This window comes from Camellia sinensis, chromosome 9, assembly GCF_055761805.1.
Source record: "Camellia sinensis isolate YWXY chromosome 9, ASM5576180v1, whole genome shotgun sequence".
NCBI classification, from domain to species: domain Eukaryota; kingdom Viridiplantae; phylum Streptophyta; class Magnoliopsida; order Ericales; family Theaceae; genus Camellia; species Camellia sinensis.
In genome coordinates this window covers 156,101,131-156,245,309 of record NC_138969.1, presented here as the reverse complement: position 1 = coordinate 156,245,309, position 144,179 = coordinate 156,101,131, and the positions used below count along the sequence as shown (strand labels likewise).

At 40.1% G+C, this 144,179-nt stretch overlaps 4 protein-coding genes and 2 long non-coding RNA genes across 8 annotated transcripts in view; 4 read left to right on the top strand and 2 right to left on the bottom strand.

The window, feature by feature from the left end:
* The first annotated feature begins 1,486 nt into the window (after positions 1 to 1,486).
* LOC114301882 (uncharacterized) lies at positions 1,487 to 11,376 on the top strand. Its single transcript, XR_014340462.1, has 5 exons — positions 1,487 to 1,878; positions 9,179 to 9,398; positions 10,123 to 10,212; positions 10,594 to 10,679; positions 10,988 to 11,376. It is a non-coding gene; the product is annotated as an uncharacterized LOC114301882 (long non-coding RNA).
* Positions 11,377 to 39,428: 28,052 nt separating this feature from the next.
* Positions 39,429 to 45,128, top strand: LOC114301800 (uncharacterized). The gene is made up of 2 exons (XR_003643195.2): positions 39,429 to 44,060; positions 44,168 to 45,128. It is a non-coding gene; the product is annotated as an uncharacterized LOC114301800 (long non-coding RNA).
* Positions 45,129 to 58,625: 13,497 nt separating this feature from the next.
* On the top strand, positions 58,626 to 63,909 carry LOC114304608 (linoleate 13S-lipoxygenase 3-1, chloroplastic-like). Its single transcript, XM_082888746.1, has 9 exons — positions 58,626 to 59,027; positions 59,104 to 59,369; positions 59,771 to 60,008; positions 60,302 to 60,634; positions 60,752 to 60,834; positions 60,967 to 61,074; positions 61,558 to 61,859; positions 62,747 to 63,013; positions 63,119 to 63,909. Exons 1-9 carry the CDS (start codon positions 58,661 to 58,663, stop codon positions 63,873 to 63,875), a joined length of 2,721 nt encoding a protein of 906 aa, XP_082744872.1. The 5' UTR covers positions 58,626 to 58,660; the 3' UTR covers positions 63,876 to 63,909.
* Positions 63,910 to 65,070: 1,161 nt separating this feature from the next.
* On the bottom strand, positions 65,071 to 114,479 carry LOC145799845 (uncharacterized). Its single transcript, XM_082889474.1, has 12 exons — positions 114,372 to 114,479; positions 113,935 to 114,276; positions 113,754 to 113,837; positions 72,593 to 72,878; positions 72,466 to 72,495; positions 72,126 to 72,376; positions 71,843 to 72,049; positions 71,674 to 71,763; positions 71,490 to 71,576; positions 71,053 to 71,394; positions 70,869 to 70,952; positions 65,071 to 65,139 (listed from the first exon to the last, which is right to left on the bottom strand). Exons 1-12 carry the CDS (start codon positions 114,426 to 114,428, stop codon positions 65,071 to 65,073), a joined length of 1,929 nt encoding a protein of 642 aa, XP_082745600.1. The 5' UTR covers positions 114,429 to 114,479.
* A 15,547-nt stretch (positions 114,480 to 130,026) lies between these two features.
* On the top strand, positions 130,027 to 135,439 carry LOC114301806 (linoleate 13S-lipoxygenase 3-1, chloroplastic). The gene is made up of 9 exons (XM_028246765.2): positions 130,027 to 130,446; positions 130,523 to 130,788; positions 131,190 to 131,427; positions 131,721 to 132,053; positions 132,171 to 132,253; positions 132,386 to 132,493; positions 132,973 to 133,274; positions 134,223 to 134,489; positions 134,596 to 135,439. Exons 1-9 carry the CDS (start codon positions 130,080 to 130,082, stop codon positions 135,350 to 135,352), a joined length of 2,721 nt encoding a protein of 906 aa, XP_028102566.2. The 5' UTR covers positions 130,027 to 130,079; the 3' UTR covers positions 135,353 to 135,439.
* A 1,253-nt stretch (positions 135,440 to 136,692) lies between these two features.
* Positions 136,693 to 144,179, bottom strand: part of LOC114301801 (putative hexosyltransferase MUCI70) — a 12,225-nt gene continuing 4,738 nt past the window's right edge. For all 3 annotated transcript variants that reach the window (XM_082887833.1, XM_082887834.1, XM_082887835.1), the window contains 3 exons: positions 140,506 to 140,693; positions 140,195 to 140,394; positions 136,693 to 137,253 (listed from right to left, as the gene is read on the bottom strand). In XM_082887833.1, coding sequence (XP_082743959.1) covers positions 137,002 to 137,253; positions 140,195 to 140,394; positions 140,506 to 140,693 — 640 coding nt within the window. In that variant the 3' untranslated portion in view covers positions 136,693 to 137,001. The remainder of the gene's footprint in view (positions 137,254 to 140,194; positions 140,395 to 140,505; positions 140,694 to 144,179) is intronic.

The following is a 144,179-nucleotide window of genomic DNA, read 5'->3' as shown; positions in this document are numbered from 1 at the left end:
AGTCTCCCTCTCCATTCCACAGGTTCAGAAAATTTCCTAAGGCACAAGTATATATCTCCCTTTATATCTCTATTTTTGGTGCTTGAAAAGGGTGTTGTTCTTTACTTTTACACCACAACCCTTAACCACACACCTCCGTCATTGAGCTGAGGTTCTTGGAGGACATATTTGGGGGCTAAAAAGCTGGTTTTTGGCTGAGAAAGAAGCTATTGTTGCAGTGCTTCAAGGGTAACCTTTTTTCTCCCTTTTAAGCTTTGTTTTGGTTGTTCCCTTGGTCCCATTTGCATGCTTACTTGGGCTTAGCTTTCAACTGAAAAAAGTCTTGTTTTAAGTTATTTAAAATGTTTGTTTAAGGTCATTTTGCGTTGGGGGTAGTCTACCCTAGGGCTGTCAATGGATCGGATTTAATTCGAATCCGACCCGATAATCCGAATCCGTTTACAAAAAAATTCGATCTGATAATCCGACAATCTGAATCCGTTTAATCCGTTTATTAAACGGATTGAATTTGCAAAAATCCGATTCGATCCAATTATTCCCAATTGGAATAAAAAAACACAAAATGAATTTTTTTTTTCAAATTATATAAAATTATAGCTCAATAAATAAATAAATGGATCAAATTCGAATTATCGGATCAGATATCTGAAATCATCAAATTCGGATTCGGATATCTATAATCGAATATGAACTAAATGAATTCAGATCAAATTCAAATTTATCTTAATCGGATCGGATTCGGATTTTCACAAATTCGATCCGAATCCTATCCATTTACAAATGCCTTTCTGGCTTGAGACGACGTTGGTTAGCAGGATCCATCATGAAAAGTTAAACAAATAAGGAAGAGAAAAACTACTCTCACCTACGTGAGCCACTTTTGATAAAATTATAAAGTAAGTCAAAATAGCCTTCATAGTTTGAAAATATTTTTACAGTTCTACATTAATGACATACAGTAAATACAAGTCGTAATTTTTTATTTTTAGAACTTGTTTTTTTTTACATGTCGTAAATAATTTTTCAATTATAGTGTGTCTATTGCGTAGGCCGTGAATATTAATAATGATGATTTTTTAACGGCTTGCAATGTTAGTCGTAAATAATAAAACTTTCTACGACATGCATATGGCATGCCGTTAATACATCAACTATACACGACACGCGTACACCAACCGTTAAAAATATTGAACATTTTACGATGCAAAAAATTCAACAGTTAAAAATATTATATTTTTTACGACGCACAAAAAGTTAACCATTAAAAAATATACTTTCCACGACACGCATATGGTAGTCATTAAAAATATTTTACTTTTCACGACGTGTAATTTCTGTCATAAATAGTATGACCAAAATAAAAATAGACATTAAAATAAAAATTTTGAGCGCCAAACACGAAAACAAATTTTTTAAAAAAAAATTCAAAATACATCTAATCAAAACGAACGTAGAAAGAAGGCTAGTTACTCTCTCCCTTCTCTCTTTCTTACTTTGTCTCTGCTTTTTCTTGAATGTATTACTATTCGATTACAAAATTCTAGGGTTTTACTCTTGTTTTGTGCACTTGATTTGGCTAATGTTCAGTTTCCTTTAATCTTCATCCTTTTAGGGCTTCGTTCTTCATCGAGAAGGGTTCTACATTTCTTAGAAAGGGGTTTTTGGTCTAGATTTTCACTCGAGATTCAGAAAAGGCACAGAGAACGGTTCGATGGGAGCAACTCTGCAGGAGCTCAGCCTCAATCTCTCTGAATCGTCTCATCGCATTGTACGTAGAGAGAGCGAGAGAGATTCGAAGGGAGGAGCAAAACAGAGATACACTAAGTGAAGAAGGGTATTTACCTGGTACACTGCTTCATTTGATCAAAAGCATCACTGGTAAGATGTTTGTTGAACAATCTTCACTGTATTTAAATAGATTAAATTCTGTTGTGTACAAAACAACAACAAGAATAAAAGAAATAGATAAAAGAAGAGAATTTGTTTGATTACAAAAATCAAACTCGAAATAAAAATAAATAAATAAAACTACAGATTTTATTTTGTTACAAAAACAAAATTAAAATCTGATTAAAAACAAATAAAGACAGAATAAAATTAAACAACTTACTTGGTTAATTTATTTGAATAACTTTTCTGATCAAGTCCAGTGTTTAACACTGTGTCCTTAAGACAGATTCGTCCTCTCCACGGTGCTTTCAGAATTTGGACGTCTATCTCCCAGGATGAAATGATCTTACCACAAACAATAGCAGCACTACAAATTGTTTTCCTTACGAACACACTAAGTGTTTACACTCTTTCTTTCGGAAATAAAATGCAGCAAGATGAAGAAAATAATTTGCAGAGGATAGAGTACGAAAAATCTGAGTAAAATCCAAATGGGAGGCTAGTCTATTTATAGATGTTAAGGTGGCTTTTCGTTTTGAATTGAACAGGTATGAAACCTGTTAGATTCAAATTTAAACAAATTTGAATCTGTTTATTCAAACAGATAGAAACGGGAAGGGCCCTATTTGGATGAACAATAAATCCAAAACTGTTTAATTCTGTTTGAAAACAGGAAGGGCCCTGTTTGGGTGTGCACTAATTCCAAAACAGTTTATTTCTGTTTGAAAACGGGAAGGGCCCTGTTTGGATGAACAAAAAATCCAAACTAATTTAATTTGAATTTTGGATCTTATTTTAATAAAAAATAAAATTAAATTCAAATGTTTTTGGCCCAAAAAGATTAGAAGCCCAACCCAACCACACACCCGCGCCCAGCCCAGCCTGATCGGACGGCGGCGGCGGCGCGCGCGCGTGTGTGGTGATTTTTGGGTCCAATGGGTCTAGCCCATTTTGCCCATAACCTCTCCCTCTAAAACACTTGGGTACCCCTTGGGGCACACCCCAAGTATCTCACCCTAAGCCTTATAAACCCTTTCAAAACCTCACATCAAAACAATGTGGGACAAGCCAATTTACAACCTTAAGGAATTTCCACCAAAACTCCATTTCCATGGAGCACACTTTGGCTTCAATTTCCCATTCACTCGGTAATGGTTTTGAGCAACCAAATATACCACGTGAATCACAACGCGGCATAGAACGCGTTACCACTTTGACCCGAGTAAATCGACACTCGGGGCCCACCTAAAAAATAGACCGAACTTAGGAAAAAATTCTGATTTTATCCAGAATTTTATAACCATTTCCAACAATCCCCCACATGAATGGAATTTGATGACAACGGAAATGCAACAATATGCAGACTTTAACGAAAGAGTATAAGTCAAAAATATCTTGCATCAGGATAGGTAGTTTTCGGCTTTGAACCTTCCCTAGTGATAACCTATCGGACTTACTGGCTAACCAATGGACGCGATGCCTTGAATTGTTCAGCCGTTTGTGTAAGCCAAGACAACAGATTTCACACAAAATATCTTCTAACACATCGTGGTTCTCACTGTTGTGTTCATTTTGGCCTTGAACGCACCTGGTTTTCATAAGTGTTTCTAGAGAATTTAGCCTCTTCATTCTCATAGAACCGGCCCCAGTTCAACACTCATATAGGTGATTCTTATTGTGAGTATCTCTTTATACTCGTCTTGATTTTATGCCTTAATCAAGATATAAGTAATCATTAAAAGCAAAGCTTATCCTTATACCCCTACAGACAACATATGTTGCAGATATCACTCTCACCATAGGAATGGGTAGGAATTTTAATCCCTTGGTGATTTCTGGCGAGCCATACATAACTTAGTTGTCCCTTTGAACTTAGTTCTTGGGATCTCCAATCATATAAGTAGGGTTACCATTATGACGACTCTTAAGTAATAGGCTTTAATCCCATCCCCTTCGATGAACTATACACTAGCTCTTTTGTCAAACCTTTTGTTAACGGATCCGCAATATTCTCTTTAGATTTTATATAATCTATTGAGATTATTCCGTTTGACAACAATTGCCTTACGGTATTATGTCGACGACGAATATGTCGTGACTTACCATTATACATATGATTCTGTGCCCTGCCTATTACAGATTGACTATCACAATGAATGCAAATAGCTGGCACAGGTTTTGGCCACATTGGAATGTCTTCTAAGAAGTGACGAAGCCATTCTGCTTCTTCACCTGCTTTGTCTAAAGTAATGAACTCGGATTCCATTGTGGATCGTGCGATGCACGTTTGTTTTGTGGACTTCCAAGAAACAGCAGCGCCGCCTAGAGTAAAGACATATCCACTAGTGGATTTTGAATCTTTAGTATCCGATATCCAATTGGCATCACAATAACCTCTGAGTACTGCTGGATATCGAGTAAAGTTCAAACCATGATCACGAGTAAATCTTAGATATCTAAGAACTCGAATGATCGCTTTCCAATGGTTTTCTCCAGGGTTACTAGTGTACCTACTCAATTTACTGATAGCATAAGCTATATCAGGACGAGTACAATTTATTAGGTACATTAGGCTTCCAATGATTTGGGAGTATTTTAACTGAGACACTACATCACTTTTATTTTTTGATAAATAAAGACTGATGTCTACAGGTGTTCTAGCTAAATTCAATTCATCCTTGATAAATTTATCAAGGATTTTCTCAATATAATGAGATTGAGATAATGCATATCCGTCAGATGTTTTAGTAATTTTCATTCCTAATATAACATCTGCGACCCCCATATCTTTCATATCAAATCTTTTGTTAAGCATCTGCTTAGTTGATTTGATCCTGTTTTGACTGCTTCCGATGATAAGCATGTCATCCACATAAAGACAAACTATGACATATCCTTGGCCAGTGTTTTTAACATAGACGCATTGTCACATTAGTTTATCTTAAACCCATTAGTAAGCATTGCATGATCAAATTTTTCATGCCATTGCTTAGGTGCTTGTTTTAATCCATAAAGGGATTTTACAAGTCGACAAACTTTCTTTTCTTGCCCTGATACTACAAACCCTTCGGGTTGTTCCATATAGATCTCTTCATTTAGATCACCGTTTAAGAAAGTTGTCTTAACATCCATTTGATGTATTTCTAAATTAAACAACGCTGCTATAGCAATAAGCATGCGAATGGATGTTATTCTTGTCACAGGGGAATATGTGTCAAAATAATCCAGACCTTTCTTTTGTCTGTAACCTTTAACAACAAGTCTTGCTTTATACTTGTCAATTGAACCATCTGTTTTCATTTTTCTCTTGAATATCCATTTATATCCAAGAGGTTTAGAACCTGGTGGAAGATCCACCAATTCCCAAGTATGATTTTCCATAATGGATTCAATTTCATTATTAACAGCCTCTTTCCACAAAGGTGCTTCAGGACCTGTCATTGCTGCCTTAAAGCTTTGAGGTTCATTTTCTAACAAGTATGTCAGAAAATCTGGACCAAAGGATTTTGATGTTCTTACTCTTTTACTTCGTCTTGGTTCATCATTAGTTAAATCCTGTTGGTCGAGACTATTACTAGTCTCTTGTGTTTGATTGTCATTAGTCTCTTGACTTTGTGTACAATCATAAGTTCTTTTCTGTGAACTTAATTCCTGTCCTTTCTTGTAAGGAAAGACATGTTCAAAAAACACAGCATTCCTTGACTCTATAATAGTGTTCACATTTATATCAGGTATATCTGATTTATAAGTCAGAAACCGATATGCACTACTATTCTGAGCATAACCAATAAACACACAATCTATTGTTTTTGGTCCAATCTTTGTCTTTTTAGGAACAGGTACTTCAACTTTTGCCAAACACCCCCACACTTTTAAGTATTTGTAGAAAGGTGGTCGACCTTTCCATAATTCATAAGGAATGCTTTTGGTTTTCTTGTGGGGTATTCTATTAAGAACATAATTAGCAGACAATATTGCTTCCCCCCACAAGTTCTGTGGTAAGCCTGAACTTAGTAACATGGCATTCATCATTTATTTTATAAATCAATGAATTTTAAAACAAATTCAAGAAAAAACCAAAATAATTATGACTACTCAAGTCAGAATTAATGTTTTGACAAAATCATATCCTCATAAAAAATTTTGCCTAAGAATCAAACAATTCAAAAACCCATTTGATTGTATACATTCTTGTAACTCAATAACAAATAAAAGTCACTGTTATAAAAATATTTGTGACAGAAGAAAATTAACTTATCTCAACTAATGCAAGAGATACACCCCCATATTAATAAAATGGTTCATGGTTTAACAAATTCTACTACGCAAGTAAAATAATTATTAATGACATCTCATGTCACATAATTCAATAATCAACATAAAAGATTTCTTAAATTACTTCCCAATTAAACGGACCGATATAATTACATACATCTTCATGTTTAAATTTCTCTGGTGTTTAAACACCCATTCAAAATTGATTAGAAATATTCAAATTAACATGCTTATGTCCAAAGTCGACATAACAATTTATCATTCCAAATCACTTGAAATTATTGTTAAGAAATAACTTGAGTTGATATCATACATGCATATCAAACGCATCAACAAAAAATAATGATTTAACAAAATAAATTAATCATGCACGATCCCATCACTTGCATCATGAAATAAAAGGATTCTCAACTCATAAATAAAATCCAACGCATTTAAACTTTAAACTTCAAAATGACAAAGCATACCTTCATTTAATAAGTTTGATTTGCACATAAATAAACAAATTAAATATGCATTAAAATGTTCTTGTGAATATATATATATATATATATATTCCGACTCAAGTGTAGAAACAATTCAAGACTATGAATCCACATTGTAATAAAAATAAAATTAGTTTGTAAAACTAATATTTTACTCTAGAAACAAATTCTTCCATGTATACTCACAATGAACTATGATAAAGTCAAAAGAATTAACACATTTTCACAAAGGGTTCAAAAAATAAGTGGTCTACCAAACGAAACCATAAGTCACTTATAAAATTAACAGATTGTGACCGAGTCACAAAGTTACATGATTGATTAACAAAATTAATTTTCTAGTTACTAAAACCAGAAAATAAATTACAATACAAAATAATTTTATTTTCCTTGTTACTAAAACTAGTAAAATAAAATACCGAAATAATATCTGATTACAAAAATCAGAAAACCAAACCACAAATTAATTTTCTAGTTACTTAAACCAGAAAATAAATTATAACACAAAATCATTTTATTTTTCTTGTTACTGAAACTAGAAAATAAAATACCACAAAACTATCTGATTACAAAAATCAGAACAAACACAAAATAATTTTCTAGTTACCAAAACCAGAAAATAAATGAAAACACAAAATAATTTTATTTTCTTTGTTACTAAAACTAGAAAATAATATAATTTTATTTTCCTTGTTACTAAAACTAGAAAAATAAAATACCAAGAATTTTCTGTAATACCAAATAATATTCTGAATTGTTAATGACACCAGTATCGTACTACTAGTTGTTGTCAAAGAAAAGAGACAGTATATTACTACTATCTGTCAAATAGCATAAATCACTATTTGTTTTTTCCAACCAGAATATTAATTTGAAACCGCAGAAAATTAAATACAATGAAGATACCCAAAAAGGAGTCTGTCTTAAGATTGTTGAACAATCTTCACTGTATTTAAATAGATTAAATTCTGTTGTGTACAAAACAACAACAAGAATAAAAGAAATAGATAAAAGGAGAGAATTTGTTTGATTACAAAAATCAAACTCGAAATAAAAATAAATAAATAAAACTACAGATTTTATTTTGTTACAAAAACAAAATTAAAATCTGATTAAAAACAAATAAAGACAGAATAAAATTAAACAACTTACTTGGTTAATTTATTTGAATAACTTTTCTGATCAAGTCCAGTGTTTAACACTGTGTCCTTAAGACAGATTCGTCCTCTCCACGGTGCTTTCAGAATTTGGACGTCTATCTCCCAGGATGAAATGATCTTACCACAAACAATAGCAGCACTACAAATTGTTTGCCTTACGAACACACTAAGTGTTTACACTCTTTCTTTCGGAAATAAAATGCAGCAAGATGAAGAAAATAATTTGCAGAGGATGGAGTACGAAAAATCTGAGTAAAATCCAAATGGGAGGCTAGTCTATTTATAAATGTTAAGGTGGCTTTTCGTTTTGAATTGAACAGGTATGAAACCTGTTAGATTCAAATTTAAACAAATTTGAATCTGTTTATTCAAACAGATAGAAACGGGAAGGGCCCTGTTTGGATGAACAATAAATCCAAAACTGTTTAATTCTGTTTGAAAACGGGAAGGGCCCTGTTTGGGTGTGCACTAATTCCAAAACAGTTTATTTCTGTTTGAAAACGGGAAGGACCCTGTTTGGATGAACAAAAAATCCAAACTAATTTAATTTGAATTTTGGATCTTATTTTAATAAAAAATAAAATTAAATTCAAATGTTTTTGGCCCAAAAAGATTAGAAGCCCAACCCAACCACACACCCGCGCCGGACGGCGGCAGCAGCGCGTGTGTGGTGATTTTTGGGTCCAATGGGTCTAGCCCATTTTGCCCATAACCTCTCCCTCTAAAACACTTGGGTAGCCCTTGGGGCACACCCCAAGTATCTTACCCTAAGCCTTATAAACCCTTTCAAAACCTCCCATCATAACAATGTGGGACAAGCCAATTTACAACCTTAAGGAATTTCCACCAAAACTCCATTTCCATGGAGCACATTTTGGCTTCAATTTCCCATTCACTCGGTAATGGTTTTGAGCAACCAAATATACCACGTGAATCACAACGCGGCATAGAACGCGTTACCACTTTGACCCGAGTAAATCGACACTCGGGGCCCACCTAAAAAATAGACCGAACTTAGGAAAAAATTCTGGTTTTATCCAGAATTTTATAACCATTTCCAACAATGTTTTCTAAACCCATATATATATATATATATATATACAGTGAGAATTAAATCTAAAACCTCCAAATGTTTTGCCTCTTGATTCCATTGATTGATATGTGAAAAATAAAAAAAATATTTGCTTCTTCAATTCTATACGGTAATTATTCTTTATACTGTGCATTTTAGGTGTTTGATTCTTTGCCTTTTGATTTTTTTTTTTCATAGATAATATATCTTGAATGTTGCTAATTGTGTGCGTGTGTATGTGTGTTAGCAAAACCATAATCACATGCTCTGAATTTAATGTGCTCAGTGTTGTGAAGGGAGCAAATGAAAAAGATTTTACACTGGTGTTAGCTGTCTGGGGCAAAGTTGTTTCTTATAATGTCAAGTCCAAGGCATTGAAGGAGTTTCATCATTTATCCACAGATGATCTTGATGATTGGGTAGCAAGTTGGTGTAACAATACTTATCAATTCATTGAAAGCCTATCACCTGTTTGATCATTATCCTACATGTTTCTACTTCTTTCTTCAGCAGATGGTATGTCCCTCAATAAACTTTTCTATATTTCTATCTGTTTAAGTATTTGTTATTGTTAGTTTCTTGGTCTGTGATGTTATGCTACTATCATCTTTTGATGTTTAGATTCTGTTTTAACCTTTCATTACAAATAGATTCCTCATTCATCAATTGAGGCTGAAATACCACTGATGTACATGGCATAGCTCCTTCAGTAATAGAGCATCACTGTGATTATCAATTTTGTTGCCTTTTCTTTTGGGATATTAATAATCGTCCAAGATGTGATAGGGCCCAGTTGGCATGATGTTCTCTACTGCATATATTATACCTCCATGTGTGTCTATCTGTCTTTTTCTCGAAGTCTACAATTCAAATTGGTATGTTGTAGAGTACCACTTTATATAGATTACTAGTCACAAATCCAGAGGTGGAACTGTTTTGAAAGTGAAGTTTTCTTGTCTTCTGCGTTGATATCAGCAATCTGTTCATTATGAGTAAAGTTTGATGAATTATCTTGGTTTAACATGTTTGACACTGCTATAAGAGTAGTGGTGCTGTATTTCTGTGTTATTATTATTGTAGTATATATTTTTTAGGTCTGCAATTCAATTGCATGATACTGAATGTGTTGCATATCTCAATGTATTCAGTCACTTTCATGCACAGGCACACAATATTTACTTCTTAGCTAAAAAAATGTTTAGTTGTGTGGTCACATTGAACTTTAACATGTTCACATCAGGTACATGCGATGGCAATGGTTTTAGCTACTCAAGAAGCTCAGAAGGATAACCTTAGAAGTTTTAATGATTATATGATGACAGTTTTGGAGGTTAGTATGCCAGAATTGGCTCCATTATATCTTTAATTCTTTTCCTCTGATTATATGATGACAGTTTTCTTCGATTTCTGGTTTGTTACTTTGGCAACCTATCATTTGACAATTACATACAAAACTGCTTGCTCACTGACGAACATGATAAATACATATGAAGAGCTTTAAAACCAAGAGCTCCAATACCAAGTTAGGTGATCAGTTGTCCCAAAAGCTTAAGTAGTTGGTGGAATGGGCCCACCAAGGCATATCAAGCTCTCATATACAACATTTCTTGCTTTTGTTTGAAGTTGTTTTGTGATTGACATAACTACACCCCTAGATAATGGTGTATTACTCCTCTCTCAATTTTATTTGTGGTTAATATTGCCAATTCAGGTTTCTGAAGTGCGATGTGATACCAAAAATTACGGTGAAGAACTGGTTGGTTGCAAGATAAAAGTTTGGTGGCCATTGGACAATGTGTGAGTACTTTAAGAATCTTGATATTATGTTATCACTTTTGCGACGTCCTTGTTTCTCAAGATCTTTATGTCAATTTGACAGTGCACCCATCTTCTTATTGCTGTGCAACATCTCATATCAGATAATATGGAAGACTACCTAGATTACTTATTTGAACTGCATATGTGACCAGATCTTGAATTCATGCCAACTAACTTTGAGTTTTGTTTATTTTCTATATATATAAATATATTATTTCCAACGACATTTGTGACATTACAATAAAATTTCTTGTAAAAGTTTTCTCATTGTTAAATTCTCTCTACAGGTTTTAGGATGGCACTATTTATTCATTTGACTATACAGAAAAGGAGCACAGGGTGAGAACATTCTCATTGACTCATATATGCTTTTGTGCATAGATTTCTTCTACATGTTAAATTGCCAAAACCCATAAAGAGGCTTACTTCATCTATTCTTTATTTGCTTCTTGGGTATATCTTGGGTTAGTGTTAAATCAAAGTGTACAATAACTTTTTCCAGTCTTTGACTTGCGCTCTTTTGGGATTTTTCTCTTACTGGTGTATGTTATCAACTTGAACCTAATTGCTCCTGCCTCTGAAGTCGTGAACTTTTCCTGCCCAATACCTGGCTATATCAACAAGTTTCCCTTTTTTCTTGAAGAAAAAAAACCTGTTCAGGGTGCGATTATTATTATTTTTTTTTGTAGATTTTGTATGCCGATGGTGATGAAGAAAAATTAATAAGATCATCATTAAATGTGGGTTTTGATGCTGAAATACTGGGTGAGTAAAATGGCATCTTGATATCTGAGAAATTTTTTTTTTTTTTTTTGGTCATGCATAGTTTTGGTGTTGTTCTAAAGATAATAGATGTCTTGAAGCTAAACAAATAAAATAGAAGTCTTCTATGAATCCACATTTTGGTACTTGTGTTTTGGAATGGAAAACTTTCCCTTAAGAACACTAATTTTTTATTTTTTGTTTTGAACAACCAAGAACACTGAATTTGGAAACCTAATTTTTTTTCTTATTAGGTTTCTTTTATAAGACAAAACATCAAATAATGTTCGGTGTGTACCTAATATTTCCCCTCACAAACACATTAATGTGAATAGGTTGTTTCCTTTGTTCCCTCTTTGTTTGTTTTAGTTTGTTCCATCACCATGTATCAGGTAAGTCTCTTTAATTTCTTTCAAATTTATGTGGGAAAAAATTCAAAACAACCACCACATTGTAAATTGCCATATGTATATTCTGTCTTTGCAGGTGGGATTACACTATATGGCTGCTATATATCCAACACATTGTGTGTGGAGTGTTGGAAGGTTTTGTGGGTTGAGTGTGGTGAGCCCTACATATTCTGGTTTGAGAGAGTGTTAGCTTCCAAAAAAAAAAAAAAAGAAGGTTTTTTGCTGCTTAATCTCTTCCATATCTGATCTTTGTAGGTTGCCAAGTTGGCCTTAAGGTAGGGATAGAGGGTTGAGTGACTGTGAGTCCAAAATTAGGTAGTAGAGGTATGTGAAGGGTTGAGTGAAGTAAGTTCCTATAATTCTAACTCTTCAATGCAGGTTTGTCTGGGCGGTAACTTTCTTATGGAAGGGTTTTGGGCCTCGTATTTGTTTGGAGGAGCTGTTTGATTATTCTTGGTATACACATTGTATAAGGAATTTTTTGTTGTGGGTTGAGTGATGGGAGTGCTATATTTTCAGAGTGTTGTTTTTTGGCTTACTATTATCCTTTCATGTTGTTTCTCTCATTAACCAGTTCCTTCATTCTGAGATGGGAGTGTCTGAGAGTTGAGCTTGTGAGACCATATATTGTGTGAGCCTTGTTGATAGGTCTGTTGTCACATCTGCTATGATTTATTACAAACAAACTGTTTTCTCTGCAAGTCTTGGAGCTAGTACCGTGTGTGAGAGAGATATTTGTTGTGGATTGAGTGAATGAGAGATCTAAATTTTTGAAGTGGTTTTCTCTTATTCATTTTCTTATCCTTTTCTCTACTCAGTGTGTTGAGCTTTGCGTGTCTTTGTATCTCTATGGCGTTTGAGTTTATGAGGTTCACATAGTGGTTTTTGCTACAAGTCTAAGCTCAGCTTCCTGTAGGTGGGTTTTTTCCATTTTGCTGCTCCTCGAAGATAGTACTGGAGTGCTTATTATAGGTCTAATGGGGGCTATGCTATGTTATTTAAATTTTGGAGAACTTTTCAGAGGGCCAGGCTGCAAGAATGCGCCAGTCTTTGAAGTAGCTCTCAGATAAGTTTATTGGCGTCCTTTTTAATACTGATATTGTACATAGTTGGCCTTTTGGTTATCTATTTGAAGGATGTATTCAGTACAAGATTGCTATTCCTTACGGGCTGAATGTGGCATATATTGTGATGATACAGTTACTATACAACGGGTCCTAGATGGAATGGGTCGGACTAATCCACGCTTCTTCAATCGGTAATTGGGTGTTCAAGCCCACTAGAGAACCTGTACACAAGTTCAATAGGGGAACGAGGAGTCCCCCAGCGAACCCTCCAACGAGCAAGTTAGAGAGAGAGAAGTGTAATGTAGAGATATGAACTGGAGATAGAAAAACTTAACATTCTTCTTGTCTTCAATGTTTGCTTATATCCTTTGGTCATCATTTCGCTGTCCCTTCCGACCTGCCATCTTGTTCAGGGTAAGGGGGTGTTGTTCCGACGGAGAGGTGTTGTCGTAATAAATGCTGTGATGGGCTGTATTAATGGTGATGTGTAGTGGTAATAACTTTGCAGATCTTTGTCTGTTGATGTGGTTTGTCCTTTACCTGCCGTATGTCTGAATGTCATTAGCTCTTTATGCCACGTTGGGTTCCAGCTGTTCTGGACTTCACCAACTGGGTTATGTATTGGGCTCCAAGTGATGGGCTTGGGTTGTTCATAGTGGGCTATGACCTTTATGGGCTTACCCACGTCAATAGTCCCTTATTCCCGAGTGCAGTTTTAGCCCAACGAAGGGAATACTAATGAAGAGAATGAGGGTGTTAGAGATTGGCAGGATGGAGGTCGACTGGCAGGGGTGACCGAGTGGGTGGACCGACTGCGAGGTTGACCGACCGTGAGGTGGACCGAGTGGAAGGGAGGACCATGAGGTGGACCGACCGCGAATCGTGGCCGAGTGGAAGGGTCGACAATGAGGAGGGCCGACCGCGAAGGTTGGTCGAGTGGGAGGGCCGACCACGAGGAGGGCTGACCATGAGGGTTAGCCGAGTGGGAGGGCCGACCACGAGGAGGGTTGACCGCGAAGGTTGGCCGAGTGGAAGGGCCAACCGCGAAGGTTGGCCGAGTGAGAGGGCCGACCACGATGAGGGCTGACCGCAAAGGTTGGCCGAGTGGGAGGGCCGACCACGATGAGGGCTGACCGCAAAGGTTGGCCGAGTGGAAGGGCCGACCACGAGGAGGGCTGATCACGAGGGTTGGCCGAGTGGGAGGGCCAACCACGAGGAGGGCTGATCGCGAAGGTTGGCCGCGTGGAAGGGCTGACCATGAGGAGGGCCGACTGCGAAGGGTAAGGTGGAGGGGCGCAGGGCTCAAGAGACGGCGTGTCACGTGGTTGATTTGAAGTGGAAAAGACAGGGTAAGGGGAGGAGACAATAGATTGTGGTCGTACACATGGCAACATCTCGTGGGGGGTAGATTACGCGTTGGATCAAAAATGAAACGATAGGTCATTATGGGTGTTGAAAAGATAATTTTGGCGGATGTTTTTGAAAAGTTTTCAAACTGGCGCAAATTAATTGCGACCCTTGGAATATGAGCAAGCCTTGGGCTTTTGGCATTATTCGATTTACCTACTTCTTTGCGAAAAATCAAAACATCCCAAGTGTTAACTCCTTTGTTGTTGACGATACACCTCTGCAACATTTTCTCAATTTCTTTGCACCTGCATCCGAAGCGATTCGCAGACATACCATAGAAATGGCCCAAGAAGAAGCTGTGAATGTTAGGGTGGATTCGCTTAGTGATGACGATGCAGTGGAGTTAGCAGAGCAGTATAGGACGGAGAGGCAAATGGCGAGGGTGGGGAAATCGGTGGTACGATCTCATGCTTCCACCATGATAGTAGCTCTGAAGCCAATCAGCCAGGCGGAACCAGATCACTGGCACACGAAGGCTGACAAATCAACGGTTACCGCGGCAGAGTTGGAGTCTATTCGTGAAAAATACCAGGTGCCTGCTGAAATAGAATTATTGCTGCCGACGTCAACGGATAGGCCATCCGACGCAAGGCCGGGAGAGTTTGCCCTTTACGAGAAAGCATTGAAGGGAGGACTGAGGCTGCCACTGCCGCAAGTGGTGGTAGATGTCCTGAATCGTTTGGAGGTGGCACCGGGCCAACTAATGCCCAACGCGTAGAAGATTGTACTGGCATGTGCAAGCGCGTGGCCGAAGGCGAACGAAGGGGCGGCCATGACAGTAGACGAATTCTTCGCATGTTATAAGGCCTCAGGACCACAGAAGACTTGGGTGACGTTGCAGGCGGCGGTAGGGAGGGGTCTGGTGGCGGGGCTGCCGTCATCAATTAAAGGTTGGAGGTCGCGGTGGTTCTATGTGACTACGAATGGAGGGGCTGGGGTGCGCACAGTGTGAAGAGTGCCCACCAAATCTGTAGAGCCAAAATTGGGAGCAGCGGTAGAGAAGAGAATAAAGAAGGTGAAGGCATGGCGTGAGAAGGAGGGGGTCAGGTGGGACGAACTCGTTCAACCCTCAGCGTTGTTTGGAGCGGGATTGGGTCCTCAGCCGAACGGTGGAGATCTGGGGTGAGCTGAATTGGAGGCGAGGAGGAAAGCGCAAGAGGCTGAAGATATGGCCATCCTCGCCAAAGCCAGTAAGTTCAAAGAGGCCCAGGAAGACCGACTGCCAAAGCCGATTGCGAGGGAGAAGATCCGACCACACCCCAAACCCTTGGGGGAAAAAGACTTAGGTGGATTTGTGCCCCGACCGCTCCTAGTAGATCCTTTTAAGGAGAGGGCTTTGAAGGAGATGGAAGTGGAGGGTGTGGTAAAGAAGAAGAGGAGAGTGAGGAGGAGTGAAGAAGAGCCTATCGTGAAGAGGAGTAGGGAAGTGATGGCATAAGAGACCAGCATGGCCAAGGAGGCAGAGAAGGGGGGAATGTAGGAGACCCCAAAAGGGGCGGTTGTCCCAGAAGTGGTGGAGATCGCCTCGGAGAGAGTGGAGGTCGTCCCAATAATGGTGGAGATCGCCTCAGAGGTGGCGAGGGTCGCCCCCGAAGTGCAAGTAGAAGGTGGGGCAACTGGCCCTGAGCCAAGGGGAGGAGAATAGCCCCAGGGGGGTCCTGTGCCCCAAGGAAGGGATGTCAGGCTGACGACCGGGATCTACCACGCTCGCGCAGTGGCTGGGCGGCTGGAGGGAAAAGAAGGCCCAGCCAGGGCAGGTGCAGATCGCCTTGTGGGGATCGTGGATGAGGCAGCCGTGCGCTCAGTAGCCAGATTCAATGAGGCTAAGTTGTTGAGGCTCTGCTCAAATGGAGGTAACCACCTTAGCAGGAGCTCTGTTGAAAAAGGCGGCGGCTGCAAAGATGAGGGCAGACGAGGCCAAGGCTCAACTTACAAGTTTGAAGGCGGAGCGTGCAGGTTGGGAGAGTGCCCATGCTGAGGTGCGAGTGGTCAAGTTAGAGTTGGAGAACGAACGCCGCTAGGTTGTGTCGCTCGAGTTTCAACTGGCAGGCGAGCAGAAGAAGTTGGGGGATGCTCAAAAGGATTGCGCGGCCGCCATCGAACGATTTGAAGAGGCTATGACCAGTAATGAAATCTGCGTGCCCAGCAGATCAAGGAAAAAGAAGACGCGGACCAGGAGATTGCTGGGCTGCAGAAGGAGCTGGAAGATGAGCGTGTTAAGGTAATGGAGGGGAGGGAGGCCCTATAAAAAGAGTTGCAGGAAGAGAGGGCCAAGGCGGCTGCTGAAAGGGCGGCCCTGCAGAAGGAGTTGGAGGAGGAGAGGGCCAGGGCAGCCTCTGAAAGGGCGGCATACCCCGATCTGTGTGTTGCAGCAGTGGATCAGTTCAAGGGGTCTGCTGAATTTCAGATGGCAATTGACGCCACGGTCGCCAGCAGCTTGGCGATGGAGGAGTCTGGAGGGGCGAGCCCGTCGAGGACGACTGTTGGGGGTAAGATTGAGACAGAAATTATTGAGAGCTTCCAGCGGTCCAACTTCTATAAATACGAAATGGCTGAGTTCTGGGACAGTGGTTGGAAGATGTTCAAGCGTAAAGCTGAGGAGCTGTTTCCAGACTTAGACTTGAGTAGTGTAAAAATTGACGACGACGATGTGGCCCAGACCCCCCTGGATGAGGGTATTGACGAAGAAGATCTCGTGTCCAGTGAGGAGGAGTAATTGAAGAAGAAGAAGAAGAAGAAGAAGACCTTGTACTTAGAGTTGTTTTTGTGTGTTTGTTTTTGTTTTTGAATTATTGTAATGAACTTATGTACAAATTTGTGAATAAATAAAATTTCAGTTGTGTTTTCATTTGTTTGTCTGTTCTTGTGCATCTGAAATGAATGAGAATGGTGACTTGTGTGCATCTGCAAAGTGGAGGTAAAGTTGTAATAAAAACTAAATTTAAGAACTCCTCAATGTAGAGTGGAAGTGAATCTGTAATAAAAACTCAATGCAGAGTAAAGTTAAAGGCTCCTTAATGCAGAGTGAAATTGAAGTTGTTATAAAAACTCAGTGCAGAGTGAAGTTAAGAACTCCTTTATGCAGAGTGGAATTTAAAATGTGATAAGATTATAAGTTTGTGTTTGCCACACTGCTGAAGTGGATGAGAATGGTTTATTGGAGTTAGGCTTGACTAGTAAGGAAAGAGGTTGACTTGTAAAAGTTGATAGAGAAGGAAATAATTTGACTAGTAAAGGAAACATGTAAGAACGTTGTTGGAATTTGACTAAGTGAAAAGTGGTATAAAAACTTGGACCTGAAATTGTGACTAAGTGTGTCTACTAATGCCATAAGTATGCGTGCTCAGTTGGGGCTAAACTGTGATTTACTGACGTTGCAAGTAACTCAGTTTGGATCTGGAATTGTGGCGCTTAGTTTGGCGGAGACTTGTTATGCTTGGTCTGGCTGAGGCTTGGTCTGGCCGAGTGTTTCATACTCAGTTTGACTGGGGCTTTTAAAGCTCAGGCTGGCTGAGGCTTTTGGTGCTCAGTCTGGCTGGCGTTTTTGGCGCTCAGTCTGGCTGAGGCTTTTGGTACTCGGTCTGGCTGAGGTTTTTGGTGCTCAGTTTGGTTGAGGCTTTTTGTGCTCAGTCTGGTTGAGGCTTTTGGTGCTCAGTCTCGTTGAGACTTTTTGTGTTCGGTCTGGCTGAGGCTTTTGGTGCTCAGTCTGGCTGAAGCTTTTTGTGTTTAGTCTGGCTGAGGCTTTGGTGCTTAGTCTGGCTGAGGCTGTTGGCGCTCGGTCTGGTCGAGGCTTTTGGTGCTCAGTCTGGCAGAGGCTTTTTAATAAGTGCTGCAACAAAAATGTTATTAAGACAACACACACATAGCTGCGATATAAAATTGTTGTCATGGAAAGTGCGATCCAGTTGATCAAAATTTACATTATGCTAGGGGAGAACAAGTATGTTCATGTGTGTAAATTCGTCAAAAAGAAGATACAATAACTGAGCAATAAAAAGGTAGGAGTTTATTGAAAGTAGCGTTTCAAGTGTTCAGCGTTTCATAGGTGGGGGAGTGTAGACACCCTATTTTTGACCGTCCTCAAGACTTGGACGTCACCGTTTGAACACCCGGTGATCATCCATGTTTGTGTTCGTTTGGAGTTCCCGGAGGTCTCGGCTACGTGCCTTGCCTCAAGATCTCCGAATTCGATCGTTTAGTGTCTGGTTTTGCATCAAACACTTGTGTTTTGCCTTGGAGGGGCAAGGAATGCCTTGTAAGGCATCCCCACACACCACCGGCCATGGCCAGAGGTCACCGGCTGGTTTTTGCTTCCACCGGCAATGTATATTACCGGTCGGCACTATTTGTTGCCGGTCGGCACTCTCTTTTGCCAAAATGGCATCTTTGGCCGGCCGACTACTGTGCATCTGCTTTTGCAGATATTTTGTCATAGCTGTCTTGCATTTGGCTCCCCTCTATACACGTGTATGGAGGGATCTCCCTCTTTAGAAGCTTGTCTTGTAAGCTTTACAAGACAAGGGGGCTCTATAAGAGGAGCCCTTCTCTCCCTTGCTTAGGGTTAGACACTTAGAGACTTTAGACATTTTTGGGGAGAGAAACACAGAGAGAAGCTCTGGTTTTAGGGTTAGGGTTCATACATATCTCCTATCTCTCTTTTTCTCTCTTTGTGTTCTAGGTGTTTTAGTCCATACTATTGCACACAAACACCTAGTGTTTCACCTTCCTTTGGCTCCTAAGGTTCTAAGGGGCTGGTTTTGGTGTTTTGGAGTTGGATTCAAGCCAAGGAGGGCCATTGGAGCATCATTTGTGAAGGTGGTCTACAAGGGTGAGAAACTTCCCTTTTATTCCCTATTTTTGCATTGCTTTTCTACCTATCTTAGAACTATTTTTGTGCTTAGTGTATAACATAAAAAAGTTCTGTTTTTTAGCCCTCTTGATTGTTTATTAAGAGTGTTTTGTGGTTTGAGGTTGTTTGACCCCTCTTAAGCCTTGTAAGGCCCCATTTTGAGCCATTTTGAGTGAGTTTCGAGACTTTGGTGTTTGGGCCTCTTCACCACTGAAATCTTGAGGGATTTTAGTGGCGGAGATGGTGCCTTGAAATCTCCAAAAGGGGAGGGCCACCCCCTCTCCTTGTTGTCCTTAAAATGGACCGTTTTTGGCCTCTTGAGGGAGCATCATGTTAGAGTTTGTATTAATCATGTTTTGGCTGTTTTCCATGCTTATTATGCCATGATATAATATTGTTGTGTGGTGGTTTTGGTACACCATGCATGCTTAGCATACCTACCATGTAATGCCTTGTTATTGCCTTAATATGCCTTAGGTTGTTAGCCCTTGTTCAAGCATGTTTTAGGCTTAGTCTTGTGAAGCTTTTGTACATATTTTGCCATGTTTAAGGCCTGTCCTAGGTTGTTTGGGTCGGATTTGGCATGCTTAGTATAGCTCCTTTGTATTTGAGTTTGTGTGCTTCAAGTATGTGGATGTGTAGTATGTGTTGCTTGCATCATTTCGGTGGTTTGGAACCACCCTACATGCCATTTCAGTCCCCTTTGCATGCCTATATGCTTGCCTTGGATGTACCTTTAATGCTTTGAAAGCTTGTGTAGCATGTTCCATGTTTTGGCCATTGTACATGCCTTTGAATTTGAGCCACCTAGATGCCATCTAGGGGGCCCCCCTTTGCATGGTCTAGGTCTGTCTTGAACCTATTTTAAGTCCTCTTAGCCTTGTGAGGCTTGGTCGGCTTAGCCATGGTTCAAGTCCCTTTGACTTGCTTTAAGTACTTGAGCCTTTCATTGCATGCTTGGTCTATTTTGTTTGCTTGGTTTGACACCATCCTAACATGATTTTCAATGCTTACCTTGCATGCTATATGTCCATGATTGCCTCATTCAAATGTGCTTGAGAGTTGCCTTACTTGTGCCTAAGTGTTGGCCTTTTAACATGTGCATGCGTGTATGCGTATTTGATCCTTTATTTTGGTCACTTTGGCCACTGTTTCGGGCCTATTTAGAGTTGCCTAAATCATGTATAAGTCCATCTTTTCATCCATTTGCATTGCCTCATGTTTGCTTGTATGCTTGCATAAATGTCTTGCCATGTCATGTTACATCCTTAGCTTGAATGCCTAGGTTGCATTGCATCGTGCATGCATGCCTTGTTCCTTGACTTGGTGATAGGAATTGGGCCTTGGTTCGTTTGTTTGGTTTGCATTTCATTTGACATGAAAGTTGCACACTTGATTCTTTGGGCCATCAAGCAAGGAAATGCGTGATTGGTGGTTCGAGAATCGAGACACATGTCCTTTTGAGTCACAAACATGATAGGGGACATGATTGGTGCATATATGCCTCGAATTGTATTGCCATGCTCTGCCTTGCCCTCTGTTGCTGTCAATTGCAGATTCTGCAGGAACACTCTGCCGACCGGCAGTGCCAAGTGTCGACCGGCAATCCTCTCTCTGCCGATAGCTTCACCAATGGCCGGTGGCCACATGACACTGCCGGTGATAATCCTACTCGGCCGGTGATGTCTCCCAGTATCCAGAGAAGCAATCCTGAGGTTTTGGCAGCCTCCAGAGGAGTAAAGGAAGGAAAACAGAGGTAACCTATGCATGGCGGTGTATTTCCGAGCAGGATCGAGCATGCATTGCATCGAGTTCTTCTCCTAGGGCGGTTTATCTGTTTTCCCTAGATTAGTTAATTTGCTTAGCTGATTAGGCAATTTGTAATATTTAATTAGCTTGCGTAGTTAATTAATTTGTATCATTTATTTGGTCCCTCCGAGCGAGGGCAAATCTGTAATAAGTGTGTGTGAGTGGTGTGTATGTCTTCCAATCCCCACTTCTTTCTTCCCTTTTACTTACCTACTTTGATGGTTAGTAATAGGACATGTTCAATTTAGCATACCTTATGCTATGCATGCGTGCATTCATGCATTTGTATTGCATGCATTAGGCTCGGTACATCACGCTAACTGCATTTGTACTTCAATTTAAAATTGAATACGTGCATCAAATTGATCGCATTTCACATGCCATGTTTAGGTTAGCCGAGCCTACTCTAATTGCATTTTTGTATGCGATGCATTAGTCATTTTTTAACATGAACTAGGGCATGCATGTTTGCTAACTAGTTTATTGTTTTGGCACGGAGTACGATGTAAGCATTTATGCTTTAGCATCCCGCATGCGTGTGAGTGTTGCCATGACAGTATGCTTGCCATGCGGCTAAATGCTTATGTGATAAATTGTTTGAATGCCTGTGGGTAAAGGTTGGATTGTTTGAGTTGGAAAAACTCGTTGAAATCCATGTTTTAACCTACTTGCGAGTAGCAAATTCCAAAACATTTTTTCAAAACAAACGGATATGCAATGCTTATTTCCAAATTAGGCAATCTAGTCTATATTTGTTTGCTGTGCGCATAATATAGTAATCCTAGGTTAATAACTGGAATAAGAACACATAACGTTTTCAAAAACGGATATCACGATTAGTAGAGGCCGATCTTCGGATCGGGCGAGAGGGGGTGCTCATAGCTGACCTTCCCCAATCGTACCCTAGCTCCCGAGCCGAGACAACTCCGGTGATGACGGACGTGTGGCCTTCGACACCGAGTCAGGGTTTCCTAAATTCTCCCATTTTAAAATATTTAGGTGGCGACTCTGTATCTGGCAAAGCAGTCCATGTTTGGCACTTCTTTTCAAAAAATCTGTTTCTCAAAACGATTTGCCGGATTTGGACTCTTTGGTTCAAGATTAAGAACAGTGACAATTCGAGAGTCCGAACTGTAGCGAGGTCCCCTCGTGGATTTGTTACAGTTTCTGGCGACTCCGCTGGGGAATTTAGAGAGCTTGACTCGAACTCGTGATATCCTGTTTTGATTTCATTTATGTGTTTCTTTGCATTGCATGTGCATTGGTGCATCTAGGAACACAGTGTTTGCCATCTGTCATTCCTGAACGGTTTGCTGGAGGCTTGTCTTGTCAAGGCATGACCATAAGGCTGACCGGTTATGGGCTCTGACAGTATGAGAACACAAACCCCGGTTTTTCTGGGGCACCCTTTTTGACCATTCGACCTAGCGCATATTCGGATCCATAGTGACCATTCCAAGTTAGGACAGGCTGCTTACCCGATGTTAGGTTACTTGAAAACCGCTGCGTGCGTAGTAAAACCCTAGCTCCTGACCAAATAGGACAGGGAAACCCTACCCCAACATAGGGGTGTTTTGGCTCTCTTTACTTGCTATGTGCTTTTAAAGTGTATCTTTACAGGAACGCACATACCAGTTTGCAAGTGTGAGTATCGGACCTGAGAGCATTAGTATCAGTGTTGTCGAGAAATCAGTTATCTGCGGGTATCGGGCTCAGTTTTTTGGGACAGTGATTTCTGGGAAACAGTGATCAGTAGTAGAGTGCAGTTGTTCGGCTACGCCCGTGTTTGATCGGTTTGGGCTGAAATGCTGTTTGTTTTTCCTTTCAGTTCAGAGGGTCGGAGAGTTGATACAGAACAGCCAGTGTTCCCCCCTTGCTGAGGCAGGACTTATGACGACGCAGAATTCAGAAGAGTTCGTGGTTATGACAACTGCATTAGATCAAGGGATCACTCTGCAAAGTGAGACCAACATTGATATGCCACATCCACCCAGGTCGCCTGTTGTGCACCTGGTCTAGGCCCCCCAGTTGTATCAGGCTCGCGAGCCCACCACCTTTGAACTAATGGGGATGATAGGTGATCTCTAGAGGTCTGTGGCGGATCTCGCCTACGGGATGTCAGCTTCACCTCCAGCCGCACTGTATGCCGGGAGTTTTGTACCCCAGGAGCCCCCGTTGTTGGGGCGAATTGTGATCGAACTTAGTCAACCGGAGATGGCCTCCAGCTATGACAATGACATGCCAACACCAACCCAGACCCTCGATCAGGCTGAGGCCAGAGGAAAAGACAAAGTGAAGGCAGATGCCGATCCTATTGAACAACTGTTGTGGGCAGTCAAGGCTTTGAAAGCCGGGGGGATGAACAAGCAATAGATATCCGCAGTTGTGGCAAAAACTGTGGAGGATGCTTTCCCCACTCCACCTGAGGGTAGTTCAAGTCAATCAGAAAATCGGGTTGGGCCCCGTCATGCCAGAACAGTTCCTCTTATTCCCGCCCCTGCACCTGGGAAAGATCAGAAAGCTAAGGTGGCACCTGTCGACCCTTTCGCTTGTACAGCTAGTAAGAGCGCTCAGACTCCAAAATACATGCCCCAAGGGCGCAGGGCCTTTCATGCTCTCTACATGCCTCTGTCCAAGGCACTTCAGATCCTTGCCGAGAGGGGGCATCTTAAACCCTTGGAGCGTCGGCCACTCCCGAAGAATCTCCCTGCCACGCATGATGTTGTTCAGTACTGCGCGTACCACCAGTAGACAGGCCATCCTACTGACAATTGTTTCCGCCTCCGTCATGAGGTGCAAGATTTGATTGACAACGAGGTTATCCTCCCGCCCACCTCAGCCAAGTCCGTTACCACCCAGTTATTGGATTTTGAGGACACAGATGCTGCAAGTATGTAAAATGAACCACCGGCGGGCGGCATTCGGTATATTTTGGATGTAGCGTTTGGTACGCATTTTTGAGCATCGGTGAAACCGAGTTTTGTAAATTCTGGCTCGGGTATCGAGTCAGTCTTTTGTTTTGAGTCTGTCTCTTTGTTTCGAGTTAGTCTTTTTGCTTAAGGGTCTGTCTTGTTGTATCGAGTCAGTCCCCTTTGTATAGAATACCGGGTGATTCTGGGGTTGTTGTCCCGAACACCATTTTGTCTTGTAATTATCTGTTTTTGTTTTTAGTCTGTTTCTGCCGAGGGGCCAGTTACACCAAAAATTTGAATGAAACAGCTGTGGTTATCTCACTTTCGTGCTTGCTTTCAGTATAAGTGCCAGAGGATTTGAATAGGCTGACAGTACATCTCGCCTGCTCTCCTGCGCGTCAAACTCATTGCATTAGCCTAAGTTTTTCAAAAACCCCTTTTGAACATTGTGGTGATAAAAACGAAGAGGAAGGAATTCCTCTGGTTTTGCGAAATTTTGATCATTATGAGAGAAAGAGAAGCATGCTAAACCTTTTAATGAACGAAACCATGCTTGTCGGCGTGAGTACTGGGAAGGACCCTAGCTTGATCCAGATTGGTTCCACACTATCTTCGGCGCGAGCGATTCGTCGCTTTCTTAAAAATTTTCAAAAACAAATGTTTTACACGGCCCTGTGAAGACTTGTGTGGAACCGCTCTTGAGATTGTGCAGCCTAGGATCGCTCTCAGCCTCAAGATTCGACCTGTTTGTTTTGAACCTCGAACTCATCCGGAACATTCAACAGTCAACTGTCGGAGGAGGTTCGCGTGGCCAGTTCTGAAGCAGCCCTCGAGCAAGAGGCACTAAAGCCAAATCAGAAGGACTAGATCTCGTCGGAAGGAGCTCGTCAAGCAGCCATGATGGATTCTCCTACAAATCATCGCAACAGCCGTTCTCCTTGATACAGAGAGGCTTCAATTTCAAAAACCATTTGACATGGACTTGTTACACTTTTACCCTTTGAGAGGCTCGCTGGGCCGAAAATCCGGAAGGGTGACCCAGGCAAAAGTTAGAGCAAGAGAAAAATACAAAAAATACAAAAAGAGAAAAGAAAAGAAAAGAAAAGAAAAGAATACAAAAAATGCAAAAAAGAAAAGAAAAAGAAAAAAAAGGAAAATAAAAAAGAAGCTCGCAAGGTCGAAAACCCGCATCGGGCACCTTGGCAAAAATTAGAGCCTGAGAAAGTGAAGGTTAAAATACCCGAGTGTACCTTAACTGGAACTACGTAAGGCTTGATTCCCATGTTTGGGATACGTAGGCAACTTCATCCTGAAGTCCAGCCCCCAACGCTTTCATAGCGTCTCAGTCCGTGCAATGGTTTCGACTTCATCCTAAAGTCTAGTCACCAACGCCTTCCAAGGTGATTGTGTCCATATATCTGTTATGATCGTCTTCGTCATCTCTGTGTCTAAGAGTTCGACCACCACCAATGAAGACTGTTGGCGGACTGCTGCGGCACCATCCCAAACAAGGGGCAACTTTCCGTTGCCACGAGTCGTCGTGAGCCGCCATTCAAACCAGGGGCAACTTTCCGTTGCCGTGCGGCGTTCTTCAAGCCAGGGGCAATTTTCCATTGTCTCCGATCCGAGGTTGCGCATCTCAAAGAGTAAGTTCCATGCTCGTTGAGCATCAGTTGTTTGCAAAATAGTTTTTGAAAATTTTTACTGAGGTTGACTATTTTCTAGAAAACTATTTCGTTTTCCAAAACTGGACCATTTTCTTGGACCCAAGAAGGAAAATTTTCAATGCTTACAGCCTGACTTGCATGATTTTCAAATAAAAAATTGAATAAGTACGTTAATCCGACTCTCATCTTGATCAAAACTGTTTTTAGTAGAAAGCAAAAACGAAAAATGGTCAAAATGATGAACTAGGGGCACAGTTGAGTCAGGCGTTCTGTCTTTCCCCCGTCGTCAACATACTCGCCCGGAGGGCACTCTACCCACCAGAAGAAATAGCTGTGAGCTAATGGCATCGGGCATGAACCCACACCTTCCTATTCATTCATTAATCACCCTGGGGAGGGACGAAAAATGAGAGAATAAAGAATAGAGAGGTTTAAGTTGAGAGAAAAGTAAGAAAAAGGGTTTTGAGAGAAAAACCGAGCCTGAGGGCCGAGTGATGTGAGAATCACAGATCAAAAAGGGTGGGAAACAACACCCAGAGAAACTGGCTCCTCGTGATCTGAGGTCCCCCATCGTCGTTGACGCGCCTGTGTGTCGTGTCTTTTGTTTTGTTTACTTCAACCTTTGTTTTAGGTCTTTTCCGAGTGTGTCTCGTTGTGTTTAGGTCGTATACCTCTTTGTTTGAGTCCTCCCCGCTGTGTTCAGTTGTATGCTCGATACCCCGGTTAAGAAAACCCCTTTTCCGAAAGTTAATCGTTTATGCTCAGAGTGTTGTGTCATTCTCTATATTCGATTGTGTTTCAACTCCAGCTGGTTTCACCTCCGTAGTCCGTCTTGTCAGATTGGGCTGTTCGTTCGGGATGTGCTATGTGCAGAATGAACCGAATGCTGTGTTATGGGCTGTATGCGGATTAATCCCTAATAGAGTAAGGGCTGTGAGTCCAGAATCAGGCAGTGGGTTGCTTGGGTTATTTTGCTGTTGGCTGTTTAGTTATCTGATTATTACAGTGCAAGTGTTCAATTTTCAGACAACCAATCAATTTCATTTACATTGAGGTGTAATACGGTGTGATGCGACGCAAAGTATGAAATGTAAAGATATACGGATGTAACGCTTTTTAAGATAAAAAGTTTGTTCATTTCATAATCTTTTAAGTACACAAGTTTTGGGAAACAAAAATCTGCCTGCGGCAGTACAGAGTATCCTAACTACCAACAAAAAGGAAAAGTATAAGAAAGAGAAAAAATAGCAAAAATCTGTATCCATGACAAGCACTCCAAGGGCTATTAGTCTGTCCTAGTCCTCTTCCTGGACGAAGGTCCAGGAGCATTATCAGCATCGTCGTCAGAGCCTGAGCTAGTGTCGCCTCCGATCTCCTCCTCTGATGACTCCGCCTCCGCCTCTGCCTTCGCCTCTGACTCCTCATCATCATCATCGTCAGGGACTGGAGCTCGCGAACTACTCCCGATATGAGTGCGCCCCGCCTTGGTGCGGGGGAATGCTCTGCCCTCCTCATCTCTCCCTCGGGCGGGGACGGAAGGTCCAGCTGGAGCACCTCCTGCCATAGGAATCTGGAAAGGAGGCTGAAAAAGTACATAAAAGGGAAATGCATCAGTATACTGTGGACAGTTTAACAGTGCAGAATGCAATGTATGAATACAGTGTGTATATGCTGTGGACAGTTTAACAGTGCAGAATGCAGTGTATGAGTACAGTGTGTGAATGCCGTGAACAGTTTATCAGTGCGGAATGCAATGTATGAGTACAGTGTGTGTATGCCGTGAGCAGTTTATCAGTGCAGAATGCAATGTATGAGTACAGTGTGAGAATGCCGTGAGCAGTTTATCAGTGCAGAATGCAGTGTGTGAGTACAGTATGAGAATGCCGTGAGCAGTTTATCAATACGGAGTACAGTGCAGAATGCAGTGTATGCAGTGTATCAGATGCTGTGAGATCAGTGTATCAGGTGTTGTGCCGTGCATCAGATTACGTGAATCAGCTTGTGAGTGATTTGAGGCTGTGATCAGAAGAACATACCGGAATGCTGTAGAGGGCCAGGAGATCAAAGGTCCGCTGAAGCATCCCCATCATGGAGGCATTCATCTCCAATGACTGCCGGGTATACTCAGAAGAGGCCTGCAAAAGTATCAGATGCATCAATATTCTGTGGAATATCAAATAAACTGAAATGAAATGACTGTACGAAAATGCAGTAATACATATCGGAGGCAAGTCGGGGACACCGACAAACTCGTGATCAGCTGGCGGAGGGGCGAAGGGGATCTGGTAGGTTGCCCCACCATGCCCTCGGAAAGTCAATGCAGCGGGCAGAGCAGGCCAACCGGTCCCCCGTCCTCCCTGAACTCCGCCCCTACCGCGGACTCGGGCCCTCCTCGAAGCTCCCGCTCCTGCCCCAACTGCTGGCGCCACGGTCCTAGCTCCCTCCGCTCGACGGCCGCCGCTCAGAGACTGCATAAGGTACGTCTGCACGTACTCTCTGTAGTCGTCGATACCTCTAAAGCGGGTCGCCTCCCAGCCGATAGTGTAATCGGCCATCTGCTCGGTGGTGAGCCTCTCGGTCTCCCTCATGTCCGCAGGAGGGTGAACCGGGACTATCTGCTCAGGTAACCCTAGGGTCTGGCGTAGGAAACGCTCGCCCAGGTACCAAGCCCGACAGACCGGGCCCTCCAATAAGATCTGGAAACGCGAGGTCTCCTCAGCACCGGCAAATCGGTCCCGCATCGTCGCCGGCAATGGAGCCCAAGGCTGCCAAGTGATCTGAAAGTGACATACAGTCTGTTATCTACTGTTTTTGAAATATGCAGTGGAAAGGCGAAGCTTAAATGAACTGCAAGTAAAACATACCTCGGCAGGAGTGATGGTGTCGAAGTAACGGCGGAAAAAGCCAAATGTCTCTCGCGGCCTCCGAGTGCATCTCCCGTCAAAGCGACGCGAAAAGGGGACGACCAGAGGAGTCTCCGTCGCCGGCACGGGAGCGAGCCTAGGAAAGTAGGCATAAACCCACAACTGCAAGGTAAATACCAGTGCATTTATCAGATAAAGCAAAATAGAGAAAAAACAGAAATGGCAGAGCCATGCATTGTGCAGTGTATTGTGCAGAGTGTGCAGTGTGAGCAGTGTACAGTCAGTGTAAAGCAGAGTATGTGTGTGCCGTGTGTACAGTATATAGCGAGTATGAAGCAGACTACAGAGTGTGCAGTGTACAGAATACAGAAAGCAGAAAGCAGAAATGTAAAAAGAGAAGAAGATGTACCTCCCAGACATGCCAATAGCCTCCCGAGCAACTGTCCGCTGCCGCGGGAAGCTGAGCTCATATACCCGTAGAGTGGCCAGGGCGGCGCCACCCCAGTCGTAATGCAAGATGTCCCTGACGTCCACCAGTGCGCTGAGTAGGCAGAGAGGCACGGTGTTCGCCCGGTCGGCGAAGATGGTCGTCCCGAACAAGAACATGAGGAAGCCGCGTGCGTACCTCTCCACGGCCTCCGGGGTCATCAGGGCTGCATCAACAAGGGTGGGCTGGACCCTGAACTGCACCTCGAACCAGGAATATCGAACAAAGCCTGGACGAGCGAGAGGTGGCGCCTCACCCAGCAGATGGACCTGAGCGGCAGTCCACTCGTCCATGTCAACATCAAAGGGGATCGGATCACCTCCTACCCCGATGCCTGTGAGCATCGAGAAATCGTATGGGGTCATCGTCATGTCCCCTGCCGTGGAGAAATGAAATGAATCTGTGGTGTCCCACCACCTCTCCACCAGAGCGGCGATGAGAGGTCTGCATGTAGTGAGCCTGGAGAGTCCTCTGCAGAAGGCGTCGAAGCCCGCTTGGTCCACTATGCGACGGACCGCATCAAGAAGCTCGCCGTACCACTCCCGAGCGCCGGTGTTCCCATACCCGCGGATGGTATGGGAATCCCCCTGTGAACAGAAAACAACAATCGTAAGGCAATATTTAAAATGCAGTTCTAAGAAGCATACAGATGTAGCATGTGTGCAAGTTTGACAGATTTAGACAAATACCGGGTGCCGGTGTGCTTACAGTGAACTACAGAGTGTGATGCGTCAGCATGTTTGGATGGTTCAGAGCAGATGCAGCATGTGTGCAAGTTTGACAGATTTAAACAAATACCGGGTGCCGGTGTGCTTACAGTGAAATACGTGTGATGCGTCAGCGTGTTCGGGTGGTTCAGTACAGTATAACATGTGTGCATAGTTTGACAGATTCAAGCGAATGCTGGGTACCAGTGTGTATGCAATGAAATACAGTGTGTTTGGGTTTCAGGGCTAGTGCAGTGTGCGTGCATGTGTCAGTTTCAAGTAGATATCAGTTGTACGTATGTTTTCGATCAACTACGGTATACAGCATATCAGATTTAAGCAGTTAAAGAGCATCAATAAAGCTACGACAGTTCTGTATCCTACATTGCAGAAAGTAAAGCAGAGAAAAGAGAGTTACCTCGGAAGCGCCGAAGGACAGGTGGGAGGTAGGCTCACGCAGTAATAGCTCGGGTGGCACGTGCCTCTCGAAGCTCCGAAACTGGCGCAATCCGTCGGGGGACAGAACATGAATCGCCGGCCGGTAGGTCGCCGGGTCGAACGGGCGCTCGCTCAAAGGTAGGAGCTCGACCCCGGGATCCATCTCGTGATTCGGGGGAGTCCCGCCCTGTGGAATATCGTCCGCCATATCAGGAATGATGAGAAAATAGCCGGAGTAAGGAAAATCGGGTTAGAATACAGAAAGTCAACCGAAAAGTCAACTCCCGAGAAGGTCGAAAATGGCCGAAAAGGCCGGGATGTGAAAAGGGTACGGAAATCAAGAGGAAAGCAAGGGGAACAAACCCCAAAAAGGTGGAAACGACAAACGAGGCACCGAAACAAAGATTTGTTCGGTTGAAAATGTCCGAAACGCGAAGAAAATCGCGAATCTGACGACGAAACGGGCGTAGAATGCGGAGAAACGGGGAAAAGAGGAGAGGAAAACGCTCTAGAGAGAGAAAGTGTGAGATTTCGGCGGAAGAGAAAGTGAAAAATAGGGTTTAGAAACCCTATTTTAAAACACCCATGGTGAAATGTCGAATCTGCCCCGACTCAGGAACTTTTTGCCGGTCGGCAACATTTTGTGCCGGCCGGCAGTTTATTGTGCCGATGGAGTTATTTTGCAGCCGGTGGGCTCCCCTCCCGGCCGGTGGTGTTCCCACAACCTTGTTTAGGTCATATGAGTAATTTTTGGTCTTCATAGCTCAAGAAAGTGCAAGAAAGTGTGTCTCCGACGCTCAACCGGCCTCCGTTTTGACCTTGAACCGCGTCTCCTGTGCGTAGCACTCCAACTCATACAACGTTGTATCCTTTGGTATTCTTTTTGCCTTTTTACAGGACCCAAAAGTTACCCCGCATGCGTTGCACATGTTCATTGCACTATTTCGGTGCATTACATCGCGCTATCATGCGCCTCACAATTGCATTGTTATGCACACACTACATGCGTTGTAACACGCACCCCTTGCATTGTCATGCATATCTCTCATGCATTGTCATTGCATTTTTTATTGCAAGCATTGCCATACATTTCAATGTATACGTCGCCTCGCGCATCGTTCGCGTTGTCGTGCATTCCCTTACCATGCATTGTCATGCATTCCGAAACACGTGCGTTTTTACGCATTTAAGTCCATTTACATTTTACATTCCGTATGGCATGCGTGTCACACTTAACATCGTTTTACATTCCGTGTGGCATGCGTGTCACACTTAGCATCATTTTACATTCCGTGTGGCATACGTGTCACACTGGGCATCATTTTACATTCCGTGCGGCATGCGTGTTACACTTGCATCATTTTGCATCTTATGAGGCACGCGTGTCTCATTTGTTTCATTTTGCATCTTATGAGGCATGCGTGCCTCATTTGTTTTATTTTGGCATCTTATGAGGCATGCGTGTCTCATTTACCTCATTTGCATTGGCACGTGTGCCTCATTTGCATCGGCACATGTGCCTCATTTGCATCGGCGTGCGTGCCTCATTCTCATCGGCATGCGTGCCTCATTTGCATCGGCATGCGTGCCTCATTTGCATGCATGCCTCATTTGCATCGGCATGCGTGCCTCATTTGCATCGACACGTGTGTCCCGTTTGCATCGGCACGTGTGCCTCATTTGCATTAGCATGCGTGCCTCATTTGCATCGTCTTACATTCCTTGCGACCTGCGTTGTCTTGCATCCATCCTGCGTAGACCGCATGATTGTTCAATTTCGTTACTTGCGTAGACCGCATGCTAATTACATTACCTGCGTAGACCGCATGTTTGTAATCAATTTCATTACTTGCGTAGACCGCATGTTAATTACATTACCTGCGTAGACCGCATGTTTGTAATCAATTTCATTACCTGCGTAGACCGCATGTTTGTAATCAATTTCATTACTTGCGTAGACCGCATGTTAATTACATTACCTGCGTAGACCGCATGTTTGTAATCAATTTCATTACCTGCGTAGACCGCATGTTTGTAATCAATTTCATTACTTGCGTAGACCGGATGCTAATTACATTACCTGCGTAGACCGCATGTTTGTAATCAATTTCATTACCTGCGTAGACCGCATGTTTGTATTCAATTTCATTACTTGCGTAGACCGCATGTTAATTACATTACCTGCGTAGACCGCATGTTTGTAATCAATTTCATTACTTGCGTAGACTGCATGTTAATTACATTACCTGCGTAGACCGCATGTTTGTAATCAATTTCATTACTTGCGTAGACCGCATGTTAATTACATTACCTGCGTAGACCGCATGTTTGTAATCAATTTCATCACCTGCGTAGACCGCATGTTTGTAATCAATTTCATTACTTACGTAGACCGCATGTTAATTACATTACCTGCGTAGACCGCATGTTTGTAATCGATTTCATTACTTGCGTAGACCGCATGTTAATTACATTACCAGCGTAGACCGCATGTTTGTAATCGATTTCATTACTTGCGTAGACCGCATGTTAATTACATTACCTGCGTAGACCGCATGTTTGTAATCAATTTCATTACTTGCGTAGACCGAATGTTAATATCATTACTTGCGTAGACCGCATGTATTGCTCGCGTAGACTGCATGTTAATATCATTACTTGCGTAGACCGCATTATTGTTCAATTTCATTACCTGCGTAGACCGCATGTTTTGATTGCGTAGACCGCATTATTGTTCAATTTCATTACCTGCGTAGACCGCATGTTTTGATTGCGTAGACCGCATTATTGTTCAATTTCATTACCTGCGTAGACCGCATGTCTTGCTTGCGTAGACCGCATAATTGTTCGATTTCATTGCCTGCGTAGACCGCATGTTTTGCTTGCGTAGACCACATGATTGTTAAAATTCATTACTTACGTAAACCGCATATTCTACTTGCGTAGACCGCATGATTGTCCAACTTCATTGCTTGCGTAGACCGCATGCTTGTGATCAAATTCATTGCCTGCGTAGACCGCATGCTCCATTTACACATCTGTACCTTCGCAGCATTGTTATGCATGTTGCTGACAATATTGTACCTGTTAAGTTTGTTTTCTTTGCAGGCACGATATTGTATGTACGGTTCATTTGAGGCTGGTGCAACCAGACGAGCCGCACAGGTATTGTATCCTCCGAGTGAGAAGTATCGAGAATTGCATAATTCTCTTACATCCTTTTTGCATTGTAGTGTAGTTTGGTGTTTGTTAGCTTAAAGTTGTCACATGTATGCTTCATTACAGCTTTCTTTGCATGATCATAAGTTATGCTCGGCTTCGTGCATTGTCTTGTATTTTGCCCCTGCCTTCGGGCGCATACCTTGTTTGTCTTGCATGTTTGTCTAAGTCTTCGGCCTTGTCAAAAATGGGTCGTCTTTGGGCTTTGACATTCACTCCCGTCATTGTTATGACTTTCAAGTTTTGTCAAAGAGGGGCAACTGTAGACACCTCATTTTTGACCGTCCTCAAGACTTGGACGTCATCGTTTGAACACCCGGTGATCATCCATGTTTGTGTTCGTTTGGAGTTCCCGGAGGTCTCGGCTACGTGCCTTGCCTCAGGATCTCCGAATTCGACCGTTTAGTGTCTGGTTTTGCACCAAACACTTGTGTTTTGCCTTGGAGGGGCAAGGAATGCCTTGTAAGGCATCCCCACACACCACCGGCCATGGCCAGAGGTCACCAACTGGTTTTTGCTTCCACCTGCAATGTATATTGCCGGTCGGCACTATTTGTTGCCGGTCGACACTCTCTTTTGCCAAAATGGCATCTTTGGCCGGCCGACTACTATGCATCTGCTTTTGCAGATATTTTGTCACAGCTGTCTTGCATTTGGCTCCCCTCCATACACGTGTATGGAGGGATCTCCCTCTTTAGAAGCTTGTCTTGTAAGCTTTACAAGACAAGGGGGCTCTATAAGAGGAGCCCTTCTCTCCCTTGCTTAGGGTTAGACACTTAGAGACTTTAGACATTTTTGGGGAGAGAAACACAGAGAGAAGCTCTGGTTTTAGGGTTAGGGTTCATACATATCTCCTATCTCTCTTTTTCTCTCTTTGTGTTTTAGGTGTTTTAGTCCATACTATTGCACACAAACACCTAGTGTTTCACATTCCTTTGGCTCCTGAGGTTCTAAGGGGCTGGTTTTGGTGTTTTGGAGTTGGATTCATGCCAAGGAGGGCCATTGGAGCATCATTTGTGAAGGTGGTCTACAAGGGTGAGAAACTTCCCTTTTATTTCCCATTTTTGCATTGCTTTTCTACCTATCTTAGAACTGTTTTTGTGCTTAGTGTATAACATAAAAAAGTTCTGTTTTTTAGCCCTCTTGATTGTTTATTAAGAGTGTTTTGTGGTTTGAGGTTGTTTGACCCCTCTTAAGCCTTGTAAGGCCCCATTTTGAGCCATTTTGAGTGAGTTTCGAGACTTTGGTGTTTGGGCCTCTTCACAACTGAAATCTTGAGGGATTTCAGTGGCGGAGATGGTGCCTTGAAGTGTCCAAAAGGGGAGGGCCACCCCCTCTCCTTGTTGTCCTTGAAATGGACCGTTTTTGGCCTCTTGAGGGAGCATCATGTTAGAGTTTGTATTGATCATGTCTTGGCTGTTTTCCATGCTTATTATGCCATGATATAATCTTGTTGTGTGGTGGTTTTGGTACACCATGCATGCTTAGCATACCTACCATGCAATGCCTTGTTATTGCCTTAATATGCCTTAGGTTGTTAGCCCTTGTTCAAGCATGTTTTAGGCTTAGTCTTGTGAAGCTTTTGTACATATTTTGCCATGTTTAAGGTCTGTCCTAGGTTGTTTGGGTCGGATTTGGCATGCTTAGTATAGCTCCTTTGTATTCGAGCTTGTGTACTTCAAGTATACGGATGTGTAGTATGTGTTGCTTGCATCATTTCGGTGGTTTGGAACCACCCTACATGTCATTTCAGTCCCCTTTGCATGCCTATATGCTTGCCTTGGATGTACCTTTAATGCTTTGAAAACTTGTGTAGCATGTTCCATGTTTTGGCCATTGTACATGCCTTTGAATTTGAGCCACCTAGATGCCATCTAGGGGGCCCCCCTTTGCATGGTCTAGGTCTGTCTTGAACCTATTTTAAGTCCTTTAGCCTTGTGAGGCTTGGTCGGCTTAGCCATGGTTCAAGTCCCTTTGACTTGCTTTAAGTACTTGAGCCTGTCATTGCATGCTTGGTCTATTTTGTTTGCTTGGTTTGACACCATCCTAACATGATTTTCAATGCTTACCTTGCATGCTATATGTCCATGATTGCCTCATTCAAATGTGCTTGAGAGTTGCCTCACTTGTGCCTAAGTGTTGGCCTTTTAACATGTGCATGCGTGTATGTGTATTTGATCCTTTATTTTGGTCACTTTGGCCACTGTTTTGGGCCTATTTAGAGTTGCCTAAATCATGTATAAGTCCATCTTTTCATCCATTTGCATTGCCTCATGTTTGCTTGTATGCTTGCATAAGTGTCTTGCCATGTCATGTTACATCCTTAGCTTGAATGCCTAGGTTGCATTGCATCTTGCATGCATGCCTTATTCCTTAACTTGGTGATAGGAATTGGGCCTTGGTTCGTTTGTTTGGTTTGCATTTCATTTGACATGAAAGTTGCACACTTGATTCTTTGGGCCATCATGCATGGAAATGCGTGATTAGTGGTCCGAGAATCGAGACACATGTCCTTTTGAGTCACAAACATGATAGGGGACATGATTGGTGCATATATGCCTCGAATTGTATTGCCATGCTCTGCCTTGCCCTCTGTTGCTGTCAATTGCAGATTCTGCAGGAACACTCTGCCGACCGACAGTGCCAAGTGCCAACCGGCAATCCTCTCTCTGCCGATAGCTTCACCAATGGCCGGTGGCCACATGACACTGCCGGTGATAATCTTACTCGGCCGGTGATGTCTCCCAGTATCCAGAGAAGCAATCCTGAGGTTTTGGCAGCCTCCAGAGGAGTAAAGGAAGGAAAACAGAGGCAGCCTATGCATGGCGGTGCATTTCCGAGCAGGATCGAGCATGCATTGCATCGAGCTCTTCTCCCAGGGCGGTTTATCTGTTTTCCCTAGATTAGTTAATTTGCTTAGCTGATTAGGCAATTTGTAATATTTAATTAGCTTGCGTAGTTAATTAATTTGTATCATTTATTTGGTCCCTCCGAGCGAGGGCAAATCTGTAATAAGTGTGTGTGAGTGGTGTGTATGTCTTCCAATCCCCACTTCTTTCTTCCCTTTTACTTACCTGCTTTGATGGTTAGTAATAGGACATGTTCAATTTAGCATACCTTATGCTATGCATGCGTGCATTCATGCATTTGTATTGCATGCATTAGGCTCGGTACATCACGCTAACTGCATTTGTACTTCAATTCAAAATTGAATACGTGCATCAAATTGATCGCATTTCACATGCCATGTTTAGGTTAGCCGAGCCTACTCTAATTGCATTTTTGTATGCGATGCATTAGTCATTTTTTAACATGAACTAGGGCATGCATGTTTGCTAACTAGTTTATTGTTTTGGCACGGAGTACGATGTAAGCATTTATGCTTTAGCATCCCGCATGCGTGTGAGTGTTGCCATGACAGTATGCTTGCCATGCGGCTAAATGCTTATGTGATAAATTGTTTGAATGCCTGTGGGTGAAGGTTGGATTGTTTGAGTTGGAAAAACTCGTTGAAATCCGTGTTTTAACCTACTTGCGAGTAGCAAATTCCAAAACATTTTTCCAAAACAAACGGATATGCAATGCTTATTTCCAAATTAGGCAATCTAGTCTATATTTGTTTGCTGTGCGCATAATATAGTAATCCTAGGTTAATAACTGGAATAAGAACACATAACGTTTTCAAAAACGGATATCACAGTTAGTAGAGGCCGATCTTCGGATCGGGCGAGAGGGGGTGCTCATAGCTGACCTTCCCCAATCGTACCCTAGCTCCCGAGCCGAGACAACTCCGGTGATGACGGACATGTGGCCTTCGGCACCGAGTCAGGGTTTCCTAAATTCTCCCATTTTAAAATATTTAGGTGGCGACTCTGTATCTGGCAAAGCAGTCCATGTTTGGCACTTCTTTTCAAAAAATCTGTTTCTCAAAACGATTTGCCGGATTTGGACTCATTGGTTCAAGATTAAGAACAGTGACAATTCGAGAGTCCGAACTGTAGCGAGGTCCCTTGGCGGACTTGTTACAGGGAGATCTCGACCTTTCATGTCCTGAAGTCGGTAAGTGTCCGGACATGGTCGGGCTTTCACAACGTCAGGTCCCTCCCATTTGGCTGCCAGTTTAGCCTCAGTCAGATTTTTGGTGGCAAGAGTTACTTCTCTCAAGACAAGGTCCTCTACAGCGAACTCCCTTGGTCGGACTTTGCGGTTGTAGTGTGTTCTCATTTTCTGTTGGTTTGAGGCCAATCTGACAGTGGTGGTCTCTTTGAGCTCTTCGATTAGGTCTAGGTTTGCCTGACGGAGTTCTTCGATTAGTTCTGGATCTGGATGTAAAACCCTTGGGGTAGGCAGACCGACTTCTACTGGAATAACTGCCTCAGCGCCGTATGTTAAGCGGAAAGGGGTTTCCCCAGTGGGAGTCCGAGCTGTAGTTCGGTAAGCCCAGAGTACATTCGGTAATTCCTCAGTCCAAAGTCTCTTAGCAGTTTCTAGCTTAGTTTTGATGATCTTAAGAAGAAAACGGTTGGTGACCTCGGCTTGGCCATTGGCTTAGGAATGACCTGGAGAGGAGAAATAGGGTTGGATCTGCAGGTCTGCACAGAACTTTTTGTACTTGGCGTTGTCGAATTGTTTGTCGTTGTTGGAGACGATGGCTTGAGAGATGTCAAACCTGTATACAATCGACTGCCAGATGAATTTAGTTGTGTTCTGTTCGGTAATGGTGGCGAGGGGTTCTGCTTCTACCTACTTGGTGAAGTAATCAATGGTGACAATCGCGAACTTGGTCTGGCCTCGGCCGGTGGGAAGTGGATCAACTAAATCGATCTCTCATTTGGTGAACGGATAAGGACTGCAAAGTGCGATCAACTCGGTGGGAGGAGCATGGGAGATGTTGGCGAAGCGTTGACATTTATCACATTTGAGCACGAAGTCGGTCGCATCTTGGTTGAGGGTAGGCCAGAAATATCCAGTGCGAAGTATTTTGTGGGCTAAGGATCGGCCGCTTGAATGATTACCGCAGATACCCTCATGGATTTCTTGCATCACATAGGTTGCTTGAGCTGGATTGAGGCATCGCAGATATGGGCGTGAAAAACCACGTTTGTACAAGACACCACTAACGAGGATGTAATTGGACGACCGGGTCTTAACTTTGGCGGCTTGTTGTTGGTCATCTGGAAGTTCTCCCGTTGTCAAAAATAGAAAGATGTCTGACACCCAAGGGATGGGCCCATTCTGGAGGAACTGCACTTCTTGCTGATCAGGAGAAATGGCAGGGTGGGCCAGGTATTCGAGACGGACACCATGGCTGAGGTCGGACTGGTCTGCAGAAGCCAACTAAGCTATCTCGTCTGCCTTTGAGTTTTCTGCCCGAGGAATGTGCTGGATATGGAAGGTATTGAAGAGGCGAACGAGGGGAAGGGTAATATCCCTGTAAACCCACATTGTGTCCTCCTTTGCATCGAATTCCCTCATAATTTGTCCGACAATGAGCTAGGAGTCGCTGAACACCCGGATGTGGCTGACACCAATGTCCTTGGCTAGGCAGAGTCCTGTTATCAATGCCTCATATTCGGTCTCATTGTTACTGGCATCGAACAAGAAACGAAGAGCACATTTGAAATAACTACCCTCAGGGGCGGTGAGGATGAGGCCAGCCCTACTGCCTTCTCTACGGGATGATCCGTCGACATTGAGAGCCTAAGAATGAGGGTCCTCTGGCTCGGTAGGGGTTGGTGGGGGCGGAGTGGCTATGGTTGAGGTAGGATTAGTGAACTCCAAGATGAAATCGGCAACAGCCTGCTCTTTAATTGCTGTTCGAGGTCGGTAGGAGATGTCAAACTGGCTGAGTTCCACCGACCATTGCATGAGTCTGCCAGAGAGCTCTGGTTACTGCATTACCTTCTTCAAAGGTTGGTCAGTGAGGACCACTATGGAATAGGCTTGGAAGTAAGGACGGAGTCGTCTAGAGGACAATTTTTCTAACAGTGGGTAATTCTGTTCGGTGCCCCTGAGGGCCCGACTGATGTAGTAGACCGGCCGTTGAACAGAGTCGTCTTCCTTGATGAGAGCGGCTGTGACTGCGGTGCTTGAAACGGCTAAGTAGAGGAAGAGGGGTTCGCCAGTGATTGCCTGAGAAAGGAGGGGGGTTGGCCATGCATTGCTTCAATTGCTGAAAGGCCTCTTCGGACTCGGTCGTCCATTCAAAAGTTTGCCGAAGAACTTTGAAGAAGGGGAGGCACTTATCCGTTGCGCGGGAAATGAAGCGGTTAAGGGTGGCGGCTCGACCAGTGAGTCTTTGAACTTCCTTAACCGTTCTGGGTGACTGCATTTCAATCAAGGCTTTGATCTTTTAAGGGTTAGCTTCAATGCCCCGTTGACTGACCATGAAGCCCAAGAACTTCCCAGATCCTACGCCGAAGGCGCACTTCTTCGGATTGAGCTTCATCTGGTACTTCCGCAGGGTGGCGAAGGTTTCTCGCAAGTCGGTCAGATGGTCAGCAGAGAGTTTGCTCTTCACTATTATGTCATCGACATATACTTCAATGTTCCGACCGATTTGATGATGGAAAACGACGTTGACCAACCGTTGGTAGGTGGTCCTATCATTTTTCTGTCCAAATGGCATCACTTGGTAATGGTAGGTGCCTCGGTCAGTAATGAAGGAGGTGTGTTCCCGATCAGATGGGTGCATCAGAATTTGGTTATACCCAGAGAAGGCATCCATGAAGCTGAGCATTTGGTGACCGGTCGTGGCGTCGACTAGCAGATCTATGCGGGGAAGAGGATAACTGTCTTTGGGGCAAGCTCGGTTGAGGTCTGAGTAGTCGACACAAAGTCGCCATTTACCATTGTTCTTGTGAACCGGGACCACGTTTGACAGCCATCTAGGGTAGTCTACGTTCTTGATGAATTGGGCCTCAAGGAGCTTGTCAACCTCTGCGGCAATAAGGGTATTGCGTTCAGGATGAAAGATGCGCTACTTCTGGCGGTAAGGTCGGAAACGGGGTTCAATGCTGAGGCGATGGGTTATGAAGGAGAGGTTAATACCCGGCATGTCTGAATGGGTCCAGGCAAAGACATTATTATGCTCGATTAGGAGGGCAGTAAGGTCGGCCTTTGCTTGGGGGGATAGTTGGCTGCTGATTTTGGCAGTTTTCGTTGGGTTGGTGGGGTCGATGGGAACCTCCACGAGCTCCTCCACAGGTTCTCTTCTGACCAGCTCGACCTCATCTCGGGCGTCAAGTCCTTCAATGATCATGGTTTCGTTTAGCTTGACTTCTTTTAGTGAGGCAACATAGCATTCCCTAGCCACAATTTGCTCTTCCCTTACAGTCTCGACCCCCAGATCGGTGGGAAACTTAACGGCAAGGTGATAAGTTGATATGATAGCTTGGAAGGCATTTAGGGCAGTGCGGCCAAGGATGATGTTGTAGGCGGATGGGCAGTCGACGACAAGGAAGGTGAGCAACTTTGTTGTCTGCCGTGGGTACTCACCAATTGTGATGGGAAGATCAATGGAGCCGATGGAGGTGACCCGGTCGCTAGTGAAACCGACCAAAGGGGTTTGGAGAGAAGACAGACTTTCCTCCCCAATTTTGAGCTGGCGAAAGTAGTTGAGAAAGATGATGTCTGAAGAACTACTGTTGTCGATGAGAACTCGTCTGACCTTGTAGTTGGAGAGGAGGGCAGAAATGACGAGAGGGTCATCATGAGGGTAGCGAATGCCTGTACAATCGACGTCGGTGAAGGTGATAGGCTCGGTCCACTACTTGGGCTGTTTGGAGGGTCGATCGACCGTGGCAACTACTTTATTTGAGCCTTACCTTATCTTCCTGAGTTCTGCCCTCTGAGCCGAGCGGGATGGTCCCCCGCAAGCAAGGTCGCCTAAAATGACTCTGATCTCTCCAACAGGTAGAGGGGGGTTGCCTGGCGGCCGAGGTTGCTGTGAAGGGCAATCATGGCCTTGGTTAGGTTGGGCTGGCTACTGGGGGATGCGCTGGCGGTTGTTTCTGAGGGGCTCAGTTCTGTCTCTGCTGAGGGCGGGTGTTTGTGAACCAGCTAAGACGCCCCTGGCGTATGAGGGTTTCGACCTGATCTTTGAGGTTGACGCACTCATCGGTGTTATGGCCATGGTCCTGGTGGAAACGGTAATATTTGGATTAGTCTTTCCGATTGGAAGGGGTTCGTGACGGTTGGGGCCATTTAAGGGGGTAGTCCCATTGGATCTGATTTAGGACTTGTTCCATGGGAGAGTTAAGGGATGTATATCGCTCGAACCGACCGGGCGGTATAGTGTGGTGTTTGGCTATTATACTGGGTGTTTCTGGATTCTGAGTCTTTTTTTTTTCTCTGGGGATCGGGTTTTTGGTCATGGGGTCTTGCCGGGCGGCTAGGGAATCCTCACCGTTCATGTATTTTTGGGCTTTGGAGAGTAGGGCTGCCATAGAGGTCGAGGGATTTTTAGAGAGGGAGAATAAGAAGTCGGACAACCGCAGACCGGCCATGAAAGTAGTGAGGATGACCTTGTCATCATTTTTCTCAACTTGCAGGGCTTTGGTGTTGAAGCGGGTAACAAAATTGCGTAGCGACTTCCCCTCGGTCTATCGAATGTTGAGGAGTTGGGTTGTCGGGCGTCGTTGGCGTTGGGCTCCAATAAAATGGCTGAGGAAGGAGTCACTGAGATGCTGGAAAGTGGAGACGGAGTCTATTGGTAGTTGGCTAAACCACAGCCGAGCTGACTCCTTCAGCGTCACGGGAAAAGCTCGACACATGATCTCGTCAAGGAATGCATGGAGGATCATGAGGGTTCTGTAGGTCTCCAGATGGTCGACTGGGTCCGTCGTACCATCAAAAGAGTCGATGGTGGGCATCTTGAACTTGGGGGTAGAGGTTTGTCACGGATGGAGGCGACAAATAGTGAGTTTGCTGTGGTAGAGGGTTTATGCTGGATGTTCTACATGACTCCCTGGAGGCTCGGAGTTCCACGTCCCAGAGAGGAATGTGATCACCTCCGGAGGGCAACGGGAGCTGGACGCTGCTAGCCTCTCCTTCAATGATTGGTGGCGGGATCGATGGTTGTGGGCCCCGAGGTGGTAGGTGTATACCTGGGGGAGGGGGTTGCAAGCCTTCTCTGTTGGGCTGATTAGGCTGCGGAATAGTATCGCTCGGGGCTTGTTCGTAGTTGGGAGGAATATCGGGGGGTAGTGGAGGGGGCATGGGAAGGTTTCTTTGGAGTAAGGCATTATCAGGGCTTGGTTTTGCTCGGCCATGCGGTTAATACTGTTGGTAAGCTTGATGAAATATTGTGGTGGGTCGTTTGGATTGAGGGGGTCGACTTGGTGGTCGACAGCATTTTGGTGAGAAGCCATGGATCTAGTCGTGACCATACACTTCGATGGGTAGCGAGAAATGGTTATTAGAATGGGGTCTCCGGCGATAGTGAACACAACTAGCGCGAGAAGCAAAGCCTTCCCACAGATGGCGCCAACTGATGATACAGTTACTACACAACGGGTCCCAGATGGAATGGGTTGGACTAATCCACGCTTCTTCAACCGATAACTGGGTGTTCAAGTCCACCAGAGAACTTGCACACAAGTTCAACAGGGGAACTGGGAGTCCCCCAGCGAACCCTCCGACGAGCAAGTTAGAGAGAGAGAAGTGTAATGTAGAGATATGAACTGGAGATAGAAAAACTTAACCTTCTTCTTGTCTTCAACGTTTGCTTATATCCTTTGGTTATCATTTCGCTGTCTTTTCCGACCTGCCATCTTGGCCGAAAATTTATGCTGTAGCTTACCTTGTTTAGGGTAAAGGGGTGTTGTTCCGACGGAGAGGCGTTGTCGTAATAAATGCTGTGATGGGCTACATTAATGGTGATGTGCAGTGGCAATAACTTTGTAGATCTTTGTGTACTGATGTAGCTTGTCTTTTACCTGCCGTATGTCTGAATGTCATTGGCTCTTTATGCCACGTTGGGTTCCAGCTGTTCTGGACTTCACCAGCTGGGTTATGTATTGGGCTTCAAGTGATGGGCTTGGGTTGTTCATAGTGGGTTATGGCCTTTATGGGCTTACCCACGTCATATTGTATTATCTTTTGCTGTGTACTGCTGCTATGAGTTTGCTGCTAGGCTGTTGCTCTTTTACTCTACTGAACAAATGCTGCATTACTTTACTTTGTTGCTGATATGCTATGATGCCCCTTGTACTGTTGTGCTTCTATAGGCATTGGGGCTATGCTTTGTGCTGCTGACTAGTAGTTGTTAGTTGGATGGGAGGTTATGCTATCCACTACGCCGCACTCATCTCTTGCTCTTCCACTACGCCGATCACCATCGCCGCCCAAAAAAAGGCACAGAAAGAGATAGAAACTAGGAGTGGTTGGGTTGAGCATGTGGACTTACAATTTTATTTTTTTGGCTCTGGTTTTCTGTTTCTTATAATTCTAGTGACATCTTCATTAATTACTGATTACATCATTTTCTGACTAGGGAAGTAGGTTCTTTACTCAATTGCTTTTTAGGATTCCTTAAATTCATGGTTTATGGGGCCAATAGAAGTGTTACATTGCTGTCTATGTATATATATAATTTTTTGGGGGAGTAGAATCTTAACCCTGCTTGCTTTCTTATGTTATGTGCATCCATAATTCATTATTGCAGATGCTAAGCACAGTACTTGTGCCCTCATAATCATCTCAATCAGAAGATATTTACCTTTTTGTGCTATCTGGTGCTACTTATGGAAGTGCTATGGTGAGTGACCCCACAGTGTGTTCTCCTATGAAATTGGAATGGTATACCAACTTCTTTGTTTATATCCTTGTTTTTTAAATTATCTATTACTATTTTTGTTTCTACAGGTTCATCATGTTGGTATGTCAGTTCAAATCTCTAGTAGCAATTTACCTATGCCACGATTGATTATCGAAGCTCTTCTTACAGGCCTTTTTACAAACAAATGGATGTAGTCATTTTTCATGTATCCTTTTTTAACACAAGACCTATCACGAATGAATGAAGTAAGGCATTAGTATTATTGAAGGAAAAGTAAAGCACCACCAATTTGTTTGTGAGATTTAATTGGTTATTTTCACTAGGGAACTCTGTTAGTTAACTTTAATTTCTTAATCACATCTATTTCAATTAAATATCCGTGGGAATATTAGCTAATGTTGGTTGGTAAATGAGACGATAATGTTGTTAGATAAAAATATAGTCAATATCATGGACAATCTACATTGAAGACTTGAAGTATGGCAGATGACAATGTTGTTACATGAAAATATAGTCAGCATCATGGACCATCTACATTGATGTCTTGGGAGTGTTTGCATAAATCAATTCCATTGTTAATATAGACTTTAATTTGACTTGGACTCTTTATGGGGCCATTGAATTATCTATTAATTTTGGAAATGTTTTGTTGATGTTTTATAATTTCTTGGTCATTTCTTAATACCTCAAGAAATATTTTTGTCCTTGAGTCGTTGGTTTTTGTACTTGTGTGAAGTTTCCTTTGTCATGCAGACAAGAAATGTAATAGGGTTAGTTGCTCCAGCTATTGCCGCGGGTTTAGGTGCATTAACACTGTGATAGGAGCAAGTGGATTTGCTACAGTTGCAACTGCTATAGGAACTGTTGTCGATAGTTTTAGATAATCTCTTAATAGTTGTCGATATGTTTAGAAAATTAGATATGCATAGTTTTGGATGGTTTAAACTTTTTGTACAGTTTAGAACTTCAGGATATAGTTTTCGAATGTTTGGAATGTATAGACAATTATTGAATGATGTTTCAAATAATATTTTGATGGTTGATTGATGTTTTGTGATGTTTGTTTGTAATATTTGTTAGATTGTACAAAATTGGTCAAATGGAACTTGTTGAATTTAAAAAAAAAAAATTGCATATTCTACGACAGGCATAATAAGTCGTTGTGTTACATATTTTACGATGCGCAATCAGCGTCGTTATTTGTCTCACCAATTAACAACATGCAAAAGTAGTCGTAAAAAAAGTAACAACGACGCACAAAATTTGCCGTTAAATAGTTTTTAACGGCGTACTATTGTAGACGCGCCCGAACGTCTCGGAAAAATCTCGTTTTGTTCATTGGGCTTACTACAGTTCGGACTCAATGTCACGGTTCTTAATTTGATCTTGCAAAGTGCAATGCGAGATTGATAAATCACCAAAGAGTCCAGATCCGGCAAATTGTTTTGAAAAACTAATTTTTAAAAAGAAGTGTCAAACATGGATTGCTTTGCCAGATATAGAGTCGCCACCTAAACATTTTATTTTTGAGAAATTTAGGAAACCCTGACTCGTGCCTAAAGCCACGTGTCCGTTATCACCAAAGTTGCCTCAGCTCGGGAACTTGGGTATGAGAGGGGAAGGTCATGCAATGAGCACTCTCGCTCGCCCGATCAAAGATCGGTCTTTACTAACATGATATCTTATTTTTGAAAACACATATGCTCTTATTCCGGTTATTAACCTAGAATTACTATGTGACGTGCACAACATACAAGCATAGACTAGATCACCTAAATTGGAACAAAACATCTCATGTTTGTTTTTGAAAGCGGTTTACTACTCGCAAGTAGGCTAAAATGCGGATTTTGCCACCTTCAAGTGGGCTTTAGAAAACATGGTGATTTGCCACTCTCAAGTGGGCTTAAAACTCGTAATCAATGAATTGTTCCAATTCAAGTAATCCAACCTTCACCCACAGGCAATCAGGCAGTTATATCACATAAGCAGTTAGTCTCATGGCAAGCATGCTATCATGGCAGTCACTCGCACACATGCAAGGATGCTAAAGCATAAACACTCACTGAGTACTCCAAGCCAAAACAGAAGATAGTTAGTAATCATGCATGATCCTAATTATGTCAAGAATGCTTAATGCAACACATGCAAAATGCAACTAAGATAAGCTCGGCTATTTTAAAATGTCATGTGAAATGCAACTCAATACATGTATTCAAACAGGAATTAAAATACAATGCAGTTAGTATGATGCGCCGAGCCTAGTACATGCAAGACAGATGAATGAATGCAAACATGCGAAGCATAAGGATGCTAATTGAAACATGCCTTAAAACTAATTGCCGTAAGCTAGTAAATAAAAGGGAGAAAGAAATGGGGGTTGGAAGACATGCATCACACGCACGCACACTTATTTACAACAGTTGTGCCCTCTCGACGGAGGGTCCGAATAAATAATACAAATCACTTAATTAACTAACTAACAAGCTAATTAATTATTACAAAACGAATTTAAACAAACAACTATTCTAAGTTAACAAAAGCACTGAAATGGCCTCATGACGAGGGATGCATGCATGCTTGAATCGCCTCGCTCGAAAATCCATCGTGATGCCCCGACTTGCCTCTGATTGCACTTGTTTCCAGAACACTGCTAAAAGCTCTAGAAAGTTGAAGCTCCATCATGGGAACCTGTAGGGATGCTGCTGACCAGTTGTTGGCATTGGAGACCACCTGCCGACCACTTTCTGTGCTGAAAAATCAGAAAAAGTGGTCGGCCAGCTAGTATTACTGGTCGGCCAACTAGTTGCTGCTGCCAGATTCCACTTTGCTGCAACAGAGAGCAAGAAAGGGCATGGCAAAGTATTTGCAACATATGTATGCACAACCACCTTCCCTATCATGTCATGAACTCAAGGGAGTGCGGTTTTTGGCCCTCGGACCATCAGTCGCGCATTTCAATGCATGATGGCCGAGAGGCGAAGTTGCACAATTCAATATAAAATGAATGCATGCATAACACATAAAGCCTAAAACTCTATCACGCTTGATCAAGAGCGTTGGCGACCGAGAATTGAGGCACGCTTCATCACTTCAAGTATGAAACGTTCCTCGTTTCTTGTGCTCGGGTTAATACTTAATCCAAACAAATGCAAGCAGCAAGTAACATGGCATACACAATGCAAGTACCAATTAGTGTGCACAATGCAATGATGGTATACTCAATGCAATGTGACCTAAGCATACACAATGCAAGGGATAAGGCATACACAATGCAATGGACAACATAGCATGCAAACAACATGCAATCAATCATGCTTAATGGACTTAGACTAAAATGAAAAGACCTCAGCCATGCCCAAATAGAGGCCATTTCACACCAAAACTTAGGCACAAAAAAGGCAAAGAACATGTGCTCATGCAATGGCTCATTAATAAGGCATAAAGGTCAACTCTCAAGCACAATGAAGAAGTGACGAATATGAGAGTATGGCATAGGTGCAAGCACTAAAATTATCTGCCAAGTGATGTCATATCATGCAAATAGCTCAAATATGACATGCTAGAGGGCCCAAAGTGCAAGGCTAGCAAAGCCAAATACACCATAGCTACACAAAACTAAACATGCATGACCAAAATAACACCAAACAAACCTTAAACATGGTAAAACAAGGCTAAAAGCTTCTTTGGGTCGAGCCAAAATCATGCTAAAAACATGGCTTAAAGCACAAAGCATGTTAAGGCAATTTCATGGAATTGCACTACAAGTGCATGAGGCATGCAAGGGCCAACCAAACCAAACCAAAACAGAGTCATGACATGGCAAAACATCACCAAAAACATGCTGAAGTGGAAAGAAAACAAGCAAGAATGACATGCTACTTCATGAAGCATACAAGGCTAGTTTGTGTGATTTACACTACAAGTGTATTATGCATGCAACGGATGATCAAGAAAACCTAAAACAGATCTAAGGCATGCTGAAATAACCCCAAATACATGCTAAGAACAAGCCAACACAAGCTTAAAATACATGCTCAAACATAAGGTATATATGGCAAGTATTGAAGACATAAGGAGAGGGGATGACCCTCTCCTTTTTGGGACCTTAACACACCATTTCCACCACTGAAAATCCTCTGGATTTCAGTGGTGAGAAGGCCAAAGCAAGGTGATCCCAAAGGCTTAAAGGGAAGGTCCAAAACACGACCAAACAAGGCCTAAGAGGGGGTAGACTACCCCCAACACAAAATGACCTTAAACAAACATTTTAAACAACTTAAAACAAGACTTTTTTCAGTTGAAAGCTAAGCCCAAGTAAGCATGCAAATGGGACCAAGGAAACAACCAAAACAAAGCTTAAAAGGGAGAAAAAAAGTTACCCTTGAAGCACTGCAACAACAACTTCTTTCTCAGCCAAAAACCAGCTTTTTAGCCCCCAAATATGTCCTCCAAGAACCTCAGCTCAATGATGGAGGTGTATGGTTAAGGGTTGTGGTGTAAAAGTAAAGAACAACACCCTTTTTAGGCACCAAAAATAAAGATATAGAGGGAGATATATGCTTGTGCCTTAGGAAATTTTCTAAACCTGTGGAATGGAGAAGGAGACTCTCTCTTATAGAAAAACAAAGGGTTCAAACTTCTTGGAGAAGCTAAACTTGGATGCAATATGGAGGATACAGTCTGTACCCTCCAGCTGGCACAGCTGGCATCCATACAGTTTGCCAAAACAGGGGGAGAGCTGCTAACCACTTAAAGTGGTCGGCCTGCTACTTGTAGTGGTCGGCCGACCACTTCAAGTGGTCTCCCAGAAAAAAAGTGGTCAGCAGGGGGAATTGATGGTCTCCACACTGAAAGCAAGCCAATGGTGTGGTGGGAGGCCAGCAAACGTGGCCCAAAGACCAAGAAAACCAGTTTCCTGACCAGAAAATTGGCTGGCGGGAAGAAAAGTGGTCTCCAAGGAGAAAAATTGGTCTCCCACCCTCGTACTACTTTCCAAACAAGGGAAACAAGGTTTGTGCCAAAAACAAACCAACAAGGATGCAAAACGAGAGTTCGGGAGGCAAAGCACGCAGCCGGGAGCCTTGAAAACTGGCTGTTGAGCACCAAAAGTGGTATACGACCACAAGAGTGGTCTCCCAAACCATAGTGTCCTTCTAGGGAGAGGAAGCAAGTTGTGGTTCAAAAAACAAGTCAAACGGAGAATGTTAAGCGGTCCCGAGACAAGGCGCACGGCCGAAGGCTATAAAAACTAGAAACTAGTCTCCAAACGGGAAAAGTGGCCAACGACCACAGAAGGATGGTCTACAAGACCTCTCCCTCCCTCAGGCAAGGAAAACAAGGCTTGGTTCGCAAACCGAGTCAAAGTACAAAGAGTTCAGAGGCCCGGAGGCGAGGCTCTCAGCCAAAAACTTCGAAACTTCGAAACGAGCACGACATGCGCAATCACCGAGCGCTCAGTCGATAACGTCTGAGTCTTAAAGTCGGTTAAAAATGGGGTGTCTACAACTATAGCATGTTGTAAAAAAAGTAATAACGACGCACAAAATCTGTCATTAAATAGTTTTTAATGGCGTATGAAGCATATCGTTGAAAGTGAATAACTTTCCATGACTGGTCATAATATGACGCGCGTTGTACGTCGTAGAAGGGTTTTTACGGCGTGCAATGCGTGCCATAAAAATCCTTTTTTGTTGCATGATCTCTACACGCTCCTCTGTATCGAACGATTTGACCTCTCTACAATCTCCTCTCTGATTACGAACTTGAACCAGTTGAAGTACTTCATCGATGATTGCAAGTCCAATCCCTTAATCCTTTCCAATCCTTCTCTCTCCTTCTTCCAAGACTACCTTGAAAGGTATGATATAATTCATTTTTATATATTTATATATTTTCCTGTTGAATTTGCTTTCTTATGTATTTTTATATGATTTTTTAATGGTTAAGTGGAGTGAATTGATTTTGAACTAGGTTGTATTCTATTTTCTATAAATTTTTTAGTTGAAGAGACACTTGAAACAATTCGAAATAAGTCAAATATTCAATTCGATTGATTTGATCAATTTCATCACAAACCTTCCGTAGGATTTCTATAGTTTGCATTGTTTAAGATGGTATGGCATTAGTGACAGATTGAATCAAGATTGCTCTCCCTGCCAAGGGAAGCACACCAGTTTCCCAACCAATCAACTTACTTTGAAGCTTCTCCAAAATGGAGTCGAAATGATTTTTACTAACCCGGGTGTGAAGCAAGGGAACTCCAAGGTATTTCCCCAAATTTTGGGTCAATAGAATACCACACAGATTGCTCAGATCTTTAGCTCTCCTCCTTTCAATGTTAGGATAAATAAACATGTTGGATTTGTGAACGTCCACTCTAAGCCTAGAGATTTTACTAAATTCATTTAGCACTTCCAAAATGATAGTGCAGTTTGCACTGTCAACTTTAGCAAACAAAGATCAATCATCTGCAAAGAATAAGCGTAAAATAATGGGCCCAGTCTTTGACATTTTGAGACCCATCCACTCTTTTTTCTCCATCAGTGATAAGCGTAAAATAATGGGCCCAGTTTTTTATATTTTGAGACCTATCCACTGTTTTTTCTCCATCAGTGATAATCACTCAGCATTGAAGTCCACATCATTTTGATTTTTGGGTTAAAAAACATTTCATCATTTTGAAAATGAAATGAGAAAATTGTGTACAAGTCACGAACCACCACTAATTTAGGGTTATTGTAAGTTCTTTTAAACTAAAATTTAATAATATCATAAAGTAAAAGTTAAAAGCATTAGTTTTCTAATTTTTAAATAATCAATTTTTTAAATTTATTTAATTATTTCTGTCTAATAAATTATAAGTAAAAATTACATTAAACAATCTAATACATATTTCCAAATTAAAATAAATCATAATCACCTCTTAAAATTTATACCAAACAACCCCAATGTCATGACATGTAACGCATATTAAAATGGAGAAAAAATTATAAAAAAAAATAAAAAAATTCTCAAAATTTGACATTCATAACAGAATAAACTCTGAGTTTTTTATTTTATCAATTTAAATTCTAATTTTTTGATTTATTTTTTATCTAAATTATTTGCCTATTTTCGTTAAATAAAACTAACAGAAAAATGGTATTTTATTCATTAAAATTAACAAAAATGGGATTTTAGAAATTTTATGAAATGGTGTTTTAAACATTTTATACACACCTACATTGAATTTAGGGATGCAACTTGTGCAGGTGTGGGCGGATTGAGAGGTTATTCAATCTTGGCTCAAGTTGTACTAGAATCTGCTTAGCCCATCCAAACCTGAATTGTAACCCAAGATTGTTTGTTAAAACCCGATCCGAGCTAAGTACGAATTGCTTGAGGTGCCCAAATTGTTCGAATTATACAAAAAATTGAGTTTTTTTAAAATTTTTTTTTTTTTGTGCAACTAGCTTAATTAATTGGTTAAAATTGCACTCTATTAACAATTTTTTTCCTTTTTTGTAAAATTATTAATAACATTAAATCAAATAATTTATATAATATAATAGATATGAGAATTAAATAACAAATGTGTCGCTATGATGGCATTTATAATTTCTAAGTGATAAAAGAAAAAAAAAATTTGTATTGTGTTTATAATATATATTCAATATGATTTAACAATCTAAATTCTTTTAACATCATCTAATAATGACTAATAATTTACGTATACATTTAATATTTTTTATATATTTACATTTATATAATTTGGATTTCAAGTTGTTTGAGTTGTTTAGTGTCTTTGTTCAAATCTGCTCAAATTTAATTCAGATTTTTGAATTTTTATCCAAACGCGCACCAAATTCAAAAATATTTTGCTTAGGCCCTAAAACAAAATCGGGTTTGAGCTTGTGTTGATCGAATTGAGCCCATCCAAGGTGTAGCCAAATTGAATTTAATGACTAAAATACTCTTTCGAGAGTTTATAAATTAAAGATAAGTGATTTAAAATGAAATATAATTATAATTATATTGCTAGCAAGAAAATAAGCAAAAACCCATGGGACATTTTAGTGATGTATCTATCTATACTATTATTAAGTGATGCTCGACTTAGTGTCCAAGCCTTTTCTTTATTCCACGTGATAGATTTTTCTATTTAAAAAAAAATTACACAAAAAGGTAAATAAGGCTTGAACCAAAACTTTTAGTTTTATTAAGAAGACTCTTATCACTTAATCAACATACATATTATAATATTAATTTTTTATTTTTTATTTTATTTTATTTAAATTGCACATGTGTTTTACGTGTCACCCCTAATGTTACATGAAATACCGATGCATTAACAGCGACGTTACATCTCTATTGTTAAAAATATGATGTTCCCCATTGTATTATTGTGTATTGCTCTTGTTTAAGGATAAGTTCATTCTTTTCTTCCTTTTCTTTCTTTTTTCAGGTTTGGTAATATTATATTACATTTTTATAGTATATCATTAAATTTTTATAATAATTCTCAAAAGACATTCTCATTGTATTATATTTTTTATAGTATATCATTAAATTAGTGTTAAAAAAATATATTATAATATTATAGATTATTTATTAAATTCATACTGTTATTTTTTATTTGAACTGTTTTTTTGACGATAGACTAAAATAATTTTGAAATCTTTCATCATTTTAAAAATCAAATAAGAAAATTGTGTGCTTTTAAACGTGGGGCAATTACTTATCAGTGAGAGTTGAGAAATTATACTATAAATCAGTGGGAATCTTTTTGTAAATTACAAAACAAATGAATGAAACAACTTCAATTACAACGCTAGGAAAAAAATAGCCTAGTTTAGGCTAAAATTTACAAAAAGATAAAATAAACTAAAATAGTTAATAAGACAAAATATCACGTTAAATCCATAATCATTTCACTTTTTCTCTCACAAACATCACATCCAACCACAAAAAAATCCAATAATCTTCCAAAACACAAAAATTTTAGCTTACTAAAATAGCCAAAAATTAAAATAGCCTACTAAAATAGCAACTTCCCAAACGAAGCCAAAGGTGGGTGAAAAAATTGTTTTCACACGCCACTCACCACCCTTTTCTTCCTTTCATTTTCTGTCAGTGTCCTCTCTGTATCTCAAAAAATTATTAATTAATTATGAATATATCATGTGATGATCATATTCTATGTCAATTATAAATTTTTATATCTTTTTATATTTTTAATTAATCAATTTAAAATTATAAATTTTATTCTCTTTATGTTCTTCAATCATTTAATATAAAATCATAAATTTTATTTTCATCGCAAATCATAATATATATGAAATATCCCATAACGGGGACTCTTCAACTCATCAATAACTTCTCCTATCTCTCTCTTCCTTTATTTTTTCAAAAATGCTTTAGACCACTAATTAGTGGTGGCTCTAATGATGTGGCAGTGAGTCCCACCCACTGCCACATGTGTTTTGTGCCTTGTTTTTATTTTTTTTCTTTTTTTTTTTCCAATTGCCACCTCACTAGTGGTAGTATTAGTAATGATAAATTAGTGGTCTATAGCATTGCTCTTATTTCTTTCTTCCTGCTGTCCTTTCTTACTTTCTCTTTCTTTCTTTCTTTTTTTTTTTTTATTTATTTTGTTTTCACTTTTTTTTTTTTTTTAAAACATAACATCATACACGTGCAAATCATGGTACGGAATGACCGACTGCCTTTTTGGCTTATGTTGACCTTTGTTGCTTTCTCTCTGTTTCTTTTTTTTTATTTATTTGTTTTGTTTTCATTTTTTTTTAAAAGAACAAATTACATATATCCCCTTAAAATTTGACTAAATTATAAATACTTTTGAGATTTGAAAAATTATAAATTTCTCCCTAAATGCTATATTTACATAATAAATTAGGGAATAATTTGTTATAAAATATAAACCTTAAAGGACAAATTATTATGAAAATACAAACCTCAAGAGGCGGGATGTAATTTTCGAAACCTCAAAAAAAATATCTATAATTTAATCAAACCTCAAGGGAGGTATATATAATTTGCTCATTTTTAAAAGAAATAACATTATACACATGGAAATCATGAGCAAATTATAGATATAATGTTATTTCTTTTGAAAAACGAGGCCATTTTTTAATTCGAGCCATTTCGAGCCGCTCGGTTTCGAGCTACCTATCACTGCGGTATATTTCACGTAATCCAAACTATACAAAAAGATGTAGGGAAGGATAGGGGTGGGGCTATCCCCGCTAACTATATATATATTTTTAATAATTAGGTGTTGGAACTAATTTATTTTTTTTAAAAAAATTCCACTTGTTCAACAAAATTGGGTTTGTAATTTATTTTATTATTATTATTCTCTATCCTCACCTCGGCCATGCTAAATCAGAGACTTGTTGTGCTTTGGTATCTTAATTAACAAATTTTATTTTTTATTTTTTCAAAAATGAGTTTGATTTAGCATGGTCTTATATAGGCTTCTCTTTTTATTTTGATTTTGTAGATTCATCTCGACAAACTGAAGTCACTGATTTTTTTTTTTTTTAAATTTTAATCTTGATAAATTGTTATTTTTTCATTTTATTTATTTATTTATTTATTTATTTATTTTAATTTGAGAAGTTTAATCTCAATAAGGTTTATAATCAAAACTAAAGGTTACAATTCGTATTCGATTGAGTTTTTATTCTTAATTACTTTAATCAAAATAAATACCAAAAAAATTTAATTTTAAAAAATTAATTTTGTTTCAAAAATAAAAATATATAAAAAATGATGAGTATTTTTATTTTTATTTATTTTACCAAACTCACTTTATTTTTAAATATAATTTATAGGTTGTTTTAGATTATTTTATAATTTTTATCAAAAGAGACTCACGTGAGAGTAGTTATTCTCTCCCTATATTTGTTTAGGCTTTCATGGTGGGCTCTTTGCTAATCAACCCTTAGGGTTGGTTTGGAATGTTTTTAAAAAATGTATTTTTTAATTTATTAATTTATATGGATTGAATTTGGGTTTGATTTGATATGATGTGTTAGAGAGGTGATGTAATTTAAATAAGATGATGTGACTTAAATAGGATAGTGACTTTTTGACTTTTTATATTATTTAGTTTATGCCAAGCTAACCCTAAATAGGTGTTTGATCATTTCTTTGGTCGTTTCTTAGGTGTCCGTAGTATTATTAAACTGTGCGATGCACGAAAATTTAATTGTAAAATAAAAAATTAATTTTGAATCTTAATATTTAATGTATAAAAAATTTTAATAATTAAAAGTTAAATATAAATAGATATGTTAATAGTTGATGAAAATTTTGTTACGGTGTGTGGTCCTATGTACAAAGTTCATAAAAATATTTTTTCCAAAGTTAAAATATATATATATATATATATTCTCGATATGAAATTAAATTCTCATTTGTGTTAATCAAATTTATTAAAAATTATGAATTTCACTTGTATCAAAATATTTTTTTCTAAAAAAAATAAAAACAGTAGAAAATTCTATAATGTACAAATTAAGATTTGATTATAACTCATAGTGTATTATTTTAGTTATTAATCGAAAAGGTCTTTGTTAATTTCTTATGTTTTTAGTTATGTGTAAAGTGGTACACCGGATCTTTAAATTATACTTCAAGTGGTGTTTGATTTTGATTTCTTATAATATTTTTATATGACAATATTTAAGTATTTTATTATACGAAAAAAGTGCTTAAGGTGGATTGACTTAAAGGTAAAATTTATGCTTATGTCAGTAAGATCGTAATAGTTATTTATATTTATGCATAACAAATTAGAAATTCAAATCATAAACAATGTCTACAAGGGGAATCAAACCCAAAATCTCTTTGGGCAGGAATTTATTTTTAAAATAAAATTTTGATTTTGAGTTTTAATTCTTTGTGTGTAGAAAAATTTAATAATTAAAAGCCAAATATAAACAAATTTGCTAATGGCTTATGGAAAATTTTCTCATCGTGTGTGATCTTATGTAAAAAGTTCATAAAAATAATTTCTTTCAAAATTCTTAAAATAAATAAATAAAATGTATTCTCAACCTAAAATTAAATCTTCATTTATGTCAATCAAATTTACTAAAAATCATGAATTTCACTTGTATCAAAATATTATTTTTTTTAAAAAAAAACAAAAAGTAAAAACATTGAAAATTTCTATAATATACAAATTATGACTTTATTATAACTCATGGTGTATTATTATGGTTATTAATCGAAAAGGTCTCTGCTAATTTATTATGTTTTTAGTTATGTCTAAAGTGTATGTTGTTATTTTTTAATATAAATATTTTTCATATTCTCTAAAAAAAAAAAAAAAAGTTGTACAGTCTTTAATTATGTTTCAAGTGTTGTTTGATTATGATCTATGATAATATTTTTATATGACAATAGTTAAGTATCTTATTACACAAAAATATGCTTAAGGTGGGTTAATTTAAAGGTATAATTTATGCTTATATCAGTAAGATCATAACACATATTGATACATAATAAATTACAAATTCAAATCATAAACAATGTCTTCAAACGGAATCAGGCACAAAATTTCTATAATCTTAATAATTTCAGTTCTCAAAAGGTTTTGATTAATTATGTGACACATCATAATAACCGTAAATTTTTTATCCTAGCCAAATTATTTTTGTATATCTTTTCTGACAAAGCTCATGAAGGTGCATTATCAGTAATACTATAAATTTAAAATTTTTATTTAAAAATTATTCCAAAAAAAATCAATAGGTGCTTTAAATATACACAATCATTTTCGATGAATCATTATTCTTTAAAATAACACTTCACACTATTTATCATTTAACATTTGTCAATTTATCTTCTAAAAACTCAAAAAAAAAAATATTGAGTTCCATTATTTTAATCAATCATATCAATTTGGACGCTACACATGTATGTAAATCACTTCTACAAATATGATATCTGACATAAAATTACAATAGAGTTAACTTTAATTAATGTAATGATATTTTATATTATAACATGTGTTACAAAAGAATAATATTAATTTAAATTATTTATTTTAATAATCTTAATCTTATCCTTCTATAAAAATGTTATTTGAATACATATATATAATAAATTTAGTTAAATTATTAGTTTGTTTTGACACTTTTAGTTATATTGTCGTATAAAAGTGTAATTATCATATAATAATTTTATATGATATATATTAAATTAGAAGATATTAAAAATAATAGTTGAATTAGAAAGAGCATTAGTAATATAAAATTAAAAGTGATTCTAATTATTTAATTTAATTTTTAGAGCAAATTACACTAACGATCCTTATAGTTTGGGGCATGTGTTACTTTGATTCCTGACTTTTCAATTATGACACATTTAACCATGAATTTTGAATATTGTTTCAAATAAGAACAATAGAAGATACTATTGCTCAAGTTTAAGGACAAAGTTGTCAATTTGATAAAATATAAACTAATTTGACAAAAATAAATGTCAAAAAAATATTTTTGAATTTTTAAAAATTATTTCTACTTACCAAAGATAAAATCAATAAATCTTTTACACATTTATATATTTATTTTACCAAATTAATTTTTATTGTGTGTTTGAGATAAATTTAAACCAATACAATACACATGTAAATCATGCTATAAATATTATATATGATTTCTGGAATCTTTTATCATTTTAAAAATAACATGTGGCTTGAGATAAATTTAAACTAATACGATACACATGTAAATGACATTAGGTATAAGGGAGAAGTTATTGATAAATTTAAACTAGTACGATACGCATCATGTCCCGTATGAGGAAGAAGTTATCGGTTGGTCACTGGCACCACCACGTGGCGCTCCACATGCATTGTGATTGATGGAAGGGGTGAAACTCATAATCTTGTATTGGATAATTAGGGAATATGAAAAGGCATGGGAGTTTGTATTTGGCCTGAGGTATGGTCACGTGGTGCCCCAAATAATTTTCCCCTATAAGGGCACTTCAAAATGATGTCACTTTGAAATGAAATTTTATTTTGATCTTTTCTACCAAACAATGGATGATCCCAGATGGAGCTGGGTCAGTTGGCTTCCCATTCACCATCCTTCTAAATTTAGGCAGTTTAAAAAAAATGTATCAACATCCATCCTCTCAGACCATCAAAACCGCCCATTCTGTGGTGAATCAATTTGGGCCATTCATTTTTTATGAGTCGAATGAATGTTTACCCAACCCTATTATCTTCTTTTTTAATTTCTCAATCCACTTATAATACTTTAATTTCCTGTATTTCTATAAAATTCACCCTCAAATCCTTTCATTAGAAATCCATGCATACAATCGAAACCTAAAAGTCATTAGGAAGTCCTATTCTATTAAATAATGTTGCATGTTTGAAATGTCTAATCCATTTGATCAACTAATACATCAGACTAAGAGGCCCACTACTGTCACTGGTGGCACAAATGCATGTGCTTGTCTCTTATTTAACAACAGAACTCCATCATCTCTATAAATAGTCCCTTCATATAGAGATAGTGAGACAGATTGTATTATATTCTTTAGCAGAACTAATCACTATGAGTTCCTTCATAGTGAATGCACACTCTTTGACATCAAATTCTTCTCAGTTTCTTCTCGATGTCCGTTTAATCCAACAAAAAAACAACCTAATTTCCCCTTCCATTATATTTCAATCGCAGAAGAAAAGTTTATACCTGAGGAAGATTGTGAGGACCCCTGAGGCAGCTCTTGTTGAGGCACAGTCAATAAAAGTTGTGGAAGAAAAACCTTTGATGTTGAACATGAAAGCAACAGTGACTGTGAGGAACAGTAGGAAGGTTGGTATAATGGACATGATACTCAGTCGGTTCGATGGTTTCATTTACCCTGCAGCAGCAGAAAAAGGTGTTGTTCTACAGCTTATGAGCACTGAACTAGATCCAAGTAAGTAAACCTACTAACATCAAATTTTCCTTCTTTCTGTTCTGTTTAAAAAGCTAACATGTTTTTTGTACTGAAGAGACAATGGAGCCAAAGCTGAGCAAAGAAGCTGTATTAGACTTGTCGAAGAGCCTAAAAGTTGGAACGAAGCAGAACACTTACCAGGTTGAATTTAAGGTTGAGTCTGATTTTGGGGTGCCAGGAGCCATCACAGTGTATAACAAATATCCAAAGGAGTTCTTCTTGGTGAGCATCTCCTTTGAAAGGTTTGTTCATTTTGCCTGCAACTCTTGGGTTCAACCGGCAAATGTTCATTCCAACAAAAGGATCTTCTTCACTAACAAGGTAGAATCCAAGTGTCCATCATCCCATTGATCCATTAACCATGATAATATTTCTACTTTTAGTTTTTCAAAACATAAAATAAAATTATACTTCAATAAGTATCATTGAGTTATGAATTACAGAGCTATCATAAATTGGTGTTGCATACCAATTCATACAAGCAGCAAATAGCTCTTTCACGGAGTCTTAAAATGATAATCTTTCAGCGAGCACCACAGAAACAATGTAACTGTTCAATATTTTGGATGTACAACCATTTAAACTAAAAAGTTTTCAGTGGTTAGATTGCATCAGATGTGTATATACAATTCAAACATGTATCTAACATCAAAACAAATTCTCCACAAGAAATGATTCATTGGCTTAAAAAGTAAAGTTGTAACCTTTCTTGGATTTGACAGGCATATTTACCTTGTACAACACCATTGGGACTGAACAAGGTAAGAGCTAAGGAATTACAGGAATTGAGGGGTGATGGAAAGGGACTCAGGTTGCCGTCAGACAGAATATATGACTATGATATGTATAATGATCTAGGAAATCCAGATAAAGGAACTGAATATTCAAGACCAACACTTGGAGGTCAAGAGGACCCGCATCCCAGACGTTGCCGGACAGGACGTCCATCCACAAAAACTGGTGAGGATAACTCAAAGGTTCTATGGCTTTATATGGTTTAAACATCATGAACATCAAAACACTATCTTCTTCTCTTCTTCTTGTTTTTTACTTTTTTTCTTGGTTGGAACCATCTGTGTCAATAATATCTAAAGCTTTATCCAGGTGTTAAGCTCATGCAAAAATTTTCACATACTACACATTGGGCACGATCAACTAGTGCAATCTATCTATTTTCAGATTTCACAACAAATAGCAGAAACTGAACCTCAAATGCATAATGATATGATTATTTATCGTTTGGCATGTCACAGACGTGAATGCAGAAAACCCGGTGGAGGGATTCAAGTCCATATATGTGCCAAGAGATGAAGCATTGGAGGATCCTAAGCAGGAAGCACTCTTAGCAGGAAAGTTAAAAGGAACACTTCGTAATATAGTTCCTTCTTTAATAGCATACATCCATACTGAAAATGATGTTTTTAAGGAGTTTTCTGAGATTAACAGTCTATACAAAAGCCAACCAGTTCTTAAAAAGAAGTCCCAGGATAAATTTCTGAATAAACTTGTGTTGACAAAGGTTCTCGGTAATATTCAAGAGTTCTTAGAAGAAATTGTCAAGTTTAATCCTCCAAAGAGCTTCACCAGTAAGTGCTAAATTGAGTTTGCTTCTTCCAAATTCATTATCATAACAACTTTTATGTTTTCTTCCCTAAATTGGACATAATAAATTTTTGGGGAAAAAAACCTGTCTTTAAATTTAGGGGACACATCCTGGTTACGGGACGATGAATTCGGTCGACAAGCTGTGGCAGGAATAAACCCTTTGAACATAGAGAAGCTGAAGGTATGTAGAAGAAAGGATTTTCCTAATTCTGTTTTTTTGTTTTCTGTTTTCATTTTTGGAAAACACAAGGGTTTCTTTCTTTTCTTTTTCTTTTATAATAAATAAAATGTTCTATTTCAAATTTTCAAATAGGTGTTTCCACCAGTAAGCAAACTTGATCCCTCAGTCTATGGTCCACAAGAATCAGCACTGAGAGAAGAACATATTATTGGTCATCTCTGTGGAATGTCCATACAACAGGTATGACAAAGTCTTCTCTTTATTTGAATGAGAACAACATATTTTAGCTTCTATTATATGCATGTTAAATGTAAAAAAAAAAAAAATGGGCAAAAGGACATTCTTGTGGAAAACAACTACAAGGATAAAAACAGGGTTTAAAATTTCAAAAAAAAAGAAAAAAAAAAAAACTTGAACCATAATACCAATTCAGCCATGAAGCATGATCCTAACTTTACTATAACCCATTTTTTTAATTTTTATTTTAAATGAATTGACAAAAAAATTGAAGTATTTGCCAGTTCTGCTCCTCTTATCCAGAATTTTTCAAAAGGATAGGCAAACCATTCATGCACGTGACCACATCCTTTAGCATCTTATTTATAAATAACATTGCAACAAACTTCATAAATCAATCACATTTATTAAATCACGACATAAAATACTCACAACATTAAATGCTATTTTCTTGATGATCATCTTTCTTTTTCTTTGTTTTACCAGGCATTAGATGAGAACAAGCTGTTCATATTGGATTACCACGATATATATCTTCCATTTCTCAACAGAATAAATGCTCTTGATGATCGGAAAGCTTATGGAACCCGAACAATCTTCTTTTTGACCCCAAAAGGAACTTTAAAGCCTATTGCAATTGAGCTGAGTCTCCCGCAAATGGATTCAACTTCCCCATCGAAGCAAGTTCTCACCCCTCCAATTGATGCCACCACCAATTGGCTTTGGCAACTTGCCAAAGCCCATGTTAGTTCCAATGATTCCGGGGTTCACCAACTTGTTAATCACTGGTAAAAGGCAAACCGTTCCCAGGAATACTAAGTTTCATATTGGCCAAGTGTAGAGATACTGCATAGTTTTTATTTTTTGGTTCTAATTTTTTCTTACACTGTGTTTGGTTGGGAGATTTCAGAAGGAATTTAGAAAGGAAAAGGAAAAATATAGATGAAATATAATAAAATATACCTATATTTCACATATTTTTTCCCTTTTTCTTTTCAAATCTCTTTTCATATATTCAAACCAAACACAGACTTAGGCTATACCATGGGAATACAAGGGTTAACTCGCACAAAGCCACATATTCCCACCCCAGCCACCATTTTTATTTTTATTTTTATTTTTTTCTTTTAAAAAATATATATTGTTTGGGGTCAATTTTAGTTTACACACACACCAAAAAAAAAAAAAGAGGAAGAAGAAGAAGAAGAAGAAGACAAGGAAATAGTTTTCAAAATTCACTGAACTGTAAACGAGCCCATTTTTAAGTATTGTTTGTCACAAAGACCCTAGAATTGGAGAGAGGATGGCCTCAATAACAGCACAAAAAATTAGAGCCTATATGACATAAAGTTGAACTAGGCCTTGAAGAGGAGGTGCCCATTTTTTGTTTTTTTTTTTTGGATCAAGCATGGACCCAAAATTATGGTCTAGTCCAAGTAACTAGCAATTCAACTCTAGGGTTATAACTAATGCATTCATTGCCTTCTTCAACTCCTCAATTATGTTATTATCATTAGGTTGGGTCACGTCAAAGCTAATAACATCTACACAAATTATCAGGCTAGGTTTTAGCCCTTTGGGTCAAGCACATTCACAAGGACACAAATATGATTTTCCACTAAGCTTAGCCACTGAAACAAACTGATCATATAACTGATAATCCAACACTCAACAGGTTAAGAACCCATGCATGCATGGAACCATTCATAATAGCTGCTCACCGCCAGTTGAGTGTGATGCACCCTATCTTCAAGCTTCTTGATCCCCACATGCGATATACAATGAAGATAAATGCGATGGCTCGTGAGACACTCATTAATGCGGGAGGGTCCATTGAACACTTCTTTACCGCAGGCAAATATTGCATGGAGATTTCTTGCGCTGCCTACCGAGATTGCTGGCGCTTTGACCTCGAGGGCCTTCCAGCAGATCTAATAAGAAGGTTTTTTTTTTTTAATTTATCAAACTTTCTTTTTTTTTCTTCTCTGATTTGTAATAATTTATCAAATGATTAGTTAAACTAACAGACTAATTAAATTCTATACAGAGGGGTGGCAACACCAGACCCAACACAACCTCATGGACTAAGATTATTTATTGAGGACTACCCTTATGCAAATGATGGACTCCTTATCTGGTCTGCTATAGAAAATCTGGTTTCTGAGTATGTAAATTACTACTACCCAAAGGCAAATTTGATCCACACTGACATGGAGCTGCAGGCCTGGTACAATGAGTCCATTAATGTGGGCCATGCAGATGTTCGAGATGCTACTTGGTGGCCCACGCTGTCTACTCCACATGATCTAACCAAAATTCTCACCACCATCATATGGCTTGTATCTGCACAACATGCTGCACTCAACTTTGGGCAGTATCCCTATGGCGGTTATGTTCCAAACCGCTCACCACTAATGAGACGACTAGTGCCTCAACAAGAAGATCCTGACTGGGAAAATTTTGTAGCTGACCCACAAGGGTACTTCTTAACATCGTTGCCAAGTATGTTCCAAGCAACACAATTTATGGCTCTGCTTGAAATAATATCAACACATTCACCAGATGAGCAGTATATTGGAGAAAGACAAGACTGTTCAACTTGGTCAGATGATCCTCAAATTATAGAGGCATTCTATAGATTTTCAATGGAGATCAAAAAGATTGAAAAGAACATCGAAAAGAGAAATTCAGACCCAAGCCTCACAAATAGATGTGGTGCTGGAATTTCACCATATGAGCTGCTGATGCCAAGCTCAGGACCTGGGGTTACTTGTAAAGGGGTGCCTAATAGTATAACTGTGTGAGTAGCATAAATGAAGCATTATCTTATCTTCAGAAGTCACGACTATTTCATATAATTCGTTAGCATGGATATTGCAAATTCAATGACACTATACTTAAAAACAAAATAATTGAAGAAAAAGTATAAGGCCAGAATGCAGAAAAGATAAGTCTGCCAAAAGAGTAAATGGCAAGGCAGTGAAAACCCAATCCTACTAGAAATAAACAATAAACAGGACAAAGATCAAGAACCAAGACAACAAAAAAAATACAAGGCTTCAATTTGGGCTTTGAAACTGCCAAGGCATGGAGTCAAGGTAAACCAATGTTACCACGCTTACTTCAATGGAAAATACTGCAAACATTTGATCATCATCTATTCCTATGGTTCATTTAAAGAATTTCCATCTTTCATATGTAAAGCAAAAGCACAGTTCCAGAAAAAGACCATTCATAGAATATATTTTAACATATTTTTTTTCTGATAGGTAAAAGAAATCTGCTAGAAGTGTCGCCAATGTACATGCGTGTTTTCATTGTAAAACTAACACAATAATTTCATCTCCGCTGATACAACACTGCACCAAAACAAAAAAAATAAAAACAAAACAAAACAAAACAAAAGGATAGCAAGAAAGATAGAAGAAGACCAACACTGGCATTCTAGCCGTTGGCTGAAAGTACAGCGAGCTTAAAGCATAATGTGATTCGAGGTGGACACCAGCCCCGTGATCCGCCTAGTTAATCCATATCAGTTCCCATTTTTAACAGTATGGAATTGGCATTTAAACACATAAGACTAAATTGAGATGTACTTGATTTTTGTTGTTATTATTATTATATGAATATGCATATATATTTATTATTTTTTTCATTTTATGAAATTTATTTTTAGTGTAAATTATACCATGTCCCTATAATTTAAGCAAAGTGTTACTTTAATCTTCGTAATTTCAATTTGACAATTTGACCCTTACATTTTCAATTTTATTGCAATATGGTCCCTCCGTCATTCGTTATTAACATTATGAACGGAAGATGAAATCATGTGCAAAATTAGGAGGAGCAAAGTAGAATTCAAATGTCCCTATAGTTTTGCAAGTACTCTTTTTCCATTCCAAATTCTAACAAAAAGTGATGGACGGAGCATATTGCAACAAAATTGAAACAAAAACCAATGATTTATAGCATTATCCAATAACATATCATAAATATCAACTAGATGCATTTCACCAGCTTCCTAAATCTAATACACTCATCAACACAAAGAAAAAGAACATAGAAAAACTGAAATAATAATTTACAAGTCCAATTGAGACATAAAACACAAACTCTTTAAGACATTAAAGGAGTGATAAATGTAAGTTCATAAGCATGAAATATGGACTGAAATAACATTATAAGTGATGCCAAACCCCTGAAATGATCTACATAGAGCATGCTAGCAACTTGGACACTCAAAGCTAACAAGCTAGATTACATGGTAGCTATGCAAAACAATGCAAGCATGGCCAAATCAATGAAAAACAGAGCTTAAGCATGCTACAACAAGCCTAAAAGCTTCATGGAGTTGGGCCAAAATCATGCTAAAAGCACATGTTACAACATGATGCATGCTAAGGCCAAATCATGGGATTACAAGACAAGTGTATGAAACATACATGGCATGTCTAAACCAACTCAAAACAGAGGTGTATCATGGCAAAACAAAGCCTAATATATGCTGAAATGGAGCTAAAACAAGCTAGGTAAACATGCTACAACATAAGCCATTTATGCAAGCTTTAAAGACAACAAGGAGAGGGGATGACCCTCTCCTTTTCAGGACCTCAAAACCACCTCTCTAACACTGAAAATCCTCTGGATTTCAGTGGTAGAGAGGTCATGCAAAGACCAAAACAATGGCCAAAAGGTATGGCCTAAAACAAGGCCTAACAAGGCCTTGGGGGGGAGGGGGAGACAACCCCAAACTTCAAAGTGACCTTAAACAAAGTTCTAAAACACACAAAATCATAACTTTTATCAGTTATAGTCGAAGCTTAAAACAATAGGCAAGATAGGCTAAAAGCTTGTGCAAAAATGGGGAATAAAAAAGTATGTTCTCACTTTTGAAGAACCTCTCCAAGAACACTACCCCAGCACCTTCCTTGGATTAAAACCAGCCCAAGAACCCTAATAACAACTCCTTAGAGCCTCAGCAACCGAGGATGGTATAACACTAGTTGTTTGTGTGCAATAGTGTGAACAAAAGTCACTTTAGAGCACAAAACACACACACAAAGGCAAAGAGATGGAATTATAGAGATAGATAGATACAAACTTCCTAACCCTAATTCTCTGAACCTGGAGGAGAGAGGAGGGGCTCCTTCTTTATAGAGGTTCAAATCCTCAAGCTTCCAAGAGAAGTTAAACAAGAGACAAATCCCTCCATACACGTGTATGGAGGGGGGAAATGTGGATGCCAGCTGTGACAACTAGCACTACAAAAAAACTTGTTTTTTGCGACGGTAAACGGCCGTCGCAAATGCCCAGAAGCCCGTCGCTAATGTCTTTTGCGACGGTAATTTGGCTTTTTGCGACGGTAAGGGGGGGTCGCGACAGACGGGGTTGCAAAAGACCTTTGGCGACGGTATGTACCGTCGCCATTAGTTTCTGCGACGGTATGCCAAGTTTTTTGCGACGCCATTTTTCCCGTCGCAAATAATGGTGGAAAAATCACTTTTCGCGACGGCACGTAATTCCCGTCGCTAAAAGTGATTTTTTGAGACGGGAAAATTACCGTCGTTAAAGGCTCTGGCATCATATAAGTATTGGCGACGGCATGGTTTACCGTCGCTAAAGGTGTCCTGTACATTCAATAAGGCATCTTTTGCGACTGTGTTGGTACCGTCGCAAAAGCCTATTACTGGTTTTTGCGACGGGTTCTTCTCCCGTCTCAAAAAATAAAAAAAAAATAAAAAACCCTGTTGATAAATTAATAAAAAAATTAAAATAACCTGTATTAGATAAAAAATTGAAAAATTACAGAATAATATAAATACGTACATAAACAAAAATTGACAAATAATGAAAATTAATAATATTGTTCAATTCATAGCAATACAGAAATAAAAATTCAGAACAATAACGTCACATAATACATACATAATGTTGCTCCCAAATTTAAATAACATAAATCAAAATCAAAATCAAAATCAAAAGTTTTCGTCTTCATTCGTTCGTGGGTTACAAAAACAAAAATTAGTCATAATCTTGATACGCCCGCATTCCAGAAAAAAGCCAACTGCTACTCAGGAAATATCTGAAAAAAACAAGATAAAAATAATTAAAAACCATATAATGTGTTAATATTTTAATTATAGAAAAATATAAAAAAAAATTGATTACTATATAATTAGAAAGATAGTTTAGTAAATAATTTTGACAAACCGAAATCCGGCTCTAACTCCCAAACCGGGAACCCGATTCGAGCCCCGTCTTCTCCCACAAGTCTCTCGTGCCTAGGCGGTCGTGTGTGCCAAGTTTCGTGCTAAACCGACGCCGTTTGGTGATTTTGGGGCGTTAACGCCTCGAATTCAAGTTTCTTAAGGAAGTTGTTTACCTAAAGTGAAATCCGGCTCTAACTCCCAAACCGGGAAGCCGATTCGAGCCCCGTCTTCTCCCACAAGTCTCTCGTGCCTAGGCGGTCGTGTGTACCAAGTTTCGTGCTAAACCGACGCCGTTTGGTGATTTTGGGGCGTTAACGCCTCGAATTCAAGTTTCTTAAGGAAGTTGTTTGCCTAAAGTGAAATCCGACTCTAACTCCCAAGCCGGGAACCCGATTCGAGCCCCGTCTTCTCGCACAAGTCTCTCGTGCCTAGGCGGTCGTGTGTGCCAAGTTTCGTGCTAAACCGACGCCGTTTGGTGATTTTGGGGCGTTAACGCCTCGAATTCAAGTTTCTTAAGGAAGTTGTTTGCCTAAAGTGAAATCCGGCTCTAACTCCCAAGCCGGGAACCCGATTCGAGCCCCGTCTTCTCCCACAAGTCTCTCGTGCCTAGGCGGTCGTGTGTGCCAAGTTTCGTGCTAAACCGACGCCGTTTGGTGATTTTGGGGCGTTAACGCCTCGAATTCAAGTTTCTTAAGGAAGTTGTTTACCTAAAGTGAAATCCGGCTCTAACTCCCAAACCGGGAAGCCGATTCGAGCCCCGTCTTCTCCCACAAGTCTCTCGTGCCTAGGCGGTCGTGTGTGCCAAGTTTCGTGCTAAACCGACGCCGTTTGGTGATTTTGGGGCGTTAACGCCTCGAATTCAAGTTTCTTAAGGAAGTTGTTTACCTAAAGTGAAATCCGGCTCTAACTCCCAAACCGGGAAGCCGATTCGAGCCCCGTCTTCTCCCACATGTCTCTCGTGCCTAGGCGGTCGTGTGTGCCAAGTTTCGTGCTAAACCGACGCCGTTTGGTGATTTTGGGGCGTTAACGCCTCGAATTCAAGTTTCTTAAGGAAGTTGTTTACCTAAAGTGAAATCCGGCTCTAACTCCCAAACCGGGAAGCCGATTCGAGCCTCGTCTTCTCCCACAAGTCTCTCGTGCCTAGGCGGTCGTGTGTGCCAAGTTTCGTGCTAAACCGACGCCGTTTGGTGATTTTGGGGCGTTAACGCCTCGAATTCAAGTTTCTTAAGGAAGTTGTTTGCCTAAAGTGAAATCCGACTCTAACTCCCAAGCCGGGAACCCGATTCGAGCCTCGTCTTCTCGCACAAATCTCTCGTGCCTAGGCGGTCGTGTGTGCCAAGTTTCGTGCTAAACCGACGCCGTTTGGTGATTTTGGGGCGTTAACGCCTCGAATTCAAGTTTCTTAAGGAAGTTGTTTGCCTAAAGTGAAATCCAGCTCTAACTCCCAAGCCGGGAACCCGATTCGAGCCCCGTCTTCTCCCACAAGTCTCTCGTGCCTAGGCGGTCGTGTGTGCCAAGTTTCGTGCTAAACCGACGCCGTTTGGTGATTTTGGGGCGTTAACGCCTCGAATTCAAGTTTCTCAAGGAAGTTGTTTACCTAAAGTGAAATCCGGCTCTAACTCCCAAACCGGGAACCCGATTCGAGCCCCGTCTTCTCCCACAAGTCTCTCGTGCCTAGGCGGTCGTGTGTGCCAAGTTTCGTGCTAAACCGACGCCGTTTGGTGATTTTGGGGCGTTAACGCCTCGAATTCAAGTTTCTTAAGGAAGTTGTTTACCTAAAGTGAAATCCGGCTCTAACTCCCAAACCGGGAAGCCGATTCGAGCCCCGTCTTCTCCCACATGTCTCTCGTGCCTAGGCGGTCGTGTGTGCCAAGTTTCGTGCTAAACCGACGCCGTTTGGTGATTTTGGGGCGTTAACGCCTCGAATTCAAGTTTCTTAAGGAAGTTGTTTGCCTAAAGTGAAATCCGGCTCTAACTCCCAAGCCGGGAACCCGATTCGAGCCCCGTCTTCTCCCACAAGTCTCTCGTGCCTAGGCGGTCGTGTGTGCCAAGTTTCGTGCTAAACCGACGCCGTTTGGTGATTTTGGGGCGTTAACGCCTTGAATTCAAGTTTCTTAAGGAAGTTGTTTGCCTAAAGTGAAATCCGGCTCTAACTCCCAAGCCGGGAACCCGATTCGAGCCCCGTCTTCTCCCACAAGTCTCTCGTGCCTAGGCGGTCGTGTGTGCCAAGTTTCGTGCTAAACCGACGCCGTTTGGTGATTTTGGGGCGTTAACGCCTCGAACTCAAGTTTCTTAAGGAAGTTGTTTGCCTAAAGTGAAATCCGGCTCTAACTCCCAAGCCGGGAACCCGATTCGAGCCCCGTCTTCTCCCACAAGTCTCTCGTGCCTAGGCGGTCGTGTGTGCCAAGTTTCGTGCTAAACCGACGTCGTTTGGTGATTTTGGGGCGTTAACGCCTCGAATTCAAGTTTCTTAAGGAAGTTGTTTGCCTAAAGTGAAATCCGGCTCTAACTCCCAAGCCGGGAACCCGATTCGAGCCCCGTCTTCTCCCACAAGTCTCTCGTGCCTAGGCGGTCGTGTGTGCCAAGTTTCGTGCTAAACCGACGCCGTTTGGTGATTTTGGGGCGTTAACGCCTCGAACTCAAGTTTCTTAAGGAAGTTGTTTGCCTAAAGTGAAATCCGGCTCTAACTCCCAAGCCGGGAACCCGATTCGAGCCCCGTCTTCTCCCACAAGTCTCTCGTGCCTAGGCGGTCGTGTGTGCCAAGTTTCGTGCTAAACCGACGCCGTTTGGTGATTTTGGGGCGTTAACGCCTCGAATTCAAGTTTCTTAAGGAAGTTGTTTGCCTAAAGTGAAATCCGACTCTAACTCCCAAGCCGGGAACCCGATTCGAGCCCCGTCTTCTCCCACAAGTCTCTCGTGCCTAGGCGGTCGTGTGTGCCAAGTTTCGTGCTAAACCGACGCCGTTTGGTGATTTTGGGGCGTTAACGCCTCGAATTCAAGTTTCTTAAGGAAGTTGTTTGCCTAAAGTGAAATCCGGCTCTAACTCCCAAGCCGGGAACCCGATTCGAGCCCCGTCTTCTCCCACAAGTCTCTCGTGCCTAGGCGGTCGTGTGTGCCAAGTTTCGTGCTAAACCGACGCCGTTTGCTGATTTTGGGGCGTTAACGCCTCGAATTCAAGTTTCTTAAGGAAGTTGTTTACCTAAAGTGAAATCCGGCTCTAACTCCCAAACCGGGAAGCCGATTCGAGCCCCGTCTTCTCCCACAAGTCTCTCGTGCCTAGGCGGTCGTGTGTGCCAAGTTTCGTGCTAAACCGACGCCGTTTGCTGATTTTGGGTCGTTAACGCCTCGAATTCAAGTTTCTTAAGGAAGTTGTTTACCTAAAGTGAAATCCGGCTCTAACTCCCAAACCGGGAACCCGATTCGAGCCCCGTCTTCTCCCACAAGTCTCTCGTGCCTAGGCGGTCGTGTGTGCCAAGTTTTGTCCTAAACCGACGCCGTTTGCTGATTTTGGGGCGTTAACGCCTCGAATTCAAGTTTCTGAAACACAAAGATGTATTTTAGCTTAGAATGCAAAGATAAATTGTATACCTGATCTTCTAGTGGTGGTGTATATGGATTCTCGTCTTCTGCAGATTCCCTAAATGCCCGGTGGCCACTCGATGCATCAGGAACCTATGTTAGTCAGTGCATAATGTGTTAATCATATTCGAATTTCATACATAATCTTGAGTGAAAATTGAACTATCAAACAATTGTGATGTTTATATGGAACCTGTCTGTTGGGATCCACACTCGCCCCCTGTGACACAAGGGCCATCATCTCAGCTCTCATCTGCTGCAAATGTGTAGAGAACTCTGCTCGCAGCTCCTCCCTCAACTCATCCCTTAGCTCAGCACGAACCTGCTGCGTGATCTGATCAATAGTCGATGGATGGGGTGTTGCCTGTGATGGCCCAGCACCATCCTTATACACCACTCTGCGAGGCACGATTCTCCCGTATGTGCGACAATATCCATGTCTGTCATGACCTATCAACTCATGGAAAATGGCATTCCTAGCCTCCAAAGTCCGACCATCCTCAGGTAGCATAGAGAGTTGACGCTTAAACTCATCCTGTATTGAATAAGACACACAAGTATACGCGAAATTAAGATGGTTGACACACAAAAAATAAACTTTAAATACAATCAAAGGTGTTTGGAAACTACCAAGGTCTGGATAACCTCTGGGTCATCTACTCTACGTGTCATAAGCCAAACATTCATCTTATCAGTAGACTCCCCCTTACTGGTCATCTAAATTTTTTTTTAGAAATATGAAAATTAGAATCCAAATAATTTGCAAATATACAATGTTTATTTATATAGAAAAATAAAACAATAAAATGTAAACCTCATGCCGTATCTGAGAGAAAGTAGTACGCCCTGTGGTATGAGCTATGCCGTGAGCTCGCCGATTTTTAGCGTTCCTACTTGCAATTTTCTATAACAAGTTCAACAAATGTAAGTATGTAAATATGATTTGTATGTTTACATATCATAAATATAACGTAATTGTATACCTCAGCATCGGAAGTACGCCAATACTCTACAAGTTGTTCCCACTGGCTTGGCACAACGTTCATAGGAACATCATCCTTCAGATTAGGATCAGAGCTTCTAGGCTTGAAATACTTAGCCTTAAGCTTGTTCTTGTGATCCTTCCATATGCTGTTGCAGTTTTTCATGCAGATTGGCTTGTACTCCTCTGGACATATATTCAAATTGTCCTATAAAACACAAAGTTTAAGGCTAAGTATAACACAAATTTGGAATTCGAATTTGTGGACAAAAATATACTTTTACCTTCACATCCTTCCAGATAGCATCAACAATATCATCAGGCACACTGTTCCAGTCAACAAAAGTAAGAGGAACAATGTTACCATTCCGAACAATAATGCCAAGTTGAGTAGTTAACTTGGCCACGTTATCTCCTATTGGGCAGTAATTTCCATCAAATTGTATGTGCAGCTTTTTACCAGTACCCCACTCTTTAATGCCCTTGGCACATCCTCTACCACGCCTAGTCGAGGTCGATGAAGAACTAACATGACCTGCGATATACAATAATAATAAACAATATGCAATGGTAACAACCAAATGCAAATTTAAATAATGTGAATACAAATCATATCAAATAAACCTGATGTGGGCTGTGAAGAAGTCGAAGGGTCTGCAAAATACAATGAGAATAAACAAGTTATATATAATGAGCATAAATAAATGTATGTGTAAATAATTTTCATGCAACTCAAAGCAAATTTAAATACCTGCGGATGGCTCATAAGCTGATGATGATAGCTGCTGTGGTGCCATTGATGGTGGACGCACCGATGGTAGGCGTGGAGGCCGAGTACATGGTAGCTGCTGTGGTGCCACTGATGGTGGTCGATACGGTGGTAATGGCCCCTCAGATGCTGGTGGCACTAATGGCCCCTCCGATGCTGGCCGATGTGATGCCTCCTCTAATGGTGGTGCTACTGATGTCCTGTTATGTAGCACATCAGACATCATGCGCGGGGGATGATCAGGCTTCCTCTTCCTTCCCATAATAATCTTCAAGCAATATAACATTAATTGACATTAGAAACATAGACAATGGTTTGTCATCAACTATAATATGACATGATTTGAACTAATACAATTACAAAGACAAAGTAAATTAAGAAATTGATGATTAACTACAACCTTGGCCTTAATTGAATTACTAATGTTGATTACATATCAGCCTATTTGAACATCAACTGTTTCCCCTTCTGCGGCTTCCCTCACCCAACCAACTTCTTCATCACGAAGCATTATATTTTCTTCCAATTGTTGGCTCATGTATGGCTCGATTTGTGGATCAGTTGAACTCATATCAAATAAACCTCTTTGAGACATCTTCACCACGACTTGCCAGTCTGGTTGTAACGGGTCTGCAACATACCAAACTTGCTCTGCTTGGGACGCCAAGATGAAAGGTTCATTGGTAATTCGATCATCTCGGTACAACAAATGATTGAAGTTCACCAACGTGAAATTGAAGACATCTTCTTTCTTTCCGTGAATGTTGTCAATCCAATCACACTTAAACAACACATGTTTCTTCTCATTGGAATATCGAATCTCAACAATATCTGTCAATTGTCCATAATAGTACACAGACCCCAGACGAGGATTCTTGTCTTTTCGACTAGCATAACTTATGGTATCTGCCTTCAAAGCTACACCACAATTTTGTGTGGCTCGACGATCATCCATGGCCTTTACTCGATACCGAAACCCATTCAGTATATACCCGTTGAACCTCCTTGCCAGGTTATGAGGACCATTTGCCAATAGAATAAGCTCTTCAGAAAGTATGACATCAGTAGTCCTTCGCAAAGTTTGGACCTATTTAACACGAAATGTAAAATTTAAAATGTAGATCGACTTAAGTAACTAGAATCTATAGAGTTAAATACATACATGTTCCTTGAACCAAATGTGAAAAGTTTCAAAATGTTCACGCCGAAGTTGATGATCGTCGACACGAGGCATTTTGAGCTTAAGTACTTCAAGGTGTTTGCTGTGTAGATTGAAATTTTAGCCATACAAAAATTTTAGTTGAAAATTCAATAAACATAATAAAATATTGAGTGAGTGACTTAACCTACTTTATGAATGGTTGAACCGCGCTTGTATTGCATAAGATGTACCGATGAGCTTGTACCCAAGAAGTATTATCAAGATAAAAGCTTGTGTTTTCACCAGTAGCATGACCCAAATTATCAGCACCACTATAGTTCCTCACGGGTCGACTAGATTTGGTTTCCACATCACTGAGATATTGTGCACAAAAATTTATGCATTCTTCCATAAGATATCGTTTAGCAATTGATCCTTCAGGACGAGCTCTATTACGCACGTATTGCTTCAAAGTATGAAGATACCTCTCAATTGGATACATCCATCGAAACTGAATCGCTCCACCCAATAACGCTTCATCAGCTAGATGTATAGGCAAGTGCTCCATTATATCAAAAAAACTCGGAGGAAATATTTTCTCTAGATGACAAAGTGTTACAGCGATACGATCTTTAATGTATTGCAAATCCGTCGCACGATTCACTTTCGAACACAATTGTCTAAAGAAATTGCTCAATTCAATCAAGGGTTCAATTACATTCTTCGGTAACGATCTGCGAATAGCCAATGGAATAAGTTGTTGCATCAGAATATGACTATCGTGGCTCTTAAGACCCCCAATGCTTCTATCATGTAAGCGCACACGACGTGATATATTGGATGAATACCCGTCGGGAACTCTTACTTCCTTCAACACTTTCAAGAACAAATCTTTCTCATCCTTGGTCATCGTGAATTGTGCTGGTGGTAAATAGGCTTTATTCGACCCTCTTAACTGCAAATGTAGGGGTTTTCTAATATTCATATCTTGTAAATCACGCCGAGCATTAACACCATCCTTCGATTTTCCTGCAACCCCTAATATTGTCCACAACACATTGTCACAAACATTCTTCTCTATATGCATCACATCGAGGTTGTGTCTTATTAGATTGTGCTCCCAATATGGCAATTCATAAAAGATACTCTTTTTCTTCCAACTATGGGTGCGATGTCCAGCTTTCTCCTTCTCTACCTGTCTCCTATGCCTCTCCTTAAGGTCATCCCTATTGTATTGGGTTAAAATACCCTCAGATTCTAATTGTAGCAACATCTCAGTTCCAGACAACAATTTTGGTTTGAGTCTGACTTCCCGACTACCATCAAATGATACTTTATCCTTCCGGAATTTATGGCCAGTAGGTAAAAATCTGCGATGACCCAAGTATGATTGTTTCCTACTATGCTTCAACCAACACGATGTAGTTTCCTTATTGCAACAAGGACATGCATATTCTCCTTTAGTGCTCCATCCTGACAAGTTTGCGTATGCAGGAAAATCACTAATTGTCCACAGTAAAGCTGCATGCATTTGAAACATTTGATTTGTTGATGCATCAAATGTTGACACACCCTCATTCCATAGTTCTTTCAACTCCTCAATCAACGGTTGCATATAAACATCAATCTTGTCACCAGGTCCTTTCGGGCCGTCAATAAGCACAGATAAAATTAGAAATGGTTGCTTCATGCACATCCATGGCGGCAAGTTGTATGGAATGAGCACAACAGGCCAAGTGCTATGAACTATGTTCATCGTCCTGAATGGGTTAAAACCATCAGATGCTAAGCCAAGCCTTACACTTCGGCAATCATTACTAAAGTCAATATTCCGACGGTCAAAATCTTTCCATGCAAGGGAGTCAGCAGGATGCCTGAAGACACCATCATCAGTTCGTTCCTCTGCATGCCATCTCATTAACTTGGCCGTCTTGGATGACATAAACAACCTCTGCAACCTTGACTTTAAAGGAAAATACCTCATCTGTTTTGCAGCTACTTGTTTGCCACCTGTGTTAGGACCATTTGAACCACCATCACCATTTGATTTCCATCTAGAACTGTTGCATATGACACATTTATCAAGATTGGCGTCCTCGTTTCGAAACAACATGCAACTGTTGGGACATGCATCCCACGTCTCATACGTGAAGCCCAAATCTGTTGTGACCTTTTGAGCTTTATAATATGAGTCCGGGAGTTTCACACCCAACGGAAACGCCTCATTCAATAACTCAAGCAACATGTCAACAGACTTGTCCGTCCACTGATTAAGCACCTTCAAATGTAGAAGTCGAACAATGAATGACAAAGATGTGAACTTCTGACAACCCGGATACAATTCACTTTGTGCATCTTGAAGAAGTTTGAAATACTTTGCAGTCTCTGCATTTGGACCGAGCTGGGGTTCAGATGCACGGGGATCAGGCCCCTGTGGTTCATCACCCTCAACACTTGTACCGACATGTGGATTTCCCATAGCCCCTTGTATCATTCCAATCATATCATCTCCAATGTCTAAATTAGCTAATGTTTCATTCTCTCGATTACTATGCAGAGATATGTAAGATTCCCCATGATTAATCCAATGTTTGTATTTTTTAAAAAAACCATTCAAAATCAGATGCTCCCGTACACCATCTCGTACAAAATAGTATCGATTCTCACACTTCCTACACGGACAACTGATCATCGAACCTTCAACCCTATTGGTGTAGGCAAACACAAGGAATTCATCAATCCCATTAATGTATTCACTCGACATCCTATTTGGCAAATCAATCCAACTCTTATCCATCATCTGTACACATCCACAAGAATATCTCACCAAAGTAACTCTAAATATAATACCTACACATAAATATTCACTCGACATCCTATTTGGCAAATTAACGAAATGTCTAAAATTCCTATTTAAGAGCATATGATTTGGAAAAAATAAAAAAATAAAAAACTTGAAGAATTGAATGGTAAAATTGATAATTTATGGATGAAATAGAAAAAAAAAAATTGATAATTTAAACTTAAAGGATTAGAGCATATGATTAGAGCATATGATTTTGACAAACTATTTCTAATTAGAGCATATGATTTTGACAAACTATTTCTAATTAGACAAACTATATATATATATATGCATATAATTTTTACTGATTTTGACAAACTATTTCTAATTAGAGCATATGATTTGGAAAAAATAAAAAAATAAAAAACTTGAAGGATTGAATGGTAAAATTGATAATTTATGGATGAAATAGAAAAAAAAAATGATAATTTAAACTTAAAGGATTAGAGCATATGATTAGAGCATATGATTTTGACAAACTATTTCTAATTAGAGCATATGATTTTGACAAACTATTTCTAATTAGACAAACTATATATATATGCATATAATTTTTACTGATTTTGACAAACTATTTCTAATTAGAGCATATGATTTGGAAAAAATAAAAAAATAAAAAACTTGAAGGATTGAATGGTAAAATTGATAATTTATGGATGAAATAGAAAAAAAAAAATGATAATTTAAACTTAAAGGATTAGAGCATATGATTAGAGCATATGATTTTGACAAACTATTTCTAATTAGAGCATATGATTTTGACAAACTATTTCTAATTAGACAAACTATATATATATGCATATAATTTTTACTGATTTTGACAAACTATTTCTAATTAGAGCATATGATTTGGAAAAAATAAAAAAATAAAAAACTTGAACGATTGAATGGTAAAATTGATAATTTATGGATGAAATAGAAAAAAAAAATGATAATAGTTGAAGAGATATAAATGAAAACAACCATAAAAATAATTAAAAAAACTTAAAAACACTAATTGATAATAATTGATAATAATTGATAAATGTTGATAATAATTAAAAAATAAACAGTTTTATATATATATATATATATAGACAGATTTATTAATAACCATGAGACAAATCTGTTATATATAGACAGATTTCAGATTTATATACATATATATAGACAGATTTATTAATTAAAGTATGTTCTTAATTAAAGTATGTTATTAATAAACAGATTTATATACATATATATAGACAGATTTATATATATATATAGACAGATTTATATATATATATATATAACAGATTTATATATATAGATTTCAGATAAACAGATTTATATATATATATAGACAGATTTCAGATTTATATATATATATATAGATTTATATACATTTCAGATTTATATATATATATATAGATTTATATACATTTCAGATTTATATATATATATATAGATTTATATAGATTTATATACATTGCATATATATATATATAGACAGATTCATATATATATATACACAGACCGAGAGAGAGAGAGAGAGAGAGAGAGAGAGAGAGAGCATACGCAGAGGGAGAGAGGGTCGTCGCCGGAGCACCACTCTTGTCGCCGGAGCCGTCGCCGCCGCACCACCGCTGTCTTCCTCGTAGGCCGTTTGGGAAATTTGGGGGTGAAGTTAGGGATTTGGTGAGGAGGATCGAGCGGGAGGCAGAAGGAAAAAGGGAGGGTTTTTTTTTTGGACTTTTTGCGACGGTATGATGTACACCGTCGCAAATAGAACGAAAAACGGTGCCGTTTGCATTAATCCTTTTTTGCGACGGAAATTTGCCGTCGCAAATGACATATGCCGTCTCAAAAAAAAGGTTTTTTGCGACGGTTTTATTTACCGTCGCTAATACTTCCCCATTTCCGACGCCTCCGCTTAGTTTCATTACCGACGGGTCAGTACCGTCGCTAAAGGCTATTATTTGCGACAGTAGAAGTTACCGTCGCAAAAAACGGTTTTTTGCGACGGGGGGCGCGGCGTCGCTAAAAACCCCGTCTTTTTTGCTATATTTTCCTGTAGTGTAGCATAAAATATTTACCAAATGCAGATGGAAAGGGGTCGGCTGGAAAATATGGCTGATTGACCAACAAAAATGGCCGGCCGACCAAAAACATTGCCGATCGACCAAAATATTTGGCCGGTTGCAAGAAAAGAGGGCTGGTGGCCTCAAGCCAAGGCCGGTGAGATGTGGGGATGGCCAATAAGCCATTTCCTGCCCTCAGAAGTAAAAACACAAGTGTTTGGTATACAACCAAGCACAAAACAAACAAGTCGAGAGGTCTTGAGGTAAGGCGCGCAACGAAAGCCTCCGAGAACTCAAGGCGAACACGAACATGGATGATCATCGAGTGTTCAAACGATGACGTCCAAGTCTTGAGGACAGTAAAAAATGGGGTGTCTACAGTTGCCCCTCTTTGTCAGAACTCGAAAGTCATAACAATGACAGGAGTGAATGTCAAAACCCAAAGACGACCCATTTCTGACAAGGCCGAAGACTTAGACAAACATGCAAGATAGCAAGATATGTGCCCGTAGGCAGGGGCAAGATGCAAAGAACAAGCATGATGCCGAACATAACTTATGATCATGCAAAGAGGGCTGTAACGAAGCAAATACATACAATGCAACAGTTTTAAGCAGGCTAAAAACCAAACTACATTACAATGCAGAAAGGATGTAAGAGAATTATATAATTCTCGCTACGTTTGACGCAGAGAATACAATACCTGTGTGGTTTGTCTGGTCGTGCCAGCTTCAAATGAACCGTACATACAATATCGTGCCTCAAAAAGAAAGAAAACTTAACAGGTACAATATTGTTAGAAACATGCATAGCAACACAAGTGAAAAGTGCGTGACAACGCGAGTGAGAGGGTGCATGACAATGTGGGTGGAAGGGGTGCATAACAACGCAACCCGAGTGTGTGCATAACAATGCGATTTGAAACAAACATAACAATGCAAGGAGGGCACGCGCGACAACGCGAGCCGAGTAGTGAATAACAATGCAAACCGAATAGTGTATAAACACATGTAAGTAAAACATTCGCGACAATGCATACAATGTGTGTAGGTAAGGAAAAGCATGAGCACATGTAAGTAAAGCATACGTGACAACGTATACAATGTGTAAAGCAAGGAATAAATATACCCATGTAAGTAAAGCATGCACGGAAACGCATGCAATGTGTAAAGTAAGAAAGAGCACATGCAAGTAAAGCATGCGCACTAACGCAAACAATGTGTATAGCAGGAATGAACACATGTAAGTAAAGCAAGCGCGCTAACGCAAGCAATGTGTAACCTCCTGAAAAATGCATGAACACATGTAAGTAAAGCACATGCGGAAACGCATGCAATGTGTAAAGCAAAACAAATATACACATGTAAGTAAAGCACACGCGGAAACATATGCAATGTGTATAGCAGGAATGAACACATGTAAGTAAAGCAAGCGCGCTAACGCAAGCAATGTGTAACCTCCTGAAAAATGCATGAACACATGTAAGTAAAGCACACGCGGAAACGCATGCAATGTGTAAAGCAAAACAAATATACATATGTAAGTAAAGCACACGCGGAAACGTATGCAATGTGTATAGTAGGAATGAACACATGTAAGTAAAGCAAGTGCGCTAACGCAAGCAATGTGTAATCTCCTGAAAAATGCATGAACACATGTAAGTAAAGCACACGTGGAAACGCATGCAATGTGTAAAGCAAAACAAATATACACATGTAAGTAAAGCACACGCGAAAACGTATGCAATGTGTATAGCAGGAATGAACACATGTAAGTAAAGCGAGCGCGCTAACGCAAGCAATGTGTAACCTCCTGAAAAATGCAAGAACACATGTAAGTAAAGCGTACGCGGAAACGCATGCAATGTGTAAAGCAAAACAAATATACACATGTAAGTAAAGCACACGCGGAAACGCATACAATGTGTATAGCAGGAATGAACACATGTAAGTAAAGCGAGCGTGCTAACGCAAGCAATGTGTAACCTCATAAAAAATGCATGAACATATGTAAGTAAAGCACACGCAAAAACGCATGCAATGTGTGTAGCAATGTGAAAAGGGGTGCATAAACACATGTAAGTAAAGCATACGTGAAAACATATGCAATGTGTGTAACAATGCGAAAAGGGGAGAAAGGTACATAAACACATGTAAGTAAAGCATACGTGAAAACGCATGCAATGTGTATAACAGTAGGAAAAGGGTGCATAAACACATGTAAGTAAAGCACACGCGAAAACGCATGCAATGTGTGTAACAATGCGAAAAGGGAGAAAGGGGGTTAGTAAGGGTTAGTTACGTCCACATGCGGCACACGAGTGGAGAAAAGTTAGATACGTCCACACGCGGCACGCGAGTGGAGAAAAGTTAGTGTGAGACAATGCACATGAAATACACGAAAATGCGAGAGATCGACGTGCATGATAATGCAAATAGAAGATGCATGACAATGCGAGTTGTTTGAAATGCGTAATAATGCACACAAGAGATGCATGGCAATGCACGTTATTGGAATGCAAGACAATGCATATACTGAATTTGCATGATAATGCAGAAGAGACATGCATGATAATGCATAAACTGAAATGCATAACAATGCAAATGAGACACGCATGACAATGCATGAACGAGAATGCATGACAATGCATGAACTGAAATGTAGATGAAAGATGCATGACAATGCGTGTAATTGAAGGGCATGAGAGTGCACAACTTATTGAAATGCATGACAATCCATACTATTTGGATGCACGACAATGCGAATGAGACACGTATGACAATGCATGAACGAGAATGCATGACAATGCATGAACTGAAATGTAGATGAAAGATGCATGACAATGCGTGTAATTGAAGTACATGACAATGCATGACTTATTGAAATGCATGACAATGCAAATGACCTTAAATGCATGACAACGCACGTTTGTTTTTTGAAATGCATGACAATGCAAATGAACTCGAATGTGGGACAACACTCGTTTTTTTTTTTTTTGAAATGCATGACAATGCAAATGAACTCAAATGCGTGACAACGCACGTCTCTTTTTTGAAATGCATGACAATGCAAATGAATAGTGTATAACAATGCAAGTTGTGCATGTTACAACCGTGTAGTTGTACATAACGATACAACCTATGTATGTTTATCGTAATCAAGGCAAAACATTGTAGTGTAACGCATTTAAAGCAGTTATTGAATCTCGCAAGATACCAAAGGATACGGAAAGGATACACCTTGCGCGTACCGAGCATCGCATACAGGGAGCATGGTTCGAGGTCAACACGAAGGCCGGTTAAGCTTCAAAAATGCACTTTCTTGCACTGTCTTGACTGTCTTGAGTAATGAAGGTGTCAAACCACATAGTCGACCCAACCAAGGGTGTAGGAGATGCACGGGCCACCGGGGAAGACCACTGGCCATCCATCGGCCACGAAATGAGGTCACCGGCCAAATATTTGGCTGACCGGCTAACAATTTGGCCGACCGGCCAAAAATTACTGTATCGGGGCAGTTTTGTCCTTTGGCCACGGGTCTTTAAATATGGGGTTCCAAACCCCATATTTTCACTTCTCACAAGCTCGAAAACCCTTCCTCCTTCTCTCTAGGTGATTTTCTCGCCTTCGATCCGTGTTTTTACAGTGTTTTACCACCTTTTTCATCGTTCGATTCGCGAAAACCTCCTCGTTTCGCACGTTTTGAACCGAACAAATCTCAGTTTCGGTGTACTTTTCTCGATTTCCACCACTTGGGGTTTGTTTCCCTCGAGGTTACCTCGATCTTTGTGCCTTTTCAAACTCTGACCTTTCTGCCCATTTTTCATCCTCTCGGGGTTGACTTTTGGGTTGACTTTTCACATTCTTGCCTGGTTTTCACACTTTCGACCATTTTCACACTATTCTTGAGATGGCAGACGACATTCCAGGCAGTGGGGTTCCCCCGGAGTTGGACATGGACCCTGAGGCCGAGCTCCTGCCTCTTCACATCCGGCCGTTCGATCCGGCGGCCTACAGGCCGGCAATATACGTGCTTTCTCCTGACAGCCTCCGTCACTCCAAGTGCTATGAACGACGCGTGCCACTAGAGCTTCTGCTACGCAAGCCAGAGTCATATTTGTCCTATGGTGCTTCTGAGGTACACTCTTCCCTGTTTTATTTTTTGCAAAGTAGAATACATAACTGCAATAGTTGATTCTGTTCTTTAACTGTTCGGCCCGGATACACCGATACGTTGCATGCTGTAGTTCACTGCGAGCACACCAGCACCCGATACCTGTTTGAATCTGAACACGCATACACGCGTTACATCCTCAACTGAACCACTCAAACACACTGATACATCACATGCTGCAGTTCACTGCGAGCACACCCGCACCCAATATCTGTTTGAATTTGAACACGCGCACACACGCTGCATTTTCATGAATTCTAAGTGCATTCAACACTGTATTTGTAACACTGTTTCGCAAATGATTGTTCTGACCACAGGAAGATTCCTATGCCTTCCGGGGGTATGGAAACGTTGCCGCCAGAGGTTGGTACATGGAGTTGCCCGACGCGGTTCGTCGTATTGTCGACCGGGCCGACTTTGAGACTTTTTGCATGGGACTCTTGCGCCTCACTACGAGCAGGTCCCTCCTTGCTGCTCTGGTGGAGAGGTGGTGGGACACCACCGACTCTTTCCACCTTTCTGCCACCGGGGAGATGACGATGACTCCCTTCGACTTCTCCATGCTCACAGGCATTGGAGTGGAGGGTGATCTGATCCCCTTTGACACAGACATGGACGAGTGGGACGCCGCTCAGATGTACCTGCTCGGCGCTCAGCCACCTCTCGCTCGGGCAGGGTTTGTGAGATATTCATGGTTCGAGGACCATTTTCGGATCCAGGCACCTACTACTCGGGAGGAAGAGGAGCAGTACGCTCGTGGCTTTATCATGTTTCTGCTAGGGACCCCACTTTTCGCCGACCGGGCGAACACCGTCGCGCTCTACCTGCTGAGCGCGCTCGTGGATATGACGCGGATCCGCCTTTATGACTGGGGTGGCGCCGGCTTGGCCACTCTCTATGGGTACATGAGCTCATCTTCCCGCCTCAGCGGCAGTTACTTGGAGGCTACTGGCAAGCCTGGAAGGTACATGTACATGTTCACTTTTCTGTCTTTTCAATTCTGCCTTTCATTATCTGTACACCATACACACTGCGCACACGCAATCTGTTCTACACTGACTGTACATTGCACACACTGCACAACACACCGCACATATTACATAATGCACTGCACACTGTTTTCTGATTTTCGCTTTTATTTGCATACCGCTTTGTCTGATAAGCCTACTCATGTTAGCTCTATTTCGTTCTGTAGATGCGAGTGGAGGCCGTGGGAGCCCTTCATATTCTTCCGCCGCTACTTTGACACCATCACCGCAGCCGAGGTATGTGTAGACACCCCATTTTTGACCGACCTTGAGACTCAGACGTCACCAGTTAAGCGCTCAGTGATACTGCATATTGTGCTCGTTCAGAAGTTTCAGAGTCTTGGCTGCGAGCCTTGCCTCCGGACTTCTGAACTCTTTCATGCTTTGCCTCGGTTTGCGAACCAGGCTCTGTTTTCTCTGTTTTCTTTTCGCGAAGGAAGGGAGAGGTCTCGTAGATTATCTCTCAGTGGCCGTAGGCTACGTTTCGTGGTCGTAGGCCATTTTGCCCGTTTGGAGTCCAGTTTCCGATTTTTCGGAGCCGTTGGTCGTGTGCCTCGGTTCGGGACCGCTTAACCACCTCCATTTGCTTCGGTTTTTGGTACACTTCTTATTTGCTCCCTTTTGAGGGACACTGTGGTCCGAGAGACCAACTTCGTGATCGAACATCACTCCCGGTGCCTAACAGCCAATTTTTAGGGCCTCGAACTGCGTGTTTCAGCCCTCAAACCTTCATTCTGCATTGGTTTTGGTTCATTTTTGGCAGGGACCTCTGTTTCATTGGTAAGAAGGCCGTAGAAGGGTGGGAGGCCAGTAATTGTTCTGTCAGCCAGCTTTATCCCTTCATCGCCCTCCGTCGCCCGATTTTCCTCACTTCAGAGCCAATATTGACTATCCTTGTTCCTTTTTCTTAAACCCCAAACCACATATTTGTGATGTACACATCTGGGAGGCCATCAATTTTTGGTGGCCGGCTAGTAATTGTTGTTGACCCTTTTGAACCCCTTTGAAAAGTGGGTTGTTCTCTCTCCCGGTTCACTATCTCCAGTTTTTAACCACAGGGTTGTGTTGTGCACACATGGGAGGCCCTCTTTCTGTGGTGGCCGGCCACTAATTCACTTGAACCTTTTGACCCCTAGCCGGCCGGCCATGGGAAGTAGCTGGCCGGCCACCTGCAACCTGGATAAGCAGCCGGCCATGATCCTTACATCAGCTACAGTGCATATATGCATCTGTTTTCCCCCCAGATTCTGTATTCGGGGGGGCTGCATTTTGGAGGGAAACTTGGCATGTTTTCCCTCCATTTTTCCTCCATTTTTCCCCCTTTTTTGCCTATATAACAGAGGCTCCAGCACTGATATTAGGGTTGGAAAATTTTTCCTCAAGCCCTTGGCATTATATCTCTCTCCCTCTCTATTCCAAGCTCAAAACCTTCCAAGTCCTATACCCCTTTTCATACCACCACCAAGCCCCACCCTTCCATCCTCCATTCCAGCAGCTGGAGGTTGTTCTTCAAGGCCTAGGAGTGCTGCAACTCAAGCCAAAAGGGTGCCAAAGTTTAGTCTACAAGGGTAAGCTCTATTTCCCTCCTTTTGGTCCATATCTTGCATCCTTTCTAAGCCATACTTGCTTGCTGTTTTGGACTCCGACCCTAACTGGAGTTAGGCTTATTTTGAGCTCCTTTTCACTTTTGTTTGAGGGCCTCTCACTGTTTGAGGCCTCCTTGTTGCACTTGCTTCATTATCCCTCTTGTATGCATATTCCTTGTGTAGTATTTTTGGCCTATGTATAAACTGTTTTGAGCTCTGTCATGAATTGAAAAGTGGCTTATTTTGAGCCATTCTTCAACATTTTTGAAGGGCTCATTGCTGTTTGAGACTTCTATCTTCCACTTGCCTTTATATCTCTATTTTGGCTCCATTTTTGCATGATTTGTTAGCCTCTTTTGCTTCTGTTTTTGGGTTCTACTCCGAACCACAAATGGCCTTATTTTGACCCCATATTCATGTTTCATTAAGGGTCTTTCATGGTTTGAGGCATCCTTTATATACTTTGTGTTATATCTCTCTTTTTGGCCTTATTTTGCATAGCATTTTGAGCATTCTTGCATACTGTTTTGGGTCCGGCCATCAACTGTAAAGTGCATTTGTTTTGGCCCCTCTTCAACATTGTTGAAGGGCCCCTTTGTGTTTAAGGCCAGCAACCACCACTTGCTTCTTTATCCCTCTTTTGACCCATTTCTTGCATAAGAGCTTAGCCATACCTGTGTTGGTTTTTGTGGTTTTCCATAAACTGTAAAATATCATATTTTGGGCCCCTCTTCAACATTGTTGAAGGGCCCTAATCTGTTTGGGGTCAGCAGCTGTGAGTTGCTTCTTTATCTCACATTTAGGGCCATTTTTGCATGCTAGTTTTGCCCTATTTGTGTTTGCTGTTTGGCCTTGCTTAGAACTGTAAACATGCTTTTTTTGGGGCTGCCTTGATCTGTCTTTACATTCCATGTTCAAATAATGCATGTTTTGTATAGCTATAAGCCAATGCATAGGCCTAGTTTTGCATTTCGGTTTCATTCCATGCATCGGGAGCCATGCTTTTATGATTCGGGACTGTTTTGGGGCATATTTTAGTACTGTAATTTGCATGTTTGCATACCATGTTTCATGCATTGCCATGTCTTGTTAGAGTGGCATTTGGTGCCTTAGGTTCGGTCCTCGGTTTGCGTGCATGTGTGCACGCATTCCGAGTTATCTCATTTTCATCTCATGGCCTCTTATGCGAGTGTGGCTGAGGTCCGCTTGTGTTAGTGTAAGTCCATTTATGCATTGTGTATGCCATTTTATTTCATAGCATTGCGTATACTAGGTTGTATGTTAGCGCATTGTGTATGCCAGGTTACCTCGTGCATTGTGTATGCCATTTCATAGCATTGTGCATGCTAGGTTGTATATTAGTTGCATTTCATGCATATCATGCATATTGCATTGTGCTTGGGATAGGAATTAGCCCAGGCACGGGAAACGAGGTACGTTTCGTACTCCAAGTGACGGAACGTGTCTCAATTCCCCAGTCACCGACACTCCGGATTATCCATGATGGAGTTAGGTTTTTGTTTTGTTTTCATGCGCATTCATTCCATATTGAGTTGTGCAATTCGACTCCTCGGCCATCATGCATCGAGATGCGTGATTGGTGGCACGAGGATCGAGGCATGCATACATTTGTGAAAATACATTGCTATGCCCCTTTCCTGCTCTCTGTTGCAGCAAATCAAGAATTAGCAACCTTCTGGAGCTTGGCGTGCTTTCCAAGAATAATTGTAAAACAGAGGCTAATCGGGGCATCCCAATGGATTTCCGCGCAAGGCAGCCCAGACATGCATCATCCATCATCTGAAGAAGAGTCAAGGTAGTCCCTGGCTTACATGCCAGCATATAGCTTTTCTTAGTTAATTTGTAAATTAATTAGGAATTTGTTTATATTCGGACTGTATTATTCGGACTGTATTATTTGGACTATACTATTTATTCAGACCCTCTGCGCGAGGACACAACTGTAATAAGTGTGCGTGTGTGTGTTGTATGTCTTCCAACCCCACGTCTTTCTCCCTTTTATTTACCTGCTTATGATGGTTAGATTAGGGCATATTTCAATTAGCATACAATATGACAGCTTGTTTGCATCATTCATCTGTTTTGCATGCACTGGGCTCGGCGCATCATACTAACTGCATTTGTATTTCAATTTCAAAGTTGAATACTTGTTAGCTGTTGCATCTCATATGCCATGTTTAGAATAGCCGAGCCTGCTATAGTTGCACTTTGCATGTGTTGCATTAGGCACTTCTGTATAATTAGGATCATGCATGGATTTCTAATTAGCTTCTTTTTTGGCTTGGAGTACTTAGTAAGTTTTATGCTTTAGCATCCTTGCATGCGTGTGAGTGACTGCCATGAATAGCATGCTTACCATGAGGCTATTTGCTTATGTGATATAACTGCCTGAATGCCTGTGGGTGAAGGTTGGGTTATTTGGATTGGAACAAATCATCAACTGTGAGTTTTAAGCCCACTAGATAGTGGCAAAACCATCTTTTCTTAAGCCCACCTGAGGGTGGCAAAATCTGCATTTTAAGCCTACTTACGAGTAGCAAACCATCTTTCAAATAAACAAACATGAAATGTTTTGTTCCAATTCAGGCGATCCAGTCTATACTTGTATGCTGTGCGCATCACATAGTAAATCTAGGCTAATAACCGGAATAAGAACACATAATGTTTTCAAAAATAGATATCCTGGTTAGTAGAGGCCGATCTTTGATCGGGCGAGCGGGGGTGCTCACGAAGTGACCTTCTCCAATCGTACCCAAGTTCCCGAGCCGAGGCAACTTTGGTGATGACGGACATGTGGCCTTAGGCAAACGAGTCAGGGTTTCCTAAATTTCCTAAAATAAAATATTTAGGTGGCGACTCTGTATCTGGCAAAGCAGTCCATGTTTGGCACTACTTTTCTAGAAATCTGTTTTCTCAAAAACGATTTGCCGGATTTGGACTCTTTGGTTCAGATTAAGAACCGTGACAATTTGAGAGTCCTGAGCTGTAGTGACCCCAAATGAACAGAACGGGAGCTCACCCTCCCGGGGCGTTCGGGGACGTCTACAGTTTCTGGCGACTCTGCTGGGGATTTAGAGAACTTGACTCGAACTCGTGATATCTGTTTTTGACTACACTTTTGTGTTTCTTTGCATTGCATTTGCATTGGTGCGCCTAGGACACCGTGTTTGCCATCTGCTATTCCTGAACGGTTTGCCGGAAGCTTGTCTTGTCAAGGCATGACTATAAGGCTGACCGGTTGTGGGCTCTGCCAGTATGGGAACACAAACCCCGGTTTTACCGGGGCACCCTTTTTGACCATTCGGCCTAGTGCATATTCGGATCCATAGTGACCATTCCAAACTAGGACAGGTTGCTTACCCGTTTATAGGTTGTTTGAAACTGCTGCGTGCGTAGTGAAACCCTAGCTCCTGACAAAATAGGACAGGGAAACCCTACCCCAACATAGGGGTGTTTTGGCTCTCACTTATCTGTTATGTGCTTTTAGAGTGCGTCTCTACAGGAATGCATGTATCAGTTTATGAGTTTGGGCATCAGGCCTGCGGGCATCAGTCAGTATTTGGGAATCAGTTATCTGCGGGTATCAAAGATTCAGTTTTGGGGACAGTGATTCAGGGGTAATGAGCAGTGATTGAGGACAGTTTGTATTCAGCTTATCGACCGTGTGTTGTTATGCCCGGCTGTGTGTCATGCATTTATTTTAAGCTGTGATGTTGTCCGTTTATCTGTTTATTTATTTCCTTATTGCTTTATTTATTTTTACTAGGGCAGTTCTAGCACAATTGCTTCCAACCCAGTAGATATTCCCCAAGCACTTTGGACACAAGGTCGCCGACTCAATCGATCCGAGGATCTAATTGACGGACAGCCAGTGTTTCATTCTCTACCCCCCATCGTCAGAAGAAAGCCGAGAAAGCGCAGTGTGTCAGAATAGAGGTTATCAAAACAGTGGGTTACTCCATCAGAGGACAATAGGACCGAGGTCTCGATTGTTGCTATAGAAATAGACATACCAGTTAGTCGGATGGATCAGCAAAATACATCAGGGATGGAGGCCCTAATGCGCCAGATGCAGGAGAGCATGAGACAAATGCAGGAGGATGTCGTCCGTCAAGCGGAATTCTCCAAACAGCAGGCCGCGGTCATGGCCCAGCAGGCCGAGCTAATTGCCAGACTGCAACAGCAGAATGCGGCATCTGCTTCACATCAAGTCCCTCCTCCGCCAGGGGCTCCATTACCCAAGTAGGCACCTACTGTCCAGAACGCTCTGTCTAACACCCAGAACACTGTGCCAAATATCCAGAACCTACAAGAGGACACTAACCTTCCAACGGGGCTAGCTCCGCCCCCGCTTCCGCCTCAACTGTCCAAGACCCATACACCCAATCACCTGGACTCTCATTTCGAGTTCGAAATCGACCATACAGCCCTGAAACTGAGCAAGCTTGAGAAGCTCTTCAAGAAATCCCAAGGGGTAAAGGCTATTCCGGATATCGAGGACGGATATACCGATGTGGCCGTGACATTGCCCGATAGGTTCAAGATGCCGCAAATTGACCACTTCGACAGGTCCGGGGACCCCATGGTCCATCTTCGGCTATTCTCAGACATCCTGCGACCAATGGGCCTAACCCGACCACAAAAGCTTTCGCTGTTCGGCCGAACCCTGTCGGGTGTGGCCGCCATCTGGTACGCAAAGTTAGAAGATGAGGTGAAGAGAAGTTGGGATGAAATGGCTGAGGCCTTTGTCGCGTAGTACTCGTACAACACACAGATTGAGATTACAACTCGTGATCTCGAAACGACAAGGCAAGAGCCCAAGGAAACTTTCTCAAATTTTGTAACCCAGTGGAGGGCAAAGGCGTCGATGATGACTTTGAGGCCCACTGATAAGGACCAAATCCGGATGATTGTGCACAATCTCCAACCAAAGTTGATGCAGAAAATGATTGTACTCCCATTTCTCACTTTCTCAGATTTACACGAGATGGGGGTACAAATCGAAGACGCGATGAAGCAAGGTCTGATTGACCAGGACAGGGAGCAACCTCGGAGAACATTCAACCGTAATAACAATGCAGGCCCGAGTGGCGCTGCAACCACAAGAGCTTCGGAGGTCAGCATGGTCACCACCATTCCCCCTCCCCTTCCAAGGCCCATGGCAGCCACACCCTTCTCCGGTGCATCCGGAAGCAATACTCAAACCTCTAAATACCAGCCCAGAGGCCAAAGAACCTTCACCCCACTATACATGCCTTTGTCTAAGGCTCTGGGGGTCCTGATCAGAAAGGGGCATCTAAAACCCCTAGAGCCGAGGCCATTGCCGAACCCACTCCCTCCCTCTCACAATCCAGCCAAGTACTGTGCATATCACCAGCAGCACGGCCATGATACTGACCAATGCTTCAGGCTGCGTCACGAGATTCAAGACCTCGTTGACAAAAATGTGATTTTGCTGCCAGAAAAACCCAACGTCACAACCAACCCCCTCCCTACACACAACCAAACTCCACCTCCCAAAAGAGTCAATCTTATCCAGACTGGGGTCGTGTCTTACGATCCTAGCATCTATATTACTCCTACCCATCTACCGAAGTCGGAGGTGTTCCTTCCCGACTGCACTGACTTCTTGTGTATGTTGGACATCTCCACAACCCAACCAGAGCCGACGGTGGTGACCATCGAAGATAGGGCAGGGCAGACTTCGAGAAAGAATGAGATTGTTGAGTCTGGGATTGAACAGAGTTTTGCTGGGGAAGCCTATGATCCAAGTGAGTACATCTTGTCAACAGGCCAGGTTGGGCTAGGTATAGAATTGCCAGAGAAGGGAGAGCTGTGTGTCATCCAGGGGGATGGATTTGAGCAAGGAGCAGATAATCTGACAGTTGTGGAGGAGGACTTTGCCAACCTACAGTTTTTCGATGACCAAGAATCAGGGGATGTGGCAGTCAACTGGTTTGACTACGGGGAATTGGCAGAGGTCACTGGATGGCTCGATGATCAACCAGATGTAGTGGGAGAATCCCAACCAGAACAGGGCCCGGCAGGGGCGAGGGTATCAGCTGTGGCCGGAAGGGCCGGAAGTCAGGATACATTGCCAGAGAGTGCCGGTACGAAGAATTTCGCTCAGGACGGAAGCATTGTGAATGCAGGGAAGGTTGAATAACAAACTGCACTGACGCAGATAAAACAACAGGGTTCTGAGAGAACCGGGAAAGCCAAAATCCACGAGGGGATCGAAAGTGCTGCGGGCACAAGAACGAAGGATGCTGTGGGCATACAGACTGAAGGTACTGTGAGTACAAACATGTCCGAACCAGACGGGTGTCTTTTGAATGCCAGCGGAATGTGGTGGGAAGACGATGACTTATGTCTTGCCCACACAGACGAAGACTAGGGAAGCAATCAACCGGATGACACTTGGTACCTCGATGAGGTTGATCACATGACAAGAAGCGGGCGGTACTTCAAGCCCCCGCACCTAGACCAACCCGAGGCATCCGGGAAGGATAAAGAAGCTGAGAAACAAAAGGAGAAGCAGATCGAAGAGGAAGCTGTGCTAAAACAGCTAAAGAAGATACAAGCAGACATCTCCATCTGGGGACTGCTTATGGCGTCGCGAGTACATAGACAAGCTGTCTTATCTGCTATGGACAAGTCCAAACTCTCCATAGATACTACACCAGAACAGCTGGTTGGGCTGATTTTTCCGGGAGGGGGTTCCCCGGCATTGACCTTTTCAGACAAGGAATTACCGCCTGAGGGCACAAATCACAACAAACCCCTCTACATTTCCGTGGAATGTAGAGATAAGAGGATACCAGTGGTACTTGTTGATACCAGGTCCGCTATTAATGTCTACCCGACCAGAACAGTGTATGCAATCGGGTTGAAGCCTGCGGACTTCGTGCTGACTACTCAAGTGATCAGAGCATACGATAACACTAGCAGGGAAGTGATGGGGACTGTCAAAATTCAAACCCAGGTTGGTCCAGGACAACACAACATTGAATTCCATGTCTTGGACGTTCCCGTAACCTTTAACCTACTCTTGGGGCGACCGTGGTTGCACCAGGTCAAGGCAGTCTCTTCCACTTTACATCAGATGCTGAAGTACCCTCACGGGAAGGAGGTAGCGATTGTTTTTGGGAATTCATCAATCCATCCGCCGCCGGAAGTGTCCACACCAGTCTTGGAAATCGAGCATGGCACTAAGGATGTGTTTTTATCAGGGTTCACTTTGGCTGAGGCTCGAGTGGTGCAGAATATTATGGCTGTGAATGAGGGGGTGTACGTCAGTGCTCAATCCGTCTACCTCATGAACAAGCTACAACACATCCCCGGAATGGGATTGGGAAAAAGCGGCCGGAAAGGCGTCACAGCATTGGCCGAAATGCCACACAACCCTCACACCTTTGGATTGGGTTATCTGCCCACCAAAGAGGACTGGGTAAGGAAGGGTAAAGAGATGGCCGGAAGAGCCAGAGCAAAGAAGGCTGGGAAGCCTTTTGAATTAATGTATCGGCCCATTCATGGTACCCTAAATGGACGCTTCGTTCGGGAGGAGGAAGACTTTCCATTTTGCGGCTTCCCAGAGCCATGGCTGAACGTGGAGAGGAAGCGCGTGCCTGGTTTCGAGATCTTCTTCGACTTACAACTACCAGGGGATGAAGTTGCCAAAGAGCAGACAGACCCACCAGCTGAGGTTGAGCAGTGTAAGGCAGTGGATTCCGAGAGCACTGAACTTGAGATGGGGGTAGCGCTGGCGTGTCTACTTTCAGATCCTTCGATCGACCAAAAGTGCTTGGTGGATAACTCATCGGTTTCCATGATTGAGGATGAAACAGCTGCGGGCCTTCCAGCGACTATCTTGGATGCATCTATCGCACCCTCTTTCGCTTGGCAGTACGAGGAGGGATTTTTGTCCAGCAACACCGGGTCAGGTAGTGAGCCGGAATCTGATTCCACCGAGTCCTATGAGTCGGAATCAGGTTCCAGCTCGACTGAGTCTGAGTCTGGTAATCCTGGGGATGATAACCCGGATGCCACAGTTATGTCCATGTCGTCTTTTTCTTTCTCATTTGAGTCTGTTGTAACCGGGATTTCGGACGATTTGGATGAGCTTAATAAGAATCAAGTGACTGTGGTTTTTGAGTACTTTTCTGTGCCCTTAATTTATTGCATAAACTCAGACTTTCAAAATTTTGATGAAAACGACGAGGACGAAATTCCTCCAATTTTGCAACGTTTAATTGAGCAGGAGCAAGTGAGATTTGTCAAACCCTTAACGGATGAAATCATTACCGTGAACATTGGTGCTGAAGAGGACCCGCGGCTGGTCCAGATCGGGTCCACGCTGTCTTCGGAGGAACGCGAGCGCTTGGTCGCTTTATTAAAAGATTTCAAAGATGTTTTCACGTGGTCCTACGAAGACATGCCTGGGATCGATCCTGAGATTGTACAGCACCGGATCCCCCTTGACCCCGAGGCCCGACCTGTCAAACAGAAACTCAGAAGGATCCGCCCCGACTGGGCTCTCAAGATTAAGAAAGAGGTCACCAAGCAAATCGACGCAGGTTTCCTGCTGGTATCCGAATACCCGACTTGGTTGGCCAACATCGTTCCAGTGCCGAAGAAGGATGGCAGGATCCGGGTATGCGTGGATTTCAGGGATTTGAACAGGGCTAGTCCGAATGACGACTTTCCCTTACCGTATATTGATGAGTTGGTGGACTCCACAGCAGGGCATGCTTTGCTCTCATTCATGGATGGCTTCTCAGGGTACAATCAGATAGTAATGGCACCAGAAGACAGAGAAAAGACTGCATTCACCACCCCGTGGGAAACATACTGCTACAGAGTAATGCCGTTTGGGTTAAAGAATGCCGGAGCTACTTATCAACGGGCCGCGACCACGATATTACACGACATGATCCACAAAGAGGTTGAGGTGTACATGGACGACATGATTGTCAAGTCCAAGGAAAGAGAGGGCCACTACACCGCCTTGCAAAAGTTCTTTCAAATAATCAGGGAATTCCGGTTGCGGCTAAATCCTCAAAAATGCACGTTCGGTGTTACAGCGGGAAAAATGCTTGGGTTTCTGATTACACAAAGGGGCATCGAGGTCGACCCTTCAAAAATCAAGGCCATCTTAGAAATGCCACCACCAAGGACTGAAAAGGAGGTGCAAGGCTTTCTGGGTAAAGTGCAATTCATAAGACGGTTTATCTCAAAATTAACCTTGACTTGTGAACCACTTTTTGGTCTCCTGAAGAAAGGTAAGAAATTCCAATGGGACGGCCGATGCCAAGCAGCTTTTGAACAAATCAAGAAATATTTACAGAACCCGCCCGTGTTGTCGCCACCAGAGCCGGGGAAACCGTTGATATTGTACCTTTCAGTAACTGAGACTACAATGGGCTGCATGCTCGCACAAGAATCGGAGGATAAGGTGGAGAGGGCCATCTACTATCTGAGCAAGAAGATGTTGGACTACGAGACCCGCTACACTCCACTTGAAAAAGCTTGCTTGGCTTTGGTATGGGCTACCAGGAAGCTGCGGCACTACTTGTTAGCTCACTCTGTAATGTTGGTTTCACGACTCAATCCCATCAACTATCTTTTCGAGAAACCGGCACTTACGGGTAGGCTAGCTCGTTGGCTGCTGTTGCTCTCCAAATTCGATCTGAAATATGTGACACGCAAGTCAGTCAAAAGAAGAGTAGTGGCAGAGTTCTTGGCCGATCATCCAGTCGAAGGAGATGAAGTGGTTGAGTACTTATTCCCAGATAAAGCCATTTTGCACATCGACGACGAACATTGGACGATGTACTTTGACGGAGCATCAAATCAATACGGGTATAGGATAGGGGTGTTGCTGATAGCACCCGACAATTCCCGTATCCCTCTAGCCTTCAAACTCCGGTTCAAAGTCTCGAACAACGAAGCAGAATATGAGGCGTGCATAGCCGGCCTAGAAGCAGCCCTAGAACTAGGGGCAAGACGGTTGGACGTCATCGGGGATTCAAACCTTGTTGTATCTCAAGCAAACGGAGACTGGAAAGTCAAAGAAGAAAAGATGATGATGTACCACCAGACCTTGGACTTGTTAATTCCTCGGTTTGAAAAGTTAAACTTTTCTCATCTTCCAAGAGAGAACAACAGGTTCGCAGATTCTCTAGCAACTCTATCTTCCATGATAAACATCCCATTTGGAATCCGGATGCGTCCAGTCGTCATTGACCAGAAATTTGCGCCAGCCTATGAGTCGATCGCTGCTATAGATGAGGTTCAGGACCGAAACCCCTGGTATTATGACATTTGAAATTTCTTGGAAAAGGAAGCATACCCGCCAGGGGTAAATGCCAAGGATAAAAGGGCAATCAGAAGAATGGCCGTTCAGTTCATCATCTGTGGGGGTAAGCTGTATAAGAGAGGTCATCTGGGAATGCACAAACTGTGTGTTGAAGCCGAGGAATCGAAGCGCCTGATGGAGGCCATCCATGGAGGAGAATGCGGTGCACATATGAACGGAGTAATGCTAGCACGGAAGATCCTCAGACAGGGTTATTACTGGTCCACCATGGAGGAGGATTGTATTAGTTTTGTTCGGCGATGCCACAAGTGTCAGATTCATGCAAACCGCATGAACATCCCGCCGTCGAAGCTATACAGCATGACTTCGCCATGGCCTTTTTCAGTTTGGAGAATCAATGTGATCGGGGCTGTCACTCCGAAGGGGTCGAATGGGCATGAGTTCATCCTCGTTGCGATAGATTATTTCACGAAGTGGGTCGAGGCCCAATCGTATGCGGTGTTGAAGGCATCAACGTTGCAAAGTTTATCAGAAACAACATCATCTGTCGCTATGGGGTCCCGAACGAGATCGTTTCAGATAATGGTTCCCACTTCAAGAAGGAAGTGATTGACTTGTTGGAGAAATACAACGTGGCTTTTCATAAGTCATCTACATACCGGCCGCAAACCAACGGAGCGGTCGAGGCCGCCAACAAGAATATCAAACACATACTGCAGAAGATGGTGGAAACCTACCGAGATTGGCCAGACAAGCTGCCATTTGCTCTGTGGGGCTACAGGACTTCAATCAGAACTTCTACCGGAGCAACTCCGTATTCATTGGTTTATGGGATGGAGGCCGTTCTACCTATCGAGATTGAGGTTCCGTCATTACGAGTATTGGCTGAGTGTCAAATAGCCGAAGCAGATTGGCAGCAGAACAGATTTGAGGAACTCATGCTTTTTGATGAAAGAAGACTGAAAGCACTGTACCATGTTCAATGCTATCAGCGCAGAATTGCCCGGGCTTTCAACAAGAAAGTTAAGTCCAGGAATCTAAAGGAAGGAGATTTGGTGCTCAAGGACAACCGAGAAGTTCAAACCCAATTGGACTGGTCCCTATATCATCAAAGCTATCTGGTCAGGTGGAGCTGTGGTTCTGATGGATCTAGATGGCCTAGAGTTTTCCCAACCGATCAACATGGACAAGTTGAAGAAATATTACCCCTGAGAGGCTCGCTAGGCCGAAAACCCGAAAAGGCGACCTAGGCAAAAGTTAGAGCACAAAAAAAAAATTAGAAAATATAAAAGCTGAGCTCTCAAGATTGAAAACCCGCAAAGGGCGACCTTGGCAAAAGTTAGAGCGTAAAAGGAGAGTGAAAATACCCGAGTGAACCTAAGCCTGAACTACGTAAGGCTTGATTCCCATCTTTGGGATACGTAGGCAACTTCACCTTGAAGTTCAGCCATAAACTTTTCCCCGATCAACTTTGTCCATTTTGACCATCTTGGTCATCTTTATCCATCAGCATTTATCGCGATCTCCGGTACAGTGCTATTCAGACTAGGGGCAACTTTCCGTTGCCGCGACGGTGCAGAGCTATTCAGACTAGGGGCAACTTTCCGTTGCCATGCAGTGCCGCGGTACTCTTCAAACTAGGGGCAACTTTCCAGTTGCAAGGATCTGGGGTTGTGCATCTCAGTGACAGATCTTCGACATGTCCAGTTCTGATCCATATCGAAAATGGTTTTGAAAAGTTTTAATAAAAGTTGACTTTGTTCAAATTAATCTCTTTACAACCAAGACCATTTTTGGACCAAAGTGGAAAATTTTCAGTACCACAACCTTCAATTTCATTGATTTCAAAACAGAGTTCTCCTGCTCTTGCATACAATCGAAGTTGCTTTTTATTACATTCATAAAGAAAACTTGAAAGTACTAATAAAGCAATAAATCTGGGGCATAGTCGAGTCAAGTATCCCTGCGCCCCCTCATAGAGCTGGTCGAAGCCTCTGACGCCAAGCTAGGCCCAACCTGTGCCTCCTCGTTAAGCCAATCCAAGCACTCGTCAGTTAAAGTGCAACTGAAAGTGGGAGCAGGAGCTAGGAGCTCTCTAGTCCTCCATGCTGTGGCATATCGGGCAAGCTGTGCCCCTCGGACCGGGAAAGCAGCCGGATACTCAATCCCCTCTGGTGGGCAAATCTGATCATGACCGAACTGGCGCAGGAACCGGAACGGAAAGTAGAACACACAGTGGGTCAGACCAATCAACTAGATCCCGATCAGCCGGGACATGCTATAGCTCATTGCCGGGAGATTGAGCCAAGGACAACGCCAAGCAATGCGATCTGCGGACAAATTGCACATCCAGTCAAACCACCACCTTTCATCAGGGGCATCGACTAGGCGCTGTCGAAAGAAATAGCCTCGAGCTGAGTAGGCCGGGCAAGAGTCCACAACCTGCAATTTGTCCATTAACCATACCTGGGGGAGGGATGAAAAATGAGAGAATAAAGAATAGAGAGATGTACGATGAGAGAAAAGCGAGAAAAGGTTTTTTGTGAGAAAAACCGAGCCTGAGGGCCGAGTGATGTGAGCAAATACATATATAAGATTGGTTGGGAAACATTACCTGCAGCAGCAGTGGACTCCCAGCAAATCTAGTCGTCTCCCGGCGATAGACAGAATCCAAGCCCATCAGTGTCTCGGCCAAGGTCATGGCAATGCAGCTCTTTCCTTCTCTCAAGCCTTGAGCAACTTCAATCAGACGAATGTTGGATCCGCCAAAGCCTGGGGATAGCAGAAAGTGAGACAGCAAGCACAAGCAAAGGGCGTGTTGGCGGAAACCTTGCCAATAATGGTTGCTGCGGTCACCGGCGTCAGAAAAGCGATGAATCAAACCAAGGATGTCCAGTTCCCCATTACAGATCAGAGACCGAGCATCATGCGCGGTGAGTCCACACATCCGCCCTAAAGCCTGGGCGTGGCCAAAGCGGAGCTGGGGCAAGATCTCTTCATGGCATTCAGACTCCATCAAAACCTGAAAATCTTCGAAAGTTGGACATACCTCTTGCCCGCCAAAGCTAAAGACATGCATCACCGGGTTCCAAAACCTCGCCGCGGCATGGAGGAAAGGGAGATGCAGCGGAGTGCGACTCAGCGTGAATAGTGCATTCAAGCCGAAACCCCGGAAGTTCAACTTTTCCGAGCCATCTAGAGAAGTGACCCAAGCTGTGAGATTTTCAACGAGAAACGCCTCCATTTTTGTGCAAAACTAAGATGAATTGAATCAAAGCACGGAGCTAAGGCTTTTAAAGAAGGAAAAACACTATTCAGGGGGACAAGTGTCAAAAATTGAGCGGCTGCAGGGTTAAGTGGCCGGCCGGCCACTTTTTCTGGCAGGCCAGCCACTTCTTGTTACAAAACTGGCCGATGGCCCCCTCTCTGCAATAAACCTGGTTGGTCGACTCCAAAAAGTGGCCGGCCATGCTCCAATGTAAGCCTTTGGCCCTGTTTTACCCTCCGAGGGAAGGTTTCAAGCATTTCCATGCAACGGATATGTCGAAGGCTTCTATTTCCCTCTGTTTCGGATGCGTTCTGTTGCCCAGATCGTCCGAAGTACATTTTGTTTTGTTAAGTCTTGTTTATCGAGTTGTTGTTTTGTTTATCGAGTTGTCGTTTTGCTTATCGAGTTGTTCGTTGAGCTGCCGTGTTTCGTGTTTTGAGTTGTTACTCTTTGTTTAAGCTTTTTGTTTGAGTCTTGTTTGTTGAGTTGTCAACATTATTGTGTTTTGCTTATCGAGTTGTAAACTTGCTAAGGTTTTGTTATATCTTAGAAAGTTAAGTTGTTGCGTCGGTTCACTACCTGACTGGGCAAAATGCACAATGCACATTTCCATTCAATCTCATTATGATGCAGAATGATGCGATATGATGCCAAGTGTTTAAAATACAATACTTTTTTCGAAAGCTGTTTCATCCCATCATGTCTCGCTTGTTACAACATTTTACAGACTAAGGCACAAGTTTTACAGAAAATAAAACTGCCCGATAATGTACAATGTGCTACAACTACTAGCAAAAAAGATAAATAAAACAGGAAACAGCCGCATCTGTGCTCTCAAGAGCAGTGATAAGAAGCCCTCTTCGTCCTCTTCTGCGGAATGGACTCTCCGCCACCATCGCCGTCGTCATCATCCTCGGGATCCCTCTCAGCCTCGCCTCCACTCCCGGAACCAAGGCCGGAGTCGTCATCTCCATCAGCAGATGTCTCCGACTGACGGTCTGCAACCTCCTCCTCCTCATCCTCGTCGGGCTCCTCCTCCACAACATGTGCTCTACGTCTGCGAGACGACTCCTCCCCTCGAGAAGGCCTGGATGGCCCAACTCCTCGGAAAGGCCTGGATGGCCCAGCTCCCCGAGAAGGCCCAGGTGGCCCGGCCTGCGGCTGAGCATATACCGGAGGCATCTGAGAACAAAGAGTTCAATTTAAATACATCAGTCCAAATATGTACATCAGATGCAGATGCAAGCAAAAACTACATGAAGTGGGTGCATGTAAACACAGTGTACAAGTGGGGTGTGTGTGTCAGATGTGCTCTACACAAGTAGCCTATCAATGCAGTAAAAATCAGCATGTCATCAGAAGTATGATAAATGCCAGAAAACTAAAGGGTACCTGGAAGCCCATAATAGACAACTATGCCTCTCTCCGCAAGACCATGCCCTCGAGTGAGGCCAACAATCCGATCACCTTCTCCATGTACTCCCTGGGTGGCTGCAGATACAAGCTCAAATCATCAACGAATAAAGGAGTGTCTAAGTATTTGAATGATAGATGAAAAGCAGTAGAGCATACCGGCGGTGAGTCGGGATCAATGACATATCGATGACCGTGCATCGGAGGCTCTATCGGAATCGAAATCGGAGAGGTAGTCCCATACTGCCACGCCATCAACTCAGTCGGCATGTTCGGCCACCCAGGATGAGGGAAAGTCGGAGGAATCGGAGGAACCGATCTACCCCCACCTCTAGATGTACCAGCCCTGCTGGTGGAAGGGGCGTCTGCAGCCCGAGCCCGGGCTTGGCTCGAGGATGGCATACCAGCAGACCTCATCATCGGAGTGCGAACTCCCGTCAATGGAGGCATCAGATATGTGTGACGGTAAGTGGCGTAGTCCTCCTCCTCAATATATAGCAAAGCGTCAGTGCCCAGCATAGCATTGACAACATCCCGAGAAATGAGTATATCAGCAATCCGCATGTCGGCTGGGGGTGCTGAGGGAGGGTCCTGAGAAGTGTACCCCTAGACCTGATGCAATAAATGCTCCCCCAAAAAGAAGGCCCTACCAACCGGCCCTTTGAACAGGAGTCTGTACCGGGAGGCACCCCACCCTCCGGCAAACTGGAAACGGAGACCCTCACCTAAGGGCGCCCATGGCTGCCATGTAATCTGCAAATAACAAGTGCATAAACCAAGCAGAAGTCGAAGATGTACAGGACAAATCAAAGATGAAAACAGAAAGAACTGAGAGTTCTGAAGTACCTCCGATGGGCGCACTGTGTCGAAATACTGTCGCAGGTAAAGGAGAGACTCCTGAGGTTTTGGCCGATGCCGGCCTTCAAACACCAGTGAGTACGGGGTCATGAGAGGTCCCGCTACCATCATCTCCGGGGCTAATGTCGAGAAATATACATAGACCCACAACTGTAGAAAACAAAGCAGAATGTGAAATGCTGAGGGCAAAATGCACGATGCAGGGTATAAAGTGCGCCGTGTGTGCAATGTGCAAGTAATGAGGAGCAGAAATGTAAATCAAGAGGGCAGAAAGTACCTTCCAGGCTCTCCAGTAGCCACCAAGTAAGTCCCCCCACCCGCGAGAAGTCGCGCTCATATAGCAATAAAGGGTAGCCAAGCCGGCGCCACCCCAGTCGTATCGCCTGACCTGTGACAGGTCCACCAAGGCACTCAACAGATAGAGCCCGACAGTGTTCCCTCTATCAGCAAACAGAGTGGTCCTGAAGAGGAACATCAAAAAGCCGCGAGCATACCGTGCCGCCTCATCAGGAGTCGCGGGCTCTATCTCCACCCGCCGGAAATGGGAAGAGAACCAGGTATATCGGACTCTCCCCAAAGCTCTGTCAACAGGCGGGCGAGTCCCCAGCAGATATATCCAAGTGGCCTCCCACTCGCCCATGTCATCATCATATGGGATCGCCCAGCCTCCCACATCAAGGCCGGTCAACACAGCGAAGTCAAAAGGGGTCATAGTCATGTCCCCAGTGGCAGAGAAATGGAAAGAGTTGGTGGTGTCCCACCATCTCTCCACCAGGGCGGCCATCAGCGTCCTCCTAGCAGGACAACGAGACAGCCCAGCACAGAAGGGCCCAAACCCCATCAAGTCGACCAAATCCCGAATGGCCTCCGGGAGCTCAGCATACCAGTCTCTGGCCGCAGTAGAGCCGTACCCCCGCACATTGCGAGAAGTCACCTGCATTCAGAATGAATAGGTGTTTCAGCATAAAATGAATAAGCTGCGTGCAAATAAAATAAATAGGCTGCGTGCAAAATAAAGTAAGTGTGTGCCATGTGTTCACCATCAATCTGGGCTGTGTGTTCAGAAAATCAATTTGGGCTGTGCATTCAGAAAATCAATGTTTTGGGCTGCGTGTTCAAATCTCAATCAGTGTGTGCTGCGTGTTCATCATCAATCTGGGCTGTGTGTTCAGAAAATCAATTTGGGCTGTGCGTTCAGAAAATCAATGTTTTGGGCAGCGTGTTCAAATCTCAATCAGTGTGTGCTGCGTGTTCATCATCAATCTGGGTTGTGTGTTCAGAAAATCAATTTGGGCTGTGCGTTCAGAAAATCAATGTTTTGGGCTGCGTGTTCAAATCTCAATTAGTCTGGGCTGTGTGTTCAGAAAATCAATTTGGGCTGTGCGTTCAGAAAATCAATGTTTTGGGCTGCGTGTTCAAATCTCAATCAGTGTGTGCTGCGTGTTCATCATCAATCTGGGTTGTGTGTTCAGAAAATCAATTTGGGCTGTGCGTTCAGAAAATCAATGTTTTGGGCTGCGTGTTTAAATCTCAATCAGTCTGGGCTGTGTGTTCAGAAAATCAATTTGGGCTGTGCGTTCAGAAAATCAATGTTTTGGGCTGCGTGTTCAAATCTCAATCAGTCTGGGCTGTGTGTTCAGAAAATCAATTTGGGCTATGCGTTCAGAAAATCAATGTTTTGGGCTGTGTGTTCAGAAAATCAACTTGGGCTATGTGTTCAGAAAATCAGTGTTTGGGCTGCGTGTTCAACTCTCAATTAGTGTGTGCTGTGTGTTCACCTTCAATTTGGGCTGTGTGTTCAAAAGATCAGTGTTTGGGCTGCGTGTTCAACTCTCAATTAGTGTGTGCCGTGTGTTCACCTTCAGTTTGGGCTGTGTGTTCAAAGATCAATGTTTTGGGCTGCGTGTTCAACTCTCAATTAGTGTGTGCCGTGTGTTCACCTTCAATTTGGGCTGTGTGTTCAAAAGATCAACGTTTTGGGCTGTGTGTTTAGAAAATTAGTGTTTGGGCTGCGTGTTCAACTCTCAATTAGTATGGGCTGCGGGTTCACAATCAATTCGAACTGTGTGTTCAGAAAATCAGTGTTTGGGCTGCGTGTTCAACTCTCTCAATCAGTGTGTGTTGCGTGTTCACCTTCAAGTTGGACTGTGCGTTCAGAAAATCAGTGTGTTGGGCTGCGTGTTCAACCCTCAACCGATGTGTGCCGTGTGTTCACAATCAATTTATGGGCTGAGTGCTCAGGAATTCTAGTGATAAGACCGTGTGTTCAAAACATAAGCAGAATGCAAGAAAAATTCATAATACGTTACAGAAAAGGTAGGAATGAAGTAAATACCTCTCGTGCCTCGTGGGAGAGATGATACTCAGGCTCCCGCAGGAGGAGATCCCCGGGTGCTCGCGCGTCGAACTCGGTGAAATGATGAAAAAACAGCCCGCGGGAGAACATGTACTGGTGGATCATACCTCTCGGGTATAAAGGGGCGGACCCTCGGAGGTAGAGACATGATGTCAGGCTTGCCTTCGGCGCCTGGAGAACCTCCGCCGTGGGGAAATTGACCCGCCATTTCAAGAAATCTGCAAAAAGGGGCAAAAATGAGCAAAAATTGGAAAAAGTCAACAAAAGTCATCCCTCAAGAAGTGAAAAAGTCAACAATAGTCAACTCCCGAGAAAATCTTCCAAATAATGAGACAAACTCACCTCAATTGGCGAAAATGAGAAAAGAAGCCCCGAAACCAAAATTTAATCGGTTCAAAGTGCTTGAAACTGAAAGATTTCGCGAAAACAACTTGCATGGGACATTGGAAAACGTGTATGGAGCCTAGATCTGAGGGAGAAAATGGTTTGGGAAGGTAGAGAGGAGGATTTCGGAGCTGCAAAAGTGAGCTCAAAGTGTTTGGGTGGATGTATTTAAAGAAAAGAGGCTAAAAGGACAAAATTGCCCCCGGATTAGGCAAAGTGGCCGGCCGGCCACTTTTTCTGGCAGGCCGGCCATTTACTTTTCAATAACTAGCCGGCCACATCCCTCTCCCAATAAAACTGGCCGGTGGTGTTGCCCACATGCCCTCCAAGGTCCCTGCAAATTTTGAGGAAGATTGGAGTCCCCGAGACCTGAAAAAGTACAAGAGAAGTGCACTTTCTGTCGCGAAATCGCTCCGCCGGAACTTCAGCTTCAACGTCCAATGCATGTCTCATTGTTTACTCATCCAAAGTGAGGTATATCCTTCTGAACATGTTGTAACCTCTCCGGGAGGTGGACCGGAGGTCGCGATCGAGTCACCCTCGCCGAAACGTGCGTTTCTTCCCGCATTGCGATGCACTTTTCTGTCAATACCATGGTTGTCTGCATTCGACATCACATTGAACATATGTTGTTAGATATGTTGTGCTTGTTGAGGTTCTTTATTTTGCAGGCACGATATTGTATGTACGGTTCATTTGAAGCTAGTGCGACCAGACGAATCGCGCAGGTATCGTATCTTCTCCGTGTGAGACATGGCGAGGATTGAATGACTCTCTGCATCCTTAACTGCATGAAATGTAGTTGTTGCTTTGCATTCTTGCTTAAAACTATTGCATCTGTTTGCGAATACTTACTTCATTACAGCTTGCTACATTTTCACGATCATTGAGTTACCTTCGGCTTCTTGCATTGTCAATTGCATTTTGCCCCCGCCTGCGGGCATGCCTGTGGGCACATCTGTGTTATTTTGTATGTTTGTCTAAGTCTTCGGCCTGTCAAAAATGGGTCGTCTCTGGGCTTTGACATTCACTCCCGTCATTTTTGACTTTTGAGTTCTTTCAAAGAGGGGCAACTGTAGACACCCCATTTTTGACCGACCTTGAGACTCAGATGTCACCAGTTGAGCGCTCGGTGATACTGCATATTGTGCTCATTCAGAAGTTTCAGAGTCTTGGCTACGAGCCTTGCCTCCGGACTTCTGAACTCTTTCATGTTTTGCCTCGGTTTGTGAACCAGGCTCTGTTTTCTCTGTTTTCTCTTGGCGAAGGGAGGGAAAGGTCTCGTAGATCATCTCTCAGTGGCCATAGGCTACGTTTCGTGGTTGTAGGCCATTTTGCCCGTTTGGAGTTCGGTTTCTTGTTTTTCAGAGCCGTTGGCCGTGTGCCTCGGTTCGGGACCGCTTAACCACCTCCATTTGCTCTGATTTTTGGCATATTTCTTATTTGCTCCCTTTTGAGGGACACTGTGGTCCGAGAGACCAACTTCGTGATCGAACATCACTCCTGGTGCCTAACAGCCAGTTTTTGGGGCCTCGAACTGCGTGTTTCAGCCCCCGAACCTTCATTCTGCATTGGTTTTGGTTCATTTTTGGCAGGGACCTCTGTTTCATTGTTAAGAAGGCCGTAGAAGGGTGGGAGGCCAGTAATTGTTCTGTCAGCCAACTTTATCCCTTCATCGCCCTCCGTCGCCTGATTTTCCTCACTTCAGAGCCAATGTTGACCATCCTTGGGCCTTTTTCTTAAACCCCAAACCACATATTTGTGATATACACATCTGGGAGGCCACCAATTTTTGGTGGCCGGCCAGTAATTGTTGTTGACCCTTTTGAATCCCTTTGAAAAGTGGGTTGTTCTCTTTCCCGGTTCACTATCTCCAGTTTTTAACCACAGGGTTGTGTTGTGCACACATGGGAGGCCCTCTTTCTGTGGTGGCCGGCCACTAATTCACTTGAACCTTTTCACCCCTAGCCGGCCGGCCATGGGAAGTAGCCGGCCGGCCACCTGCAACCTGGATAAGCAGCCGGCCATGATCCTTACATCAGCTACAGTGCAGATATGCATCTCTTTTCCCCCCAGATTCTGTATCCGGGGGGGCTGCATTTTGGAGGGAAACTTGGCATGTTTTCCCTCCATTTTCCCCGCCTTTTTCCCCCCTTTTTTTGCCTATATAACAGAGGCTCCAGCACTGATATTAGGGTTGGAAAATTTTGCCTCAAGCCCTTGGCATTATATCTCTCTCCCTCTCTACTCCAAGCTCAAAACCTTCCAAGTCCTATACCCCTTTTCATACCACCACCAAGCCCCACCCTTCCATCCTCCATTCCAGCAGCTGGAGGTTGTTCTTCAAGGCCTAGGAGTGCTGCAACTCAAGCCAAAAGGGTGCCAAAGTTTAGTCTACAAGGGTAAGCTCTATTTCCCTCCTTTTGGTCCATATCTTGCATCCTTTCTAAGCCATACTTGCTTGCTGTTTTGGACTCCGACCCTAACTGGAGTTAGGCTTATTTTGAGCTCCTTTTCACTTTTGTTTGAGGGCCTCTCACTGTTTGAGGCCTCCTTGTTGCACTTGCTTCATTATCCCTCTTGTATGCATATTCCTTGTGTAGTATTTTTGGCCTATGTATAAACTGTTTTGAGCTCTGTCATGAATTGAAAAGTGGCTTATTTTGAGCCCTTCTTCAACATTTTTGAAGGGCTCATTGCTGTTTGAGGCTTCTATCTTCCACTTGCCTTTATATCTCTATTTTGGCTCCATTTTTGCATGATTTGTTAGCCTCTTTTGCTTCTGTTTTTGGGTTCTACTCCGAACCACAAATGGCCTTATTTTGACCCCATATTCATGTTTCATTAAGGGTCTTTCATGGTTTGAGGCATCCTTTATATACTTTGTGTTATATTTCTCTTTTTGGCCTTATTTTGCATAGCACTTTGAGCATTCTTGCATACTGTTTTGGGTCTGGCCATCAACTGTAAAGTGCATTTTTTTTGGCCCCTCTTCAATATTGTTGAAGGGCCCCTTTGTGTTTAAGGCCAGCAACCACCACTTGCTTCTTTATCCGTCTTTTGACCCATTTCTTGCATAAGAGCTTAGCCATACCTGTGTTGGTTTTTGTGGTTTGCCATAAACTGTAAAATATCATATTTTGGGCCCCTCTACAACATTGTTGAAGGGCCCTAATTTGTTTGGAGTCAGGAGCTGTGAGTTGCTTCTTTATCTCACATTTAGGGCCATTTTGCATGCTAGTTTTTCCCTATTTGTGTTTGTTGTTTGGCCTTGCTTAGAACTGTAAACATGCTTGTTTTGAGGCTGCCTTGAATTTGTCTTTACATTCCATGTTCAAATAATGCTTGTTTTGTATAGCCATAGGCCAATGCATAGGCCTAGTTTTGCATTTCGGTTTCATTCCATGCATCGGGAGCCATGCTTTTATGATTCAGGACTATTTTGGGGCATATTTTAGTACTGTAATTTTCATGTTTGCATACCATGTTTCATGCATTGCCATGTCTTGTTAGAGTGGCATTTGGTGCCTTAGGTTCGGTCCTCGGTTTGCGTGCATGTGTGCACGCATTCCGAGTTATCTCATTTTCATCTCATGGCCTCTTATGCGAGTGTGGCTGAGGTCCGCTTGTGTTAGTGTAAGTCCATTTATGCATTATGTATGCCATTTTATTTCATAGCATTGCGTATGCTAGGTTGTATGTTAGCGCATTGTGTATGCCAGGTTACCTCGTGCATTGTGTATGCCATTTTCATAGCATTGTGCATGCTAGGTTGTATATTAGTTGCATTTCATACATATCATGCATATTGCATTGTGCTTGGGATAGGAATTAGCCCAAGCACGGGAAACGAGGTACGTTTCGTACTCCGAGTGACGGAACGTGTCTCAATTCCCCAGTCACCGACACTCCGGATTATCCATGATGGAGTTAGGTTTTTGTTTTGTTTTCATGCGCATTCATTCCATATTGAGTTGTGCAATTCGACTCCTCGGCCATCATGCATCGAGATGTGTGATTGGTGGCACGAGGATCGAGGCATGCATACATTTGTGAAAATACATTGCTATGCCCCTTTCCTGCTCTCTGTTGCAGCAAATCAAGAATTAGCAACCTTCTGGAGCTTGGCGCGCTTTCCAAGAATAATTGTAAAACAGAGGCTAATCGGGGCATCCCAATGGATTTCCGCGCAAGGCAGCCCAGACATGCATCATCCATCATCTGAAGAAGAGTCAAGGTAGTCCCTGGCTTACATGCCAGCTTATAGCTTTTCTTAGTTAATTTGTAAATTAATTAGGAATTTGTTTATATTCGGACTGTATTATTCGGACTGTATTATTTGGACTATACTATTTATTCAGACCCTCTGCGCGAGGACACAACTGTAATAAGTGTGCGTGTGTGTGTTGTATGTCTTCCAACCCCACGTCTTTCTCCCTTTTATTTATCTGCTTATGATGGTTAGATTAGGGCATATTTCAATTAGCATACAATATGACAGCTTGTTTGCATCATTCATCTGTTTTGCATGCACTGGGCTCGGCGCATCATACTAACTGCATTTGTATTTCAATTTCAAAGTTGAATACTTGTTAGCTGTTGCATCTCATATGCCATGTTTAGAATAGCCGAGCCTGCTATAGTTGCACTTTGCATGTGTTGCATTAGGCACTTCTGTATAATTAGGATCATGCATGGATTTCTAATTAGCTTCTTTTTTGGCTTGGAGTACTTGGTAAGTTTTATGCTTTAGCATCCTTGCATGCGTGTGAGTGACTGCCATGAATAGCATGCTTACCATGAGGCTATTTGCTTATGTGATATAACTGCCTGAATGCCTGTGGGTGAAGGTTGGGTTATTTGGATTGGAACAAATCATCAACTGTGAGTTTTAAGCCCATTAGATAGTGGCAAAACCATCTTTTCTTAAGCCCACCTGAGGATGGCAAAATCTGCATTTTAAGCCTACTTGCGAGTAGCAAACGATCTTTCAAATAAACAAACATGAAATGTTTTGTTCCAATTCAGGCGATCCAGTCTATACTTGTATGCTGTGCGCATCACATAGTAAATCTAGGCTAATAACCGGAATAAGAACACATAATGTTTTCAAAAATAGATATCATGGTTAGTAGAGGCCGATCTTTGATCGGGCGAGTGGGGGTGCTCACGAAGTGACCTTCTCCAGTCGTACCCAAGTTCCCGAGCCGAGGCAACTTTGGTGATGACAGACACCTGGCCTTAGGCAAACGAGTTAGGGTTTCCTAAATTTTCCAAAATAAAATATTTAGGTGGCGACTCTGTATCTGGCAAAGCAGTCCATGTTTGGCACTACTTTTCTAGAAATCTGTTTTCTCAAAAACGATTTGCCGGATTTGGACTCTTTGGTTCAGATTAAGAACCGTGACAATTTGAGAGTCCTGAGCTGTAGTGACCCCAAATGAACAGAACGGGAGCTCACCCTCCCGGGGCGTTCGGGGACGTCTACAGTATGTCAAACATTTCAGTTTATTGGCTTTTCTTTACAATGTACCTCAAATAACAGATAATGAACTGTATTTACTGCTATTTGCAGATCATTTGGCAGCCGTGGGCCTCGTTGTAGATAAACCAAAGTCTTCGAAATTAGAGTTGTAGAAGACCCAAAACAACGAACCAAATTAGCTTCACCAAAATAACCAAATATTCACCAACTTGTTACACACAAAACCAGTGCACCAACTTGAATATACACCCAAGAATCAAAGCACCCAATATCAATGTTTGGCTGGCGCTCCACTCATCTTCGGGAAAAACAAATATAATTAGGCCACTGCTATCTCCCTTCGGAAAACAAAGCCATATATATATATATATGATTCTTGAGTTTTGTTATCAAACTCTAATTGTATTCAAATTGAATTAGGTGTCTAAAAATTAGATATAATATATTAAAATATATTATACCCAAACCAAACCAAACCAAACCAAATTAAATTTTTTTTTCTAAAATCAATTGGGTCTCAAACTCCAATAAAGAGATATACCTAACAATTAGTAACAGATTGAATCAAGACTGCTCTCCCTGCCAAGGAAAGCACACCAGTTTCCCAACCAATCAACTTACTTTGAAGCTTCTCCAAAATGGAGTCGACATGATTTTTACTAACCCTGGTGTGAAGCAAGGGAACTCCAAGGTATTTCCCCAAATTTTGGGTCAATGGAATACCACACAGATTGCTCAAATCTTTAGCTCTCCTCCTTTCAATGTTAGGATAAATAAACATGTTGGATTTGTGAACGTCCACTCTAAGCCCAGAGATTTTACTAAACTCATTTAGCACTTCCAAAATGATGGTGCAGTTTGCACTGTCAACTTTAGCAAACAAAGATCAAATCATCCACAAAGAATAAGCGTAAAATAATGGGCCCAGTTTTTGACATTTTGAGACCCATCCATTCTTTTTTCTCCATCAGTGATAATCACTTAGCATTGAAGTCCACATCATTCTGACTTTTGGGCACTACAAAAAAAAGTGTTTTTTGCGACGGCGTTTTGGTCCGTGCGCCGTCTCTAATACTTTTTGCGACGGTAATTTGGCTTTTTGTGACGGCAAGTGGGGGTCGCGACAAAGGGGGTTACAAAAGGGCTTTAGCGACGGTAAGTGCCGTCGCCATTGTTTTTTGCGACGGGAGACTGCCTTTTTTGCGATCGCAATATTCTGTCGCCAATAATGGAAGAAAATATGAGTTTTTGCGATGGCACAATATTTCCGTCGCTAAAAAAGGTTTTTTGAGACGGCAAGAATGCCGTCGCTAAAAGTGTCGTAGCTGATACTATTGCCGACGGCAGCCTGAGTCGTCGCTAAAGGTTTTATTTTCAATTACATTGCGTAGCTTTTGCAACAGTATGGCCTCCGTTGCAAAAGCCTCGTAAATTTTTTTTGCGACGGGTTGCTATGCCGTCTCAAAAAAAAAAAAAATAAAATAAAATAAAACCTGTTGGTTTATTTTAAAAAAATTAAAATAAAAACCTGCTGTTAAAAAAAAAAAAACCTGTTGTCAAATAAAAACCTGTTATTTTATTTTAAAAAAATTAAAATAACCTGTGTTAAATGAAAATAACTATAAAAAAATCCAAAAATTACATAATAATATAAATACATACATAAACAAAAGTTGACAAATAATGAAAATTCATAATGTTGTTACATTCATAACAATACAGAAATAAAAATTCATAACAATAAAAATTATGCCACTACATAATGTCGCATACTACATACATAATGTTGTTCACAAATTTAAATAACATAAATCAAAATCAAAACCAAAAGTTTTCGTCTTGATTCTTTCGTGGGTTACAAAAACAAAAGTTGGTCATAATCTTTATACGCCCGCATTCCACAAGAAGCAAACTGCTACTCAGGAAATATCTGAAAAAAAACAAGATAAAAATAATTAATAACCATATAATGGTGTTAATATTTTAATTACAGAAAAATATAAAAAAAAAATTGACTACTATATAATCAGAAAGATAGTTTAGTAAATAATTTTGACTAGACCGAAATCCGACTCTAACTCCCAAACCGGGAACCCGATTCGAGCCCCGTTTTCTCCCACAAGTCTCTCGTGCCTAGGCGGTCGCGTGTGCCAAGTTTCGTGCTAAACCGACGCCGTTTGGTGATTTTGGAGCATTAACGCCTCAAATTCAAGTTTCTTAAGGAACTAGTTTGCCTAAAGTGAAATCCGGCTCTAACTCCCAAACCGGGAACCCGATTCGAGCCCCGTCTTCTCCCACAAGTCTCTCGTGCCTAGGCGGTCGCATGTGCCAAGTTTCGTGCTAAACCGACGTCGTTTGGTGATTTTGGAGCATTAACGCCTCGAATTCAAGTTTCTTAAGGAAGTAGTTTGCCTAAAGTGAAATCCGACTCTAACTCCCAAACCGGGAACCCGATTCGAGCCCTGTCTTCTCCCACAAGTCTCTCGTGCCTAGGCGGTCACGTGTGCCAAGTTTCGTGCTAAACCGACGTCGTTTGGTGATTTTGGAGCATTAACGCCTCGAATTCAAGTTTCTTAAGGAACTAGTTTGCCTAAAGTGAAATCCGGCTGTAACTCCCAAACCGGGAACCCGATTCGAGCCCCGTCTTCTCCCACAAGTCTCTCGTGCCTAGGCGGTAGCGTGTGCCAATTTTCGTGCTCAACCGACGCTGTTTGGTGATTTTGGGGCGTTAACACCTCGAATTCAAGTTTCTTAAGGAAGTAGTTTACCTAAAGTGAAATCCGGCTCTAACTCCCAAACCGGGAACCCGATTCGAGCCCCGTCTTCTCCCACTAGTCTCTCGTGCCTAGGCGGTCGCGTGTGCCAAGTTTCGTGCTAAACTGACGTCGTTTGGTGATTTTGGAGCATTAACGCCTCGAATTCAAGTTTCTTAAGGAACTAGTTTGCCTAAAGTGAAATCCGGCTCTAATTCCCAAACCGGGAACCCGATTCGAGCCCCGTCTTCTCCCACAAGTCTCTCGTGCCTAGGCGGTCGCGTGTGCCAAGTTTCGTGCTCAACCGACGCCGTTTGGTGATTTTGGGGCGTTAACACCTCGAATTCAAGTTTTTTAAGGAAGTAGTTTACCTAAAGTGAAATCCGGCTCTAACTCCCAAACTGGGAACCCGATTCTAGCCCCGTCTTCTCCCACAGGTCTCTCGTGCCTAGGCGGTCGCATGTGCCAAGTTTCGTACTAAACCGACGTCGTTTGGTGATTTTTGAGCATTAACGCCTCGAATTCAAGTTTCTTAAGGAACTAGTTTGCCTAAAGTGAAATCCGGCTCTAACTCCCAAATCGGGAACCCGATTCGAGCCCCGTGTTCTCCCACAAGTCTCTCGTGCCTAGGCGGTCGCGTGTGCCAAGTTTCGTGCTAAACCGACGTCGTTTTGTGATTTTGGAGCATTAACGTCTCGAATTCAAGTTTCTTAATGAACTAGTTTGCCTAAAGTGAAATCCGGCTCTAACTCCCAAACCGAGAACCCGATTCGAGCCCCGTCTTCTCCCACTAGTCTCTCGTGCCTAGGCGGTCGTGTGTGCCAAGTTTTGTGCTCAACCGACGCCGTTTGGTGATTTTGAGGCGTTAACACCTCGAATTCAAGTTTCTTATGGAAGTAGTTTACCTAAAGTGAAATTCGGCTCTAACTCCCAAACCGGGAACCCGATTCGAGCCCCGTCTTCTCCCACAGGTCTCTCGTGCCTAGGCGGTCGCGTGTGCCAAGTTTCGTGCTAAACCGACGTCGTTTGGTGATTTTTGAGCATTAACGCCTCGAATTCAAGTTTCTTAAGGAACTAGTTTGCCTAAAGTGAAATCCGGCTCTAACTCTCAAACCGGGAACCCGATTCGAGCCCCGTCTTCTCCCACAAGTCTCTCGTGCCTAGGCGGTCGCGTGTGCCAAGTTTCGTGCTCAACCGACGCCGTTTGTTGATTTTGGGATGTTAACACCTCGAATTCAAGTTTCTTAAGGAAGTAGTTTACCTAAAGTGAAATCCGGCTCTAACTCCCAAACCGAGAACCTGATTCGAGCCCCGTCTTCTCCTACAAGTCTCTCGTGCCTAGGTGGTCGTGTGTGCCAAGTTTTGTACTAAATCCGGCTCTAACTAGTCCCGTCTTCTCCCACAAGTCTCTTAACTGAGAATGTAAAGAATGCAAAGATACATTTTAGCTTAGAATGCAAAGATACATTTTATACCTGATCTTCTGGTGGTGGTGTATATGGATTCTCGTCTTCTGCAGATTCCCTAAATGCCCAGTGGCCACTCGATGCATCAGGAACCTATGTTAGTCAATGCATAATGTGTTAATCATATTCAAATTTTATACATAATCTTGACTGACAATTGAACTATCAAACAATTTCATTTATATGGAACCTGTCTGTTGGGATCTACACTCGCCCCCTGTGACACAAGGGCCATCATCTCAGCTCTCATCTGCTGTAAATGTGTAGAGAACTCTGCTCGCAGCTCCTCCTTCAACTCATCCCTTAGCTCTGCACGAACCTGCTGTGTGATCTGATCAATAGTCGATGGCTGGGGTGTTGACTGTGATGGCCCAGCACCATCTTTATACACCGCTCTCTGAGGCACAATTCTCCCGTATGTGCGACAATATCCATGTCCGTCATGACCTATCAACTCATGGAAAATGGCATTCCTAGCCTCCAAAGTCCGACCATCCTCAGGTAGCATAGAGAGTTGACGATTAAACTCATCCTGTATTGAATAAGACATACAAGTATATGCCAAATTAAGATGGTTGACACACAAAAAATAAACTTTAAATACAATCAAAGGTGTTTGGAAACTACCAAGGTCTGAATAACCTCTGGGTCATCTCCTCTACGTGTCATAAGCCAAGCATTCATCTTATCAGTAGACTCCCCCTTACTGGTAATCTACATTTTTTTAGAAATATGAAAATTAGAATCCAAATAATTTGCAAATATACAATGTTTATTTATATACAAAAATAAAACAATAAAATGTAAACCTCATGTTGTATCTGAGAGAAAGTAGTACGCCCTATGGTATGAGCTATGCCGTGAGCTCGCCGAATTTTTAGCGTTCCTACTTGCAATTTTCTATAACAGGTTCAACAAATGTAAGTATCTGTCTCTCTAACAGGTAGAAGCCATTAATGCTATCAAGATGGAGCTTCCTTGTTGAATCAACACACTTCTTCAATATAGAAAAAAAACCTAGAGCAATCAAGAGCATTTAATATACTTCATTTATACTTCCACTTTCATATCTGTGAGCTTCCACTTTTACAATTCATATTTTAAGAGAGAATATTTGTAAAAGATGACAGTTGTACCTCTTATTCTCGTTCTTTATTTTTTGAGTGAAATACTTATACCTCAGCATCGGAAGTGCGCCAATACTCCACAAGTTGTTCCCACTGGCTTGGCACAATGTGCATAGGAACATCATCCTTCAGATTAGGATCAGAACTTCTAGGCTTGAAATACTTAGCCTTAATCTTGTTCTTGTGATCCTTCCATATGTTGTTGCAGTTTTTCATGCAGATTGGCTTATACTCCTCTGGACATATATTCAAATTGTCCTATAAAACACAATTTCAAAGTTTAAGGCAAAGTATAACACAAATTTGGAAATCGAATTTGTGGAAAAAAATATACTTTTACCTTCACATCCTTCCAGATAGCATCAACAATATCATCAGGCACATTGTTCCAGTCAAGAAAAGTAAGAAGAACAATGTTACCATTCCACACAATAATGCCAAGTTGAGTAGTTAACTTAGCCACGTTATCCCCTATTGGATAGTAATTTTCATCAAATTGTATGTCCAGCTTTTTACAAGTACCCCACTCTTTAATGCCCTTGGCACATCCTCTACCACGTCTAATCGAGGTTGATGAAGAACTAACATGATCTAATCGAGGTTGATGAAGAACTAACATGACCTGCGAGATACAACAACAATAAACAATATGCAATGGTAATAAACAAATGCAAATTTAAATAACGTGAATACAAATCATATCAAATAAACCTGAGGTGGGCTGTGAAGAAGTTGAAGGGTCTGCAAAATACAATGAGAATAAACAAGTTATATATAATGAGCATAAATAAATGTATGTGTAAATAATTTTCATACAAATCAAAGCAAATTTATATACCTGCAGATGGCTCATAAGCTGATGATGATAGCTTCTGTGGTGCCACTGATGGTGGACGCACCGATGGTAGGCGCGGAGGCTGAGTACATGGTAGCTGTTGTGGTGCCACTGATGGTGGTCGATATGGTGGTACTAATGGCCCCTCAGATGGTGGTGGCACTAATGGCCCCTCCGATGGTGGCCGATGTGATGCCTCCTCTGATGGTGGTGCTACTAATGTCCTGTTATGTAGCACATCAGATATCATGCGCCGGGGATGATCAGGCTTCCTCTTCCTTCCCATAATAATCTGCAAGCAATATAACACTAATTGACATTAGAAACATAGACAATGGTTTGTCATCAACTACAATATGACATTAATTGAACTAATACAATTACGAAGACAAAATAAATTAAGAAATTGATGATTAACTACAACCTTGGCCTTAATTGAATTACTAATGTTGATTAAATATCAGCCTATTTGAACATAAACTGTTTCCCCTTCTGCGGCTTCCCTCACCCAACCAACTTCTTCATCACGAAGCATTACATTTTCTTCCAATTGTTGGCTCATGTATGACTCGATTTGTGGATCAGTCGAACTCATGTCAAATAAACCTCTTTGAGACATCTTCACCACGACTTGCCAGTCTGGTTGTAACGGGTCTACAACATACTAAACTTGCTTTGCTTGGGACGCCAAGATGAAAGGTTCATTGGTAATTCGCTCATCTCGGTACAACAAATGATTGAAGTTCACCAACGTGAAATTGAAGACATCTTCTTTCTTTCCGTGAATGTTGTCAATCCAATCACACTTAAACAACACATGTTTCTTCTCATTGGAATATCGAATCTCAACAATATCTGTCAATTGTCCATAATAGTACACAGACCCCACACGAGGATTCTTGTCTTTTCGACTAGCATAACTTATGGTATCTGCCTTCAAAGCTACACCACAATTTTGTGTGGCTCGACGATCATCCATGGCCTTTACTCGATACCGAAACCCATTCAGTATATACCCGTTGAACGTCCTTGCCAGGTTATGAGGACCATTTGCCAATAGAATAATCTCTTCATAAAATATGACATCAGTAGTCCTTCGCAAAGTTTGGACCTATTTAACACGAAAATGTAAAATTTGAAATGTAGATCGACTTAAGTAACTAGAATCTATAGAGTTAAATACATACATGTTCCTTGAACCAAATGTGAAAAGTTTCAAAATGTTCACGCCGAAGTTGATGATCGTCGACACGAGGCATTTTGAGCTTAAGTACTTCAAGGTGTTTGCTGTGTAGATTGAAATTTTAGCAATACAAAAAATTTAGTTGAAAATTCAATAAAACATAATAAAATATTGAGTGAGTGACTTAACCTACTTTATGAAAGGTTAAACCGCGCTTGTATTGAATAAGATGTACCGATGAGCTTGTACCCAAGAAGTATTATCAAGATAAAAGCTTGTGTTTTCACCAATAGCATGACCCAAATTATCAGCACCACTATAGTTCCTCACGGGTCGACTAGATTTGGTTTCCACATCATTGAGATATTGTGCACAAAAATTCATGCATTCTTCCATAAGATATCCTTTAGCAATTGATCCTTCAGGATGAGCTCTATTACGCACGTATTGCTTCAAAGTAAGGAGATACCTCTCAATTAGATACATCCATCGAAACTGAATCGATCCACCCAATAAGGCTTCATCAGCTAGATGTATAGGCAAGTGCTCCATTATATCAAAAAAACTCGGAGGAAATATTTTCTCTAGATGACAAAGTGTTATAGCGATACGATCTTGAATATATTGCAAATCCGTCGCACGATTCACTTTCGAACACAACTGTCTAAAGAAATTGCTCAATTCAATCAAGGGTTCAATTACATTCTTTGGTAACGATCTTCGAATAGCCAATGGAATAAGTTGTTGCATCAGAATATGACTATCGTGGCTCTTAAGACCCCCAATGCTTCTATCATGTAAGCGCACACGACGTGATATATTGGATGAATACCCGTCAGGAACTCTTACTTCCTTCAACACTTTCAAGAACAAATCTTTCTCATCCTTGGTCATCGTGAATTATGCTGGTGGTAAATAGGCTTTATTCGACCCTCTTAACTGTAAATGTAGGGGTTTTCTAATATTCATATATTGTAAATCACGCCGAGCATTAACACCATCCTTCAATTTTCCTGCAACCCCTAATATTGTCCACAACACATTGTCACAAACATTCTTCTCTATATGCATCACATCGAGGTTGTGTCTTATTAGATTGTGCTCCCAATATGGCAATTCATAAAAGATAGTCTTTTTCTTCCAACTATGGATGCGATGTCCAGCTTTCTCCTTCTCTACTTGTCTCCTATGCCTCTCCTTAAGGTCATCCCTCTTGTATTGGGTTAAAATACCTTCAGATTCTAATTGTAGCAACATCTCAGTTCCAGACAACAATTTTGGTTTGAGTCTAACTTCCCGACTATCATCAAATGATACTTTATCCTTCCAAAATTTATGGCCAGTATGTAAAAATCTTCGGTGACCCAAGTACGATTGTTTCCTACTATGCTTCAACCAACACGATGTAGTTTGCTTATTGCAATAAGGACATGCATATTTGCCTTTAGTGCTCCATCCTGACAAGTTTACATATGCAGGAAAATCACTAATTGTCCATAGTAAAGCTGCATGCATTTGAAACATTTGATTTGTTGATGCATCAAATGTTGACACACCTTCATTCCATAGTTCTTTCAACTCCTCAATCAACGGTTGCATATACACATCAATCTTGTCACCAGGTCCTTTCAGGCCGTCAATAAGCACAGATAAAATTAGAAATGGTTGCTTCATGCACATCCATGGTGACAAGTTATATGGAATGAGCACAACAGGCCAAGTGCTATGAACTATGTTCATCGTCCTGAATGGGTTAAAACCATTAGATGCTAAGCCAAGCCTTACACTTCGGCAATCATTACTAAAGTCAATATTCCGATGGTCAAAATCTTTCCATGCAAGGGAGTCAGCAGGATGCCTGAAGACACCATCATTAGTTCGTTCCTCTGCATGCCATCTCATGAACTTGGCCGTCTTGGATGACATAAACAACCTCTGCAACCTTGGCTTTAAAGGAAAATACCTCATCTGTTTTGTAGCTATTTGTTTGCCACCTTTGTTAGGACCATTTAAACCACCATCACCATTTGATTTCCATCTAGAACTATTGCATATGACACATTTATCAAGATTGGCGTCCTCGTTTCGAAACAACATGCAACTGTTTGGACATGCATCCCACGTCTCATACATGAAGCCCAAATCTGTTGTGACCTTTTGAGCTTTATAATATGAGTCCGGGAGTTTCACACCCAACGGGAACGCGTCATTCAATAACTCAAGTAACATGTCAACAGACTTGTCTGTCCACTGATTAAGCACTTTCAAATGTAAAAGTCGAACAATGAATGACAAAGATGTAAACTTCTGACAACCCGGATACAATTCACTTTGTGCATCTTGAAGAAGTTTGAAATACTTTGCAGTCTCTGCATTTGGACCGAGCTGGGGTTCAGATGCATGGGGATCAGGCCCCTGTGGTTCATCACCCTCAACACTTGTACCGGCATGTGGATTTCCCATAGCCCCTTGTATCATTCCAATCATATCATCCCCAATGTCTAAATTACTTAATGTTTTATTCTCTCGATTACTATGCAGAGATACGTAAGATTCTCCATGATTAATCCAATGTTTGTATTTTTTAAAAAAACCATTCAAAATCAGATGCTCCCGTACACCCTCTCGTACAAAATAGTATCGATTCTCACACTTCCTACACGGACAACTGATCATCGAACCTTCAACCGTATTGGTGTAGGCAAACACAAGGAATTCATCAATCCCATTAATGTATTCGCTCGACATCCTATTTGGCAAATCAATCCAACTCTTATCCATCATCTGTACACATAAATAAAAAATGCTACCTATAATCTTTTTCCTTTTTTTTACTCCAAAATGAAAGTGAGCAGATCTCATTTACATTTATAAATGTGGACCTCATTATTTTGTGTCAACAGTTATGATTCGGACCTCACAAAATATCACCCCCACAATCACTACTCACTTCTGATTGGTCCAAGTAAGAAAAAAATAAAAAATAAAAAATAAAAAACAATACAAACACATAATTGATCTACATCACTATGGGGGTGGTGAGAGTCTCCCTAAAAGGGGGTCCCAAACATTTTTCTTGTGTCTATAAGTGAAAAATACAGATAAAAAATGTGATTATATGTAATATTGCTCAATCAAAAAAAATACAGTTTCCTCACCTCCTATTGATTGTTAAAAATAAAAATGAAAAATGAAAAATGAAAATAAAGAGATGGTCATAAAGAGTTGGAGTACAAATGCATTTCAACAGATATCGCACCAACTTAATAGGTGTCTGGTTGTTTTAAATGTTTTTATTTTTCTTAGTTTTGATATGGACTTTAACTGGGTTTGGCGCAACAAGAACTATAATGATATAAAGAAGAGAATGGGACAATGAGACTTTGTAAACCACACTCAACACCACCCCACTCCATATGATGGTAAAGTTTGTGGATGTGATAAAATTTAAAAGCAAGTACATTTTCAAGTGGAGAGGACATGTGAACCAGTAAATAGTGTCTCTAGTTACTGTATAAATCTCTATATATCTCCATATATATATGCACAATGCAACAAAAGGGATGCCCAGCTAGAGAGATGAGAGAGAAGCCATGAATGATAAGGATGCTTCTTTAGGACTACTCTGTTAAAGTGGGGATGTTCTTTATCTTTTTTTGTTTTTTGGATTCTACACTTGCAAGTTAAGAAAACAGAAAGGTGATCTAGTATCATTTAATTGGCAGAGAAAACAACAAAACCATGTGAGATTTTTACAAGAAATATATATATATATATATATATTCGTATATAGTTATATAATTGGAGGATTTAATCTTAGCTAGTCGAGACTGTTTGACACTATACTTGGATCATGAATTTTGGTAGTAATTTAAAAACAAAAAGAAAGAAAAAAAAAAAAAGAAGGTGAGTTTACATTTCATCCTCTTTTTCTTTTTTCCTTTATCAAATCTCGATCCCAACACAGTTTAATTGTAATACAAAATTTGGGTAGAATTTACATTTGAAAGAACTTGCAAGGGAATAGTAGTTAGTGCACAAATTTACATTTGAAAAGAAATTTACATTACATATGAGATAACAATGGAAAATTATTGGATGCTCCTGGAGGGTTGGTTACTTTGTCCTCACAAACAATTACATGACCCTTTTTATTCTTAAACTATCAATTTAAATAATTATTCCTTGTAACTATGGACAATGCTATGATACACACCCTTTTGAGAAACTAATTATTTTAAAAATATTCAATAAAACACAAAATATAGCTAATTGTAATAAAACTATGTATCCCTAGAAACAACTAAGTTAAGCTATTACATGCACAATTATTTGAGTGTCGGCAAGTACATATTTTTTCAAAAATATGAACACAATTAATAATTTGAAATAAAATAAAATAAAATAAATAATTTAAGGGACGTAATTATTGAAATTGATAGTTCAAACCATAAGTGATACAAGAATATCATAATTTAAGAAACAAAATGAGTTTTTCACGATTATGTTATTTGTTCCCCTAAGCTAAATTTGTAATTCTTTGATTGATTTTATATTAGGGTAATGAGAAATAAAATCATGTAATTAAATGAAACATGTCAAACATCATAATAGAGTAAAATTCACATAAGTTGGTGAAAGCCTAAAGGGGGACATTAAAGTTTCAACCATGATATGAGTGCAAAGCAGGTATCAAACACAACATAATACACTTCCATTCAAAACTTAACGTAACATAACACCTCTTTGATAGTAATGTATCAATGGGTTGTCTTTTCATTTGGACGAGCTATTTAAGACCATCTTGCATATCCACACTGTCATGTCAAAGCCTTTTTGGAGCCATCTCATTGGTCCATCTGTCTTTTGTAGTCTATATGTTAAGTCGGCATGATCTAATTGTTTCATCGCATCGATGTCTATGGACCTAGTTATGCATTTTTTTTTTGACATTTTTTTATTATAGTTAAGATAATTTACGATTTAAAAATAATATATATTTTTATGACAATATTATATATTTTATGGTTAAAAAATTTTAATAAAAAAATATATAATATTATTACAAAATATATAATTTTATATTTAAATTATAAATTATTGTAACTCTATTAGAAAATTAAGTAATAGTTGTCTTTCATTTTGGGCTTCTGTTGCCTGCTTAAACAATTAGGCAGATTTTGGTTTGGTATAGTAACATTGGAGATCTAAATTAGTTTTGGTAGCTGTCATGTTGGTAAAGAATCAAAACCCTAAGTTCTGAGATTGTGATTTGTGATTATGTCTAATTCCAATTACAAGCATATGGATGGCAACACAACAACAATACTCAACAAGCTAAGAGTAATTTTAATCAAGTCACACAAGGAAAAAAATCGATTTAGATCTAAGCTTAGCCATCAATAATCTGGACATAAATGATTTTAACGTGAAAAACAATTCCTAGATGGAATACTTCAATTGTGATTATCAAAAAACTATGAGCCAAGAGGCTAAAGCAAATATACATTCATCTATATATATATATATATATATATACAGAGAGAGAGAGAAAGAGAGAGAGAGAGAGAGAGCATACGCAGAGAGAGCCGTTGTCGTCGTCGGACCAACCAGAGCCGTTGTCGTCGCCGCCGCACCGCCGCACCACCGCTACAGAGAGCCGTTCGCCTTCGTAGGTCGTTTGAGGAATTTGGGGGAAAAAAAATGTTTCGAAGAATTAGGGATTTGGCTGAAATCATCGAGCGGCAAGATGAAAGGGAAGGGCGGGGCTAATTTTTTTTTTTTTTTACTTTTTGCGACGGTTCGTTTTACACCGTCGCCAATGGTTGCTAATTACATCATAAAACGGCGCCGTTTTAATAAGCCCCTTTTTGTGACGGAAGTTTGCCGTCGCAAATGGCCACTGTTTGCGACAGCAAACATATGCCGTCTCAAAACTAATATTTTTTGCGACGGTAAAAAACGCCGTCGCAAATAATTCGGCATTTACTAACTATCCGCGTGGTTTTATTACCGACGGGACAAACGCCATCGCTAACGCCTTTATTTGCGACGGTATAAGTTGCCGTTGCAAAAAATCATTTTTTGCGACGGGAGGCGCGCCGTCGCTATTGCTTCCGTGTTGTTTGACCCCTTTTCTTGTAGTGGGGTTAAAAAACATTTCATCATTTTGAAAATGAAATGAGAAAATTGTGTACAAGTCACGAATCACCACTAATTTGGGGTTATTGTAAGTTCTTTTAAACTAAAATTTAATAATATCAGAAAGTAAAAGTTAAAAGTATTAGTTTTTTAATTTTTAAATAATTAATTTTTTAAATTTATTTAAGTTATTTCTGTCTAATAAATTATAAGTAGAAATTACATTAAACAATCTGACACATATTCCGAAATTAAAATAAATCATAATCACCTTTTAAAATTTATACCAAACAACCCCAATGTCACGACATGTAACGCATATTAAAATGGAGAAAAAATTACAAAAAAATAAAAAATTCTCAAAATTTGACATTTGGAATAGAATAAACTTTAAGTTTTTTATTTTATCAATTTAAACTCTAATTTTTTGATTTATTTTTTATCTAAATCATTTTTCTATTTTCGTTAAGTAAAACTAACAGAAAAATAGTATTTTAATCATTAAAATTAACAAAAATGGTATTTTAGAAATTTATGAAATGGAATTTTAAACATTTTATACACACCTACATTGAGTTTAGGGATGCAACTTGAGCAGGTTTGGGCGGATTGAGAGGTTATTCAAGCTCAACTCAAGTTGTACTAGAAGCTGCTCAGTCCGTCCAAATCTGAATTGTAACCCGAGATTGTCTGCTAAAACCCGATCCAAGCTAAGTCCGAATTGCTTGAGTTGCCCAAATTATTCGAATTATACAAAAAATTGAGTTTTTTTTTTGAAAAAAAAAATTGTGCAACTAACTTAATTAATTGGTTAAAATTGCACTCTATTAACAAATTTTTTCCTTTTTTTGTAAAATTATTAATAACATTAAATCAAATAATTTATATAATGTAATAGATATGAGAATTAAATAACAAATGTGTCGCTATGATGGCATTTATAATTTCTGAGTGATAAAAGAAAAAAAAAAGATTTTGTATTGTGTTTATAATATATATTCAATATGATTTAACAATTTAAATTCTTTTAACATCATCTAATAATGACTAATAATTTACATATACATTTAATATATTTTATATATTTACATTTATATAATTCGGATTTCAGGTTGTTTGAGTTGTTTAGTGTCTTCGCTCAAATCTGCTCAAATTTAATTCAGATTTTTGAATTTTTATCCAAACCCAAAAATATTTTGCCCAAGCCCTAAAACAAAATCGGGTTGAGCTTGTGTTGATTGAATTGAGCCCACCCAAGTTGTACCTAAATTGAATTTAATGACTAAAATACTCTTTTGAGAGTTTATAAATTAAAGATAAGTGATTTAAAATGAAATATAATTATAATTATATTGCAAGTAAGAAAATAAGCAAAAACCCATGGGACATTTTAGTGATGTATCCATCTCTACTATTATTAAGTGATACTCGACTTAGTGTCCAAACCTTTTCTTTATTCCACGTGATAGATTTTTGTATTTAAAAAAAAAATTACACAAAAAGGTAGATAAGGTTTGAACCAAAACTTTCAGTTTCATTAAGAAGACTCTTATCACGTAACCATACATATTACAATATTTATTTTTTATTTTTTTTATTTATTTAAATTACACATGTGTTTTATGTGTCACCCCTAATGTTACATGAAATACCCATGTATTAAAAGCGACGTTACATCTCTATTGTTAAAAATATGACGTTCCCCATTGCATTATTGTGTATTGCTCTTGTTTAAGGATAATGTCTTTTTTTTCTTCCTTTTCTTTCTTTTTTCAGGTTTGGTAATATTATATTACATTTTTATAGTATATCATTAAATTTTTTTAATAATTCTCAAAAGACATTCTCATTGTATTCTGTTTTTTATAGTATATCATTAAATTAGTGTTAAAAAAATATATTATAATATTATAGATTATTTATTAAATTCATCTCTTACTGTTACTTTTTATTTGAACTGTTTTGACGATAGACTAAAATAATTTTGAAATCTTTCATCATTTTAAAAATCAAATAAGAAAATTGTGTGCTTTTAAACGTGGGGCAATTACTTATCAGTGAGAGTTGAGAAATTATACTATAAATCAGTGGGAATCTTTTTGTAAATTACAAAACAAATGAATGAAACAACTTCAATTACAAAGGTGGGTGAAAAAATTGTTTTCACGCGCCACTCACCACCCTTTTCTTCCTTTCATTTTCTGTCAGTGTCCTCTCTGTATCTCAAAAAATTATTAATTAATTATGAATATACCATGTGATCATATTCTATGTCAATTATAAATTTTTATATCTTTTCATATTTATATCTGAAGTCACTGATTTTTTTTTAAATTTTAATCTTGATAAATTGTTATTTTTTCATTTTATTTATTTATTTATTTATTTTAATTTGAGAAGTTAAATCTCAATAAGGTTTATAATCACAACTAAAGATTACAATTCGTATTCGATTGAGTTTTTATTCTTAATTACTTTAATCAAAATGAATACTAAAAAAAATTAATTTTAAAAAATTAATTTTTTTAAAAAATAAAAATATATATTAAATGATGAGTATTTTTATTTTTATTTATTTTACCAAACTCACTTTATTTTTAAATATAATTTATAGGTTGTTTTAGATTATTTTATAATTTTTATCAAAATAGACTCACGTGAGAGTAGTTATTCTCTCCCTATATTTGTTTAGGCTTTCATGGTGGGCTCTTTGCTAATCAACCTTTAGGGTTGGTTCGGGATGTTTTAAAAAAGTATATTTTTTGACTTATTGACTTATATGGGTTGAGTTTGAGTTAGATTTGATGTGATCTGTTAGAGAGGTGATGTGATTTAAATAAGATGATGTGACTTAAATAAGATAGTGACTTTTTAACTTTTTGTATTATTTAATTTATGCCAAGCTAACCATAAATAGGCGTTTGATCATTTCTTCGGTCGTTTCTTAGGTGTCCGTAGTATTATTAAACTGTGCGATGCACAAAAATTTAATTGTAAAATAAAAAATTAATTTTGAATCTTAATATTTAATGTATAAAAAAATTTAATAATTAAAAGTTAAATATAAATAGATTTGTTAATAGTTGATAAAAATTTTGTTACGGTGTGTGATCCTATGTAAAAAGTTCATAAAAATATTTTTTCCAAAGTTAAAAATATATATATATATATTCTCGATCTGAAATTAAATTCTCATTTGTGTTAATCAAATTTATTAAAAATTATGAATTTCACTTGTATCAAAATATTTTTTTCTAAAAAAAAATAAAAACAGTAGAAAATTCTATAATGTACAAATTAAGATTTGATTATAACTCATAGTGTATTATTTTAGTTATTAATCGAAAAGGTCTTTGTTAATTTCTTATGTTTTTAGTTATGTGTAAAGTGGTACACCGGATCTTTAAATTATGCTTCAAGTGGTGTTTGATTATGATTTCTTATAATATTTTTATATGACAATATTTAAGTATTTTATTATACGAAAAAAGTGCTTAAGGTGGATTGATTTAAAGGTAAAATTTATGCTTATGTCAGTAAGATCGTAATAGTTATTTGTATTTATGCATAACAAATTAGAAATTCAAATCATAAACAATGTCTACAAGGGGAATCAAACCCAAAATCTCTTTGGGCAGGAATTTATTTTTAAAATAAAATTTTGATTTTGAGTTTTAATACTTTGTGTGTGGAAAAATTTAATAATTAAAAGCCAAATATAAACAAATTTGCTAATGGCTTATGGAAAATTTTCTCATCGTGGGTGATCTTATGTAAAAAGTTCATAAAAACAATTTCTTTTAAAACTCTTAAAATAAATAAATAAAATGTATTCTCAACCTAAAATTAAATCTTCATTTATGTCAATCAAATTTGCTAAAAATCATGAATTTCACTTGTATCAAAATATTATTTTTTTTTTAACAAAACAAAAAGTAAAAACATTGAAAATTTCTATAATATACAAATTATGACTTTATTATAACTCATGGTGTATTATTATGGTTATTAATCGAAAAGGTCTTTGCTAATTTATTATGTTTTTAGTTATGTCTAAAGTGTATGTTGTTAGTTTTTAATATAAATATTTTTCATATTCTCTAAAAAAAAAAAAAAAAGTCGTACATTGAGTCTTTAATTATGCTTCAAGTGTTGTTTGATTATGATCTATGATAATATTTTTATATGACAATATTTAAGTATCTTATTATACAAAAATATGCTTAAGGTGGGTTAACTTAAAGGTATGATTTATGCTTATATCAGTAAGATCATAACACATATTGATACATAATAAATTACAAATTCAAATCATAAACAATGTCTTCAAACGGAATCAGGCACAAAATTTCTATAATTCTAATAATTTCAGTTCTCAAAAGGTTTTGATTAATTATGTGACACATCATAATAACCGTAAATTTTTTATCCTAGCCAAATTATTTTTGTATATCTTTTCTGACAAAGCTCATGAAGGTGCATTATCAGTAATACTATAAATTTAAAATTTTTATTTAAAAATTATTCCAAAAAAAATCAATAGGTGCTTTAAATATACACAATCATTTTCGATGAATCATTATTCTTTAAAATAACACTTCACACTATTTATCATTTAACATTTGTCAATTTATCTTCTAAAAACTCAAAAAAAAAAAAGTATTGAGTTCCATTATTTTAATCAATCATATCAATTTGGACGCTACACATGTATGTAAATCACTTCTACAAATATAATATCCGACATAAAATTACAATAGAGTTAACTTTAATTAATGTAATGATATTTCATATTATAACATGTGTTACAAAAGAATAATATTAATTTAAATTATTTATTTTAATAATCTTAATCTTATCATTCTATAAAAATGTTATTTGAATACATATATATAATAAATTTAGTTAAATTATTAGTTTATTTTGATACTTTTAGTTATATTGTGGTATAAAAGTGTAATTATCATATAATAATTTTATATGATATATATTAAATTAGAAGATATTAAAAATAATAGTTAAATTAGAAAGAGCATTAGTAATATAAAATTAAAAGTGATTCTAATTATTTAATTTAATTTTTAGAGCAAATTACACTAACGATCCCTATAGTTTGGGGCATGTGTCACTTTGATTCCTGACTTTTCAATTATGACACATTTGACCTTGAATTTTGAATATTGTTTCAAATAAGAACAATAGAAGATACTATTGCTCAAGTTTAAGGACAAAGTTGTCAATTTGATAAAATATAAACTAATTTGACAAAAATAAATGTCAAAAAAATATTTTTGAATTTTTAAAAATTATTTCTACTTACCAAAGATAAAATTAATAAATCTTTTACACATTTATATATTTATTTTATCAAATTAATTTTTATTGTGTGTTTGAGATAAATTTAAACCAGTACAATACACATGTAAATCATGCTATAAATATTATATATGATTTCTGGAATCTTTTATCATTTTAAAAATAACATGTGGTTTGAGATAAATTTAAACTAATACAATACACATGTAAATGACATTAGGTATAAGGGAGAAGTTATTGATAAATTTAAACTAGTACGATACACATGTAAATCATGTCACGTATAAGGAAGAAGTTATCGGTTGGTCAGTGGCACCACCACGTGGCGCTCCACATGCATTGTGATTGATAAATCATGTCACGTATAAGGAAGAAGTTATCGGTTGGTCAGTGGCACCACCACGTGGCGCTCCACATGCATTGTGATTGATGGAAGGGGTGAAGCTCATAATCTTGTATTGGATAATTAGGGAATATGAAAAGGCATGGGAGTTTGTATTTGGCCTAAGGTATGGTCACGTGGTGCCCCAAATAATTTTCCCCTATAAGGGCACTGCAAAATGATGTCACTTTGAAATGAAATTTTATTTTGATCTTTTCTACCAAACAATGGATGATCCCAGATGGAGTTGGGTCAATTGGCTTCCCATTCACCATCCTTCTAAATTTAGGCAGTTTAAAAAAAATGTATCAACATTCATCCTCTCAGACCATCGAAACCGCCCATTCTGTGGTGAATCAATTTGGGCCATTCATTTTTTATGAGTCGAATGAATGTTTACCCAACCCTATTATCTTCTTTTTTAATTTCTCAATCCACTTATAATACTTTAATTTCCTGTATTTCTATAAAATTCACCCTCAAATCCTTTCATTAGAAATCCATGCATACAATCGAAACCTAAAAGTCATTAGGAAGTCCTATTCTATTAAATAATGTTGCATGTTTGAAATGTCTAATCCATTTGATCAACTAATACATCAGACTAAGAGGCCCACTACTGTCACTGGTGGCACAAATGCATGTGCTTGTCTCTTATTTAACAACAGGAGCAAGGATTTTTTTCTTAAAGTTTTCTAGAGTGTTACATTGTGTGGTTGAGATTTACTGACAAGTCACATCAATTTTTTTGATGTGACTTGCCAGTAAATCTCAACCACACAATGTAGCACTCTAGGAAACTTTAGGAAAATTTCACTCTAGAGGATCCTTGGTGTAACAACTGTTGGGATCTGGGATCCTGCCCAAGACACAATATTTAACGTGGTTCGGCCTCAATGCCTACGTCCACGGGAGAGTAGCCGGTTATTACTATAACAATGGAGATATTACAGAAAGATTACAATAGAGGAGGAGCTCACACTCTCCTCACTCATCCACTCACCCGTCTCCCTCGCTCACACCGAGGGAGACGGTCTCTCCGCTTCACATATCTCACTCTCTGTGGCTTGCTCTACTCACTCTGTTCTCCTCTCACCCATCTTCATTTATACACTTCAGAATGGTGGATGGAGGGGCTGGCCAGCACATGGCCAGCTTGTGCCAACTCCTTCTTCACATGGCTAAAGGTTGGCTTCCTAACATGGCCAGCTCATGTAGCACATGGAGGATCACCCCTCACATGGGGTGATGATATTCCACAACAACAGAACTCCATGATCTCTATAAATAGTCCCTTCATATAGAGATAGTGAGACAGATTGTATTATATTCTTTAGAAGAACTAATCACTATGAGTTCCTTCATAGTGAATGCACACTCTTTGACATCAAATTCTTCTCAGTTTCTTCTCGATGTCCGTTTAATCCAACAAAAAAACAACCTAATTTCCCCTTCCATTATATTTCAATCACACAAGAAAAGTTTATACCTGAGGAAGATTGTGAGGACCCCTGAGGCAGCTCTTGTTGAGGCACAGTCAATAAAAGTTGTGGAAGAAAAACCTTTGATGTTGAACATGAAAGCAACAGTGACTGTGAGGAACAGTAGGAAGGTTGGTATAATGGACATGATACTCAGTCGGTTCGATGGTTTCATTTACCCTGCAGCAGCAGAAAAAGGTGTTGTTCTACAGCTTGTGAGCACTGAACTAGATCCAAGTATGTAAACCTACTAACATCAAATTTTCCTTCTTTCTGTTCTGTTTAAAAAGCTAACATGTTTTTTGTACTGAAGAGACAATGGAGCCAAAGCTGAGCCAAGAAGCTGTATTAGACTTGTCGAAGAGCCTAAAAGTTGGAACGAAGCAGAACACTTACCAGGTTGAATTTAAGGTTGAGTCTGATTTTGGGGTGCCAGGAGCCATCACAGTGTATAACAAATATCCAAAGGAGTTCTTCTTGGTGAGCATCTCCTTCGAAAGGTTTGTTCATTTTGCCTGCAACTCTTGGGTTCAACCGGCAAATGTTCATTCCAACAAAAGGATCTTCTTCACTAACAAGGTAGAATCCAAGTGTCCATCATCCCATTGATCCATCAACCATGATAATATTTTTACTTTTAGTTTTTCAAAACATAAAATAAAATTATACTTCAATAAGTATCATTGAGTTATGAATTACAGAGCTATCATAAATTGGTGTTGCATACCAATTCATACAAGCAGCAAATAGCTCTTTCACGGAGTCTTAAAATGATAATCTTTCAGCGAGCACCACAGAAACAATGTAACTGTTCAATATTTTGGATGTACAACCATTTAAACTAAAAAGTTGTCAGTGGTTAGATTGCATCAGATGTGTATATACAACTCAAACATGTATCTAACATCAAAACAAATTCTCCACAAGAAATGATTCATTGGCTTAAAAAGTAAAGTTGTAACCTTTCTTGGATTTGACAGGCATATTTACCTTGTACAACACCATTGGGACTGAACAAGGTAAGAGCTAAGGAATTACAGGAATTGAGGGGTGATGGAAAGGGACTCAGGTTGCCGTCAGACAGAATATATGACTATGATATGTATAATGATCTAGGAAATCCAGATAAAGGAACTGAATATTCAAGACCAACACTTGGAGGTCAAGAGAACCAGCATCCCAGACGTTGCCGGACAGGACGTCCATCCACAAAAACTGGTGAGGATAACTCAAAGGCTCTATGGCTTTATATGGTTTAAACATCATGAACATCAAAACACTATCTTCTTCTCTTCTTCTTGTTTTTTACTTTTTTTCTTGGTTTGAACCATCTGTGTCAATAATATCTAAAGCTTTATCCAGGTGTTAAGCTCATGCAAAAATTTTCACATACTGCACATTGGGCATGATCAACTAGTGCAATCTATCTATTTTCAGATTTCACAACAAATAGCAGAAACTGAACCTCAAATGCATAATGATATGATTATTTATCGTTTGGCATGTCACAGACGTGAATGCAGAAAACCCGGTGGAGGGATTCAAGTCCATATATGTGCCAAGAGATGAAGCATTGGAGGATCCTAAGCAGGAAGCACTCTTAGCAGGAAAGTTAAAAGGAACACTTCGTAATATAGTTCCTTCTTTAATAGCATACATCCATACTGAAAATGATGTTTTTAAGGAGTTTTCTGAGATTAACAGTCTATACAAAAGCCAACCAGTTCTTAGAAAGAAGTCCCAGGATAAATTTCTGAATAAACTTGTGTTGACAAAGGTTCTCGGTAATATTCAAGAGTTCTTAGAAGAAATTGTCAAGTTTAATCCTCCAAAGAGCTTCACCAGTAAGTGCTAAATTGAGTTTGCTTCTTCCAAATTCATTATCATAACAACTTTTATGTTTTCTTCCCTAAATTGGACATAATAAATTTTCGGGGAAAAAAACCTGTCTTTAAATTTAGGGGACACATCCTGGTTACGGGACGATGAATTCGGTCGACAAGCTGTGGCAGGAATAAACCCTTTGAACATAGAGAAGCTGAAGGTATGTAGAAGAAAGGATTTTCCTAATTCTGTTTTTTTGTTTTCTGTTTTCATTTTTGGAAAACACAAGGGTTTCTTTCTTTTCTTTTTCTTTTATAATAAATAAAATGTTCTGTTTCAAATTTTCAAATAGGTGTTTCCACCAGTAAGCAAACTTGATCCCTCAGTCTATGGTCCACAAGAATCAGCACTGAGAGAAGAACATATTATTGGTCATCTCTGTGGAATGTCCATACAACAGGTATGACGAAGTCTTCTCTTTATTTGAATGAGAACAACATATTTTAGCTTCTATTATATGCATGCCAAATGTAAAAAAAAAAGGTGGGCAAAAGGACATTCTTGTGGAAAACAACTACAAGGATAAAAACAGGGTTTAAAATTTCAAAAAAGAGAAAAAGAAAAAACTTGAACCATAACACCAATTCAGCCATGAAGCATGATCCTAACTTTACTATAACCCATTTTTTTAATTTTTATTTTAAATGAATTGACAAAAAAATTGAAGTATTTGCCAGTTCTGCTCCTCTTATCCAGAATTTCTCAAAAGGATAGGCAAACCATTCATGCACGTGAACACATCCTTTAGCATCTTATTTATAAATAACATTGCAACAAACTTCATAAATCAATCACATTTATTAAATCACGACATAAAATACTCACAACATTAAATGCTATTTTCTTGATGATCATCTTTCTTTTTCTTTGTTTTACCAGGCATTAGATGAGAACAAGCTGTTCATATTGGATTACCACGATATATATCTTCCATTTCTCAACAGAATAAATGCTCTTGATGATCGGAAAGCTTATGGAACCCGAACAATCTTCTTTTTGACCCCAAACGGAACTTTAAAGCCTATTGCAATTGAGCTGAGTCTCCCGCAAATGGATTCAACTTCCCCATCGAAGCAAGTTCTCACCCCTCCAATTGATGCCACCACCAATTGGCTTTGGCAACTTGCCAAAGCCCATGTTAGTTCCAATGATTCCGGGGTTCACCAACTTGTTAATCACTGGTAAGGCAAACCGTTCCCAGGAATACTAAGTTTCATATTGGCCAACTGAAGAGATACTATATAGTTTTTATTTTTTGGTTCTAATTTTTTTTTACACTGTGTTTGGTTGGGGGATTTGAGAAGGAGTTTAGAAAGGAAAAGGAAAAATGTAGGTGAAATATGATAAAATATACCTACATTTCACATAGTTTCACATATTTTTTCCCTTTTCCTTTTCAAATCTCTTTTTATATATTCAAACCAAACACAGCCTTAGACTATACCATGGGAATACTAAGGTTAACTCGCACAAAGCCACATATTCCCACCCCAACCACCATTTTTATTTTTATTTTTATTTTTTTCTTTTAAAAAATATATATTGTTTGGGGTCAATTTTAGTTTACACACACACCAAAAAAAAAAAAAAAAAAAAAAAAAAGAGGAAGAAGAAGAAGAAGAAGAAGAAGAAGAAGAAGAAGAAGACAAGGAAATAGTTTTCAAAATTCACTAAACTGTAAACGAGCCCATTTTTAAGTTTTGTTTGTCACAAAGACCCTAGAATTGGAGAGAGGATGGCCTCAATAATAGCACAAAAAATTACAATAGGCAGACGGAAGGCCATTAGAGCCTATATGACATAAAGTTGAACTAGGCCTTGAAGAGGAGGTGGCCATTTTTTGTTTTTTTTTTGGATCAAGCATGGACCCAAAATTATGGTCTAGTCCAAGTAACTAGCAATTCAACTCTAGGGTTATAACTAATGCATTCATTGCCTTCTTCAACTCCTCAATTATGTTATTATCATTAGGTTGGGTCACGTCAAAGCTAATAACATCTACACAAATTATCAGGCTAGGTTTTAGCCCTTTGGGTCAAGCACATTCACATGGACACAAATATGATTTTCCACTAAGCTTAGCCACTGAAACAAACTGATCATATAACTGATAATCCAACACTCAACAGGTTAAGAACCCATGCATGCATGGAACCATTCATAATAGCTGCTCACCGCCAGTTGAGTGTGATGCACCCTATCTTCAAGCTTCTTGATCCCCACATGCGATATACAATGGAGATAAATGCGATGGCTCGTGAGACACTCATTAATGTGGGAGGGTCCATTGAACACTTCTTTACCGCAGGCAAATATTGCATGGAGATTTCTTGCGCTGCCTACCGAGATTGCTGGCGCTTTGACCTCGAGGGCCTTCCAGCAGATCTAATAAGAAGGTTTTTTTTTTTTAATTTATCAAACTTTCTTTTTTTTTTCTTCTCTGATTTGTAATAATTTATCAAATGATTAGTTAAACTAACAGACTAATTAAATTCTATACAGAGGGGTGGCAACACCAGACCCAACACAACCTCATGGACTAAGATTATTTATTGAGGACTACCCTTATGCAAATGATGGCCTCCTTATCTGGTCTGCTATAGAAAATCTGGTTTCTGAGTATGTAAATTACTACTACCCAAAGGCAAATTTGATCCACACTGACATGGAGCTGCAGGCCTGGTACAATGAGTCCATTAATGTGGGCCATGCAGATGTTCGAGATGCTACTTGGTGGCCCACGCTGTCTACTCCACATGATCTAACCAAAATTCTCACCACCATCATATGGCTTGCATCTGCACAACATGCTGCACTCAACTTTGGGCAGTATCCCTATGGCGGTTATGTCCCAAACCGCTCACCACTAATGAGACGACTAGTGCCGCAACAAGAAGATCCTGACTGGGAAAATTTTGTTGCTGACCCACAAGGGTATTTCTTAACATCGTTGCCAAGTATGTTCCAAGCAACACAATTTATGGCTCTGCTTGAAATAATATCAACACATTCACCAGATGAGCAGTATATTGGAGAAAGACAAGACTCTTCAACTTGGTCAGATGATCCTCAAATTATAGAGGCATTCTATAGATTTTCAATGGAGATCAAAAAGATTGAAAAGAACATCGAAAAGAGAAATTCAGACCCAAGCCTCACAAATAGATGTGGTGCTGGAATTTCACCATATGAGCTGCTGATGCCAAGCTCAGGACCTGGGGTTACTTGTAAAGGGGTGCCTAATAGCATAACTGTGTGAGTAGCATAAATGAAGCATTATCTTATCTTCAGAAGTCACAACTATTTCATACAATTCGTTAGCATGGATATTGCAAATTCAATGACACTATACTTAAAAACAAAATAATTGAAGAAAAAACATGAATGTACAGATGACAAATTATATATTAGTAGAAAAAGTATAAGGCCAGAATGCAGAAAAGATAAGTCTGCCAAAAGAGTAAATGGCAAGGCAGTGAAAACCCAATCCTACTAGAAATAAACAATAAAAAGGACAAAGATCAAGAACCAAAACAATATAAAAAATACAAGGCTTCAATTTGGGCTTTGAAACTGCCAAGGCATGGAGTCAAGGTAAACCAATGTTACCACACTTACTTCAATGGACAATACTGCAAACATTTGATCATCATCTATTCCTATGGTTCATTTAAAGAATTTCCATCTTTCATATGTAAAGCAAAAGCACAGTTCCAGAAAAAGACCATTCATAGAATATATTTTAAAATATTTTTTTCTGATAGGTAAAAGAAATCTGCTAGAAGTGTCGCCAATGTACATGCGTGTTTTCATTGTAAAACTAACACAATAATTTCATCTCCGCTGATACAACACTGCACCAAAACAAAAAAAATAAAAACAAAACAAAACAAAAGGAAAGCAAGAAAGATAGAAGAAGACGACACTGGCATTCTAGCCGTTGGCTGAAAGCACAGCGAGCTTAAAGCATAATGTGATTAGAGGTGGACACCAGCCCCGTGATCCGCCTAGTTAATCCATATCAGTTCCCATTTTTAACAGTATGGAATTGGCATTTAAACACATAAGACTAAATTGAGATGTACTTGATTTTTGTTGTTATTATTATTATATGAATATGCATGTATATTTATTATTTTTTTCATTTTATGAAATTTATTTTTAGTGTAAATTATACCATGTCCGTATAATTTAAGCGAAATGTTACTTTAATCTTCGTAATTTCAATTTGACAATTTGACCCTTACATTTTCAATTTTATTGCAATGTGGTCCCTCCGTCATACGTTATTAACATTATGAACGGAAGATGAAATCATGTGCAAAATTAGGAGGACCAAAGTAGAATTCAAATGTCCCTATAGTTTTGCAAGTACTCTTTTTCCATTCCAAATTCTAACAAAAAGTGATGGAAGGAGCATATTGCAACAAAATTGAATCAAAAACCAATGATTTATAGCATTATCCAATAACATATCATAAATATCAACTAGATGCATTTCACCAGCTTCCTAAATCTAATGCACTCATCAACACAGAGAAAAAGAACATAGAAAAACTGAAATAAGAATTTACAAGTCCAATTGGGGAGCATGAGGAATTTCAATAAAATAAAGAAATAAATTTCCATTGACGACAGTAGGTGAACATAACAATAGAATAATTGAGATCCAATACAATATTCCTTCAAAACATTAAAATGGGCTACCACATATGAGGAAAATACAGTAACCCATGTTAACAACAATTATTTGGAACTTGATTATATATACAACAAAAAATGGATAAATTTGAGAATTCCCAAAATCTGTAGTGAGTTGAAACACAACTACAACACTTAACTTGCACATATTCCCAGCCCTGTCAAACAGGGGAGGAAAATAAAATTAAAAATTTGGCTAGACAATTTTTAGCTTGAACTTCTGTCCCTACTACCAGCAGCAACCTTGCGGTGACGCTTTGAGCTGGATTTCTTCTCTCTTCCACGCTTTGTTGGGATCTTCCTAATTGCAGTGATTTCAATTCCTTGTGTAAAAATCTCAGCTGATGTTTTATTTGTCGATTTGCCAATAGGTGGTGGTGATGGTGGAGGATGAACAACAGCAATAGTACCACCAGGAGGGGGAGGAGCCCAGTGCTCTAGAATATCTCTGTGGTACCCCTGCACACAGTTAAAAATTAGCAACATAATGAGAGAGAGAGAGAGAGGAACGTGAGAATTTTTAAGACAAATTTGGGAATGTGGACTCTTTATGGGACAAAATTCAAAGTTTGGAATCCTCTTGGGTTTCGATCTCCTCCATTGCAAGGTATTCACTTTATTAATAGTTTTTCTTCTTGATTTTTTTTTCCAGGGCTTGCCTGGATCAGTGCTTTTTGGTTTTTCTCAGAGGACATCTTCTTGTCCCCTCTTGTATTCCTTTCATCTTTTTTAATAAATATACTTTTGTTGCTGATCAAGAGAGAGAGAGAGAGAGAGAGAGAGAGAGAGAGATTAGAACTGAAATATCTCCCAAATTCCATAAAAGGAAAGAATATTGGTCCCAAATTATTTGAATTGCACAGATGTAGTCTACTAGCAACCAAAATAGGAAAATGATAGCTTGAAACCTAAGAAGCACAAACACTTCCATAAAGGAAGCGTGTCATGCTGGACACCCTCATCGAACACAATACTTCACAAACACTTCTAAAAGCCTGTCTGGCACTTCTTTAACGTGTTTTAATTAAAATTTTAAATTAGTTTTAAATTTTAAAATTTTCTTTTTCATTACATTTGAATAAACTATTCATCTATTTAACATATAATAAATTTATAAAAATAAAAAAAATTTAACATGTCCCAAGTGTATCATGTCCTATATTTTGTTAAAATCGCAGTGTCATATCACGTGTCCATGTCTATGCTACTTAGCTTGGAACTATGGTCATATACAAACAAACAAATTAAATTAAAGATTAAAAAAAAAAAAAGTTCTTAAGAAAACAAAATATGACTTCAGTGAAGCAAATAGAAGAAATCGAAAAGGTTGTATGGGATGCAAAAATTATCTCTAAGAGGAAGAACTAGAGGGCCTTGAGAAGAAATGCTTATGGATCCTCATGATTATTAGTGTGTTGTTCTCCCCCAATAATTTAGACATAAAAAATCAAAATCAAGCATGAGACCACGGAAGAAAATGAGAATCATCACTATAATTCATCTTAGAGTGGACATGTCCATATTACTATTATCACTTAGGCCTAGAGTTGTCAATAATCGACCTCATTCATGATTATAAGATTCCAATGTAAAATGGTGCTTCTCCATGTTTGGAGTGTGTATAGTGTATAAACAAAACGGAGTGTCTCAGATTTTCTACAACATCCACAAGTCCTTGATAAATCCACAAGGTTCCGAACCTTGGAAGAAGGCAATACAAAAAATATAACTATGTATCTATGAAGCACGAACACTTTTATAAAGGAGGCATGTCGTGTCAAACACAACACTTTGCAGACACACTTAAAAAACATGTCCGACACTTCTTCAAAGTGTCTTAATTACAACGTAAATTCATAATACACTTCACAAATAGTTCTTCAACCATCTGAACACAACATATGTGATGAATCTCTTCATACTAACAATGTTTTGTATTCTTTATAATGCAACTTATTCACTCTATATCATAGTTGCACGAAATGGGAGCGGGAGCAGGAGCGAGAGCGTGGGAGTGTGGCCACCTAGGGGAATCGTAAATTGGAAGCGTTTATGTATTATTTTTATTGATAATATTTTAAATTCATCTATATATATTTTTTATTTTTAATTGACATATATATTATAAATAAATAAAAAAGTATAAAAAAACTATACGTTAAAATATTCTAATTATATACTTTTATTAGATTTTTTTAACCAAAAAAAATTATTTATTTTCTTAAAAAAATAAAATAAATTTATTTTGTTAAAATTGTAGAGAGAGAGAGAAGACGTCGATCAAATAGAGAGAAAAGAGAAAATCGAGAGAGAAGATTGAGAGAAGAGGAGGATAAGGAGATCGGTAAAGAGAGAAGAAGAGTCGATTGAGAGACGAGACGAGATCGATCAAGGGAGAGATGAGACAAGATTGATCGAGGAAGAGAAAAAGAGTCACGAGATTGAGATTGAGATTGAGATCGAGAGAAGAGGGACAGACAGATCGAGAGGAAGAGAAAAAGACAAATTTGTGATTAGATTCGCGTTTCTCTCGCATCGAACTCGCGATTCTTCTACGAATCTGAGTCAGAAGCACAGAATCGCACCTCAAAGGAAGAATCGTGAGCAACGTGAACAATTCCTACTACTAAGCTCTATATATATGTTTTGAATAAGATGAATATACCATGTGTATTTTTATATTCTAAATTTGTTTTGCATTTTTTATATTGTACTTGTTCCGTAAATGATATTTTGATATTTAAATTATGAAATATATGACTTCTTAATATTAATTATTGTGGTGTTTTTTTCATTACCTTTGAATAAATTATTCATATTTCACATATAATAAATTTTTAATGTGCCCCAAACGCGTTGTGTCCTACATTTTTTGCAAATTGACGTGTCAATGCCGTGTCTATATTGTGTCACGTGTCTGTATCTGTCTATGTTACATGAACTCGGATATGGGTGTCAGGTGCAGGTATGTATCTAGATGTCAGACTCATCAAATCATAAATTTAAGAATACGTGAACTCGGCAAAAAAAATCATATTTTTATATTTTTAATCAAATATGTGAGATAAAATGGTGTTATATGTAACTTACAGTGTCAAAAATACATTTATAGCAATTATACAACTTTATGTACATATAATAATAGTATTATATATAATTATATAAGAAGTGCCCGTTAAAAAGTATCTGACACCTATCATATACCCATGTCCGACACTAGTATTTGATTTATTTTGAAAAGTCCGTATAACATAGGTGTCTGTTATGTATTTTAATATTAGGCACAACACAAGCATAAATCAAAAAGATTTGTACAAGAAGTATCTATCATTTCTATCTTTCTTAGAGCAATTTCCAGAGAATGTATCAGCTGAACGAAGAAAAAGAATATAATAATTACCTGAACCACAAAGTTGCGCCTTTCACAGTCCAAAAACATATTGAGAGTCCAATTTGTCTTCGCTGTGATCTTGTCCCTCACTGTAGAGAAACTAATCTGATCTCTGGAAGTAAAACGGTCGACCTCATTGAACCAAAGACAAGTAAAGAGGTTGGAGATGGGGACATGTTCCTTTATTATCACACATCCTTCAGGAACATCTGTGCAAACCCAATTACACCAAAATAAATAAAGAAAGAAAGAAAGAAAAATAAAACAGGAAAAGCAACGCAATCAACACAAGCAAAAGATGACAAGGATCACAAGCGTACCACTTGTAATGGGAAACTTAGACTCAGAATACGGGGTTAAACCCTCCCTTCTGTAAAAATCAACCTGGAAGTCGATGGAGGCATTATCATACTTTCCAGCAGCTTTATTAGCTTCGGCTTCTACAAATACATCAAAGCGTCTATAGTGCCTAGATATCGCAAAACTTGCATTTTCTCTCCACAAGAACCTGCAAGATAAGTAGAGAAGCCAAAAAGAAAAAAAGTCTGTTTGTCATCAGCTAAAAAAGCCAAAAAAAAAAACAACTCAACTTCCCGAACACATCAAGTCTTTTAGATTATACAAGAAAGCAAAAAAGCCACTAAAAAGGCCAACCCTAAATACAGATTGCAGTTCGCATAAAAACCCATAACTACCAGCAGGGGGTGTTAGCATGCATAGTTGAACACTTGTATCCAATCACCATTCCAATCACTTACTTTTCAATTAATTGGACAAACCACTTATAGCACAAGGTTGAAAAGAATCAACAATAAACCCTTGCTGGGTCTAGGTAAGAATCAACTCAAACATGTTTATGCGTATTGCATTGTAAGCTAGACCAAAAGATAAATAATGTTCACCCGAAAGAAAGAAAACATACAATCCAATAGCTTTATCTTTTTTTTTTTTTTTTTGATAAATGCAATAGCTTTATCATTGCTGACTTCTAAAATGCCACACATTATAGGTAGATGGCATTAAATAAATATTATTAAAAAGAGGTATATTAAATCCATCAAGAATGGAAAGACATAAGAGGTGGAAGGAGGGAACCAACAACAAAATTCTAACAAAAATATTTTATGAAAAGAATAATTCTAGATGAGAAATGGATGAATTACCCTTTCAAGAAGGATGACAAAAGAAAGCATTCAAAAATGAATAAACAACAAACAACCCAAAGGAAAAGAAAGAAAGAAAGCCAAAGTGTATAGCACAGACCACTAAAATATTCTACTTTAGTAACACCTTGGTAGCTGGGGAATATCCAAAACCTTAACAGTGCATTGCAGACAAATAATAAACCCATTACATAGAACACAAATTTCTTCAAATAGTGACAACAAATCTAAAGGCATTTTTACTTTCCTAGCACAAGAGACTATACTGGATGAATCATCCTAATTGAAGTGCAATCCTCTGGGCCAATATCAGCCTAATTCCACAACTCGTCCATTAGAAAAGCTTCAAACGGATTTAAGGCATTTCAAATATGACTAGTGAAATTGAAGAAGGGTATTCCAAGCATTCACAGTGTATTTGAAAGTCTGCAATTTTTTTCAATAAATGTGGAGGGGGGAATAATTTATGGAGTGGTAACCCTGTTTTGGATAGCCTGTTGCATGCCATGTGGCTCAGACATGGTCATGACACCCATTTTAGAGTGTTGGCGCTTCCTAGGTCCAGCCAAGCCCATGCCTCCATCAACCATAAGCAATGGAAGTGGGTAGGCATCGAGACAGATACATGTCTCTTTCTCTTTCTCTCACAGTATAAATTTTTAGCAACCTTTGTTGGGATCTTCTTAAATTCAACTGCATCATCAGTTTCTACTTTTTGATTTTTGTATATTATATATAATGCTATTTCTGGCTTTATATGGTATTTTTTGCAACAAATGCTTTTTGATTTTCTAATATTATGTTAATGTTTTAGTAACAGTAACAGTAACAATGAAAGTAAATTTAGTAAATTTAGTGTAATTTAGTAACAGTAACAATGAAAGCGGAGGAGAAGTGAAGATTGAGAACCAAGAATTGCCTAAGAGTGAACATTTTCGTTATTTAGGGTCGATTATCACAACAGCGGGAGAGATTGATGCAGATGTGGCCCATAGGATTAAGGCAGGATGGTGTAAGTGGAGAAGTGCGTCTGGGGTATTGTGCGATAAACGAATACCCACTAGACTAAAGGGTAAGTTTTATAGAACGGCTATTAGACCAGCTATGTTGTATGGGACGGAGTGTTGGGCAACCAAGAAACAATATGTAGATAAGATGAGTGTGGCTGAGATGAGGATGCTAAGGTGGATGTGTGGAAAGACTAGACAAGATAGGATTAGGAATGAGTGTATTCGGGAATGGGTAGGAGTAGCACCGACAGAAGATAAGTTGAGAGAGAATCGTTTGAGATGGTTTGGTCATATTCAACGGAGACCAACAGAGGTAGTATTGAAGAGATGCGATGCTGTAACGGTAGATGGAAGTGTTAGGGGACGGGGTAGACCTAGATTAACGTTGACTAGCGTTTTAAATAGAGATATGAATCTACTTAATTTGACTAATGAAATGGCCTTTGATAGGGCCGCGTGGAGAAGAAGGATTCATGTAGCCGACCCCATTTGATGGGACTTAAAGCTTCGTTTCGTTTGGTTGGTTTGGTTATGTTAATGTTTTATACTATTTGTGTAGTCTCATTGGTCAAATCTATTTTTGTTTGCAACTTGTAATCAGAAAATTTCTCAAAAAGGTTTTTAACCTTTATCCCCCTTCTCTCTTCTTCTTCATAAATGCTTTATTGCATCAGATCAGATGTCTGGTTTTCAGAAAATTCCAGATTCACATTTATAGATCTTTTATTTGACAGATTGGATTGAATCAAACAATTTTATTAAGATGATAGGATTAGGACCACCCTTAATCTGGTCTGAATCCAATCTGTTTGGAGGCCTATACCTTAGCAAGTGCACAGACACAACAATTGATGCTCGGAAGCAACTTGAGAACTGATGACATAATCCAAGCAAGGTTGTTAAAATCGGGATCCTACGTTAGATCGTTGGAGGTGTTTATAGGATCGGATCGTAAAATCAGATCGAGGATTGTAAGATCCCACCGAAAAAGACAAATTACATAATAATTTAATTTAAATAAATATTTCTTATAAAGTATACACAAAATGAGCCTATATTCTATTAAAAAGAAGTGAATATATTGTGAAAAATACAATAATCCATGTAAAATGTACATATAATATTATACAATAGAAAACTCGATGGTAAAAGTTTTGTATTTCATCAAAAAAGAAGGTGAAGAAGAAGAAAAAGAAGAAGAAGAATTCTATAACAAAATACTTTACAATCTACAATAATGCATAAAAAGTAAAGAAAAAATATTTAACAAAGTTGGATATGAAAATAGATTAAGAACTCAAAAGAGTAGCTTAGTCGAATGATAAAGTTTGTCGTTAGCATCCTTGGTGGAGCGGATTCGAGTCACAAAAATAATCTCTCCAAAAATTGGGATAAAGTTGCAATCATCTTACCCTCCTTAGACTCCGCTAAAGCTAAGTTTGTTTTTCCGACTATTTAATTTTCTTAAATTACCGCAATATTTGAATGTTTGTTTCCTAATTTGTTTTTCTTAGCCTATTTGATTCAATACTACTTAATTTTTATTATTTATTTTGACCACATAAATTGGTATTTAGACAATAAACATAAAATTTACAATAAAATATGTCATACAATACAAAACAAGGCTTGTAAATTGGATCGGATATGATCGGATTCGGATCGAGATTCTACGATCCTATAAGATCCCACTACCAAGATCGAAAGATCCTACCTATAAGGAGTTTTTTATACGATCCGGATCGATTGTACTCAAATGGATTGTAAGATTGTAGGATCGTAAGATCCGGATCGGGATTCTGATAACCATGAATCCAAGGA

Coding starts and splice junctions, on each gene's coding strand:
- LOC114301806 (XM_028246765.2), top strand. CDS start 130,080: ATGAGTTCCTTCATAGTGAATGCACACTCTTTGACATCAAATTCTTCT. Junction 132,494..132,972: donor GTGGAATGTCCATACAACAG/GTATGACGAAGT, acceptor TTGTTTTACCAG/GCATTAGATGAGAACAAGCT. Junction 133,275..134,222: donor CACCAACTTGTTAATCACTG/GTAAGGCAAACC, acceptor AACACTCAACAG/GTTAAGAACCCATGCATGCA.
- LOC114304608 (XM_082888746.1), top strand. CDS start 58,661: ATGAGTTCCTTCATAGTGAATGCACACTCTTTGACATCAAATTCTTCT. Junction 60,009..60,301: donor ACGTCCATCCACAAAAACTG/GTGAGGATAACT, acceptor GGCATGTCACAG/ACGTGAATGCAGAAAACCCG. Junction 60,635..60,751: donor TCCTCCAAAGAGCTTCACCA/GTAAGTGCTAAA, acceptor CTTTAAATTTAG/GGGACACATCCTGGTTACGG.
- LOC145799845 (XM_082889474.1), bottom strand. CDS start 114,428: ATGAATGCTTGGCTTATGACACGTAGAGGAGATGACCCAGAGGTTATT. Junction 72,496..72,592: donor AGCTTATGAGCCATCCGCAG/GTATTTAAATTT, acceptor TGTATTTTGCAG/ACCCTTCGACTTCTTCACAG. Junction 65,140..70,868: donor CACCACCACTAGAAGATCAG/GTATACAATTTA, acceptor TTATTATTTCAG/TTTTTCTATGTTCTTTTTCT.